This window comes from Larus michahellis, chromosome 10 (assembly GCF_964199755.1).
Source record: "Larus michahellis chromosome 10, bLarMic1.1, whole genome shotgun sequence".
Lineage (NCBI taxonomy): Eukaryota > Metazoa > Chordata > Aves > Charadriiformes > Laridae > Larus > Larus michahellis.
In genome coordinates this window covers 16,617,171-16,761,349 of record NC_133905.1, presented here as the reverse complement: position 1 = coordinate 16,761,349, position 144,179 = coordinate 16,617,171, and the positions used below count along the sequence as shown (strand labels likewise).

The 144,179-nt window shown below is 42.5% G+C and overlaps 1 protein-coding gene across 2 annotated transcripts; it reads left to right on the top strand.

The window, feature by feature from the left end:
- Nucleotides 1–36,595: 36,595 nt before the first annotated feature.
- Nucleotides 36,596–138,469, top strand: FGD5 (FYVE, RhoGEF and PH domain containing 5). Of its 2 annotated transcripts, none has more exons than XM_074602703.1 (21): nt 36,596–36,753; nt 46,890–49,821; nt 76,316–76,442; nt 86,374–86,432; nt 86,543–86,573; nt 99,547–99,698; nt 101,748–101,904; nt 102,485–102,569; nt 105,543–105,593; nt 107,145–107,203; nt 113,398–113,469; nt 114,985–115,053; nt 122,140–122,223; nt 123,999–124,078; nt 128,381–128,480; nt 129,963–130,100; nt 131,179–131,281; nt 131,945–132,075; nt 133,844–133,972; nt 136,088–136,236; nt 137,025–138,469. In XM_074602703.1, the coding sequence occupies exons 1-21, from the start codon at nt 36,741–36,743 to the stop codon at nt 137,059–137,061; spliced, it is 4,758 nt and encodes a 1,585-aa protein (XP_074458804.1). In that variant the 5' UTR covers nt 36,596–36,740; the 3' UTR covers nt 137,062–138,469. The 2 variants fall into 2 exon arrangements, with proteins under 2 accessions (XP_074458804.1, XP_074458803.1); XM_074602702.1 differs by having other exon boundaries at nt 102,482–102,569.
- Nucleotides 138,470–144,179: the final 5,710 nt, after the last annotated feature.

The window sequence follows — 144,179 nt, the reverse complement described above, 5'->3', positions numbered from 1 at the left end:
CTAGTTAAGTCGAGTTTATGGCTGCGTGGTATCTCTGGAGAAGCACAAAAAGCAGGCATTCTGCTCTGTCTTTACTATGATCTTTTAAAATATCATAAGGTATCTACATTTGCCTAGTCTTATATGTGCCTGCCACCAGTTTGCATAGTCCAAAGCATCCACAGCTGCCAAGTCCTTATGCAAAGGGTTTTTTCCACTGGTTCAGATATTACTGTCCAATAGCTGAGTTCACTGAGACACAGAGCACCAAAATCAAAAGCCTTTGTTCTCTGTTCCCCTAAGTCTAAAAGTTCTTATGGCTGCTGCTAGCTAAATCTAACACCCTTCAGCAAACCATGCATTGCAGGAGTTTCCTTTTTGGACCATGTGTGGCCTGACTCCCACTTGGAGCTCTTTTAAATCCAGCTATGGCTCAGCCTGCCCTCTAATGATTAACTGTTTCTCCACTCACTATCAATGGTGTTTGAAGGGTTAGGGTAAGTGCAATCCTGAGCAGATACCCAAGAAAATGGTGGTGCTGAGCACTAGGTCTTATTGTCTGATCAAATCCTGAGCACTGGAAAACAGCTGCAGATCCACCCAGGTCGAAGGAAGTGGTACTTGTTTTCAATGCTTTGATTTTGGCCCAATATAGATTTATTTACAGCGTGGGCAAGACATAAGGATCACGCTCACATCACACACATGTGTCATAACTTCTGCCTTGACTTCTGCATCTAGAAAAAAATTCTCAAAAAGCTAAGCTTCTCCGTGTATCGCATGTGCAAGAGAGTCCTCTCTACTCCAGCACCAGCTAAGGGCACATCTGGGGTCCTGCCCTGCAGCTCTGCTTGCAGCCCCTCTGCTGGGACGGGAACCTCCACCGCCCCAGGCTAAATTCATGTGTTCAATGTTTTGCTACATGAGAAGCTCTGCCATGAATATTTCTTTTTTTTTATCCCACCCTCCACATCCCCCCCCCCCATTTACTTTAATTCTGTATTTTTGTCTCACACAGTTGGAATCAAAACACTGTGAAGGAAACTAGCCTCTTTGGATATTACTGCAGCACTAGGAGTAAATATCTGCCATTAGGCCCTCTACCCAACCACATCTGGTATAAGTTTTATGACTCTTGCAAGCACATTGACTATCTGATGTGGTAACTCCAATAATCTTCCCTCTCAAGTCTTGGGGACAGCTGAGAAAGATAATAAGTCTTGATTTTTATTATAGATTTTGTTTCATCTGTACTCTGCTGAGGGAAAAGCAACATTTAAAGCCAAGTGAAATTTTACAGGTCTAGGGAGGAGTCCAATATAAAGTGAAAATTACAGGCCAAAGAAACAAGGAGAACAGAGTAATAGATACGTTTTCTTAATACCCACAAGAATCTGACTCTGGAGTGGTGTTTCCAACTGACACCAATTATCTTTTAAAGGCTGGTTTCTTGATGGTGTTTGTACAGTTATGGTGAAGGTCTGTTGGCAATGAGGGCTGGAGATCCAGGACCCATAAAGGATGTCTACTAAATAGCTCTCCACACAAAGCTGGAGGTGGGGTTTTTGCCTCCTTCAGGGATGGATTCTAGATGCTTCCCTACTGATCTGCTTTGGCCAATGATCACTGCGCTTTCTCCCGGAGAGCTGGCACATAATTTCAGATTGACTACTTCCATTTCAAGTGACCCGAAGAGCTGGAAAGAAAGCAATTAAAGTCTCAGTCGTGCATAGTTTGCACATGCCTCTCATAAAAGGCCACAATAGCTCAGTTCCTAGGAGTAGCAGCTGCTTCGGCACACATCAGGTAGATGGATTTTTAAATATAAGCAGACACGGAGAAACATAACAAATATACTTGCCTCCCATGCACATAAATGTAGACATACATAGATTGGAGTCCTGTATCACAACATATATGTCCTGATAGATATCAGAACATCTAGTCCCTAATTAGATCCAAATCCTCTTTGGATTTGGGCCTATTTCTGATTGGTTTTGATGATACTGTAACCATGTCCAAGCCAGCAAATACACGAGAAAGACAAGTGACAGCAGAAGAGTCTCTTCCTCCAAACATTTACCTGATTTACTGATATATTAATCCACCTCACTACTTACAGGATTTATCCCCCTTTCTTGTTGCAGTTTTCCTAGGAGTTACATGGGAAGAGAGTCTTGTTAATGTTTGTACAACAATTCACTTTGCAATGCACAGTCTCACAGAGCTCCATGTCAACAGGAACCGGAAAGTTTGAAACAGCTCCATTGCATTTTGTTTTAATAGCCTAGCGGGGATTCACCTCTGGTTTCCAGAAACAATTAACCTTTATAAGGGAGTGCTACAACCCAAACAGTCTTCCTGAAGCCAACCAACCGTACGTAACTATATACACCTGTAGGCGAGGGAGATACACATTGCCTAGCAAATAGATTTTATTGCTGTCCATAAGCTTGACTATAGAACTGAAATATATGGTTATAGAGAACTAGATGGCTCAAGGGTCTGATAATGATGTATAGTGCCTTTCACTTGTAGGCTGAAATCCAACCCAGATTAGCAGCAAGAATTGCTATTACTGCCTAATGACTGTTGGGCAGCCTACGGAAAATGCATGAAAAATTACAGCTCCAAACACACCTCTTCACTCCAACAACAGACATGGAAAAGGGACTGGAGGTGGCTCCTCAGGCTCAAGAGAGGATGAAGGCAACTGTCCTGACTCTTTGCACTGACTATCCATGCGCTGGCTACAGTTGTCAGCATCAAGACCTCCACCAGCACCAGGTCTGCTAAACGAATGTTTGCGTATGCAGTAGGCATGAGAAAAATTTGTCGTGCTTGTGTTTTTCCAGATCTGATCGCAGTTTTGTCAGTCTCCTAGACTGAACAAGGAATTGCTCTGTTTTTCTGTTTACAATGAGCATCAAAGCTTAAAAAAAGTCAGGAAGAGAGTTTTTCTATTATAAAAACTGAACACTGAAAGTGCTTCTATGAGCTTCCTAATATACATTGCAGGCAATCTTCTTATTATAGAGTCATTTAAAAAAGCATAATGAGAACAACATTAGTTTGACGTCATGTTCTTTCATTACGCAGCAACATTAATGGATGAAACAATTAATTGTTCCTTTTCATCACTCATAAACATCGTGACAAAGGGCATGGGTTCCTTCCAAGCTTCAGCCAATCTTCAATCATTGCAATATATCTTACCGCACGTTTCAAAAATTCATACAGTATGTATGATGAGAGGGGAAATTAATCAGTGCCACATCTCTGGTTTATGAGTCACCGTCATTCCTCTGATCATATGGGGAATGTGGAAGAGAGGTGGGGTAACTCACATCTGACAAAAGCAATGGTTAATATTCATAGCCATCTGGGCAAAATGCATATTATCTGATTGCTTTGCAGGAAATAATCTTCACGGTCTCATTTTTTGATCTGCAGTTCGAGTCTTTTTTTCACCCTTTCTTTTCCCCACCTAAATTACAATGTTTTATTGAATGAAACAGACACAAGCCAGGCTCCACCTGGGAGAATAAATGCTGAGATCATCCACTCCTCCTCTTCTTGGTCTCAGGACAAGACTATGGACCATCTCTCAGATCAGTGCTGATTTGGACATCTTTCAGGTGTGGAAATGTTAGACATGGTTCCGGCCACGATGCAATGCAAAAAAAAGTCATCCATTGATGGCTGATTCTGAGCTTTAAGAGCAAAATCTCATGTTCTGTTGGGACTGTTAGTGAAAATGCTTAACAACTTCAGAGCTTCTCCATGGGCATGAGCTTCCAACATCAAGCCTTGCAACTCCACTGCTTCTAGTGACTGAGGCTCTATTATTTCTATTTTATATAGGCAGAAGCAAAAGCACAGATATCCATCCAGGGGTCAGACAGAAAGACTCATCAGTAGACTTCAAGAGCACAATCAGAGATTATTCGTGTGAGTTACTGAACTAATTGCTCAGAGGAATTGATCTCCTTCAGTTGGAGATCCATTGCCGCTGAAGGACACAGAATGGGTCTTCACATGTCCAGCAACTCAGGCATGCATTTTCACATTTGATGATCACTGTCATCTTTCATTTACCTGTCCTGAGCAAGAAATAGCCCTGTGCTAGATGACCTATCCTCCTCTCCCCTGTGATCATCAACATCCAAGTGAGAGAGACATGGAATGGTGAATGCTATTCTGTTCCACAGAGACCAGGGACTGCAATGCCAGCAAGGTGAAAGCATACCTTGGCAATACCAGAAAGGACACCAAGGAGTACAATGCAAGGACACCACTTCTGGGAGACCCTCCTTGGCTACATGCAAGTCTTACTGCCTCCAGAATTGAAAGCCTTCAACAAAAATATTCATTCTTAGTTGAAGGACCACCATCCTTCTGAAGGATACTGATTGCATGTATACATGAAATATGTAGGCAGGAAATATAGGCTTTCTGTTTTGGGACCAGTTTACTCCCTGAAAAATTAAGCCCAGACTTCATGTGACACTCAGTTCAGGGAAATGAAGATGGGGAATTTTTGTCTTGCCACAAAGTGTTCATACACTGCAAAATCAAGTGGTGGAAGAATACCACTCTTCCTTTAGACCTGCTCCTTCTAATGCTACTCAGTGCCCTCTAATTCCACTAAGCCTCTCAGCATCACTCAGGATAGAGCTCCTAGGTCTCCTCGGGTAAGTCACGCAGATCAAAACTGTCATCAATAGACAATGGTTTTGCACCTATTCTTTGAGACAACTAGCTGTTCTAAGCTGGGTATGTTGAAGTGGAGACGACCCCAAATATTACGTGTCCATAGGACAGATCCCATAGGGATCCCAACCTATACCCCCAAATAAATAACCATCTTGAGTGACTTTGGAGTTAGCTTCTTTCCAACAAACCTTAAGGGTATGTTGAGGCTTCACTAATGTCTGTAAAGCACTGCAGGAATTTTAGCTGTATGGTATGGTTACTGTTCTTGCTACCTGTTATTAATTTGTGATCAAAAACCACGTAACACAGCACACATACAAACCACCTGTGCTTTGAATAAAAAAAAACAGGACTGTGCCGGAATTGCAGGTCATCACTGGCATATTGAATTCCTGGGCATAACTGTATGCTTATGAATATGGAAGTCCAAGTAAGGGCAAGACCCTCATAGTGGGGTGAGAAGTCAAAAGAGCCAGGATTTTTACGTGGACGTTTCCACATTGGTTATTAAGATGGCTCAATGCAATTAGAGAAACCTCCTATGCCAATATTTTTTCCATATTCATCCTCACATCTAATATCATCACCCTAAGGTTACAAGGCTATTGATTTGAGATCCATTTCTCTGAAAGACAGATGTTTCCCACCACAGCAAAGGCTACAGACAATAGGCAAGAGTACCCTTGATGCATCATAGATCACCTTGGCAAGTACCAAGCTCTCCCCAAACAAGTTATCATTCTGCAAATGCCTTCAGCATAGTCATCTTATTATGCCAGTCCTCAAGCAGCAGTTTCCTTAATTAGGCATCAGGGTGGTATGGAGGAGGGCCAGACCTCTGAACAGATCTATAGGAGGAGAGGGCACTGTGGATCTTATTTGCTTGCCAGGTTGGATAAAATTTCACCTCCTACTTCCCAACTTCCCACAGCTCTTCTTCCATCCTTTTCTCTGTCTGCACTTTATCTGACTTCTCTCTGCTGGCGCCTCTTATTAGCATCATGACATGAGCTGGCAGGATGCGTTTCAGTACCAGACATGTCAGTGTCAGTTTTTCATCCTGCTGGTCCCGCCTCCCCAGGGAGTTCAGGAAGCTGTTGGCATCTTCTGTTTGATTACTTCACATAGCCCTTTGTAGGTTTTGCTGCTGGATCTCAAAGTTACTAAATAGGCTTGAGATACACTACAAATTCTACCTATTTTAAATTTGGTTTGTCTATGCCATTTAAACTCGCCACTTCCTTTCCTAGCAACTGTGACAAGATTAGACTGTTTGCTTAGTCTTTCCTTGCTACATTCTTCAACTCCTGCACTTCTTTTCTTGAACAACCTTGACTCCACCCATCTACTTCCAGCCCACACTTGCAAGACCTCTATTCATGGTATCACTCTTCTCCAGTTAGGCCACATCTGAAATCTGGTACCAAGCTTGAGTGTGGGCTTCCAACAGAAACCTTACCAGCACTAAGTGTGAAAGTATCACCTCACAGTTACTTTGCAGAATTGACTTCTGTTTAAACATCCCAGTATTTGTTCACCTTTTCTACAACATAACAACACTTTGACTCACATTCACCTTGCACCCCACATATACAAACAGAATTTTAGGCAAGGACTTCATTTTGGGGAACAGCTCTGTTTTGATACAGAACAGAGATAATCTTTACTTTTTAGGCTCAAAATACTTAAAAAACATCCACTCGTGGTAGTTTTTTAAACAGGCCTGCTGCACTTCAGGAGGTTTGCCTGTCCCTAATCTGATTACAGAGTTTTGCAGTTATCACTCATAAATAATAGTTCCATGTCCCTACTTTCAGACTGGACATTAAAGGAAATAGTGAGGTTTGCATCTGCCATCACATACGTAGACCAGTCTGTCACCACCTCCCAACGTGCCCCAAAGCCATAGACAGGAAAAAGTCTTTTACTTTTCCACCTTTCTCCTGTCTTAACTAGGAACTGAACTGAAATCCTAGATGGAAAATCCCCTAGTCTTTAGTAATCCATGGCTGGATTGCAAAACTGCATCTGTGCATGAACAACCCTACCTCTTTCTGTATCTTTAATTTGTACTGGATTTTGTTTTGCAGAACAAAGCAGAACATGAAGTAGCCTCTTGAAGCTTTCATACTGCAGTGAATTTCATTAAAACCTTCCTGTTCTTTATAATGACCCTGCCTAATTCTTGACTACATTTACTGTTGCCCTCTACTGCTTTCAGCAATTGCCTCAAGATGTAAACACTTTCATATATCAATGCAAAGCCATTAGATTATGAAAACAGAGGTCACTGCAAAGGGCACAATCAGCTACTGGTCTTGGCCGTGAAAGCTTGTCCTCCGTTAGTGAGTGTTTGGCAAAAGTTAACTTTCTTCTCTGTAGAAGTCATGTGTGAGCCTTTTTCCTTAGAGGAAAGGCCAAATGCAAGATTCTACTGATGAAGTATGAAAGAACATATGTACAGGACAAGCCATCAGTATTTGCCAGGGACACTTTCTGAACGGGTAGTGGGGATGAGGGACAGGCAGTGATTATCATCAGCCAGCCACTGAGTGTTCCCAGCTTGATCCTGGGCACTGAAGAATTCTTCTGAACCTTGAATGTATGAAGTCCAGATGCAAGCCATGATCTAGTGTTTATCAAAGTCAGCCCAGGAATGAGGAACACACTGGAAGTCAAATTCTCCCCGCTTCTGTACAGGTCTGCATTGTGCTTGTTGCAGGTTCAACTGCTCATCTTGTTAAAATTGATCCTTTGATAGCTCTTGAAAATACAGAGCTGTGTTCAATGCTTGTTATTCTGCTATGGACAGATGTATTTGATAATGGTCAAAAAGCATGTCAGCTGCTAGGAATGTTCAGGAGAGGAGGAAACAATGAAGCAGATGTTATTATTCCAACAGAAAAAGCAATGCTGTGGTAACACCTTTAATACCATGGTCCTGCGCCATGGCAGAAAAAGGCTAAAAAAGTAGAAAAGGTAAAGAGAAGGGTAAATGGGACAACTAAATCTGTGGAGAGACTTTGGTAATCACAGCAATAGCAACTCTTTTCCAGGGTAAGAACACCTGGTTCGTATAATTGTTCTTTAGACAATGTGTTCAGCTCTCCTCTGATACTAGAAGAGAAGATAGCAAATGAAGCTAGAAAATATTAGATTTAAAAGAGACAAAAGTGCTTTCAAGAAGTGCTTTCACACGATGCATGGTGAAGCCATAGTAAGATGAAAAGTTTAAATAGATTCAAAAATCTATTAGGCACATCCATGAAAGAAAAATCCACCGAAGGCTTTTTAACACAAAGATACCATTTTTGGCTACAAATGAACTAGAGGATTTTGGACAGCGAGAGTATTCTCGACGAGGGTAGTGATATGCGCATTGCATTTTCATACTCCCTGCTGTTCACCCACCTTTGGCCAGCCAGATACAAGACATCAAGCCATCGGTCTGACCTAGTACAACAGCTATTTATGTTCTTACAATGCTGAAGCTAAGCAAAGCTTCTTCCATGCCAAGTGTCAACAAACTTATTCATTGCATTATCCTTACTCAGGCTGTGAGAGAGAGAGGAGAGACAACCTGTTGTTTGATCCCACCCTCAGTCATTTCAGAGGCCAGTCAGGTGTGAACTGGAAACTTGCGCTGAAGGTCTCTGAACTCCCTGTCCCTCTCTCCACTTTTCCTGCCTCCATTGATCCCTGACTACCTAGATTGCACACTGCTCAAGTTCTGTCCCCAACACAGTCTGTATGATAATAACGTGGGTCTGCAAGTTTTGCCTCATTATAGGCGAGCATTAAGTAATGGCAAGCAGGCAGCCAATTAACTGAATAGTTACTAAGATTCCATCTGTAAAAAATATGTCACTTTTTAGCTTCTCGGTTTTGTTGTGTTGCCATGTTTGTCTGAGAATCAAAAAAAAAAACCTCTCCCTAACACACAAGCACATTTTAAAATGCCAACTAATCACTGCAAGTGTTACAGCAGCTGAAAAAAAAAGAAAACAAGCAGCCTGTAATTTTTATGGCCTCCTTTGTCACATCTGTGCCTAAAATAAATCACCCAAATAAAGGTTTTAATTCCACATTAGTGCATACAGCAGTTTATTGAGTTTATGGCTGACGGTTAAGCTTTACGACGCTTAGTATTTCAGTGCTACAAGGGAGGAAGTGCTGAGCACAGATGTTTGCAAAGAGTGATAATAGGATAATAAATTACTGCAAGGTAAAGACAAACTCTCAATGCCATAGACTTATTGCTCTTATTTATGCAGCAAAAATATCTTAATACATTCAGTAATAAGTTGTCAGCAATGGCTGGCTGGTGCTGCAATGGGCAGAGATACAGTGTGCTATGCCTGAGGACTAAGGGATGGTTTTGTCATTGTTTGAGTCAACTGGTGGAGGCATTTCTCGCATCTAATTCTTTGGGTTTTCCTTTGCTGACATCCCCAGCTGAAGTCTGATGATAAAGAAGTAAGTTTTGGAGGTAGCAGAGGCTGGGAGAGGGATGAAGGAGTTTTGTCGCCTCTTGAAGGGCAAGGCAAAGCAGTTCTCCTCATGTCACCACAGCTCAGGGGAAGTGAAGGCTGGGGAATAAGAAGGGGGTTTTAAAGAAATAGGATGCATGAGTCCATTAGGAGCACAGGATCTGAGCCCCTCGAATTTAAGATTAGACCAAGAAAATAAAGTTACAATAGGTCTGTGCCTACTTTCTGCCTCTCTTTCTTTTCACCACCTCTTCCCAGTGTGTGCTTGGTCTAGAGTATCAAACATAGACAACCTGTTCCTGAGACAGACCTGGATTTCCCAGCACACGCTCATCCTGAACTAACACCATGCTGCCTGCAGGCTTTCCTTACCAGCTACAGGAAAACGTCACATCTACTTTTAAGACACCGCTGTAAGTCAATAACACTTGTTGATCCTCTGTTCATCCAGGCATAGTTTTGTGCATTCAGCATGGACCAGCTGGGACAAGCAGGGAGTCCGAGCAGCCTCTCTGGTATGAAGCACGCCAGTTCTCACAATCATCCTCCTGCATATTGGCTATTTCCTACCAGGTGAGAGGAAGAGTGCAAATTCTTCTGGCAGCAGCTATGTTATGGTTCGTGCCACCTGGGTACATTCCTCAACGTGCCTGTTGCAGCTGCCAGCACTCAACTCTGCTCAAATCTCTGCCTCATAGGGATTTTCTGATTTTCTTGTTTCTTCCCAGGAGATTGTAAGTGAACCTGATGGAGCAGAAGGTGAAAAGAACATGTCTCTGTGGGCACTGGCTTGGTTTGGAGCACAAAGTTTAACTTCATCTCAATACCCTTCTGCAAAGACCTACAAATATTACCAAATTACAGCAAAGGCTGCAAGAGAGTGAAAAAGCGAATTAAAACTACTTTTTCATTTAGAAGACAGAAACTCCCTAGGAGACAATTATATTTAACATGCATGGGAGAAAAAATACATTAGGAGTGATCAACACAGAAGAGGTCCCTCCTCCTTTTATGCCAGGTTCACTACTTTCCTGTTCTTTCTTTAAAATCATTTCTCCGGATCTATGAGAAAAAAACCTGACATTGAAAGGAGTTTTCCTGTGTCCGTCATAGGCAGGAGACAGGGATATATTTAAACACTGATCTAATGTACAGGAACCCTCCTCATATAACCACGGGGACATAAATTTATATATCTGGGTCTTGCCTTCCCACCATAAATGACTTTTAAGCCCTTCAGGTTGGGACCACAAAGACAAATCCAATCCTGTGCATGTGCTGCTCAGACCCTCTCTCCTCACAGAGACATTTCCCTCCTGGGAGCAGAAAGATGTGGGGCCACTGTAGGGTCGCAAGAAGCGGAGCACAATGAAGGATGGCGTCGCTCAATAGGCAATACTTTTCCAGCCTTTTCTGGTCCTTCAATAGCTCTTAAGTGCAAGAAAATTATCTGTGACTATATTGACATGAAGTGACAGCCAATGGCACCAAGGCGTTGCTGGCTTTGATTTCCAGCACCCACAATATTACCCTGAAGGGGTCCAAATGTTAGGTGTTTGCTCCTGAAAGCTGGGTTCTCTCCTCACAGGGACTACTCCTCTGAGACTCACAGGCATCTCATGTGGTTGTTTTTATTTAGTGCCTTCCTGTCACTGGCAGATGTTTTCCTTCTTTGACTGACCTCCTTGAGTCAGGGGACCAGAGAAGGAACACGTGTGAAGGCTGCTTGCTTAGATCTCTGTGAAACCGGGGGCAAGGCAGAAATGAGTGAAATATCTACAGCAGTGTTGGAAATGCTTTTGCTTCCAGCTTTACAAAGTACATTCTACCACAGAAAAAAACAGCTGGAAAGGCTGAAAGTGCTATTTCAAGTGAAAATGTGTCCATATTGCAAGCCTGCAAGGTCACCTCATTTTACCACATTAAACAGTTGAACCCACAATGTCACTTCAATTCAAGCCTATTGATTAGTCTGGTAAAGGAGGAGGAAACCAGCAACTACAGGCTGAAAATAGCACTGTGCATACCTTTGTTTCACACTTGTGATGAAGACAGATGAAAATGAAAGTATATTAAATGCTGGTGCGTGTACGAGGTGGCTGTGAGTCCCACGTGCATGCTGTGTTCAGTCTGAACCTGAGAATAGGGACTGGAGAGGGAATTGTTCATCCAAAACTGGCACAGTCCCTTACACAGTCTATCCCTACGATCACTCTGTGGTCACTGATCCTGGTTTAGAATTTAGTCAGCACATTAAGCAACCAGCTATTGGGGACCTGCCCTGACAATTTTTGACTGAGTGACAAAGTTAGATGAGGACTCACACGGCAGAATAATTTCCAACTTTTCCCCCTCTCCCTCCTCAAAACTTTTCAAACTGGCCTTTTTTGATAGAAATCCCTTTTAACCAAAGTGTCCTGAGTGGCTATTCCTGTGAATAGAGCCCTGAGATACCAGGCCATAGTAACAACAAAGTCTCAGCCCAAAGGCTATTAAAATCTTGAGTGGAGCTCGATGTCCACCTCAGGCACCAGTGTGCGGAGGCTGCAACAATAGCATTACCTCCCTATTTAAAAAATTCAGCCCTGGAATGGAGGTAGCCAGGGAGAGGGGTTTCTCAGAATTTCTTATTAGCATCTTGTCACACAAGCAACTAAGAAAGGGTCTTACCACTCCCTTTGCAGGGATAAGATAATTCACATGTGGGTAATTATTTTCTGTGCATCTTGCAATTATATTGAGAAGAGCCTAAATTTCCTCTTTAGTTTATACCTTTACTAAAGAGAATTGGTGCAGAAAGAAAGGTTTAAAAATATCTCGATTTCTATAGTTTATTTGATTTTTTCCTCCCTTTGCGTGAGAAATTTTAAAGACAAATGCCTTATTATAGTTGTCCCATTGGGAAAGGAGTACAGCATTGGTGGACTCACTCCCAGTCACAGCTATCAACCCAGCTCGAATGTCTCATACTGGGTACTCAGAGCTAACTGATTTACCCATAGATGTTTTTAATATTTAAAAAAAACTTGGGCAATCTGCCATCAGCCTAAAGACGCTGCTCAAGTTTAGCTGTTTGTTCATTATTAATTTGTATATAATACTCTGAAGCAGATTGCACACACATGCAAGGCAGAATGTAACAAAGGAAGGAATCAAATGCAGTCTTCTTGGCTCTTTGGTTTGCTACTAAACTCTGACGACAGTTCTACTTCTTCCACACACTTCATTATTTAGCTTATAAATTCAGGATTTACACTGTAATCTTGCTGGGTCTTGGCACAGGTGTAGAAAAGGTTTGTGCTCAAGCTGAGCAGTAAATAACTGAACTAGAAATCATGAGAACTAATGTCAATGCTTCCATGGCCATTTCGTAGTGCCCTGTGTTGAACCAAGGCATGAGATCTCCATTCTTTTATTAGCTCTCTTGAGAGAGATAGGATGGTTAATATTCATCTTCCTCTGATATGATTTGGTTTCAGCGACTCCATGGGAACCAGCCAGATTAGAATAATAAAATAATAGTAAATTGCTTGTGGCAGAAATTGTATATAAAGTCCCTCTCATATATTCAGTCTCTGGACAGCAACAAGGACATGATAACTGAATTAGACTTTTAACAAGATTTTAACGATTGATGAAGCAAATACAACCTTTAAAACAAAAAGTTCCCTCCCCCTCTTAGTCACGTCTGAGCTGTCAGTAGAGAAATCTGGTCCACCTCCTTCATGAATTAGTCCCTCTATTTCTGCATTGCCTTTCCCAGTGTTTCCTTTTGCCACAAAACCGTCCAACCCAGCTTATTTTGGTCTGGCATTATTAAAATTACTATTACAATTGCAAATGCTTCCAAGGGTGATAATATTAATAACAGTCTCTTCCATCAGATCCTGTCAGTTCCCGGGGTGATTAATATTCTTGTCTGCAAGAAGCATTATATCATTTAGAGAGAGCATATTGCTTGGCTCGTAGGCTATTCTTCATGGTCTGTGATGAGTGCATTGTGATCTGCCGTTATTGCATTACTGTTTACACAGCTTGAGATGCCTCATAAAGCAGTTAGGAATGAGCCCAAATTCAGATAGATTCAGATCTGGGAAATGAGAAAACCTGACACAAAGATCTTTGGTCTGTTTGGCCCTCTTCATCCCCCACATCATATCCCCACTGACTGTTGCTGTCATCCCTTCCCTACCTACCTGAGATGCAGCTGCATTTCTTTATGTATGGCCAGTGAACCCATGCTTGCAAGGGTGATCATAGGCAATCTGCTGGCTCCAAAGCACCATGGGCTCCTTACAATTGTTTTCTACATAAATACTATACTGTGCCTGTGGGGAGCTGCTCTTCTATTTAGAGACAAGTGACTTCAACTCCTTGGCAAGAACTGTCTGGGGAGGAATGAAGATCAGTTTTTATTTTCATGGAAATAGCCATAATCTGGATCTCCCCAGGAAGCCTGGTGATCCACTCTCACTTGTATAATACAGACTTGAGTGGAGCAATCTTTATTTTGAACACAAGCCATTCACGGAATCGATTCCTGAACACTCAATGAAAGGTGTACTTTTATTTATGCAGATCATATAGAGCACATGGGTTCAACAGCAAGTTGCCAAGGGAAACCCAAGGGCAAACCTTTCTTCCACATAGTTTGTTCTGTGCCATAAATGATGGCCAAACGTATCTGATTTTCCAGTCTGGTCTAAAACAAACGTCCAGAAAGATTTGTCTTAACAACAAAGCCAGCTGATGCCTCCTATGCCTTTAGTGCATAGGTTGCAGAAATGAAAGGAAAAATGAAGCATTCCATTCAAGTTAAAAGAAGCACTTTGGGTGGATTCTGAGATGACATTTTCTCAGCTGGATTTCTGTTCTTGCCTAAAATAGTCAGCTTTAGTTTAGCTTGGACTAAACCAATCTTCTTCATAGCCTCTTCACAGGTTTTTGGACAAGACACTAAACTGAAAAATGAATGTTTGCTCAACTGCACCAATGATTTCACAAAGCACTAAAGCTCTCAAATACATTAATTGTATGAATTTATTTAGCCCAACAGCACCAAGGTTAATATTTCACCAGAACTGGAGCAGAAAAAATTAAAAATCCAATCTTGTCCATTCATTGAAGACAGCCAAGGTGACTCTTTGCAGTTTACAGCTTTACACTACTGAGCTAGAAGCACATGGTCAAACTTCCAGTCTGGAACACATTTTTGTAGCTTGATTGTAAACTCTTGGAAAAACAGGTTTTATAATACAAACACTGATAAGCCCTGAATATTCAGTGGATACAAGTCAGCACCATAAGGAAAACCAATTAAAACCAGGAAATATATGGCCAGCAGAGATGGTCTGGTTACTAGTGCAAGGCACCTACTTTGTGGCATGCAAGGAGGACTCCAAGGGAAGCATTGCAAAAAACAAAGGCAACAGAGACATTCTGTAGCTGGGCTGGACTTGGAAGCACTCCAGAACATGAGGGCTAGGTTGGTGAGGGACACAATAGCTGGAAGACACTAGACCAACCTTCAAGTGCCTTACAGGAGATATGGGCTAAAATAGTTCCTAGGCTAAGTTGTTCAGTGTTTTGTACCTCTGTACAGCTTATTCCATAGGCTTACCTAGGCATAGAGACAACTTCCCATTAAAGAGACTACGGCTAGCCCTGGACATGGAAATGCAGAGCCAGCAAGGTTCACACCCCCTTTAATCCCTTATGAGGTGGTAACTAGAATCCAATCCTTGCTGTCTGGACAAGTTGAGTCTTTTTACAGAAAGTACACTTAAAGGGTTGAGGTTTTTTGACATGAATAGTTTGGATATTTCCCCAATAAATCATCTCGCTTGCATTCCGCAGGTCAGCCTGCCGATCAGGTCACAACCTGAACACCTGAGTCAAGCTGGAATCACATCCAGGCTTCTGAACCAGTCATCCACCTGAACAAAGCTGCAGGAATCAAATATGCCTCTGCCTCCAATCCCACAAAGAGCCTCGCTCAAAAGGTTGCTCATCAACTGCTTTTTTCAGGCTACTAAAATAATGCACAGCAACCCCTGTCTTAAAAATATATATTCTCTAATTTGAAAAGTTGCTTCTTACGTTGAAGAACCACACACCTCCAAAGCTCTCCCTTGCTCCAAACACACAGGCCTGCTCTCAGCTCTTACAGGACCGCAAATACTTTGGGCAAAGCCTGGCAAACAGCTCACCTTCCCTGAAAAACTTTTGCATTTGCAGCTGCTTCATTGAAAAATTCAAATGTTATCAAGTCAGGATGCTTTAGACCTAATCTCCTTCTGTTCCCAACCCCCTTCTATTCACATCTCTTTCTATTCCCACGTGAGACATTTTTAGAATTATAACAAAAAGTCTGTTCCTAGAATCGCTGTTTCTGGTGTTCTGCTGTCGTGGTTCAGCCTCAGCCGGCAACAAAGAACCAGGCAGCCGCTTGCTCGCTCCCCCAGTCGTGGGGGAGAATCGGAGGAAAAAGGCAAAACTCTTGTGTTGAGACAAAGGCAGTTTAACAGAACACCTAAGGGAACAGGAAAATAACAACACCACCACTGCTACAGGAATGTACAAACACGATTACAGTACCACTGCTTGCTGACTGGACCCGGGATGCCCCAGCCTGCTCCCAGCGGTGACCCCCTGCCCCCTGCCCCGGGCCAGCTCCCAGCTACAGACCACGCATGGCTCATGGGATGGAATGGGATGGAATACCTGTGTCCCTGCCAGAGCATGGGGAAATGAACCCCATCCCCACCAGAAGCAGAACATCTGCCAAAGCAAATGCATTCGGGTATTTTGCTGCCTAGCCCTTTCAAACATAGACAAATACTGGTATTTAGATATATTCTATCCAAAGTGCTCACACAGCACTCATCCCCAAAGTATCCAAGTACTTCACAGAAATCATCAAAAACTTGTCAAAGTCTTTTTGTAACATACTTTTTTTTTTTTTTCCTATTTTTGCTTCTGCACCTGGCAACAAGCGCAGGGAGAGCCAGGTCACAACTCATGCTTGAAAATGAAGACAGACAGAAAAATTAGGCTGAATTTTAGGCTGAATGATATTTTCATCATCTTCCTTATTTTTGAATAAAATACTATGTCTGGTATATTAGTTGTAATAAGCTGTTGGATTTCTCCTTAAAATGCTGTTCATCCTATAATTGTAATGATGTTCTTCCCTTCGTGGCTTTCAGAGGTCAACAAATATAAGCAGTACAGCAGCTGCTTGGTCCAGGGCTTGATTTGATTAGCTCCACAGAGCCAGCTTGTGAGAGTGGAAGTGAAGCAAAATCCTATTGAGGTCCTAGTTTGAATAAATTGCTCCAACCATGGAAGATGAAAATGCCAAAGAATTCCCCTCTGTAAAACGGAATATATAGACTTTGCTGGTGTACAGAGCCAAGTGCCGATTGCTGAAAAAGCAGATATTTTGATCAGAGTGACATCAGTCCTCATTTTGCAAGGCATTGGTAACTGCAAACACAGATTTTCTTATTCCGGGCAGTCTTCAGCTAACTTTAGCTATAACCCCCAAATTGTGGCTATCAAGGAAAGCAGCTTTATGAGATCCTGGTTGCTTTGCCACAAAATTTTACACAAGGTTTCCAACGGGTCCTCAAAAGACAACAAGGTTCAGCAAACTCCGCTTCGAGATGCAGTTATTCGCTTCTTCTTATGTCCTATTGGACACGTGTATCCCACAATGAAATTTCAGGACCAAAATATGCCGGATTGTTAACCTTGAGGATGTTTCATGATACTTCAGTGGCAACAGCACAGTATGGAAAGTAATTTCAGTTTAATGGGAAGCAATTATACAAGAGAAAAATTAATTTCCACAAGACCTTTTTCTTCCCTGTTTGGTGGAAAAATTCAAACCTTCATTTTCAACCCTTCCTCCCAACCTTCCAGTGTTCTCAGGAAGGATAACTTATGTGGTGAAGAAATCCCCTTCTCACCAAGTCCTCGAACAATGCTCAGAGAAAGGACAAGAAAGGAGAAATTAATATCAAATGGCAAAAATTAGGCTGTATTACAAGGTAGTGAGATACTTGAGCAGAAGAAGAGATGATTTGGTGGTCCAGAGAGGTCTCAGGAGAGAGGACTGAATAGATTTGATACAAAGAGGGGAAAAAAGAGTTTTGCACCACAGGGGAAGAAGAGATCTGCCACTGCTTGCAGAGGTGGGTGGGAGATTTGTTTAGCTTCATGGTACAAACCATGGAAAAAACCTATATTTTGCTATGATAGTTTTTCTGGGCTCACATCTCATCTAAATGAAATCAAAACCGTTCCACTGCTCAGTCCATGCAGAGGATTTATTCTGACATGTTTCTATTGGTAGCATCTCCTTTTCATTTCATACTCTATAGATCAACCAACTGTGTTTAGAGAGAGAAAACTGTACTGTAGTAATGAATTTTTAGTACAGTTTGACAACTTTGGTGAACAAACTGTCTCTGTCCCCTGCACATCTTCATCTAGTGGAACATAGTCCCTATTTTATGATATTGAGCACCTGGTTTCACAACTGGGCTCACATCCAAGAGCTGCAAATTACTCATCACAAATAAGACAGACTGTGCAAGAGTTATCCTAGGTCAAGATTAGAAGAGCAAAATTGGGTCAGATTTTAAAAATGCTTTTGACTGGGAGTCTCAGTTCAGGCTTTGGGTTCAGCTCTTTCTGGAGGGATGATCGAGCTGCAAAATGCAAACCTTTTTACTTTCATTTTTGTTAAAACCCAGGTTTCTTTTGTTAAGAAAAGGAGGCATCAGTGTTAGGACAAACAGAATCACAGCCATAACCTTGACAGTTCTTCTTAGGTTGATAAAGAACTTTCCATCAAAGCAAGATTTCTGCATAGGAAAAATAGTGCATGGCGCATGAGAGTGGGGAAGGTTTTCTAGGAAGGAAACTTTTTCAAAAGTTTCTCAGGTTATTTTTCCTGCTTCCTGATCATCTGTCTGTAATGTGCCCATATTAATCTTCCTCCCAACGAATGGGCAGAAATATCTGGTCTGCTTATGCAGCAAGTAAATCCTGCCTTTGCTCCAGCTTGAATGTGTGGGAAGAGGACTATATAATCCAGTGCCTGGCTGAAAAAATAGCTCTATCAAAAAAAGGAGAGAATAAAGCATGAAATGAGAGAAAAGAGAAAGAAAATAGGAGGAAATTAAGCAAATTACGCAAACGCTAAGCCAATTTTGTATCTCTGAATTTTGTTAAAACCAAAGAGATAGGGAGAGAGAGTTTTATCCTTATGGGCACATTTTACTGTAGGAAGTGCTTTAATTGCTTTCGTTCTAAATTGAGGTGAATAATCACTATCACAGCTTTCACTGGATATTGCATTAACACAAAATTGTCCCAAATCAGAGATGGGAGGTCCCTTGATACTGCATACAAACAAAGCAGAGAGGATCCTTACCTCAGAAGGGCCCAAGTACAATAAAGGAAACAAGAAACCAGTGCAGGGTCAAGTGCACAGTCCCCATAGGACACTGTCACGCCATACTGAACTGAGATTTGGGGGTATTTGAAGGCATATAGCATTTTCACATTTTTTTAAAGTGAAAATTTGAAACTTGTCATAGAAAGAAGATACTTTCACAGGAACACATCTTTTGCTGAAAACCCTTTTTTTTTTTTTCCCCAGCAGAAAGCTTTCTCAGTCAGTGGATTCCAAGCTGGGCTCCGTGTGGTGGTTTGTGAGGCCACAGAAATGATGGTCCGTGGTCAGCTCTCCGTGGAGTCATAATACCTTCACAACTTTTCCGACCAAAGCTTTGATGAAAAGACTACTTGGTGGAGTCATTTGCATACGGAAAAGAGGATCCAAAAGAGTTGGGGAATCATGGGTCCAGGTGAAGCATTTCTAAAACACTAAGATGTAGAGGACCAATGATTTGGCAGTTACTATAATATTCGATGAAATTGCAGTTTCACCATTTGTAAGAATTCCCTGTTCCATCTGCAGTTTTTCATAAGACTACTACACATTCAGACACCAGAAGCCAAGACAGACTTAATTACTTCTGTCTCTAGATTTAACCTAGAGGTAGGACATGCTTCTCTCAAGGTGCTGAAGAAAAAAAATGCATACTGCAAAGTCTCTGATAGAAATTGCTAATAGTAAAAACTTAATTGGATGAGATGACCATTCAGAGAAGGAATCCCATCTGAAACTATCAGAAGTCAGAATGGTGCCTGCATCTTATCAAGTTTGTTCTGAAAGGTCTCAGAAGAGCTGGAAAAATATAAAGGCTTTCTTTTATGCTATGGCTTGGCTAAATGACCTCATTATGGAAAACAAACCCCGTTCCAGCCAGCTGTTGTCATTTCATCCCCACTCCCTACGCTTATCTCCTTTGAAGTTGAGCAGAACGTGGAGATTTCCAGAGACAAATGTGAGCTCCTCATGCTCTTCCTTAGCTGAGCAGTGTGAAGGAACAGCCTTCCTCCCATACATCACCCTAACCACAAGCCTCACAGCTGTTCCCAAGCCAGCCACCGAGTCAGCCAAGAAATGCCTGTAATAGAGCAGTCAGAAAGGTGCTGAGAGACCCTAATGCTGTTACTGGGAAAAACACATTTCAGCCCTTCACATCTGGATCTCGCAATTGATAGGGTCACCTCATGTGTGGCCCGAGACCTGCCAGCACACTTAGGAAGTTCACTGCTATCTTTCAAAGGTCACACTGCATGCAGCGTGGCAGAATCAAAATAGAAAATACAACTGGAGAGCAGAGCTATAGCAAATGGGGAAGAGTAATTACACCTCCTATATTTAGCTTTTCTTTTCAAGGTGTTAAGTTGGAAAGATAGTTTTGAAGCTAATCTGTAGAAATTCTTATCTCATTTGTGTGCTTTTTTAAATTGTGTTCTACAAAAACATATGAGTCACATTCTTACATAGCATGCCAAAAAAAAATTGAAACACAGAAATATTTGTTCCAGTAAAACAATTATTTTCCTTTTCATTTTCAAAGTTTCTTTAGGACAGCATACGCATGTTATTTTCTTTAATTCTGCTTAAAAAACAATTATCAGTATGTGCATATTTATATTTGTATACAGTAAACATATGTATGCATATGTGCACACAATAATCAGTATATGCATGTCAATACCTATACAAGTAAATATGTTTAAATATCTATAAACAATAAGCATATTATATGTATATTTAGATGCCTGACAGTTCAGTTGAGACTGACGAAAAGCTCACAATCTTCAAAACTAGGCTGTAAGCTAACAAAACACAGGCATCGTGAAGCTGTTCGGTGGCCAGGTCATACCAATAGGTCAAGATACAGCGTGTACCAGCTACCATGATCAGTCACTTAGGCTGACTTGACCGATCAGTAGTTTAACTGAGGTCAATAATTCTGAAAATCATGTCATTATGGGAGCACAGTCCTGGGAGGTGGCTTGAAGACAAGCATAGAGCCAGATTCTCTTCTGGTGTAACGCCGGTGAAGCCATTGGAAGCCTGCTGAGAATAAGCACGTCCTACTGGGAGACAAGGGCTGTGCACTTGCTCAGTGACAGGCACTCACCCCTCTGCAGGGCACTGCTTTATCCTAATCTCTCCAGGAGGTTTACAGAAGGATTTCTGTGAAGCTCAGAGCAAAGATTATCCAATTTGCCTACTACACCTGGATCCACAGTCCTTGAGGGCAGGTACCACAGCTTCGTCACTGTGGTAGCAAACCCGGCAGGACTACACAGCACCTGCTAAAGATGGAACAGTCCCTGGATCCTACTGCTAATGACAGCTTTGGTAGCCAGACTGCTAAAAAGAAAGAGCTGTATCATTCTTTCCAGGAAGTCTCTTGTCTTTCTGTCCACCCTGGGATCTACCACACCGTGTCCTCTTACAGATGTTCTGCTCAGAGGGTGCTTAAAACTGAGCCAATAGCAACAGAAGTTATCAAATAATCAGTGTTTATCGGCTTCTTGTAGTCTATTTCAGTTTTGTTTAAGATGTCAGCTCTTCCAGCAGGAAAAATGTATTTTTCCTCAGCATGCTTAACAAATAATAACAGCAAACTGACCAAGAGGTCTTCGGGACACACTGTTATCTGTATACATGTTCATACTTTGTTCCCCCATAGGTCCTAGTTGTAGTTTTAAAAATAACATAAATAAGCTATTGTCTTGCTAATCAAATCCACATGTGGACCCACGCTATATAGATTCCATTTCAACTGGTTATTTTATCACTTTTTGCACTGTATGTACAAAAAAAGGCTTCATGCTACGTTAGTACAGATTAAGAAGATTAGGGTCTAGATATGTGTGGGCAGTGTATGTGATACAAGGATGTGGATGGATAAACGTGCACGTATTTTTCCTTTGAATTGGATTCTTTGCAAATCGCTTCCCTAAATTCTCCTTCCTGTCCATTAAAGAAAATTATTAATTGATTATTCTATACCTGGCCTACAAGGAAAAAGGAGGTGGTGGAAAAGCTGAGGAACTTACTCCTGGTGTAAAAAAGGATGGAATGTACAAACTGGTGAGAAACTCATCTGGGCAAAGGACTTTTACAGGTAGATCATATGAATCAGGGGACTTGCAAGCAGGAGAAAACCATGCAGTGAAAAACTGTGGAGACAGAGACAGGAGTGCTGAATCAATGACATGAAGCAGAAGACAATGCATGAATTCAAAGAGGATAGGAGACAAGCAAGAAGGACGATTACCAGCTTTGTTTCATGCAGGCCACGATGATAGAACATGGCTTTTACTAAATATGAAAATGAGGAGGCTACAGTAACTAGGAGAGAAAGTGCTAAGGTTTGGGTAACTTTTCTGTCTGAAAAGAAAAGACGGTTAAAAAAAATTCCTAGAGATAAAAATTATTCTGCAAAACCAAGTCACAATTCCCTTGTAGTGTTCATAAATAGCCTAAAATCTTGTTTACAGTTGTAATTTCTATTTGATGGAGCTATTGTCAAAGAGATTAGCAACTCCTTTCAGTTCAGAGACATTTAAATTTAGCAGCAGGAAAAAGAAGTTTGTTGAGTGTGGAATCCACCCCTGCTGCTCCAAAACAATCAGAAACAGGAAAAAGTAATCAAAAGGGAGTTTTAATGAGTTATAGAGCTATTGTTTACCGGGGAGGGCTGAAAGCCTGAAGCCCAAGCCTGGAGGACCTCTGTGACCCTGCACTGCCTCTCGGTGGCAAAATATTTGCTTGAAATTACGTCAAAACAACACAATGTGTGTGTCCGAAGGCCGGGGCGGGGGGGACGGGGATGGTGAGAAAAATAGTGGAAATTCCCTGAGTCTCTGAATGTACTGAAGGCTTTCCTTGAAAAACAAGGCAATAAACAGCAGCTGTATTCGTACGTTCAAGCTCACACGGGCAGCATCGTCCGCGGCGGTGCAAGGGGAAGGCTCCATCCCAGCAGCCCACGAACAGTTGGCACCCTTTGCTCCACAGCCACCACAGCGGGGCTACAGGGCTGGTCTTGCCAGGCATGAGGCTGAAGGGGCAAGTGCCCATGGCAGAGCGGGTGGCCAGTGCGTGTGCAAGGCCCGAGGCCCTCTGTGGCCAGTGGTCCCAGCGTAAAGAGATGCTGCCACCAGCTCATGAGACTGTCAAAGTGAAAGCGTCACGGGGGGATAAGGAAGCTCTCCTGGAGAGGGGCTGAAAACAGGAAGCTAATTTTTCCAAGGAAATAATTATACAGAAGTGATGGGGTTTTGAGGAAGGAGACTTTTGTTGCTTTCCCAGAACTCTCCCTGAGGTAAAAAAGCACAACATTAACACAGTGCTCAAACTCAATGGGACAATTTTACTGTGGTGCTCACCAGGAGCTATTTAATCAGTAGCACGTGTCTCCTGCCTGGTCAAGGAAAGAGAGCATTCCTCTGGGCCTGCCCCTGGTGACTTCTTGGGTGGGAAAATCTCTGCCAAAATGCTCACGACTCGCATTTAACACAAGTCATGCTTCAGGGAATGGGTACAGACCCCACCAGCCTCCACAAAACCATCTGAGCAGGAGGAAGTCAACAGGTATAAAAATAAACAAAAAGATTAATGTTTCCCAGTGAAAATGGGCACATTAAAATGAAGAGCAGACCTTCATCTGGAGAAAAAGCAACTAGTTCTGTGAACTGCTGAGACGGTATTGTCAGTGGTGACAGGGGTGCAACATGTAGGCCCAAGTTAGGTGATATGACAGATGACCTGCTCAGCCACACATTGCATCACCCAGCGAATTTGTTTACCTGTCCATCAAGCTAGTATTTGCAACACAACAATCCCACTGAGGCACCAGTCAGATCCTTGGGAAAAGTGTGATGAGTGATCTAGCTGGCCTATCTAGGCATTCATCTCCTGTCTTTTACAAATTGCACTCATACCAGTTGGTGGCACCATGCACAGCTTTGCAGCATCCCAAGAGATTCCCTGGACCGGGAAGGCACATGTCTTGCCCACTGTGGAGCTCACAGGAGCTTCCAGGTTAACAAACCCCGTGCAAAGTTTGGTTCTTCCACTACCCAGCTAAAAAGCAAGCTTTCCCTTTGCATATCACACCGTGGCCAGCATGGTGTCACTAACAACACTTAAGTTTTGTCATTATTGCCACAAATAATCAACTGAAGAAGACAGATGAGAGTCAGCTGCCCTACAGGTAACAGGGAGTGGGATTTGATACATTACTTGATATTTAATGCACATTAAAATTGCTGTTGCTTCGTATATCTGTTTCACCAGACAAACTGTCAAGCCAGACCAAGTATTTTTATTTCACCAACACCTACTACACTATGAACAGGTTTTTTAAGCCCCCAGATTTTATTTCACTTTTACCTTTTTTAAAGTTCCAAATGGCCAAGTTTTATCTGCACAAGATCACTTAATGGGCATATGGCTTTCCAGGGAAACACAAAACAATAGCTTTGTCTAAAGTCATATAATTTTCTATTCACTCATACCACTCCACCTAGAAGCCAAAATATTTTAATTAGACTGTGTACAGTCAGGCTGCAAGTAAGAATTTAAAAGCAGAAAACACCCATAAAGAGATTCTCAAAGTGGTCACTAAAATTCAGATTCTTCAGCTTTTTGCAAGGCCGATTAAAGATTTTTAGCCCATTAACATCCACAGCACCTACAGCTGCCACTAGAGCTGTAGACAGTCAGCATTTCTGCAGGTCAAGTTCAAAAGAGCTCAGGCTGGACTCAACAAAATTAAAGCATTCAGGCCCACTGACCGCATCTGAAAATTTCATTCACACTCAATAATACCTGCTTGTACATTTATATGCATACACTCGACTTTCTAGAACGTGTGTAGTCATGAACAGTACTAAGACTACTAAGATCTTGCACTGCTATAATTAACATCTGTAAGTGTAGCTGCATCTGGCATATCTATACCATATATATTAAGAAAAATCTCACCTTGATGTCATGCATGTGTCTAAATAAGATGCAAGAGGTTTGTTATGTTACCCTGGTAGAAGTATAATCTACAATAAATGCAATAGAAATGAGCTAATACTACACAGCTTCTCAGCTTTTACCATGCTGGTAACTTTAGGTCCATTTCTGAATTTAGAATCAGATTATGGATTTGCACAGACATACCGATACCTTTAAGAACATCATGTTTATTTACATAAACAGAAGCCTAATTACAACTATTCTTAATATTTTTGGCACTTATTCTTTAAAACCACAAGCCCTCACAAGCACTGATTCAGCTGCCAATCTGGAAAATGCCAGCATGTCTCAAAACGTTATTTACAAATGAAATGCAGGTCATCAACTTGACCTTTGGAGCAGAATAATATATATATATTTTTTAAGCCAGCAGAAAAAATAGCTGTAGTTTCCTTTCTTGATGAAGGAAAACATGTTTTGCCTTGTCTTATATCTGTAAGCAAAACTGGAACTGGGAAAAAAAGACATATAGTAAAAGGCACAACTACCCCCGCCTTCCTCACTGCTCACTCTCTCCTGCAATTGTGTAAAGCAAGGAAGTAAAAGGCTGGTAGAGACTGAAAAACATGTTTTTCTTTGAAAGTCCATCCGCCGAAATATTTATCAGCTGCTGGCAAAACACACAAAAAATAATATTCTTTTTTTAAAAGCCAGAAACAAATAGGTCCTTTTTTCACTGAAAAATGGAGGCCATTTGAAGTCCTTGCTGTGAAAAACATGTTTTTTATTTGCCACTGTCATTTTTTTTACTGTCCATTAGAAGTCACTGAGGTCTTGTGCCGCTTAGATCTGCAGTACTATCCAGTGCATTTTTCCTTCCTGGTCAGTCGCAGTCTTCCTTCTTCGTGAATGGATGTCACCAAAGCTATTCATGGAGAAGAGAATCTAAAACCCTGCTCATTTATGCAGTTGTTGTAAATAATTGTCTAGTAGAATGATCTGCCAGGGACGCGTAGGTGGGCAGAGACAGGCTGTCCCCACACCACTCGGAGCAGCTGGAGCAACGACTCCTGGCAGACTGCCCTCAGAGAGGTCCCTGTTTTGGAGGATGAAGGAGCCACAGCGGGGACGGTCTCTGCAGAGTATGCCAGGTCCACAGTCCAGCCAAAGCCAAACCCCAAACCTTTCTCCTGTTTCATGTAAGCAGCCTGGCAGGTCTCAGGATCTCTCTTCAGCTTGCAGTAGGGAAAGTTGCTCCCAAAGGAAATACACTTGTTTTCTGAGTCCTTCCACACCAGACATCAACAGAATCTGCCAAAAATGGACTTAAACTCTTCTCCCACAAACAGGTGCCCAAGAAAAAAGGTTGTGTCCATAATGCAGTGTCCATTATGCAGCGTGGAGAGATTCATAAATTAATTGACTTGAATTCTAATGGCTTCGGTAAAGAGGTGTGCAGAGCACTGCAAGAAATTTAAAGAGAACACTGTACCTGTGTTGTAATGATATGGAAGTAATGGGCTAAACCCACCCTGATACCGATTCCATCACTGTTGTCTTAACTAAAGCACATAGAAAATGTCCCCAGACTGACCATGAAAAGGGTCTGGTTCAGCCACAGCTAGAGGAAACCAAAGGTGTCCTGGAGTGATGGAAACCCAGGTAAAATACTGTCTAGCTTCTTGCAAAAGGAATCCAATATCCTGATTTTAGGAATGCAAACTACTTTTAACCACATTGACAATGTATGAGCTAAAGGGTGCTCTATAGCTCTGAACAAACAGACTGAAAAGTGGTGCAGGGCAGGAACATTTGGGAACACACCGGGGTCTCCTGGTTACAGGCACTGAGAAGGGATAGAGACAATGATGACACTGTCTCCATTATTAGAATCAATTACATTAATGGATATATGAGAAGCGGGAGTAGGGAGAGGCCAACTGCTTCATAGGCATATAAATAATGAGGTGTTAGTGTGTCATATCTGTCCTTATAAATCAACACATAAGAAAATTGAATAGCTTCTAATAATGTCACTTGATTAAATTGTGTCTCACTTTTTCCCTGCTTGAATCATAGAATTATAGAATCATAGATTTATAGAATCATAGAATAGTTTAGGTTGGAAGGGACCTTTAAAACCCATCTAGTCCAACCCCCCTGCCATAAGCAGGGACATCTTCAACTAGACCAGTTTGCTCAGAGCCTCGTCCAGCCTGGCCTTGAACAGACAGAGATGGGGCATCCACCACCTCTCTGGGCAACCTGGGCCTGTGTCTCACCACCCCCAGTGTAAACAATTTTTTCCTTATATCTAGCCTAAATCTACCCTGGTTTAGTTTTAAACCATAACCCCTTGTCCTATTGTAACAGGTCCTGCTAAAAAGTTTGTCCCCATCTTTCTTGTAAGTCCCCTTTAAGGACTGAAAGGCTGCAATGAGGTCTCCCTGGAGCCTTCTCTTCTCCAGGCTGAACCGCTCAGATACCTTCCACAGAGTAATCCTGGTGACGTCTGAACCTAACGTCAGAATTAGGAATGAAAGGGTCTTTACATCCTTGAACAGCTGCAATAACTTAGAAATGCTGGCTAGAGGCTAAAGCCATGCCAGGCAGAAGGGAGATCTCAGTGCCGATGCTCCAGATGAGGAGCACACCTGAGTGCATTGGTTCCATGAGGCTTCCATCCATCCTGTATTGCTGGGGCTTCTCTGCACACACACCACTGCCCAAGAGCAAGCTGAAGAAGTTAACTGCCTGCTTCAGTGAGAAGTGAGTCAGCATTGCAGGAATGCCTCACACCCTTCCTCACATGCACTTCCACTTGAAGCACATTGACCTGCTCTGCAGCCAGGCCATGGAATAACACCCTGGAAGGCTGTTCTAGACATGGAAGAATAAAAAAAAAATGATCTTAGCTGCCTAGGAGAGAGACTGAAGAAACAAGGAGGGAGATGCTCAAGATAAGATATTTTTGGCATTTCAGAACTACTTCATCCCAGTTGTGGCTCCCAGCAGAGCTGGCTCCAGGGGATAGATACATCACAAAGTTTATCCCACAATCCGGGCCACTCTGAAAAATGTTTCCAACTTTCTGATCACACAATTCTTATATTACCTCTCCTCATGCAGCATAATATGAGCTTTTAGAAGCTAGGTTTAGGGTTTTTTCCCCCAAAGAACATCATAGAAACAGTGATGAACTGGAAGCACCGTAGCAGCAATGTTGTGTCTCATTATATTCTTCTTACATTTATAACAGGGCTAAAACAAGAAATGGTACATCCAGCTTGCATTTAGCTTAAGGCCTACTGTTTCTTCACCTAATCTGGTGAGGGGAATGAAGGTGAGCTTGTCTGCTTTATGACCTAGATTGGTCAATCTGTCAAAATAAATTGCTTCTCTCAGCAAACTTTGCTTCTCCCTTTAAAAGTCACTTGCGATGAAATGACACTCTTCTGTGTGTGTGAAAATCACAGGAAACTTAATGAGAAACCCTTCTGCTCTTTAAGGCCTCTCTATCCGCTACTGGCCAAGGCACTCAGGTGGCCTGGTGTACAGCCGACACAAGCCACAAGTACGTGGCAGCTTCCCCCTGCGGTCAGTAATACAGAGCAGATCACTGTAGGTGCAGACATCATGCAAAATAATTAGCCTAGATTTCAAAGGCAGTCATTCTAGGATCAACAGCGTAAGTCACCGGCAGGAAATCGGATAGTCTGAGGGGATCCTCCCCTGTAGCACTCTACTCTTAGGAAGTATTTGGTGAGAAAGGAGCTGAATGCAAAGGAAAGGATAACTTCTGAATGTTGGTGTGTCCTACCGCTCTATTTCCTTAAGCCCGAACACTGGGAAAAATACTAAGACGTTCAAGTGGCTCCATTTTATGGGTGGAGCAGGCAGGGACAGAGCTGTGGCTTTGCATTTGCTGTGAAAAGGTAATCAGTTAGATAGAATTTATGTCCAAAAACAAAAATAAGAACAAGGATTTCTCACTGTTTACCATTTTCACCTATTGCATTTGCTTTTTATTCTGTGAGGTGCACTTTAAACCCCACCAGATACAGATGACCTGCATGCTTTTTTAAAAGAACACACCAAATTTGGACTTTAAAGCCAAATTTTTGACTGTTTGTGTAAATACAGAATTACAGAAGCTAATACTCATTTCAGCTATGTTCCACTGGCTCTGCTAGCAATGGTCCTTCAACAATGTAAACCGACAATTATAAGCATGTGTGTAGTTTTCTCCAGGACTACGACGGACAGCATTCAAACTGCAAGTGATTTTTCTGAAAGCTCCACTTCAGTCTTCTCTAGGAGGCCTAATACTAAGTGGGAAACTACTCAATGAGCAAAGCATGAGGTGTCAATACTTTTTAGTCATACCATACTTGTGGAATACAAGAAGTGGTCATTAAAAAAAAAAAAAAGACTACATAGTATTAAGATGCACCATGCAAAAAACCTGAGCGGGTGACAATGTTGCCATGTTCAGTCACCTCTCCAATGCAAAGGTGGAGGAACAATATTACAAAATTATGTTCCACAGGTTGCCGACACAGGATCAATTATTAGGCATGAAGATGAAAAGCGTTTACAAATGTTCCCAATGGATAGGATTATCATCTGCTAATTAACCTCCAGACTGTTAATACAGCAGCAGCGTGGGCACAGGGTGGTGGGAGCAGTGGGCACTGCCCACCCTTCGGGGTGGATTATGGCTTGAATTATGACCTCCCTCTGTATCTGTTATGGCACCCCACTGGTTAACAGGAGCCTCCTTTGTCCAGGGGTTGCTGCGGAGACGGTTCCTGTACCTCAGGAAGCAGGGAGAAGAGAAGTTTCCTGTTTTGAAGAAGGTTTAAGAACCATTTTCCTCCAATGGGGCAGTAGATGCCTGGTCAGGAAATGGAGAAGGCAGCTGCCAGCCCCTCGCCGTCAGTGGCCGTGCTGGTCGGTGCAGCCAGGGCTGACTGCGGGCAGAGGCCCCGGCGATGAGATGAGGGGGCTGCAGAGCCAAGGGGAGGACTTGTGGTAGAAGGTGCCTGGAGCGAGACTGACACTGGAGTGAGACCAAAACAAACCCAAATACTGAGAGGAAATGGGTGTTCAGCTTCCTCCCGATACGTACCTCTCACACAGCACATTGCAGCCAGTATACGGCCCTGATAAAAATGAGGCGTGAAATTAATTGTTGTGGTTCAGAACAATGCTCAGAGGTAGCAATAGTCATCGTTGCCGTAACCTTTTCTCTCGTTGATGATTCACTGCCGAGGGAGACTTGCATGTATTGGGGTGTCAAATGCATGGTCCCATCAAATGCAGGAAACCAGTCAAAATTTCTCCAGCTGCGTGGGGTTTTTTTCCCCTCTTTTTCAGATGAAATTTAGCAAGAGCATTTGCTGACCTCCAGGACTGAAATGAAGCTCTGGCCCCAGTGAAGCTAGAACTGCTGTTGACTTTGTTTATGCCAAGTCTCAGCCTTTTGGACTCAGTGCCCAATTTTTCTTTCACGGACACCACTTTTACACCTGTACAACGTTTGAGCCTCGATGGTATTGCTCCTCACTTACACTTGCTCACTCTGAGTGGTGTCTGAAGCACCCATTTGCCATCCTTCAGCTCCCAGCTCACAATTTGATTCTCCGTGGTGTTATTTCCTCCAGTGCTTTATGGAACAGACAGTGCCTGAAAGGGTGTGAGAAGCTGGAGGAAAACAAGACTAACTGCAGTAGGTAAATCCACAGAAGTGTATTTTCAGCAGCTTCTCTGTTTGTTGCCAGTAGAGCTTTACTGACATTTTGCAAATACAGGCACCAAGTGCTCTGGAGCGCAGGATTGTCACATCCCATTGAGTAAAGATAAACGTGTTTCCGGGCACATCCTTATCCAAGCCAAATTACATTAAACAAAGCTTTGCCTGGGTAAGACGTGGGCCAAAACTGAGCAAGGACTTAAGAATTAGGCATCTGGGCAACTGAGAAGGAAAGCAAATCTCCATGACAGCGAGGAATGAGTGGACTCAACTGCGGCATTGTATAAGATCTCAGATTTTGTACCACTGCCTACAAATATTCTACAAATACTAAGCAACAGAAATCTCAGAAACTTGATGCATCAGAGGAACATTGATGGCACCATGAACCAGAATGGAAGCACATAAACCTCCTTCCAGAGAGGACTGGTGCGCTTGCTAGGGGCTCTTTACTGAAAACAGCAAGTGAAACAATCAGATGTTTATTTGATTTAGTGCCATATTCGGAGTACTTTACAGTTGTATTCCTTTGTAAGGAATACAAACGCAGACTGGTCTCCCAGGAACTGACTCCAGTACCCTTCTAGGCTCCCCCTCCTAAAGCATTCTGGGGTCTGTACACACCAACCATCCTTCAAAATCCAGTATCTCCTGCAGTCTGTGACGAACTCCCTTAACTAGAAAATGGGCAGCATGTTTTCAGTGTTAGTCATGAATAACTGGCAATTGCAATCCCTTTTCTCTTATTGCAAAAAATAGGTACTGCAAAAAATATGTGCTACAAAGTAACCAACTGCTGGTACAGAAGAGAATATTCATCATCTTGTAGCGGTAACTAACTCTCCTATTCTTCTCCTCCTCTGCACTCCCTTCGTGTTTCTCTTCACATGTCTTCCCTCGCCTTTGATTAGGATGTAAACTCTTCAAGGCCAAGACTGTGACACATGTTTGACAGGTCCTTTGCTGTCAGTTTTGATGTAAAGAAGAGCACAAACGTAAGTGAAGGCAGCGAGCAAACTGTCTATCATAAAAAGGTACATTGGTGCTCAAAAATAGGAAAAAGTGACCTTTATATGCCGCAAAGTATTGTACTGAATTGCACCGAGATAAGCAAACTTCACTTTAGGACACTTTTAGTTTAGGTAGTTGATGGGCTCCTGGAGGGTCGAGGATTTGACCCTCAAGGGTCTCAGTTCCCAAAAGACATTTGTTTGAATTTCTCTCTTCCAAAGGGGTCACCACTAATCTTTGAGGTCTCATCCAAGGGATGGTCCTTCAGCTTCCTTCTCTACCGACAGCTCTCAAGAGACCACTGACTTCAAACTGCAGGATCCTGGAGAGCTACAGTGCTACGGACCTAAGACATGTTCCTGGCAACGCACCTTAAATCCTAATACAACACCTCTCTGGCAACAGCTCTCGTGGCTCCCCAGGCAAGTAGCCAGTGACAAGATGTCTCTGGCTTGTCCAGCACTCCCTGGTATTCTGGCTCTGAGCCTCTCACTGCCAGTCAGGCTTTTGAGCAGAGAGGAAAAAGAAATGAAGAGAGCGAGAGAAAGATGGCATACCAGTCACTGCAGGATATACAAAGTTCCACAGACACAGGAATTTGTCATCAGGCAGCAATGACACCAGTCTACAACTGCCCCCAGTGCTATTCCACCACAGCAAAGATAAATATCTAAGAAGCGTTTACCTACCAGCATTTACCATAGGTGGCTATTACTATACTCAGGTCATCACAGCTGCCCACATTTTACATTTAACTTTATCTGCCATCCCAAGGAATGCATGTGATTATTAACACGTATTCACTTTTTTCCATCCTGCTTTAGTAAATGATTTCACTTGTTGTGACATGCAGCACCAGTTTACTCATGAATAATTGAAATGCTTATGCACAATAACGTTAAAGCAGACCTGATCAGCATTAATCCATGCCAACATAACAGACTTTCCCCCATATATTAAGCCTTTCAGATGTCCCAGGCACCCTTACAGAGATGAACACAAGGGATTAGCTGCCCTCTGTATTCTGTCCTACAGATCTACACGCTTGGGCTTTGCGTGATCACCAACAGGGATGAGTGCTGTTGAACCACCTCTCGTGTCCCGTGGCTTCCCGGGTGGCATACTACCAGCTAGAAAGCACCAGGAAATATCAAAATAACATGAAAATAGGTGATTTCTCAGGCAATTAAGACCAGATGCATGTAAAGATTTATAAGGTGATGTTGGTTTCTGAAATTGTTCTTACTGGGAACTAGGAAGTTTCTTTAGTTCAATGTGATTTCGGGGGCAAACCCCCCACCCCCCTCAATGCTGTATTCTTAGTTTGATGCCAGAAAATGTATTTTAGTAAGGCCAATGACACCAAAACGGTAAAAAAGAAACCCCCAAACCCAACGGCCAAACCTATAGACTCTAATGAAGAAGAGACAGCAGGGTGAAAGATCATGAAAAATGCCCTGAAAGACTGCGTACAAAGAAGCAGACCTCATTTTGAAGAACAACTCTACGTAACAACATAAAGAGGCTTAAACATAACAATTATGAAGCATAGGTAGTGTAGTATGATAGACAGAGTCTCTAGAGCTTCATTAAAATGGTAAACAGAGTGCTAGTTTATGTTACAATGATAAAAAATAAGACTCCAACATGCCAGATAGCTCTGATCTAATAAGGCACTTAAGTATATGGAGTAGCCCTACTTAAAACAGATTACACACTTGCTTAGATTTAAGCATGTACTTAAATCGTCTGTCGGATGGGGACCTATAAGCCTAGAATGTTCACCTGAGTTTTAAAATGCATCAAACTTATTAATTGGATAGTTGGGTTATGTTTTGAAGGAAATCCTTTGTTAAAAGTTATGTTACTATTAAAATTAAGTTGGAATTATTTAAAAAATTTATGCTTCATTTATTTCAGTAATTGACTAATGAAAATAGATGTGTCAATCTCACTTTCAGTCAATTAAGTCACGGATTCTCCCTGGGGAAGATGATTCCTCTGTGGTGAACTCTGCTTGCTTCAAGGAGTGTTTTATGTTGTGTGGCTTCCGGTGCAGTGTATGCTTGCAAAAGTGGGGATTTTTGGCTGCAAAAGTTTGATTTGACCCTCCAGCATTTCCTGAACATGTTGACATGCCTTCACCTTCCCATTCTTCCACTTGTAATACAGATCATTCCCCATTATTTTTGGAGAAGGTAAGAGGATAAACTGACAAATTTCAAGCAGTTCTTTTATGCTTCTTATTTGCATTTAGCTATAAAGCTCCTAAAACTTTTTATCATTTCAGTACAGGAAATTATACCCTGGATTGTCTTTTAGACTGCCAATAAAGAGAATATAAGCCTTTTGCTTACTAAATACACTTTAGATTTTTTTAAGATAGTGATCACTGCACAGATGCTTTTTTTTCTTTTTCCCTATTGCACCCAAATTGTCGCTTAATTGCCCACGCAACAGAGTCCTTGGGGTCCAAAATTAGTCTGAACATGTCAAGAATGTATTCCTTTGTGAACAGCGCAATATCTCGTAGCAGCGCAAGTGTTTCATTTTTAGCCAATACAAACCAGTTCAAAGTTCAAAGCAATCCCATCTGATGAAGGAGAGCAGTCGAGTCGGCAGCTCCCGGAGATACCTTGGCACCCTGCCCTTTGCGGCAGGAAGAGGTTGGGGAACAGGCGGACGGAACTTGGGAGAAGCGCTCACCCTTTCCAGAGCCAGGTCACAAAACTGATGGTGGGGGATGCTGCCCCTCGGCCAGCCTCCGAGCTACTGGCATAACGCTGGCAGCAGGAGTTGTCCCCTCGTCATTAAGTACAGGGTTCTGCTGGAGCATTCAGCTCCTTTCACAGAACATGGGAGAAAAGAGTCATTCTTTGCTCCATGAAATTTTTCACAAATTGGTTGTTTGGACCAAAACCTATGAAGTATCATAGTTCTTTGCCCTACAGCAGAGCAAAAAGGAAATAGAGTGAAGTGGACGTTAGAAATAGCACAGCAACTACAAGACCACCTGCCCTATTTGCAGAATCTCTTTTGCAAAGGCTTTGTTTTGCTAGGAACATATTTAACCAACATTTTTCCATTATGTATCTAGGTGTGAGGGAACTTTGCTACCTAGACTTTTTCAGGTTATGAGGAAAAAAACCCAAATTCTGAAGCCCACATTCTCAGTTCTTTGATCAAAACATGTTTCTTTCCTTCCTGCTGCCCGCTCCCCTACTGCTTTAGTATTTTGCAGCTGTTTAAACCAAAGAGTTATTCTCTTGGCAAACATATGTAAGGAGATTTTTCCAAATCACCTGTACCGTGCCTGATTTTTTTACTTGTGCTTTCTTTTCCACTGTGTCACATAAACTTTTTCCCACACTTCGCAAGCCCCTAAATCTGTATTCTTGAAGCTGCTTCAGATGATGCTTTCTATTGACATAAGTTATCTGGGTTGATTGACACAGACATCAAGGCTGCAGGTGGCAAGAATAAATCAGGGAGCAGTACATGAAGATGGGAGAAGGCCAGATGACTGCTGGCCATAGCGGGCAGGGAAACCCATTTCATTCCATGCACCAGGGCACGCACCAGGCGTGTTATGCTATGTGGGAATATGGATGTCTTTCCATCTCCTCATCTACATCAGTCAGAGTAGTGATGAAAGAGCTGATCTTTCAGCTCAAAGAAACCCATACAGGATTGCAAATGCTTGCTTAGAGGTGTAGTGATACAACCAGGGTTCCCTAGAGATCCAGAACCCAGCATTTCCAGGTACCAACCTCAGTGGGAAAGACTCAAGCCCACAGAAAGAAAGGTTTAATTCCCATTTCCCTCACTGCTTGCTTTCTCCCTTCAGAGGTTTATGCACTAATGTGCAAGGCACTCTGCACCCATCAGTCACAGTGAGACAGCATTGAAAGGTCAGGAAAAAGAGCTCTGTACTACAGAGCATTTGCCAGCAGGATAATATTAGTTATTAGGTACTTTGCAAAAGCAGAACTAACAGCATCTAAAATGAAGTTGCTCTGGATGGTGTCAGCAATAGTCCTGATTTCTGTGGGATTCAAAGTGTCAAAGCAGGACCTGGCTGCTTCACACACACCCTGGCCTGGACACCAGGCAGGTACAATGTGCTGCTTCTCTCCCTCCCCAGCCTGCGGGCACGCAGGGCTCTGAGCAACCGTCCTGCCCGGGGGAGGAATGGCCCCTCTCTGACTAGGGATGTGACCCCTGGGGCAGTTCAGCCCTCCTGGGGTTTCTTTGCCAGGGGCGGGAAATTTGCAATTCGCGCTTTCTGGCGTGAGCGATACCAGCTCCACTGGGAAAGGTAGCAGGGCTATATTATGCCTCCATTGAGAGGAAGGGGGCGATCCAGCCTTGTCTGGGGGTTAGTGCTGCTGCCAGCCCGAAAACAGGGAGAAAGGCCCAGCCACGGGGTGTCGGCGTTAACTGCATCGAGCCAGGGGCTGGTTTACAGGAGAGGGGAGAAGCCAGCAGTCTGGGGCTGTCTGAGACTGCTCTGAGAAGCGTGGTTTGTATGCGAGGGACCGTTCGCGGCCTCCCTGCGCTCAGAGCCCGCTGCCGGCAGCAGGTGCTGCCGGCTCCGCAGGGATGCTCCGGGGCGGGGCGGGCTGGAGGGAGCCGCGTTCCCTGGGGGTTCCTGGGCAGGGGCGGTCGTGTCCTGCGGGGAATGGAGCGGGTGGGTGGGTGGGGATGGGGGGGAATGGATTGAGGAAGATGGATGGAGGGGGGGAAAGGATGGAGAGGAGGGAAGGATGGACGGTAGGAAAAGGATGAAGAGGGGGAAAAGGATGGAAGGGGAAATGATGAAGGGGGAAAGGGTGGATGGAGAAGGCGGGAGGGGGGATGGAGACGGGGGGAGCAAGGACGGCGCAAAGAAGGACCGGGGGCGGTGGAAAGGGAGTGGGGAACACGAGCGGGGCGCAGGCGAAAGGGGCCGGAGCGGAGGGCAGCCCGCCGCGCCCCGCAATGACGCGCCCCGGGGCACCCGCGCCGCCCCGCACCCTGCGGGCTCGCCCCGCGGCGGGGGCGCCCGGCCCGGCCCCGCCCGGCCCCGCCCGGCCCGGCCCCGCGCGCCGCCGGCCGCCGCCACCGCCCCCGACGGGCCGCGCGCGGGGCAGGGCGGAGGCGCGCGCGGCGCTGACCGCCCCCGAGCCGCCGCCGCCGCCCGCCCGGCCCCTCCGCCCCGCGCCCGCCGCTCCGGCCCCGCCGCCCCGCGCCCGCCGCCCGCCTGCGCTCCCCTGCCCCGCGGGGGCTGTAGGGCCGGGCGCGCCCGCGAGGGGCGAAGGCGGCGGCGGCCCCCCGGGACCATGCGCTGAGCGCCCGGGGCAGCCAGGGAGCAAAGTTGCGGTGGAAGATGAACAACGCCGGTAAGTGCGCCGGTCCGCCGGGGCGGCTCTCCGCCTCCGGACATCTTTTCCCCGGGGCCGGCGAACGCCGGGCGGGCTTCCTTCCTCCGGTACCGGCAGCCTCCTTCCCTCGGGCCGGCACACCCCTTCTCCGGGGTCAGCACCACCGGGACGGCACCCCCCACCCCCCGGCCGGGCACTGCTCCTCCGGGGCTTGCACCCACCCCCTGCCCCGGGGTCCCTTCTTTGGGGCCGGCGGCTCCTGGGCCGTGCCACCGGGGCTGTCGCCTCTCCTCCAGGCACCCTCCGCCTGGGACTGGCCCCGCTCTTCCCCCCGCCCCGGAGGAGCTCACGGGCTCCCCGCGGGGCACCGCGCACCCCGGGGCTGTGCCTGCCCCTTCGCCGGCCCCGCCGGGACCGGACGAGCCCTGGCGAGGCGGGGGGTTCCGGGGACAACCAGACGGGCAGGTCGGGAGGGCTGCGCCCGCTCTTCCCTCAACCCTTCACGAAGCCCCTGGGAAATCTGCTGGGACTTTCTTTTCAGAAAGTCTGTTTTCGGGGAGGTAATGTTTTTTGCAGAATTTTCCCTCCAAGACAAACCCAAACCCTTCCCCTTTCCTTCTGTTAACTTCCCAGAAATTTTCCTTGATGGAAACTGGGAAGATGAAAGAGATAAGATGAGAAAGAAACAGATATTAAAGACAAGACGTTCAACAGTTAAACATTAGAAGTCGTCACTGGAAAATTGAAGCAACCTTTAAATTCTCCACCAACATTTTCTGATTTTCGGGGGCGAGGCATGTGTGTAAAAAACCATAATATTCCAGGAAACAATTATTACTAACTCTGGAGTTATTTAGAAAAATCTAATGCTGCACCTAGAATTAAAGAGGAAGAGAAACAGTCCCTTTGTGTTAGCCCTAAAATTTTCCACTGTGTTTCCTTGTTCCAGAAAGTGAATGTTGCTGGGTACCTCACTTGCATGGGTACATCCTGAAGCCCAGAGATTTCACTGCTAGATACCTTGCCCTACAACTGTCATGTGTTGGGAAACTGTGAATCATTGTTTGCCAAAGCACAGGAACATAGGATTGGAAAGGATCTCTTAGGTCAGACCCAGCCCTCTGCTGTTCTATCAGCATGTAATAGCACTCCTCTGAGTTTAAAGCAAAAGGTTCTCTTTCCCTGTGAAGCGGGGGTGAGACACTCTCCTACCCAAAAAGTGGTGACATTTCCATTCTATTTTCTGATCCTGTCTGGGCTGGGCTCTGTCCTTCCCAGGAGACAAGCTCATTTGAAAGTTAAGTGAGCCAGCCAAAAATTGCTTTAGCCGTGATGCTCCAACCTCTCTTTCTTCATCTCTCCATTATTTAAAACAGACCAGCTCTAATCTGATCCTGTTGTCAGGGGAAGTGCAGTGTAAGGAATATCAGATGTATCCATTTGTAAAGACTTACATTTTATGACCAAGAATGTAGGACTGAATGGGACTACCTTCATTATCAAAAGCAGTACCCGTTATTACAGAACACAGTGTTGTATTAGTCCTTTTATTAATTAATCAAATGATGCCTTAAACCAAAATTTTTTAGGTAGCTTTCCTGCTATTCCTCTCACAAAACTGAGAGCCTTTTACCATTCCTAGTTCTTCCAGTTTCCAGACCAGATTCATCGCCATTTATTCTTGTGATTACATTGTCCTTTTGCTTAAAAATAGTTCTTTTCCTCCTCTGGTGTTTACCTCCAGGTTGTATTTATAGAGTGCTCATATCCCTTCTCAGCCTTTGTTTTGTACATTCACACAATGCAAGGAATGTCTCTCCCATCAGTGCAAAGCAGAACTTCCTACTGAATCTGAAGGAGAGGCGCATTTATTAACTGGCAAACTCAGGGACCAGCATTAGCGATCTTTGTAGTACAGTGAGTAAAAATACCGGCACTTACATAGCGCCACTAAGCAGAGTCGTATGTGCGGGCATATATGGCAGCCTTGATCCCACAGAAGTTAAAATAATGACAGACAGAAAACAGGAAGGGAGATACGGATTATCCTCAGAGATGCGGAACTGATATGAACAGAAAGATGAAGCAATCCACCCAAGGTCACAGGAAATCTGTGGTAAGAGACAAGAGACAGACCCCCGTCTCCCAGCCTCATACATAGGGCCTTCCAGCCGTTCAGTACCGCCCATAGGAAGAATGTACAGATGTTAGACTCCAGATTGTTCAGAGGTGTAGGCAGACTAGATATTCTTTCAGCTGCTACTGAAAGTGATATAGGAAAAGCTGCCATATGTACCTGTCAGAGAATTTTAACCAACATCTTCTTTGGCTCCTAGGAAGTAATGTACATTCACAGCAGGTGAATGTAAGCTGTCTGCTGCAGTGTGAACTCCCTGTTGTGAAATCACAGCCGAATTGGAAACATCACAAACACTCACAGTTACATGAAAAAGAAATACATGCCAGTAGTTTAGAACCAAGATGTGTTCCAGCCCATGACGGGGGGGTTGGAACTAGATGATCTTTAAGGTCCCTTCCAACCCTAACAATTCTATGATTCTATGATTATTTAACTGTCATGTACGTGTGTTTTTTCGTAGTCAGGCAACCCAGCCCTACGAAGACTTGTATGTACAGTCTGCTAGAGACAGTGAAAATGCCGGAGAATTTTCAGGATCAAGATTTTTTGGTGTTGAAATTAATCCTTTACTGATTATATGGCCTTTAGATTTTTCCCTTTTCCCCAGCAGTGTTTCTCTTTGGGATGTTATGCTGTTGTATTATATTTACAGATAGCTGTAGTAAAGTTATATAGTAAGAGAAATTTGTAAGCTATTGACATGATATCCCGGAGTCATAATGCATCGATCTAATCGTAGAGGATGGATTCCACTAACTGTACAGAACAGCATTTTATTTCTGCAGAGTGGTATGTGCTCTGACAGCCCAGCTGTTAATACTTCATGAAGATTTGTAAGAAGTCAAAATTCCCATGGGATAGTAACTTCTGACTATAGGTCTGCCTTCACACTAGTGGAGCCTAGTACAGAGTACAAAATGCAAAGTACTTTTGATCACACATTTGAAGAACATACACTGATAAGAGAGGATAGATGTTTTTCAAAAGTATCAGACTTATGCAGAAGCTGAAATACCATTTTCATAAATGTGCGAGGCATTTAGGAGCCAATGACCTTCTGGCTTTGAACAGGACCTCAAGATCTCAAGTGCCTAAAGCCTCAATTCTCAGAAGACACTTAAGTATCTAATTCCTGTTCAAGTCGAAGTGGGAGCTGATACCTAAATCTGGACTGAGGTCCCATTTGAAAGGAAGACGTCCACTCCTACGTCATTAGAGGATCCTAGTCTAAATACCTTTTCCATTTCAAGTGACTCCCATGCAACTGTTTTCATTTCTTATGTGACGTTTGTCACTTCAAACTTTCTCTGACAGTGTGACCTAAGTGATGCATTTACATGCTGTAAACCAAAGAGAACTACTTTTGCGGAGAAAATTGCAACATTAATGACATCTTGGTTATTTACAGTACATCCTGGGGTCCTACCAGTGACAGCACTGGTGTTTTATGAGTTGAACCCCTCAAAGGGATTATGCTTTCCTTGTAAATCATGCCACCTCTTCTATTTAATCTCCACCGTATTGAAGCAGGTTACATGGCTTATGCTGGATACTTAATTCAGAATGACATTAAAATGGCTTATCTACATAGGCAGCTTCAACACACCCTACCTCTCTGACTTGGACAGCTGGCAGAATTGTAATTACAGGTTGGAACCTACAGCTTCCTGTACTGGAAATGTAATAAATGAGTTTTAGGAGACACTGTGCTTGCCTTGCCTTACATTCCTGGCAGCATTACTGTAGTGGTTGGTGCCCATATTCTGGCCAGGTCCAAAACCAGCTCTTCATCTGCAAAGAAGAGCTGTCCGTTTCACTTACAGTGAAGCTCCGTGTGTTATTTTGATAGGAAGTTCTGCCTGCCGTTCTCTCAGAACAGTTTCTTCTCTAAGGAGTAAGCACCATGGTCAAAATATAACCGCATGTATTGGATGAGCCAAAACAGACACAGGCACAGAATTCCCACTCTGTCCTGCTTTATAGGAACTTGGTGGTGTTTTGGTAGCTGAAGTGTGGAAACTTCTGCCTTTGACTGTACCGTACAGTCACACTTTTATCATGAGTTTCTGGGTTCGTGCAGCACTTGGCACACATGGCTTTTGCCAACAGTATGAGCTCTTAGCACTGTCACGCTCTGATGCGAGAGGGAGCGTGAGCATGATGGCTGCTGGTATAGCATAGATTCTCTGTTTCATGTTGTTGCCTAGTTCATAAAATAGCAATGCTACCATGGAATAACTTCTATCCTTCCTGGTCCAAATAATTTTTATGTCTATAATAGTGTTTTGCAAGTGACATGTAAATGAATTCCTATATTTACTGCTATTCTTAAGGTTGCCTATTCTCATTTCCTCAACAGTGGGACTTTGCTTGCTTCAAATAGGGAATTTGATCCCAGTCTTTGGAAGAAGTTACAGATTTGCTTGATAAAGGCAACTGTATAGATGCAAAGACATACACTGATGTCTCTGTAGTATTTTAGTAGCACGTTCTGATTTAAGAGAAAAGCATTTATGTAACAAATAAAGTCTGGGTTAATTAGACTGAGGACTGGCTAATTGCAAGTAGCAAATCTCTGTGGTAGTTATCTCTGTAACATTATCAAATGGTGGTATGCGTAGTGCTGGGACCAGGATTATGTTGATACTGTCCAAAACTTTCCTTGGTAGGAAAGCAACTAGAAGAGTACCGGATGACAAAGTTCATTTTGTGATGGAAAGATTGGTGAAAGGGTAATTAACAAAGCAGGCAGGGCAGTTATATAAACAGATCTGGATCATTAAGTTGGATCCATTCAAACAAATTACACATAATGCATATTATAAAGCTATCAGTCTAGAGACAATGAACAGGCAACACAGCCTTGGGAACAATTTGGAGGTCATAGTGGACAAGGAAGTCAACCTGATACAGTAACAAACTAATGGAGAATAGTGAGAACTGAGTCTAAGAAAGAACTGATCTCCGTAGACAGCACCATCGTCACCTACTCTGGAGTTCTTCCCATAGGTCTGCCCCATGTATTTTATAGGGGCTATTGGAAAATTGGAAAAGGTTCAGTAAAAATCCAGAAGAAAAGACTTCAGGAAAGGTGAAATTGTCCAACTGCAAAGATTTGTTTATGAGTTCGTTTGATTAGTTTACCAGAAAGAAGAATGTACCGCGACATAGCTGTAGGGAGGTATATGTCTTCCCTAGAGAAATACTGAATAATTAAAGGGTCTTTAACCCAGTGGGAGAAACAATAACAAATGCTGGAGATAGAAGCCAGGCAGCACTAACTGGAAATAAGGGCTTCTTTATTTTGAAAATGAGCAATTCATTAGAGGAATAAGATAAGGGGGATAGTAAGGTATATACTCCACCTTTTGCTGTCTTCAAACCAAAGCCTTCTAGAAGGCAAGTTTTTAACTTTATTCTGATATGTCTGAGTGAAATTATACAGCTCCTGATTGGAGCTGAACGAGACTTTCTGATGCCCCTGTCTGGATATTTTCCCTCTACCTCCTGTTTCTCAGGCACTTTCCATCTGTGCATTTCAATCCCTTCTTCCCAGGCAGAAGCGGTGACAGACGGGACTTGTGTGTGTTGGTTTTCACTGGGATTCTAGGTTTGGTGCAGTCTCATTCCACTGTTGCAATGTGGTCTCTCCGCCTGCATTGCCACTTCCATCTAAAAGCTCTGCAGATCCCTGAACTATGCAGTGCATTTTTGTCCTCTGTTCTGTGTCTCCCATTTTAACATATGTCTGAGTTGAATTAATGCCAAAGGCATGAAGAAAACACAGGTCCACAAAAGTCTGTTCATCACAAAAAGCTACTTCCAGCATCTTAAGAGATGTCTGAACTGGATTGTGGCACCAGCCAAGGCTGAAACTAGTATCTGCACTGTGGAGCCAAGTCATTTATTGGGCCACCATCAAAGACCATGGGCCTGAGACATGTCTATAAATATCCCTGCAAATGTGAAACCTCATTGTTTAATTAGGTCTTCACTCCAAAACCAGCTGCTTGATGGGGTGGGGTGGGGGAGGGGGGGGTGTGTAGGTATGGTCCCTTGTAAGCCTTAATTAAATTCTAGACTAATTCCTAAATCTGCAGAACATTTGAAAGTGGTGGGTAGTTGCAGTGGTTCAGGCAATACCACACAACAAAACGTTTATTGCTCCAAAGAAACACTGGAACAGCGAAGGCTGTATGGCTTGATTGCCATCCCAGGAGAGCTGCTAAGCTCTGTTCGCCGCTTAGAGACTTGGAGGGGAGGAGAGTAACCTAATTTCATGGGGGCCATGGCAGGAATGAAAGCATGCTGAAATGCAGGTTTGCCTGAGGGAAGGTGGGTAAGGAGAGGAAGCGGTCCTTGTCAGTACAAGGAAGCACTGAACAATAAGGGGAGGAGCAGGCTAAAGAAATTCCTATTCCCCAGGAGTTTCCTTTTAAGCACAAGGTGGGTGTGTCTCCCTTCAACATAAAACACATCCTAAAATAAACATGCACAATTATTTGTGAACATACACATTCCTTATGGTGCAATGTTGTTCTGTCTCCATTTAGAAGTTACAGCCAGAACCTTTCAAGTGTATCAGACAGCTAAGGAAGCAGAAATTGAAGCAGAATGAAGTTGTCCTGATAAAAGGCAAACAGTGGTGCTTTCTTTTCAGTAATTGTTTGGGTTATTTTTTAAACAAACATTTTTACTCCTTCTGCCGCCTCCTCCTCCCGCCCCCCTCCCCACCCCAAAAAAAAAAAAAAAAAAAGGAAAATTGTTTAAGGAGCCTCATGAAAGGCAAGCTCAACAGATCAACACACAGAACAGTTAGGAAGAAACTATGGAAGGAATCACTAGTGACCAGCAGCTGGCACAAGCGGTTAAGAGAAGGACAGCACAATGCCTGTTATTACCATACTATGAACAAGAGTCCATTACCATAAATTCTCTTCCACTAGCAATGTTACTGAAGGGAGCAGAAGAAAAAACTCAAGCTTACTTGATTTCTTTTGCTATAGAAAATTATCACTGGAGGGAAAGTGAGTAACTCTGTTTAAGCTTTTTTTTTTTTTTTTAAGTTATTTATGCATATTTAGGCATGGTTATTTTGCATAAAGGAAATGAGCTCATTACATTATTTTATTTAAAATTTGCTTATAAGACAAAGCTTGGGAGATCCTGGCATTCTTTACAGTCCAGTCTTTTTCTCATTACTGAGTGTTTCAGTACAGACACTCTGTCTGACAAGAGCAAGGATGAGAATGCAGGGATTGTGTTCAAGCCTTGTCACATCCCAGGAATGGAGCAGGTATATTTGTGTCCTACTCTTGGACAGACATTCCTAGGAAAAGCCAGGCACTGCAGGAAGTGGCATAATACCTCCAAAGTGATGCTTCTTCCTTGGAGCTAGTCCTAAAAATGCCTCATTATGGTGGTAAGGGGTCCATTGCTGATTTCTGGTGGGAAAGGTGTAAGAACTCAGTTTTAGCTAATAAATTCATGCATTTTACTACTAGAAAGTTAGTTTAGGATGTTCAGTTGTTGCAATAACTGATTTAAAAATGCAGATCTGGCTGGGGAGCCAGGCTTGCAAGATACTCGGCCCACTTCTGTTCCCTCCCTGTTTTTAACAGACAGCAGTTTTCAGCACTCTGCAGCCTTCAGCTGCTGCAGACTTGCTGCTGGCTGCAACAGAAGCAACAGTACTTCAGCGATGCTGAAGTGTTTGGCACATAACGTTTCCGAAATAATCTGGAGGGAAAGATTAGCTACCCCCCCATTCTGTGATTTCAATAATTAGACAGATGCCCTACAGCTCAAAGCAGCAGTGGATACTGTGAAACAAGAGTACACACTGCAGTACTGGAGGCTGGTGAATAGGCACTTCTCTCTCCCTCCTGTTCCACGAGTTGTTTTAAGGCTCCCGCACATGAAGCTGGATCAGATAAAACCCCAGATACAGAATAATTTTTAATCGGTATATGTGATAAGGCACCTGATTAGAACAGACTTTTCAATCCTAGGCTGAGCTGAGCTCACTGACTCAGTTTTTAACTTGGATGAAATCTCTCTGGTGTCTCATAATTCTAGAAAGACTTTTCTGACTACATCAGAATGCCAAATTGTCATAATCTTTCTGAATATTGGAATAAATTTCAGCAAAGTTAAGAAGATCAGAAGAAACAGCCTCTTATACCTTACGGAGTCTAACCAAACAAATATGCCAGTATTAGTTCAATACAAATGACTCCAGTTGGATTAAGATAACAATAAGAAAAGTGCATGACACCAAATATCAGAACAATCAGTGAATCATTTTTAAGCAGTTTGCATTCAGTATTACTTTATTCTTAGTATGGTGTCCAGATGTCAAAAGTCTGCCTTCCAAAATACTCAAAATATAACAGTACAGTAACTACACTTCCTGAAATTTATACCATGATTTAGGATAAGATTTCACATAGGAACCGTATCCTAAATGGTGTCTTTTGAGATGCTGTTCCCTTATTTCCCATGTGTAGGGCATGAAGATTTTGCACAGAGAATTGTTCCTGTATCTCTCATGGTGAAATAGTTTGTCCTGTGCTTTTCCTTACAATGGAGAGCTCCCCTTTTTCCACTAAAATGTGTTAATTAAAATTATAAAAAGAATTAGAGATTTCTGATTGATTAACCATGTAATTACCCATTGATGGCTAGGAAACATGAGGAAGAGCAAAACCCGTCTCTTTCCTTATTACCATCTGCAACCATTTGGTGTGCTGGCTTCTTCACACCACATATTTCATCTCATCTAAAATCTCCTGAGGAAGGATCCCTATTGTTGCCTATTTATGCAGCCTTTCAGCATTTCATTTAGTTATTTAAAGAATATTAATTTCAGGACCAAGGCAGCTGGAAATGGCTGTGGCATGTAAACTGTACTGTGAGTAAAATGGCCATATATGACTTAATTCGTCTAGCTTCCATCTAGCTTATTGTCAATCTGCTTGAATTCCCCTACATGTGTGTCAGCACTTCCACTAGAAATAGTTTAGAGACCCTGGCTGGCCTTATTTTGCAAGATAATTCACTTTTCTACAGTATATTTTGATGTTCAGAGAAGATTGTACCTGCAAGGGATGCTGGCATTTACAGGAGGATGGAGGATCTTTTGACTAACAAAAGGTCTGAAGAAGCTATAGTGTGAAAACGAAACTTAAGTTTAAACCAGTAACTCTTCATGTTTTGGGTTGAAGTATTTCATTTAGTGCATTATAGCTCAGCTACATAGTCAATGTAAAGTATTACCCAAGCTTTTAGTAAACCGTCTTAGCCCTCATGATTATGTTTGACAAACAAAATGTAGCTCCATATTTTGTTACCACGGTAATGGCAGATGGGAAGACTGTGTCTGGGCACCAGGTGTTCACTTCAGTTTCGCTGAGTTGAGTTAAACTTTGATCTGTTGGTAGAACTAATTTTGTTCAATGCTGAAATTCTGCAAACTACATATTGAAATGAAACTCATTGCTACAAAGTGTTTGTACTGTGTTATAAGAACAGCTACTATGGCTGAAAGGCATTTCTTTCTTTGCAGTGAAACGCTTCAGCATCATTGAATCAAAGTGTTCATACTTAATCTCGGGGCAAACAGATTCCTGGGGCAGAATCAAATGGTCTCTCATGTCGTTAGTACTTCTGAGTGCGGGAGGTGTCACCCATCCATAGGTATCTGTGTACAAGATGCCCTTGGCTCTGCAGCTGTACATCTTTCTCTCCCCAAGTGTGCAAGGGCTGCATCTAGTTCAGTTCAGTTCAGTTTTGACCTTAAACTGCATTCCCTGGAGTAGCTCCAGTGCCACGTGGAAGCACGGTGCATATGCATTGCTCCTTCAGTTCTCTTTTCAGAGCTGAGCAATTTATTGGCCGGACTCCTTCTGCATTAGAAGTCACTGGTATAAGATGAAGTCTACTGTAGGATATATTCTACTGACTTTAATAGGAAACCAAGATAGCTAACATGGCTTTTCTCTCTTTTCTGCAGAAATCACAAAGCCACCACTAGCACCGAAACCAAAGATTATCGGTCATCTTTCTCCAGTAGCTGTCTCCAAATTTTCTCCTTCACTGCCAAGGGCTGATATTCTTCATAACTCGAACTCTATGTCTAGGGGTCCCAAACCACCTATTGCTCCCAAGCCAAAATTCTCAGCGGACACTGAGGGCAAATCCAGTGTTTATACCAACAATAACTTAAATAAATGCTCAAATGGGAAACTGGTATGTCTTGATGGAGAGCTGTATGAAGGAAACCAATGCAATGCTGATTGCACAGAATCTGAGACAGATAATGAATACATTGTAGTTCCTGAAGCTCAGCTGACCAGCAAAGACTGTAATGACTTGGAACATGAGCATGATCAGAACCTAGATTCCTCTGTGGAAAATGAAGTCTCGGAAACTCCAGAAGAAGTAGAGGAGGAAGAGGATAACATTGCTAATGATGAGGATACCAGCAATCGAGAAGTCACCGAAGATGAGCACCATAACTCTTCAGATATTGTTGAACCAATGGAACCAGACTCTGAAGAGTCAACCAGAGACTGTGACCAGTCCGAAGCACTTTGTGAGGAGTCCTCAGATGCCCCTGATAGGCATAATGATGCTTCCAAGAATGTAGATGAAGATGAGGATGTTGTAAGTGATTGTAGTGAAACCAAAAACAAGGAGGAAACTTCTAACAACCTGGAACTGGACAATAGTGATTGTAAGACTGACAGTGATAACATTTTGCATGAAGATGAGGAACTAGTGGGTGATATCTCTAAAGATACTGTTGTAATGCCACTACCTGGAGATGAGTCAATCCCAGGTAATGAGAAGGCAGGGCAGGAGGAAGAGGAACTGCCTGAGATTTTAGAAACGGGAGATGGGTGTCTGGCACATGATGGTGACCACAGTGTGCATGCAGAGCTTGATTTGAACATGGAAGGGGAGTTAGAAAATAATGACTGTGCAAGCCCTGGCATGCTGCCTGATGAGGCCAGTGAAGAACCAGCTCCTGGCTTAGAACCGCCTGAAGATGGACCCAATGCTGAAAATGATTTAGGAGAGTCCATCCATCAAGCAGCAGCTGAAGAAGAGGAAGCAAACACAGATGAGCATGATAATACAAACACAGGAAATGCCAGTGATGGCTGCCAGATCACTGAGAGGAGAGGGGAGGAGAAGTCATCAGAGGTAGCCTGTGAAACAAGCAAAGACTCTGTCAAAGGGGAGGAAGAAACAGTGAATGCAGAGAATATGGATGATGGCTGTCAAATTGCTCCTTGTGAGAATGAATGTGGTGAGGAAATACCCACGGAACATTCAGATGAGAATCTTCAAACAGAAGGGACCTCTCTGGATGAAGATTGTGTCGTTTCTGATAGTGTACCTAGTAGTCCAGAGATGGACCCAGAGCTGGAAGATGTGACTGTTGAAGAGCATAGGGAAAGCATTGTGGAAACCTCTAAGTCAGATGAGCTGCAACTTGAAGACAATGAGGCGGAAGCAAACACCTGCAGCAAAAGTGTCCCAAGTCAACAGGTCCCACTTGAGGAAGAGTTAGAAGTCTGTAAGCATGGCAAAATGAATGTAGAATGTGGGACCAAACATGTCTTGCATGAAAATCTAGCAGTCCCTGAAGTGGTCATTGTGCCTGAAGAGTCAGAGGAAAGAGAAACAAGCAGTGATTCCTTAGATGACCCTTACGTGCTTCCCGCAGAAAATGAAATTGCTCATGATGGGCAGACTGATTTAGGAGCTGATCACAGTGAAATGGACGAATTAGGCATGGATGGTGAAAACAACTTGCTGCCCATTGATCGTAAAAGCATTGTCACTAGAACACGGTCGCTCTCTGGGAAAATGCCGGGCTGTGTCCCAGAAACAGTTCCGGAAGAAACTGGACCTGAAACTGATGTACCATCTTCCCGCAATGGCCGTGGGACAGATTTAAGCAATAATTTATCTTCAGTGGAAGGAAAACCAGTGGAAGCCAACAGGACATTACCAACCAAGTCAAGATGTTTCATTCTATATCCTCGATCTTACTCTGTTGAAGGGAGAGAGATACCCGTCTCTGCTTACAGAGAAAGTGATGGCTGTGTATTGGATGATGGTAGAATAAAAAGGACAGAAGACAATTTGTCTTTGCCTTGTGTCAATGGTTCCTCAGGTAGTTTTTCCCAGAGAAATCATCTTTCATCATGTGGCGTATCTACTCCATCCTCAGTTGTTGATATACCACCTCCTTTTGAACTTGCCTACATCACCAAGAAGCCAATCACTAAAAGTTCCCCTTCACTTTTGATAGAGAATGACTCACCTGATAAGTATTCCAAGAAAAAGAAATCTTCCTTTAAGAGATTCCTCACTCTAAAATTCAAGAAAAAAAATGAAAGCAAAGTCCATGTAGATGTTAATGTTTCCTCTTCAAGGTCCTCATCAGAGTCTAGCTATCATGGGCCTGCAAGGTTGATGGACCTGGACAGGAGGAGCCTAAGTAGCTCACCTCAGCTAAAATCACATGTGGGGAAGCTCCGTGCATCTGAGTCTCCCTCAGCTGTTCTTTTCTATAAGGATGGTAAAAGGAAAGGAACGCCCAAGTCCTTCAGCAGGAGTGTTTCAAGGGTGGAATCCTTTGAGGACCGCTCCAGACCTCCTTTCATGCCACTCCCATTAACGAAACCTAGGTCCATTTCTTTTCCCAATGCTGACACGTCTGACTATGAGAACATTCCTGCTATGAGCTCTGATTATGAAAACATACAGATTCCTCCTCGAAGACCCACCAGAGCAGGAACTTTTACTGAGTTTTTTGAAGATCCCAGCAGGGCATTATCTGCTGCTAACGAGAATGACGGCTATGTGGATATGAGCAGCTTCACTGGCTTTGAGAGCAAGCAGCAAACCACAGACCAGGAGACAGAAAGGTACTGTAATAAATTATTGTGTAAGACCTGCTAGCCTTGGCCAAATGGGCAAGGCCTCCCCTGCTAGGCACTGTAGGCAGATCCTCCATGTCCCTTGGCTTATACCCCCTCTCAGGAAATGCTTAACAAGAAAGATTGGAAGAACACAAGATAAGCCTTTATCCGTGAAAAAAAAAAGACACCAAATTAACTCTATACCTCGTAAATGTACACTAGCAAGCCCAATGGATCTGGATCCTATGGTTTACAGATACAAACCAAAGAACATTTAAAAATATTTGGTTTATCCAATGGATCTAAATTTTGTGGCTTGTGGGGTGGGGAGATCTCGCTTTGTTCTTCAGTGAGAAAGGTTTCCGACTTCTTGACGGAGTGAAACGAGAGCCTATTTGCTGGAAGGGGTACTGCTTCATTTTTTCATTCCTGTCAATTTCTCAAAGCAACAATATATATATAATTTATCTTTCAAAGTATATCAGTTAAGTATAGACCAGAAAATCCCAAATCATTAACTAATCAGACTAGACAATTAATTTTAAAAGTTGCTGTAAAGCCTATCATTATGGCGCTTTGACAGTGCTGCTGATTTATAAATGAATTAAATAGCTCTGTCTGAAATCATATGCATTGCTAACATTAATAATGATCTTTCATCCCATTCCATTAGATTATTTGCAAACAATAAAATGTCCTTTTCATAGTTACATAGGAGCAATGCACTCAAGACCTTTGAATTTGACTCTGTCGTCAGATTATAGCATACAATCAGTGGAGTGCAGAGATGTAAATAAGAAGTGTTTTCCACTAAGTTCATGTCAAACAGGTAATGAGAAAACAGGGTGCAAAGCAAATGAATGAAAAGGAATGTCTTTAATACGGTTGCATTTTGTTAGATCTGTGTGAAAAAGATAAACATCTTAAAAGCAAGGTTTTCATGTCCATTTTCATACACCATTCTTCTAAAGATATAATACTCCTGTTTCTTTGCAACATTTGTGTTTTCTGGTCCTCTCCCCCGTCATTATGAATGGAACAAACCATGGGCTTTTCACACATCCCTCTTTTGATATTTCAGACTTGGGGAGTAGAAGAACTTTTCTTTAACACCTCTGAATTGGTCTTGCAAACTATTTCTAAGACAGGAATGATGTACTGTACAGTGCTTTGTCTTTCTGAGAGAGGCAAGAGTCGTCAGAGGCGGGGGAGGCGAGTACGACATGGGGAAAGAGATTGCATCAATGTTTAAGCTGTGGATCCAAACGTGCCTGAAGCTGAGGGGTCTGGGGCACAGGCCTGTGTTTTAGCTCTTTGGAGACGTTGGCTGTGAGGACACAGGCCTGTGGTTTAGCTCTTTGGAGACGTTGGCTGCCTACAGCGCCGGGAGCCCCACTGGTGCTGACGCTGGGACATGCTGGAGTACAGGGCAGCTTCACAACGCAGCCAGCCACGTCCCGCTAGCAGGGCTCGGCAGAGGCTGCGTTAGCCGGACCTGAGGGCCTGATAGTCACACTGCTGTCAGCGGTTTGCATGGCGCCCAGCACACTGACGTTCGCTCTTGGAAAAGCTGGCCAGTTCTTTGTGTCCGTGAAACGCCGCCCATTTTAGGTAGTTCTTGAAGAACCAAGTTAAAAATATTAAAACTACGTCAATTGCTGTGACTTGGGCCCATTTATGAACTTCCTGTGGAAGCCTGTTGTTTCAAGAGGAGAGCCAATCCAAACTGGTTCAGGAAGTCTCAAGGTCAAGGCGTGAACATAATTTTTCAGTCTGCTGCTTGTTGTGCATGCAGTTTTTGCTGCTGGGGGAGAAATGAAGGCTGGGATCCTGAACAACCCCTTTATCAAGATAACTGGGGTGGAGGGGAAGAGCATCAGGCAGACAGCAATGAACATACATTGCTGCTGAGATAGCTATTATTTGCTATATTTGTCAGGATGTTTTGGACAAAGACATGCCTGAAAAGCTTTGATGAAATGTAAATGGGTAATACACGTATAATGGCATAATATATTTGGAGAAACAGTGTACGGTCTAATCGTAAAGCAAAGCAAATTGTACAAGTACATGTACATGAACCTATTTACACATGCATACATGATGAATAGACATGGATGTTTTATTTCCTGCTGAAGCAGTTCTGCCTAAAATATCTCTCAATGGATTTAAGCTTTCTAATATGAATACCTATCAAACACAGCTCTACCACAACCACACAGGGACTCTGAACTCCAGCCTGCTCATATCCTGAGGCTTATTTCAGCCATTTGAGAGTACAAGTGTGTTGGATTAAACGCTTGCAATACGTGAGACTTGAGCCCGTGAACTTCTCTTTGGTACATTCACCTGCAGAGCACTGGTATTTAGCATCTGCTGATCCCTTATGGAATTGCTACATTTTTGATGAATGGCCAAGTACAACTCTTTTATTACATTTCAGAGAACAGAATGTGAGACTGCTATAAAATATTATAATAATCTGGGAACCTCCACTACTGTGTGTGATTGGGGAAAAGCAGGGCGGGAGGGGGGCTTACAGAAATTGACAGATGAGAAGATTCACTGTTTAATTTTCTTGCTTAAAAGGAAAGACCATGTGGAGTAGATTTAAACCAATAATTTCTAATTAGAAGAAATCACGTTTATAGACAAAGTCCAATAACAAAAGTGTTCTAGAAATATATCTTAACTTAGAATTACCATTGCCAGAATAGAACTGGGAATATTGCCCCCTGAAGGGCAGTTATTGTGTATCCCCCAAATTTAGCTATCTGGTATTAATAATTAAACTCTGATTCGGGTATATGACAATATAGATCATCATTAGCCTTCTGTACAGTGTAGAAATAATGGGACATAAGTGGAATTGCATAAAATTCTCCTGGTCTTTCCCCAGTCCACATAGCCTGAATCAGGCTCAATTTTCATTTGCTTCTGAAAGTCACTTTCTAGCTCCTTTTCTCTGAAGAGTTGCACTACAAAGTGTAAAGCAACGCAAACCAATTGTTCAGGCTGCAAGCAAAAGACAGCTGCGCCCCACCTCTGGGACAGTACACTGTAACCTATAGCATTGCCTTGACCCTCAACAGCTATAAGTCAGAGCAATTTCACCAAAGTTACTGGCTAAACTTTCTGTTGGAATTGAAGTATTCTGGCACGTGTCTTAAAGAATAGCTTCACTAACCCAGCTTGACCTTCAGAGCATCAGCCATGCATATGGCAGCGTGATAAACATCAAGGGGATGGGAAGGACACTCATTTCATAGTCTACCACAGTATCACTTCCAGTGCTTTTAGGAGAGAGGGAGAGAGTCTTTTATCAGGATTTAGATAACGTCAAGAAGATGGCATAGGTTGGGTGTTTTCAGAATTTCATTTCCCCTCTTTGCTTCCTACTTAGAGTCCAGAATTTGGACTTACCAGGTTTGCCAAGTCTCAATCCTTCTATCTACTAAGATGCTCAAAATTCAGAGAGGAAAGAAGATAGGGAGAAGAGAGGAATAAAAGGAGCATACCTGCAGTTCCACACCTAATCCTGCTGTGATATTGAATATTCATAAGAAATGAGCTAAAAGCCCATGTTGCTGTTAACTGTACATTCCTATATTCTTCTACATAAAATGGTCACCGATACATACTAGAAGAACATCAGCCTGATTATTGTACTTAACCAACAGTAGGACTTGCTCAGACTTTGACTCTTAAGTGAATTCTTGGGGGTCAGTGTGGGGATTCCAGTGCTCTGTGCAATTACACCAAGGCTCATGATAATTCCTAGTAAGTCTCTAGAATTGTAGTCTCGTGCCTGTAAATTACTGCCGAGGATTTGACTTTTCAAGACATATGGCACCTATTTGTTTCCTCTCAGCTTTAGTACAATCAAGAAAGCTGATCACCTCTTCAGTGTCCAGTTCCACTGTAAATGTGTTTTATTGCCAAGGGATGTGCTTCTTCAGAAGAAGATGGAGAAAAAAATTGTCTTTAGTAGAAAATCAGGAAAAACACATGGTTTAAGTGTGTCAAGCAAGTGATACCTTTCCTTTAATTTGGCCAGACTGAGGCAGGAACACACCGGTGCTTCGGGACTGATACAACAGCGCTAGCATCTGAAGTGCTAGCATCGGAGAGGATGCTTCATGGGTAAGCAGCTGCGTTAAAAGCTTTGTAAGCAATCCTCTGCGCATAGCCATAGTCAGTCTGGGCTTCTGCCAGGCCTATGCGCAACATCTTAAGGACTATGTCAGTGCAGACCAATTCCAAAATGTATATCAAAATCATATTATAGTTAGACAGCAACAGAACCACTGTCTATGGTTGACAGGCCATACGGAATGCAAATCCTGCTCCTTTAAAAGGAGAAAAATCCAATGGATGAGCAGTTACTTCCGCCTCCAATGCGCTGTCCCCTTGCCTCACCACTGGAGTCATCAACCTATGTTCTATCAAATTATGCCACTTAAGTGATTATATCCTCTCTGCTCCCTGCAGGTCATCAGTCCCTGATTAGCTCCAAGACTGCAGCCAGGGATGGTCTGTATGATGGCCTATTCCCTACCCTTCTGTAACATGCACTCAAAAAAAGCCTAACAAAAGCTGAGCATAATAAACATCTTAGAACATGAATTCTGTGCCTAAAAATGGTCTGAATAACATGCTACTCAGACCTTCATATGCCCTTAAGCTTAAGGTGAAATTTAAACCATTAGAACGAATTTCCTCCAACATAGCACGTGTTTTTAACCAATAAAATCAAGACATCATATTCCTGGCTCTCTCTGCTCCTTCAAATGAGAAGCACATATGTTATACAAGATTAAATCCCCAACTCTTAGAGAGGCACAGTGTGGTATCTTAAGCACAGTATATGAAGGATAAAGTGAAAATCTAGAGATAATTATGTAATGGGAGCTTCAGTATAAATAGTTCACAGACCAAAACAGCAAGGACCAAGAAAGGCCAGTCAGTGTTGTCATATTTGAAATAGTAAAGCAAATACGTTGGTGACATGGACAATGGGACTGAGTGCACCCGCAGCAAGTTTGCTAACCACACCAAGCTGTGTGGAGCAGTCGACATGCTGGAGGGATGGGATGCCATCCAGAGGGACCTGGGCAGGCTGGAGAGGTGGGCCCGTGCCAGCCTCACAAAGTTCAACAAGGCCAAGTGTGAGGTCCTGCACATGGGTTGGGGCAATCCCAAGCACAAATCCAGGCTGGGGGATGAAGGGATGGAGAGCAGCTTTGAGGAGAAGGACTTGGGGGTGTTGGTGGATGAGAAGTTCAGCATGAGCTGGCAATATGCACTGGCAGCCCAGAAGGTCCCCGCACCCCGGGCTGCATCCCCAGCAGCGTGGGCAGCAGGGTGAGGTGGGGGATTCTGCCCCTCTGCTCCGCTCTGGGGAGACCCCCCTGCAGGGCTGCCTCCAGGTGGTGAAGACATTTGAAACAACTTAATTTAACTTCTAAAGTACGTTAAATAACACCTACACCACAGAGTTAATCCCCAAGCATGATAATGACCAAAACCTTTGAGTGTCTGTCTTCAAATGCCTGCCATAGATCATAGCCTTTGTATACTTGCCTCATTGCCAAAAAGTTCTGGAGATAAGTATTTTGGAAGGTTGTAGCTGACATATTCAATCTGTCATTCAAGAAAATTCAGCTATAATTGCGGTTCATAAAACAGGTCTGTTCTCCCATTAGAAAAGAAACCAGAACTGTTTCTAAAAGGGTGGTCTGTTTTACTGCTACCTCAAATTCACACACTTAAACTCATTGCAAGAGTATGAGAGAGTTGGAAAGGTTTCTGTAAAGGATATTAGAAGAGTTTAGGAAGTCTCTTCACAATTGTTTAGAGATCCGTTTCATTCAACTATTAATCGGACAATCAACAAAGACTTTAAAGGATTTTACAGGAGATGGCTGAGATTAGAGTTTGGCCCTGTGGATCTCTATTGCTTGTAAGCAGAAAGCACTTTTTTTATAATAAATGTCATTACCATTCTTTTCCTTTAAAGACTTTTACCCTTTAATAAGAGGGTAATTAGGCAAAACCTTTCTCCCCTCTAGTGATCACTGGCCCCCTATGCTGTAGTCACAGATAGGTGTGTTTGTAAAAGTCTACATAAGAAAATGAGTGAGAAAGGAGAATTCCATAGTGTAAAAGAGGAGATATGCATTGCTAGAGAATTCATTGTAGAGGACATGCCATCCAGTGTCTACGGCTGAACTATGTAGCACTCAAAAGTCCTTAAATACCAAAAAAAGGTCTGTTTGGAAGGTTATTGTCATTAAAACATGGAGATGCTAATTCCCTGCTACATTGAATGCAGTAGCTGAGCTTGGCCCTCCAGCCTGTCATTCTTCCATGGACACTCTAAGTTTGGACAGCCAGTGGAGATGATGCTGGGATGGAGATTTTGCCTGTAGTTCTGTCAGAAACATTGTCTGCAACTCTCTAGAGTACGGAATCAAGCCTTTTTACAGGTTTCAGTGAATGCATCTTGCCAAAGGCAAAAATATCTTCTCTCTGTCTCTTGGGGTTTATATTGCCTTTGGAAGGGAAGCCCCAGTTTGTGACCTGATCTAAGTAAGGCAAAGAGCAAGAGGTAAAACAGCCAGATACAGTGATTTGACCAAAGGTCATTGGCCAACTAAGGGCTTTTCAGTGTCTTCAGCGAGAAAGCAGGTAGATGTGCCCTCTACAGTTGACCAAGCTGCTTTCCCAAGTAATTCTTGTTGCGAGTTGTGTTTTCCATGCCATTCTGGGGACATTAACACTGCGAACCCCAGCACACAACCAAATTTTGGGGGAGATCACTGGGGAAAGGAAACAAAATGCCTTTCCAAGACAGTAATTGTAGCTGCACATCAGTTTTACAGTTATCGCTGAACTCCCTGCCCCAGGGAAGGAGCAGTCCTTAAATTAGTGCATTTACTGATCCCTTATACCATCTCTATTGCAGATAAAAAGTTCCCCAGGAGCACTCCATGAGGTTGTGGCGGGTTATTGTCTGTGTAGAACTTGTTTTTCCCCGATGCCTGATTTCTGCAGCAGTTCTGCAGTGCAAAGGCTCTCTGTGAAAGCAAAGGAGAAGGTAGAGCAGGTCCAAGCAGGAATCACCACTTTGGCAAAGAACATAATTGCTGATCAGAAAAGGATTAGGGCTTCTTGGTAAAGCCTGAGCAAGTAGCACAAGCAGATGCAGCAGTGGTTTAGCATTTGAAGTGTGCTGGTATGCAGCTGGCATGCAGCTGGCAGGAGAATCCTAACAGCAATGTCACCATTTTGATTGGCTCCAAGAAACACATCTGTGATATTGCATCAGACGAGCACAGAGAAAGGCTACTATAAACTCCCGAAGCCTTTCACTACTTAGATAAATGCAGCAGCAGCAGCAATAGGTACAGCAAAAGCACCTGATTGCTTTTAATACACATGCAGCCTGCCCCTTCCATTGATAATTAATTCAGTTGAACTGTGGCCCCAAGGAAGCCATAAGGCTGTGGTTGTTTCTGCCTCAACAAAGAGCAAACGAGGGGGAAGAATTCTAAAGAGAGAAGCAAAAGAGACTCATACACAAGGAAGACTTGTGAAAGGAGAAGCAGCACCAAATTTCCAGATGTTTCTGACATTTTCTAGAAGATAGAGGCAGAAGAAAGCCACATTATTTGTTAGGTGAAGAGCAGGTTTTGTTCTGTAATATGCTTGCCCATATTCTGCCCATATCAATACTATTCTCATCCCAAAGAACAGCCGTAGTTACCATAGTTTCTTGTTTAGGGTAAAACTCAAGGACAAGAAGATAAAATCAACTCATGTGTTGTTTTTTCTGCTCGTTCCAGCTAGAGCTGCTTGGTAGAGGCATGGCTGTCAGAGAATATTCAAAAAAGATCCCCATTTTCAACACTGTTGAAACTGTCTTTTGGCTTACTGCTGTATACAATAATAGCAGTGCTGCTGACATTAGTTCATGCTATTTTACCCCACGTTTGGAGTCGAAGCAAGTTAACTCTAGACTAGACCTGGAGACAAACCTAGGCAAAGCAGGCTCTCAAGGCATCTGGTCTTGGGAGGAAAGTTAAGCCCTGAGCTACAGATTCAGCCTAGATTTTGGGTAGTTGTTTTGGGAAAGATGTTCCCATCCTTTCCTCTTCTTGCTTTCTCAGAGAAACAAATCCTAGCTGCTGATTCCACTCAGTTCCTAGTTCTCTGCCCCATAAATCCCCACTCTGTGCCTACACTAAGCTAGCACGCACCCATAGCGCTGATGAGAAGTTTTACAAAAGAGAGAATTTCCTTTTTATAGGTCAAGCACTATCAGGGCTGCTGGTAACGCTAATTATGGAGCACATAAGCGGTCTACTAATGGGGCTCAGGTCCCTTAAAGACCTGTATGGGTCTATTGTATGGAATTCTGCTGACAGTTATTAAGCCAAGGAGAAATATAGTGATCACAAGCACTGTGAAAAGTTTTTTAAAGAAACATAAATTATTTTTAGAAACTTACATAAATCTATACATAGCTTTTTTTGTCTCAGCGTAGAGCACGGGCTGCGCTCTGGCTCTTGTAGATGGGAGAAAGTCCCATAAATGTGCTGTAACAGAGGGAAGGAGGATCAGGGATTAAGCCTAGACACAAGGGAAAGAGACATTTTCACTTGTGAAATGGTGAACATGATGGAAAATAAAATCTCAGCAGGTTTCATCAGTTGTTGCACTTTGCAGCATAAACCTGAAGGAAAGTTTTGTAAGTTCCTTGCAGAGTAAGGGATCCCAGTACTATACCCTGACTTCAAGCTCTGTACAGCCTATTGAAATTCTTGACAATAGCCACAGCCAGCTCTGACATGAGTCATGTCTTTATTTCTGTTTACTTTAGTATTGTCTGAATTGCCACAGGGAGTTAGAAGGTGATAGCGGTTAATGCAGGACTTCCAGCTGCTCTGAGACAGGGAGCAGTCTGCAGGAGATAACCCCTTGCTGCTCAGGTCTGGGCACAAGGCATGCTTCACTTTATATTGTCTGGCATTAGAGGGTGGGGAATTGTCTTTCCAAGACAGCCGGGACAGAAAGACAGCTATTAAATGCTCTTTGATGGCAGAGCTTTTCAAACAAGCACCTTTGAGAAGAATCTCTGGACAGCATTGGTAATGTCATACTGATACTGAAGAAGGAGAAATTTTAATACATTGTCCAGATTTAGGTATCAATCTTACAGCAGCTCCGTGGCCGCTCTCCTTTTTCCTCATATACATGGAGCTGTTTGTCCTGGCACATGCTGGGGATACAGATGTGGGGGGACAGTACAGGTGGTCAGGAAGGCAGTTGCTGCCCCAGCACAGCTTTGCATTGCACCTCACCACCCTGCACACACAGCGGATGCGTCCCAGCATAGCCTCAGAGGGCTGCCACTGCTCAGCCACAACATGGTGGGTCCAACCCTGGCTTTGTGTATGATGAATCACAGTCCCATACACCTCCCAGAAAATGGTCCTGAGTCCTCAGTAGATGTTGGGTTTATTAGCAGCTTGACTCTATTCTGATGGCTACTTTTCTGATAAAATTACAGTGCAGAGAAGGAGGAATGTGTACACATGTCCATCTTCATGTCCTGAGGGTAGACTTCTTTGTCTTCCCTGCTTCCATTATATGAACCAGAAATATATTTCAGTGGGGTTACACAAGAGGAGAGAGTCTGCTGTGTATTGCAGATTTGCCCTGGATGATGTTTCTGGGGCACAGAAGTGATATTGGTGTGATTTAAGCATTCCTAACACCACACAGAAAAAAGCACGTACTGCACACAGGGTGATGAGACTGCAGATTGGCAAGATGCAGCCTGTTTGAAACGGTCAGATCTTTTACTGTCAATGAGTGTTCTATGTACGCCTTTCTCCTCTCCAACCCCCACCCCGAGCCTTACTGAGATTTATTGAAGGAGAGATTGCACATTACAATTCTGCAGCCTTTCCAGAATCCACTGCTCAATGAGGTGGGGTATATCTCTAGATTAGATTTGTAACGAAAACAACAGAATGCTATTGCATTTTAAATGCAAATCTAATCCAGTAGTTTACGGTTTGTTGTGCCACTCAGCAAAGTTATTTATAATGTACAGAGCATTTTTAATTATCCGGCAAGAATTCTTCTTTTACAAGACCCAAGGGAGGTTAATGTAAAAACTGCCTTAAAGATTTGCTGTTTGGTGGCATATAACAATTAATTTTATCTTAATCGACCAATTAGAGTTAATGGATGGAAGAACGTATTTAAGAGGCACTGCCTGTTTTGCCAAGACCCCTCTTAAAGAGGATCCTTTCACTTGAGTAAATGGCTGGATTAATTAGATGCTATCCTTCAAAGGCTTAGAGCAAGCAGATTTAGACCTATCATCAGTGAACACCTTTTGGTGCTCTGACTCATGCTACACCAGCTTTATCAGTATCACAGGGATGTCCTCAGGCTTCTTTTTCTCAAAGGAAATACAGCTAGGTACTGATGAACTGAGATCAGTGATAGTTGCTTGGATCTGTGTCTGGCCATTCTCAGCTGTCTCAAATTAAATACCTCTTCAGCCTGTTGGCAGTTTGTCCTTATGTCTTGGATACATTTAGTACATTTGGGACAAAAAATCGAATATTAATCCACTACTCTCCCTGTTGGGCCCTCTAGGCAGGTGGACCTACAGCTAGTTTGGTGTTTCTGATGAAGGTTTCACAGTGAGGCTTGTTGACCCTCTTACATTTCAGGTATCAGATGGCATTCTTAGTTCTGAGAGTTGGCTACAAGAGCTCAGAAAGGTCTCCTCCTTAGCACACCTGCCTTCAGAAGTAATGGACTGCATAGAGTACAATACATCTTTGAAGTCAAATCTTCTGGTCCTTAAATAGATAAGGACAATATGTGAGCTAAAACTGAGCACCTCAAAATCTTTCTGCTTTCACGTTGTTGGGTTTAAAAAATCCGGACAATGGCAGTGAAGTAAAAACACATTACAGTGAACACACTCAGGGTAAAGAGCTGCAGTGAGAGTGACAGATAGTGAGATGACAGAAATGTAAAAACATATTTTAAACTGTGCTGGACAAGCAATTTATCTTGCCATTTGATTGCAGTTCTAAGGAAAAGCATTGCTTCAGTGGCCACAAGAGAATTAAAATATGTGTGCCTAACTGAAAAGTCCAAGAAAAAAACCCAAACAAAACAAAGGAATTCTGTGGTTCCCAAAATTTTTTCTGATTGTTTCATTTGCAAGTAAAAAAAAAAATATAGATACTGAAGTAAATTCTGAACTAAAACATACTTTTGAATTGCAGAATTAAGATGGTTTTGATTTCCCAGAATTATTGGGGGGCGAAGAGAGACAGAATTAATTAATAGGTTAATCCCAGCCAACTGTCACAAATCTATGCAATTTTTAATCATGTCAAGCCTGATTTTTCAACTAAAAAAGCCTCAGCCATGCAAAACTGCAGCCAGCTCTAATTTTAATCTGGGAACTGAAACTGACATTTTTGGAGACAGAGGAGAGCCACTGAGCACTTTCATTCAGCCCAACATATTAGCAGTTAAGCTCTGTTTCTCTCCTTCTGGAAATACTCTGCTGTAACTGGGTAAATCTCTGAAATGCAAGAAAATTCAGTTCACTTGATGTTTCCCCCAAACATCAGGAAAGAAAGGCCAGATACAAGGTCTTGGTTAGTTTAGAATTCCAGGAGCTCCATTTGTTTTCCTGGTAAAGCTGCAGTCTCAAATCCAATATGTGCTTTCAAGTCCAAAGGGAATCCCTGCTGGAAGGACAACCATGAAGATAAGAGGTTTCTTAGTAGTGTCAGTCCATTCGTGTGTCCCCAGATGTCTCTGAAAACTGATAGGAAAAGCTGCCAAACCTCCCTGCCCTTCTGATAGGGAGGTGTTTGTGCACGCCCAGCTTGCAGGAGCTCAGGAACTTTAAAACCTAAGAGTCTGGGCACTGCTTTGTTTGGGACTTGTGTTTGTACGGGGGAGAGCATTCCGGACGCAGTCTCCCTCACGCTGCTGGAGGTCACTGGACCTTGCAGCACCAACACTAAGCAGCACAATTACAGTGATGCACGAAAAAGATGATTGCATTCTTCAGTGTTTTCCTACCCCACGACCAAATGACAGAACAAGCATATGCTGGCCTGAGAGCAACAGACAGCTCGGTTTTCCGCTCATATTTCAAGGGATCTGCTATCTAAAACTCCCCAACTCTTTTCTAGTAGTGAAATGATGTTGGGGACCTTAGCATGAGGCTAAGACACATTTAGCACAAACTACCACTGCTTCAGAAAGTCTGTGTTGGAGAGATTTAGGCCAGAGCTGACCATCTATGAAACTGGCCCTCAAGAGTGAAGGATATTTTGGTTGATAACAAAAAAGGCTGTATAATCTGTACAAATTCCTTTGTGGCTCTAGCAACAGATAGCTTGAGTAATGCTGACAGTGGCAAGAGAGGAGTTTGTTAAGTCTCACTCCAGTCAAAAATACTTCGTTTTGTTTTGTTTTGTTTTGTTTTTTAATAAGGAATATTACTATTGTCATCTAGACAGGTTTCCTTCTGATCCTAGCTTCACTGCATTTTCCCCCTGGCTTGTTCCCAGACCTGGCTGCATGGTGTTGATAAAGCAGCTGATCCTGCTAGTACAGGGAAATGACAACTCCCCTTCCATCTTAAGAGTCCTGCAGGGCAGCATGATATTCGTTATGTTGAACTTACTGTGAGTATTTTCCATGGAAAGTATGGAATAACGAACTGGCAACAAAATCAAAATAGAACATAAAGTCTGGGGTTCCAAGTTTTAGTGACTAGGTTACTCTGCCAAAAATAAAGAAAGAAAGAATAATCAGGAACATATTCCCGATCTCTGATCTATGATATGTGCCATGTCATCAGACAGTTTCTTTTAGTGAAGTGTATCATCTTTTTCTAACTGGATCCAGAACTCATCGCCAGAAAAAATTGGTAAATGTGTCATAGTCGGAAAAGTGACTATATAAGTGGGATCTGGATGAGAAACCAATACCGTGCCAGACGCTCATTTGGGGTACATTGGTATGCTCTGTTGATTTGTACCTCTGAGGATCTGAACAGCTGTTTATGATTTGACTGCCCTGATAATTCAAGCTAGCACCTGAAAATAGAATTAGCTGAAACATTTTCAGAAAGGGAAAAATTCACAAAAGCATTCTATGTAAACAATATATCTGTTTTGACAAAGTTTAAGGGAAAGCCCTATATGCTCTAGCCTAAGATATAGAAAACACAGCCTCTGCTTCTCCCAGGTCTACGATCTGGTTTTCGTCCCAGATCATGTTGAATCAGTCAGCACTGGGAGTTAGATTTTGAGTTTCTCACAACCCAGTGCCTAAAACACCAGCCACAGGGAGAAAGAAATACCCACAGGTTTTGGTCTCAGGGCACCCAAAAATGGACACAGTTCTGCTTCATTTTTAGAACATCTTAAATAATTTATTTTCAGGTTTCTGAGGCTTAAAAATAAATTTCTAAGCTTCAGATGTTGCAGGAAAGAAAAACAGCTGTCTCCTGGTAAAGTCCTCTACAAACCGAACTAACAGTCCAGATCCTGCAGTAATCAGAGTTTTACATTCTACATGTAGCAGATAAAATACATTTTTCATCACTGCTTTAAGCTGTGAAGGAGTTCAGCATGTTGGACTTTCAGAGTCTGTGTAAAAGTAAGCGTCTCAGATGGAAGCTAGGTCAATGGGATGACCATTCAACCAAAAAGCTCCAAGGCATAAAAAAGAGCAAGACTATAGCAGGATGCTATTCTAAAAGGTAACTGAGGACTTTTCATATAGATAAACATGGCATCACTTGAACCATGAAATCTGTGTGACAGGCCAGGGCCTTCAGAGAATGGGACCGTGATGGGAATTTGGGAAGATTTGTTGGAAAGTCTTGGAGCATTCCCTACTTAAAGATACTGATTTTCATTTCAGTGATAAGTGACCAGATTGTTTAGGGCAGAGAACAGGGATGGGGCCTCCACCGCCTCTCTGGGTAACCTGTTCCAGTGTCTCACCACCCTCATTGTAAAGAACTTCTTCCTAATGTCTAATCTAAACCTACCCTGCTCTAGCTTAAAACCATTGCTCCTTGTCCTATCGCTACGTGCCCTTGCAAACAGCCCCTCCCCACCTTTCCTGTAGGCCCCCTTCAGGTACTGGAAGGCTGCTATAAGGTCTCCCCGTAGCCTTCTCTTCTCCAGGCCGAATAACCCCAGCTCTCTCAGCCTGTTCTCATAGCAGAGGTGCTCCAGCCCTTTGATCATCTTCGTGGCCCTCCTCTCAACCCACTCCAACAGGTCCATGCCCTTCTTGTGCTGAGGGTTCCAGAGCTGGATACAGTACTCCAGGTGGGGTCTCACAAGAGCAGAGTAGAGGGGAAGAATCACCTCTCTCGACCTGCTAGCCACAGTTCTTTTGATGCAGCCCAGGATGCAATTGGCCTTCTGGGCTGCAAGCGCACATTGTTGGCTCATGTCCAGCTTTTCATGCACCAGTACCCCCAAGTCCTTTTCCGCAGGGCTGCTCTCTATCACGTCATCCCCCAGCCTGTATCGATAATGAAGATTGTCCCTCCCTAAGTGTAGGACCTTACACTTGGCCTTGTTGAACTTCATACGGTTTGCTCAGGCCCACCTCTCTAGCTCATCCAGGTCCCTCTGGATGACATCCCATCCCTCTGGCCTGTCTACCGCACCACTCAGCTTGGTGTCGTCACTTTAAGCTGATCTGTTCTACTACTGCCTAGCCCCATCCTCCTCCTTGACCTTGGCCATGTCCTCATCCTCTATATTGTTCCAGGGGCTTGTTTGACCCCAGTCAGACAGCTAAGTGGGCAAAACCTGTTTGCCTTCCCGGTGCTGAGCTAGTCTCAGGTTGAGGACCCAGGCCACACACCCGAGCTTTATTGGTCAAACGGCAGTGGAGGCACAGCCTGACTCTCCATACCACAGCTATGTTGCCAGATCTCTGACTGTAATATACACATACAAAGAGAAAGAGCTTTGCCCCCTGGAAAGTGAATCAGTAAATGTGGAGCAAATCCTAAATCTGCCTGCATATAGAACACTTTATTACAGAGATAGAAGCAAGATTAAGCCACAGAAAATCGCTTGATGAGGGCCAGCTCTTGACTCTTGTATTCCTGCTTCAAGCTGTCATAACTGGGCCACGGCTTCTGGCCACATCACTACACAAGCTCCCTGGGCTGACAGTTCTCATGCCGTTTATATTGCTGTCTTCCACCGGTTCTGTCTTTTGGAATCAGGTGCCAAGAATTTAGATTTCTATTAATAAGTAGATCACTACAAATTCTGGCTTCAGCAAATGATGACTGATTCAAGTTCAGTCTTGTGTTTGTGTTTCACTGGCACCATTTCCAAGCTGGCATCCTCCTTTGAATTTCCACTTCTATTATCACTTAAGAATTATGCTAAGCAGGATCTTCTGAAAGGATTTTAATGAGTTGGATCCCTTCACTGCTGCAGTGATCACATTTGCCTAATTGACACCTAATCACATCTCAGTCCAGGCTAGATTCCAGAGTCAATAGCATAGTCCCAGCTCTACTCTGAGTTTCAGGACTATATGTGCAAAAGTACAGAACAGATCTCTATTGTACAAACCTAAAGACACTAAGGAACAGGACTCGTACAGGTGTTTAGTTCTGTGTAGCTCAGTGTCGTCAATAACCTTGTTGTGCAGCTATGAAACACATCTAGACCCAGATTCTTCCCTATGTAAAACGTTAAAACTCTTTATTATGCTTGTAAGACAGCAGAACCAGTCCACCAACAATGAGCATCTTCAGGAGAGACCACTGTGTGTTACAAACATGCCCTTGTTCTGCCTAGCTCCATTTGCAAAAATCCCACGGAATGATTTATGCAGACCTTTTTCTGAAGTGTCTATCTGCAACTTTTTTTTATAAATTGCGATTCCTAGGGCAATGAGCACTGCCTAAATCTTCCATTGTTGGTGTTCGTCTCCAGTGTGTGCCTTTGTGCAGAAATCACGCCAGCTTGGCTGCTTGAAGGCAACTGAGAGCCCGTAAGTCAAGAACCCCCACCCCCAGCAGAAAACAGCAACACTATCAAACATGACTGTTAAATGGTTCTGGGTAGATTTCTGTATCTCAGCTTGGCTACAAGAATGTAAATATTACTCTGTGCCTTAACTTAAGCATGGGCATGATCTTGGGGGTACCCATCCCTCTTTGACTTAAGGACTGCACCTTGATAGTGAAATCCCTTTTAGTTTGCAGTCAACAGGAAGAACAGAAGCAAAACTGTGCCCCAAGGGAGATGGACAGAGCAGTTCTGGTTTAGACGCTGGTAGGAACCTACAGTGTCCAAAGCCTTCAGTCTTACCTGCATTTTAAACATGACATTGCTCCGGGATTAACCACTTTACACAAATGACAGCCAAAGCACAAAGAAGTTAAGAAACATGCCAGAGATAATAACAAAGAATTTGTAGTAGGACAGGGGTTTCAGCTTTTCTTCCCATATAGTGGTCTCCCCACAGGGGTGTACTTCTCATACTCCAAGATGACCATCAGGTGACTAGCTGCAGGTCACTTCTTACAGGAGATATCTTTCCCTTCTCCTTATTAATGCAATTCTAGGTGGTTGGCTTATTCTGTCACTGATTTATAAGAGGAATAAGTCCTACAGAGGGTTCAGAGTGAAATCAGAGGGTTTTATTCTGCTCAAAGATCACAAGTGTAAATATAAAGTGACTCCACTAAGGTCAGGGTGAATTCCTCCCAGTTTTACACCACTGTATCCAAAGTCGGACTGTCACTAAGATCAGTCATTTTATAGAGGGGAATAGGGCAAAAGTGCCGAGTGGTTTCATTGTTAGAGGCCATTTGTGCTGTGACTAGTGATTGCTCAGCAAATCACTTGAAACTCATCCTGATAATTAGTGGATGTTTCCTTGTTATCTTCTGTCCCTTGGCAGATGTGCAGTATGGAAAGTTTCATCATGATGCAGATGTATGGCCCACATGGGCTGGGAAGGAAGATGAATTTCACAGCACAAAATGGAGAGTTTTGTCACTGCCAAGCACTCAGGTCTTCATTTTGCCCATCTTGGTTCAGGTTTCCAAGCATTGCAAGGATTCAACATAGCAAAAGGTTACCAGAGATGGGGAACAACAGGGCTGCGATTTAGCAAGGGAAAGAAGAAAAAGAGAAGGATAAGAAGAGTTGTGATGATGCCTTAAAGAAAACTTCTTCTGATGCTGTTGGATAGAAGAGTTCTAAGTGCCTGTGAAGCTAATGATTTAATGAAAGTAAAAGCTCTGTGGTGGCTGACATGCGATGTAAATAATGTGCTCAAAGGAGTCTATAAAGGGCAGAGCTGCCTTTAATAACCTATTATGTATTATCAGCCACCCCATTGTACCTTCTGGCATGGTGGGGCGCTGGGTGCGGTGCGGCTGAGCGTCAGCCCTCGCTAGTTCATTGCCAGGTCATCTCTGGGGAGGAAGTGTTCCCTGTTTACAGGAAATGCAGGACAAGGGCCGGAGGGCCAGGCTGAGCACAAGCCGAGGCCGCCACCGCGTACTGCCTCTCCGGCATGCCTGGGAGAGCAGCGAGGGGGTGTGCCACTTGTCCCAGGCCCAAGGACGCCGTGTTTTGTTTCCAGGCATGTCCAGCTTTTACTGTTGCTTTGTTTTTTCTAGCGGTTTAAAGCCACAGGACTGGGGACGGGAATGGTGCTCTCAGACAGTGGAGCATGCCAAGGTGAAATATGGGTTGGCTGTGCAGGTTTCTGCAGGTGCATCAAAGCAAGAGCAGCCCATCTGGGACATGGCTAGTGAAACCTCACTGTCAGGCTTTCTCTGATCCTTTCTCTACTTACGCTGCCCCAGGCTGGGTCAGAGGACATGCCCTGAGATGGAGCCGAAGCCCCTTCCTGCGCTGCCTTCCAGAGCCGGGCCTGCACCAGCACCATTGCTCTCTCTCTCATACCACCTCCAGCAGCAGTGGTTGAAGGTGGGAGAGTTTTGTCCCTAAAGTTCTTCAGAACAGAGCAAAAGCCTTACGCACCTGACCAAAAATCCTCTTCTCCTCTCCTATATCCCGCACCACACTAATTCTTTTTTCTTTTGCAAGGAAGAGCAAAATTCAAATTGAAACATTTGTGGCATGAGGAAGAACTCCTTTCTGGCCTTGGCAGGCAAACAGCTTATGCCTCGGAGTGTGAAATGTGATTATCCCTGGGTTCCCTTGCCTTGTCAGGCTGCGTATGTTATTAGCAGACATCATGTCTTTCCTGCCCTTTTCAGTCTTCAGATGCAATATTTGCCTTGATGATCTGCCATAGCATGGAACTGACTGGCTAAACACATGCTGCACTAATAAGCATTTCCTTTTATTGGCTTTAAATGCATTTGGACTTTAATTTCGTTCAGTAATGAGCCTTCCTTTTGCAGAATGAATTAAAAAATAATTTACAAATGGGTACAAGATATTAAATAATCAGTTTTAATAAAACAAGGTCATTCAGTACCCCACTGCCTCTTCCAATTACCGTCACTGCCTTGAGTTCATATGACTTTAATTTTTTGCAATAAGGACGTGACTGTCTGAGAAAGAGTTTGAACTAGTAACTGCTGGGCATGTGACTTGAAATAAAGCTAGGGATAGGGATATTGCATGTAGAAAAAAGTTGTATTGAATCCATTTGGTCCAATAATAGAGGGGTTTGGTTTTGGTTTGGTTTGGTTTGGTTTTTTTCTCCTCCCCACTGGATGGAGGGGATCCTATATATGTGGGCTTTGCATAACCCAGCTGTGTCCAGGTGAGATTCTGGTCTCCCTCCTGCATTCAGTACACTCTATGCAGTTATGAGCTAAGATCCCTGTGGCAGAGGAGTCAGAACGGGCACAGGCTGGGGTCTGTCGATGGGAAGATTATGGCAGCAATTTACTAGTCATTTGTAAACGGAGCATGTCTGATCCTGACTTGATATGTCAAGCTCATCACCACTCTGTTGGCTTCAGGGAGGTTATGCTTGTAGAGGACATAACACACAGACAGAGGATAACTGTTTGTACCTTCATAGGTAGTTCCTACAAACTTGCTTTGCTGACTCAGGAGAAATAATTGCCAATGCAATCACCAATACACAGAAAAATATTTAGGGTCATAACCAACATTCATTTCAGAGCTCAACATCACTGCAAAGAATTGAAAGAATTGTCTTTTAGCAGTCCAGAACCATGGTTTTGCTAATGAATGGATGAAACATTTTAGACAAAAAGACATTATGTCCCACACAAAAGGCAGAGCAGAAGTCAGCATTTACCCCAGAAACCCAGGGAGTTCACTTACTTCCTATTCCCACTGTGTGGAAACAGTGAATATGGTGAGCCATGTGTTGATAATTACTGGCAAAACCAGCTTTTAATAGCAGTTGTTCCACTGTAGGAGTGGGACCTAGGATGTGGTTTCTATCTTCTTCTAGTGATTTCTTCATCTGGTGGTGACATTTTGGACCAAATACTGCTTTGATCTTTACTTGCAGGCACTTTTGAAACCATAAGAAATTTTCAGGAAATAAATTGGGGTTCTTTGGCCCTTCAAGTATGTTGGTGGTAATTAAGTTGCATCATCTAATTTGCAGTTTGCGACAGATGCAAAGAAAATAAATTAGCACGATCTCTAGGAAAAAAGGTTCTGTCCTTTTTTCTTTTTTTTTTTTCTTTTTTTTTTGTTTGGTTTTTTTTTTTTCTTCCAAATCCTATTAAAGATGGTGTCAAATTTTATTCTTTCTGTGTCCTGGAATTGACTAGGGATGTAGAATCAAAGAGGGAGGCAGCGGGGCGGTAATCCAGTTGTCATTAACTGGATGCTGCCACAGTGGTTAAAACCTGAGCTCTGGACCCTGGACTCTGTTTCTAGAAATCATTAAGCAAGGTGTCCTTTGCCTGACCTCTAAGGATTATTAGCTTGGATGCTGTATATACCTTATGGACACAAATTATGGGTTCGGTTCAAATATGAACACAGCAGAGGTTCCTTAAGTGCTGCACTTGTTCATATCGTTATTTAGACTGATAGTATCTTGAAACCTACTTCCCAAAGAAACCAGTTTACTCCAAGGACGCTAACACTGGCTGGCTGGTGACTGTATGTTACACTCCTGTGATTAACGATAAGCCATCTATTCTCTTTCTCCAGAAAGTGCATTTTGCAGTAATGAAATCCAATTTTAGAAGAAGTTCCCCATCCTTGAAAGGACACATGAGAATGAAGGAAGTGCTCAGGAGCTGAGATGGGGGCATCTGGATGTCCTCACTGGCCACATCACGCTTGCTTTGCCCTGGGGATGGGTCCAGTCACAGGAGGCTCCCGCTGGCCTGCTCCCTCCCATGCGATTAACATGGAGGGAACCCTGTGGCACTAAAACTGCACAACGTCTGAACCCTACACAAATGCTCGCTGCTTCAGGGAGATGCTGAATTGCACACACATTGAATGGTCTTGACTGACCAACAAATTTCTAGCACACCTACACTGTCTGAGCAGGCTCAGCTGCAAGGCAGAAATACTTTGTCCCACCACACGTGATCATACCTTATAGACACTGTGATGGATCTACTGCACTGTCACTTGAAGGGTCATTGACAGCACATCTTAACAGCCCAAACAGCTGCATTTCAGATTTATAAAGAGACACCAGATGGAAAGGATGGATACTCCACAGGTATCATAAAGCATTAACTGAGAGCTCCAGGGATACCTTACAGGAAAGAGCTCTCCCCTTCTTCCCTCATGACCACTGATGGAGCATAGACCATGAAGCAGAAGGCAAGTCAGATTTATGAGCCTTTCTTTAGGATGCATCACTTGATGTACAGATTCATTGAAAGCAAACTGCAGGCAATCTGATCCTTACTGGTAGAGAGGTCTTACATCACCTAGTGGAAGTGACAGGTCTTAAGTTTAGATTTCCACCAACTCAGTTTTTCTCTTTTTTTTTTTTTTTTGAGGCAGTTGGTGACTCTAAAGGAGGAAACAAGACATCACCTTTGTGTGTGGCCAAGAGAAGAGCATATAGCCAAGGGCATTTTTGTTATTATGCAAACAAAAGTACATGGTCTTCCTAGGCTTTTATTATAATAACCTTGGCTGGGTATTTTTTCCACTGTTAAATCCCCCACAGTTAATTTCTTACATCTCACTAATGCTGACTGAATAACTTCTAGAAATCCTAAAGAATTGATGTGATCGTTGCTGAGGAATGGGGTAGAATTTGCAAGGTCATTTGAAGGCTAGGTATGGAATTAAAAGAAGGGCAAGTATCTCTGAGAATTGCACAATCAAGCTAGACAAAGTACAATATTTGTCAGTCTGTGAATCATGTTCTATGAGCTCTCACACCTGTTGTGTATCTCTGCAGTGCTCCTTGCTTCCCATGCATATACCATCTGTGCTCGGACTTGTCCCAACCTGTGCTGTGGAGGGATCACAGTTAGTAGAGACTTGTGTCTCGACTTTATTAACAAAGGAGCCAGTGCTATTACAATGATGAGTTCAGCTTCCCTCTCCTTGGTAGCTTCATCCTCCGCTCAGTCCACAGATCCTTTTCCTTTGAGGTCAAATGTAAATATCACTACAGAGGCAGGATAACCAGAGAGTCTGTAGACTCTGGAACACCTTTTTCCAGATGTACCAATACATGTTGTCAGGTGACGGTACACAGATAACATAGATCACATAGCTGCATCTCGACAGCTTCTCCCTACTCCATACCTATCAGCAGCTCTGCTAATTATAAAATAACTGGTGCTAAATAAAAGACTTCAGTTGCGCTGCCTCCTCCTGCATTTATTCAGTGAATTTAAGGTTAGACTGTCCCAGAAGGGCCATTGCGTCCTTTGTTGTGCTGGCTAACTCTTGGAATGATTACAGACAATTGCTGGAGGAGCAGCAGATAATGTGTTTGCAGTCTGCTCTCATTCAGCCATATCGTTGCTACAAGGAAGAGAATTAGTTGGGGAATACCGTGTCTATTGAGATACTACCGACTCTGGGACTATTTCTCACCCACACTTTTTATTAGCATCTTCCATTGCATTAAAGTTTATTGTTTGCAGTAAGTTTATTTAATGAGCTAAAAATCATTTAGCAGAATAAAGAAACACAAGGGTTTGAACATTTATGACTCATATATATTACTATATATAATTATAGATTATCTACGCATAGTTATTTAATTATAAACTATATTATACATAATTATAATGGTTAATTTTATAGAAAATCTTAGCCTTGTTGAAGGTGTAGTTTAAGGTAGTGAATTTGGCATGGTGTCATCTTACATGCACTTAGATATGCCCTGTAAGTTACACAAAGTGCCAGGATCCATTTGAACTCCGAGGGAGGAAAAGAAAACTGCTGTAGCTGATGAACAACCATGTTGTTTCAATAAACACTGATGTTATTATGGCAGGTCTTTAAAGACACTGGGCTTTGAGGAGGAATAAGAGGGAAAAATGAAGGTAAGATATCCTTTTGTGACAGATCTATTTATCTACATCCTCTGACCCATTAGAGGGACATTTTCTTTGCAGGATTTTGACAATAAACTTAGTGAAAGAACAAATAAAACTGGGCTGTGGGTTGTTGTGGGTTTTTTCCTTGCAATTCAGCACAACAAAATAGTTGCTTCCAAAAGACCATCTTGTTGACTTGTGTCCAATTCATGCTGATTATCCAATGATCAGGAAGGGCTGTGTGTATTTTTGCTGCCCTTAAAAGTACAAGGGTTTATTGGGGCACTGGGTTTCTAAACTTGATAGATTCATAGGCAAACCCTACATCCCCAGTGCTGTGGGGATGGCAACACCAAGACATTTTGCCTTTCTTAATTGAGCACGAGGGAACAACCAGGTGCCAGCTGATCTGAGAAACTCTACAGTGCTGATAGCTCAGTCTACTGTAGCTTCAGCCCCTGAATAGGCTGTTTGAGAAGCGACAGAAGGTAAGTTCCTCATCAGCTGTCAGGGAAGGAAGGCTGGACATGTGCGTTGAAGGCTCATGGTATCCTGGGCTACATTAGGAAAAGTATTGCCAGGAGGTTGAGGGAGGGGATCCTTCCCCTCTACTCGCCACTGCTGAGGCCACACCTGGAGTGCTGTATCCAGTGCTGGGCTCCACAGTCCAAGGGAGACATGGACATACTGGAGAGAGTCCAATGAAGGGCCACAGGGATGATGAAAGGACTGGAGCACCTCATGTATGAGAAAAGGCTGAGAGAGCTGGGACCGTTCAGCCTGGAGAAGAGAAGGCTCAGGGGGGATCTCATCCATGTGTACAAACACCTGAAGGAAGGGTACAGAGAAGATGGAGCCAGGCTCTTCTCAGTGGTGCCCAGTGACAGGACCAGAGGCAACGGGCACAAACTGAAACACAGGAGGTTCCCCTGAACACCAGCAAACCTTTTCACACTTTTTCACTGTGAGAAGAAACAACACTTTTTCACTGTGAGTGTGACTAAACTGGCACAGGTTGCCCAGGGAGGCTGTGGAGTTTCCATTCTTGGAGATATTCAAAAGTTGCCTGGACAGGGTCCTGGGCAGCTGGCTCTTGGTGGCCCTGCCTGAGCAGGGGGTTGGACCAGATGACCTCCAGAGGTCCCTTCCAACCTCAGCCAGTCTGTGATTCTGTGATCAATGGAGATTAAACTGCTTTAGAAGAACTGCAGTGCATGAAGTTAGCTGTGACTATTTCCCTATTATTAGAGATGGATTCTTGTCATGATCAGTGGTTACATTTCATTAATCTTGGTGACTCTATTATCTTAATAAAGCAGAAAGCAGTTTATTTTTTCCTCTCAGATATTGAGTTGGAAGGTTCCTCCAATAGTGGCAGTTTACCAACATGAAAAGCAACCTACATAGTCTCTTGGAAAGTGATAAAACATGTCCAGGTGATTTTCACAGGATGCACAGCAGCTTGTAATAAGATAAAAGACTTAATATGCAGTTATGGTAATTGTTTGGGCATACCTGAAGGGTTTGCTCTGTGGGTAAGATCTTGCCCTGCATTAAAATTACTTTCCATAGCGTTCTCTTATAAAATTTCTCAAAGCCTGTTGTGTCCCAGAAATTATCTGCCACCTATTCCTGCATCCTTGTTTTCCTTCAGGCACCTGGCAGTGGGCTTAGTGAAGACCAAGCTGCCCAGGGCACCTTCACATGGGGACCAGCTCCTGGGCACAGTTCAAGTCTTCAGGAGCTAGGATTTCTAGGAGACCACAAGAGCACAGATATAGAAAAGGGATGAAAGGATGTGGGTTCATCGGAGTAAAACACATGCTGTGTATCATGCTGTCTACTGCCCAGGAGCTCCATTACAATATAGAACAGTCTCAGAAGTGAAGACCTGAGTGTTGCTGGAGTGCTGCTGAAGGGCAGGATGGAGAGGGTGGCACAAACGTGCTTTTGCCCATCCCATGTGCAAACAAGACCCATAACATTTTCGGATTCTCTTTAAATTCATTCTCTTTACATAAATACATTCTCTTTAAATGCAAGCCAGTACCAGTAGACTGCAGGCCTACTATAAATGAAGCCCGTGCAACAGTTCAGCAATGTTGCAAGTTTTGCAACTGTATGAGCCTTTAATACTGCCATTCATAATGATTACAAGATTAAATATACTGAGGCATTCTTCCCAAATTATAATGTGTTCTTACATTAACATAATGCAGTCATTTATGAGAGACAGAGAGAAAAGGAGGGAGGGACTTAATTTCACGTCTGCTGGGGCAAACAACTGCAAATTGCAGAAAGGCTTTGCAAGTAAGGAGAGAGACTGGCTAAACTATGAATAAGCCTCCTGAGCTGTTCCTGTACCTGCCTTGCTCTTGCTTTCACTTGTGCTGAGGCCCCTTTGCTGTTGTAGCTAGCCAGGGTTTCGGAAGTGCCGCGATGCCGCCCACACTGAAAAACTGCAGACACTAATAATAAACAAGAGAAGACAATGGTGAGGAAGAGTGCCGCTGCTTGGCCCTTTGCCCAGCCATGGCAAATACACCAGGCAGCTTGCAGGAGCTCTTTGACTCTCTGCATGAGGGAAAAGCTAGTGGCATAAAAGAAAGGCTGGCAGCTGCACCTGCATGGGAGACAGAGTGCTGTCTGCAGCTTGGAAGTGAATGCAGATATGTAGGGAGTTTCCTTTCCGAAAGGAAATGAGAGTCTGGTCAGCGGCCTTGGGAGTCTCTTTCTTCATTGCCCTCCCACTTACATTAACCCGTCTTTGCCCAGTCTCCCGTCACTCTAGTGCTGGCTTTGAAGCTTTGGGTTTGTTCACATCTGGGATCCCCAAGTGGGAGATCAAAGAAAAATAAAGAGATGAGGCAGAGCTGTGAAAGCAAATTAATAATGCTTCAGAGAAAATGAGAACTAAAGAAATCATATACACTGAGTAAGCCAGGCCCATGTTACAGACTGACCTGGTTGGCTAAGATGTCTACTGGAACACACGGAGATGTCAGATTTTGTTTCTCAAGACAACAGACTTGCCCTGTTGGCTGAACGCTGGAACCTGCCCCTGGAAATGTAAAAGGCTTGGGGCCACTATGGTGTAGAAGCTGTATATAATCTCCCAGAATGATACTGTGGCCAAAAATACTAATCTGATCCTTCTGGAATTTGGAGCTAGGCATATTTGGATCAGCAATAAAAGACATCTTTCTAAGGCAAAGGGCAGGCGCCATCTGGAGAACCTACCTCTAAGTCATGCTTTGTGGAGGTTTTGAAATCACTGGCAATTTTAATTAAAAAAAAAGATTCTTTTTGTAAAAGGAAATGCTGGGAAGCCACTGGCCTGTATTATACACCAGATCCAGTACTCTTATCGCATGGCTTTCTCTGGGTTTCTGGAGCTGAATTCAGATTCCCTTGAAACAACTCTGGATTGCATTCTGGGATCTGAGTACCCTGTGCTTTAATTGATGACATTGGTATTACAATTATATTTTTCTCATCCTTTTGATGTTTTCCCAGAAGCCTCACTGTTATAATATCTAACTTCCATTTAAAAAGCACTGAGATGTTAGTATGATTTTATTACATCCATTTTGAGGGGTTGACTAGGGAGAAACCAAGCAGTTCTGATTGCAACTAAGTATGAACTTTTTGCTCCAAACTGAGCCACAACATTGATCCTTTGGGGAAGCTTGAACAAGTTCAGTTAACTTCCCACTGCTCCTTTCAGATCCTTCTACTTGCTTAAGCAGTTGCTGTTTGAACCTGGCAGCAAAAAAACAAAGCTTGAGAAATCTTGCTTTCCAAGCCTCGCAGGTCTGCAGGGATTCCCTGACTGGTTATCTCTGGGCAATATGTGGATTTGTTGTGCCTGAGCAATAGTGAGTGCCTGGGAATAACGCCAGTGAGCTCATCTGTTCTTTCTCTCTGCAGTGCCTACACCGAGCCCTACAAGGTGTGCCCAGTCTCTGTGATACCAATGGAGGTCGTCACAACAGATGAGGAACAGAAGAGTTCAGAAGACGAGAGCAGCCCGGGTGACCCCAGCCTTATCAACAAGGTAAAAGAGCTGAAAATGGGGAATGTGTGAAACCTGGAGAGGGAGAAACAATTTGGAGAAGAACCTGGATTATCAGCTCTCTCTGCTCTTTGCCTGGTGCTCATTTAGAAATGTCAGAACCATCAGTCCTTTCCCCCCCAGTGCACTAGCAACAATTTACCCCTATAGCATGTGGCAAAGACAAAGAACTGCAGTCCTAAGATGAACTGTGGAGGCAGCATAGCCAGCAGGAATGGCCTGAGTTGAATGACAGGAAAAAGGTCTCACTTTTAGAAGAAGGATTTAGCTGCAATCTTGTTAATTTAAAAAAAAAACATTGAATAAAACAATTACAAATACATTATTGGGACCAGTTTTGCATTGGCTGAGAGATGGAGTGTATTATCTAACAGGTCTCTGCCATCTCAAAATTCTCTCATTGTGGGAAAATACACTCACGTTTGGGTTTATTTTACTGACTTACAATGAATAAAACAGTTCTTAAATGATGAAGACGACCATGGAAATGTGACCACAGCTTAAAACCATACAAAGCTGTTTTAACCTCCATCTGATTAACAGCGCAGTTGTTAAAGAAATGACATTGAGCTGCTTTAGGCACAAATTTATCTTTGTTTTTCATAGAATTTCTTTGTGTGTGTGTTCTTAAAACCTAATATGAGACTAACAATCTAATGTTGTGTCTCTGGAGCACAAGCACCCACTGCATAGCCCATTTGGTATGCATGCACCAAACGCGTGTGTTCTTCTGAAGTCTTCCAATTTGAGCCCCAGGAACTAAGGCTGCAGAGGAAAAGACCAAATCCTGATTTCCTGCACACCTCTCTGCCATTCATTTTGGCCTGGTCTCTCAGTGTCAGCACAGCCATGTGGCTTCCTGAGGGTAGATGGCTTGTGGCTGGTCATCGGCATGTGTCAGAGCCTGCAAAAGTCTGTGCAGATGCCCCTCCAAAGCCAAATGATGTCTGAGTAAGGGGTTACCTCTGTCAAGGAGAAGCATAAGTATATTGATTCTAAGAAGATCAGATCTCTTTGGGCATTTCCAGAATGTGAAACTTTATTTAGGGGCTGGTGTAGAGACAGCGGAGCAGAATTTTCGCCTTACCAGGACACTAGTTCTTGAGAAACAGAAAAAGAAACTGCAAGTGGAATGACAGTGAAGGGCAAATGAAATTGCTGTTGCTCTAATCTCTAAGGGAGCACAGCTTCCTTTGATTTCCCTGTGTGTTGTATCACTTCTAGGTCCACCCTGCAGAGTCCTGAGCTGCCTCTGGTACCAGAACAGACTGTGGTTTGATCTCCTTGCTGACATGAAACAAATGAAACAGTTGCAAGCAACCTTATCTTTTTTCCTCTGAGATTCTTGAAATATTTTTTTCGTTGTTTGTTTTCACACTGTTTTGGAAAGGGAAAAGCCTTTAAATTTCCGACATGACCTGCTAAATGAAAAATATTTTTCCTTTCGGTTCTATTAGTTAGCTGACAAACCACTAGCATTTATAGACCATACACTAGTGTGTTATCTAAGCTGGTCAGGTTTCTCAGCATTTCTTAGTTGTGATGCCAGTGGAGAAGTGACAACAAAATTGTGACTTGAGTTCACAAGGGAAATGCATGTAATCACTATGCACTTGGAAGCAAATTCAAGGCTGCTAAAACCAATTTTATTGCCATTTTGTAGGGTTTTACTCAAGACACTAGGAAATGATGGTTTTCTAAATGTCTCCCTCGTTGCATCTCATGCATTTTAATTGTTCTGTTGTGCTGGGGTAACCACACTGTGTAGCTGTCACAGAAGAAGGCAGCACTTAGAGAACAAGCATGTACTTCAGAGTCTAACTAACTGGTTCACCTTCCTGCTCTATAGGCGAACACAAACTAAATGTCTGCATGTGCCTGATAGAGAACATCAGAACAGGTCTGGTTGGTTGGTTGTCCTTTGCTTCCCAGGCTAATTGTCAGCAAGAATCACAGTGCACAGGACCAAACTTCCACAAGCTCCTGGGGAGCTGTCTTAAAACAGCTCCATCCGAGTACAGGCAGTATTTCCAACCTGGGTGATGAATTAGTGTGCGTGGCTATTTACCCTGCCAAGAAGCAGGGCAGGAAAGTAGACATAATCTGATCTGCCTGTTATAATTCTGGCTGTAGGAATTCTGGCCGCTCTGCAACCTACTGGTCTCTAGACCTCTAAACACCTAAAAAGAGGTTGGAGCAGCAGTAATTTCATGCCTGGATAAGCCACTTGCTTAGTAAACCAAGTCAGGGGGCTGTGCTTGTTTGTGGGACCAAGAAAAGATCTAGAGATAAGAAGTGGCACTGAGACACCCTTGAGCATCTTTGTTCTTGTAGCCTCACTAGGGCAGGTATCACTTTGGACAGACTAAGGTGGTCCTGGGGACTGTCTTGTCAAACCCTGTGTGTCCCAGCTGTCCCCAGGACCCAATCTGTTATAGGAGACACCCGATCTGGGCAGTCAGAGGCTACCTAGCATCAGGACTCTTCTGCCACTCTGCAACAGCCTCAGCATCACTGCTGCAGGCTGTGTGAGGCAATAATCAAAAGATGGCCAGGGGAGACCCAATTTCCTACAGAAAACAGTCAGTGCAGGGCTCTGACATGAAGGGTGCAATATATTTAACTGTTGTATTTCACTCCATGCTGGACACAGAGTAATAGCGGTACGAGAATCTTCCAAAGTCTCATGGAGCCCACGCTGCAGATTCTCCGTCAGAGACAAGGGCTGCCAGTTCACTGTAATTAAGAGTCAAAGGGATAAATTCCATCTGTCCACAGCTCTTGTCCCAGAAAGCACTGGTGTCTTTACAGAGGACTGACAGAGGACTGTTTTTCCTACCCTACTGCTCCCGCCTCCTTTTATTGTCTTCTCATGCAAATCTTCAGGGTGCCGAGCGAACACTAGCTGCCCTGTCAAAACCTATCTCTATAACGGCAAAGCGCAAAGAACTTGTCCAGCTCCCTGATGAAGTGATGTATCCCTTGGAGCAAAATCCTCAGGACAACACAGAGTGGCTGTACAACATGAAAGAGTTCGGCAGCACTGTCACTTGGGGAGAACTGGCAGAGACATGTTGGTCTGGAAGCCAAAAATAGTACCATGGATTTTGAAATAAGCTAATCTTGTTAAAACAACTGTTTGGGGCTGGCCTACTAAGAGCTGAATTTGGATTTTAAAAAACACATACGCATACACACACTCAAAGAACCTTCTGTGGTTTGTTGGTTTGATTTCTGTTTTTCTCCTCCTCAGGGAAACTTAGTTTAAATAAAGGCACGAAACAGCCTGGATGATAAAATCTCCTCTCTCTGTTCAGATATATGGTTTTCATTTGCATTGAGCTGGATTCTGCCTGCTGCCTTTCACTGTCATGAATACCCTGTAGCAAAATGCAAGCAGCATGCTTTGGTTTTTCTAACCTGCTTTCTCCTAGTCTTGCTGGAGAATCGCAAGACTTCCAGTTTGCATCAGATTTTTTTCCTTTGATGTTTCTTTTTAAGGCTCATTTTTGTAAGTAGATATAATTTAAAAAATTATACACACATTTCCTGGTATTGTTTCAATAGCTTGTCTCCTTTGAATCCCTGCTCTCCTGGGGACCAGATTCACACAAGTGTGAAGAAGTTTTTGGGGCCTACTGGAACCCCTGTTCTGTAAACAATTTGAATCATAGCCAATAATATATATTGAGGTATTTTTTACATTATCAGCTTTATTTTAAAGAGCAATCAAAGAGGGTCTTTCATCTCTATTTTCTTACAGGAATTTTTATTACTAAAACCCCGTTTGCAGTGGGGCAGGTATAAATATGTAAAGCAGGAGGTGTGGCTTGCATTTATTCCACTGTGAGGTTCCTCAGACCCTGAGAAGCTGAGTATTTGTCATCAGAAGTCACCTGGTGGTTTTGATTCTTCTTTTTAAGACTAACAGTGAAAATCCATTCTTTCTGGTTAAATAAGCACTTTATTTCCTTCTCTTCAGTCTGCTGGCATAGGATAACTATCTAGAGAACTCAGAGGCAGGGAATGCTGTAAGTTTTCTTAAGCTCTGTGATTCTACTTGGTTATATTATAAAAAGTGATGTCCTTCACTTACACTACTGATGGAGATTCACTGTTTTTTTCCCTCCTGCTAAGCTAATTTAGAAGAGCTCCTGGGCCATCTCTTATTCATGTGTCTTTTATATATGTTCATTTAATTAAATCCCTCCCAATTTATCAGAAGGTGACATGTGGCTTTTCTGTGCTGGGCTCTCAAGGTTATATGATGGCATCTGAGCTGCTTACAGCAAAAAAAATAATAATTTGGAATTAGGGATTCCAGTTAGGACCAAAAAAACTTGTATCGAATAAAATAAGAACTTTCTCTTTATCTTCTACCTCTGAACCTTCACTCACTAGACAAATACTCAAAGTCCAGGATGCAGAACCCCAAATTTTTCCTCTCATCATTGAGCTGGATTCAAACCTGAACTTCATGATTGTTTTTTACTGCTAAAAACAGATAAATCCATCTTGGACCCACCCAGCTAACAAGTATTAAAGGAATTAAAGGGGAAATCACAGAATGGTAGGGGTTGATCTCTGGAGATCATCTAGTCCAACCCCCTCCAGAGCAGGGTCACCCAGAGCAGGCTGCACGTAGCTGGAACATAAAGATATTTCTTTTATCCAGAACACAGATCTGCCTGCTAGTTAACTGTATGGGAAATATAAAAGTAAACCAATCTGTATGCAAATACTGTTGAGTTTATTCTAAAACCAGCAATATGTTGCAAGGAATTGTATAGAGCCAGCATACAAGAAACGTGATCTTACCCCAGTGGCAAAATGTGAAAGTCTGTAGTTAGGTGAATAGCACGTAACCAGAGGAAAATGGTATAAAAGAGGGGAATTCAGACCAGATATGGCTGGATTTTATGCCAATGAAAACCCAAAGCATTCTGGCTAGTCATTCAGTACTTTAGATTTAATATATCTAATCCTAGCCAGACTGGGTGCTCATTACCATTATGTGGTGGTGTGCTGGGGCATGAAAGGGAACTCCATACAGAAGCGATCCCTAATGCTGTACTGCTGTATGAGAAGGCAGCACTGGAGGCAAGACGCTCCACCCTTCTTGCAGGTATCAAATAAAAGGCAGTGGATGAAAAGGGGGGCAGCATCCCAGTATGGCAGATGGAGGGGACCCGCGCCCCACACGAACAGGGAACATTAGGCTTAGCCACAAAGGTCTTGCAACGGGCAGGGCAGCTACTGCCGTTGCTGCTCCTTACCCATTTCCACTTCATGGGCTTGGTTTCCACATTCCATTAATCATTCTGTTTTGCAAACCTTTAACCTTCACGTACTAAAACACACACACACACACACACACACAAAACTGAAACGCGTGCTGGATTTGGGAATGACAGATTTGTGTGCCTTGAGGAAGCACCTAATTCAGACGCCTTTCAAAGGACAGCTCTTGATTTATATAATTACACAGATTCCCCGGTAGAGCTACAATCTAGCTCTTCAGGGAAGGGGTCTGGGAGACAGGAGATGTGGACTGCTTTTCCTTGTCTCTCACTGATTCACAGAGCCAGCCTGAAAAAGACACTTGTTCTTGTAATGCCTCCATTTACTGTTGGCACCCCTGTGGCATCACTGTGAACTGCTATATAGTTCACAATAATTACAAAAGGGGCATTATAAAGTCACTGAGCTCAGAGGCTGAAGCTTGCAAACTGCTGTCAGCCTCTGACTGTGACAGTAGTGCTCTTGTGCTGGCTACCATCCAGCTGCAATGCACCTTCCCTGAGGAGTCTGTGAAATAAGACACACGTATAGGAAAATACACGAAGAGGTGTAGTTTGTCCATGTCAGCATGGCAAACCAGGGGCACACACAAGAACGGAGCTGCTGCTTCTATGTCTTGACTAGTTACCCTGCTTTTGAAACACAAAGGGTTACTCCCCGAGTACTCCAGATGAGTGGTTTGCACAGTACTGATGCTCCAGTTCTAGTGAACTGTTCTGTGATCTACTTGTGCTGCTCTTAGGCCATACAACCCCATTCCGGCCCCATGGAGCCAGATTTGCCCTCAGCCCCACAATTTTTTAAGCTGGATCATGAGACCAATCTGGTTCTTATCAAGGTCCTGCAAGCAGCTGGGTCAGCACAACTGTGAGCTGGCGCTGGGCTCAGAGGGGCCAAGTGCCACTGTCACCAAAGTACCACCTAATCAAAGCATGGCCTGTTAGGGCCCATGTCAGATGCCTTGGCATTGCTCAGAACAAAACCAGAGCATATAAATGACTCACTGTGGAGACTTCATCCCTACGTTAATGGGATTGCTACCACACAGAGGAGGCAGTCCTGCAGCAGTTAACCGCCACATTAGCACACTCAGCATGGGCCATTAGCCACCTTTCTCCACTGTTCACTACTTGCCCCTTCTCAGCCCAAAAGTCTGTTCTATCAGAAAGCACAAAAGGGACACAAAACCTAAAGTTTCTCAGTTAGAGCTACCTAAGACTAGTACTTAAATTCAGCTGTGCTCACACATGTGCTCCGTAAAGAGCCACAGGCTTTTAGTTCCTTATTGTTCTAAACAAAAGCTTTCTGGTAGTGGTGTGCTTCATTATACATTGGGAAACATCGGCTGTTGGAGAAGAAACTCTGAGCAAGTCGCAAGTCATCTCTAGGTCTTAGTTTTATATCACTAAACTTAGTATCCATTTGGAGGAGGACTGTAGGGCTTAACTTTGTTAGCCAATGGAGGGATGATTGCACAGCATAACCTTTGCTTTGCAAGTTATGCCTATCAGCTGAGCTGTAGCAACTGTATGAGCTCCCAGCCTGGTTAAAGTGGTTTTGTGTTTGTGACTTTCCTGGCACCAGCATGTTTTTCAGAATGAAGAGAACAGGGAAAGATTTCAGTTATATATTGCAATTTTTTGTTGTATATTGCAAGCATTTTGTTAAGCATTTGCTTTTGGGGAGGATGGGGTGGTGAGGCTGTGAGACAAGAAGACTCAGTGAAGCAGAAAGCCAGGGGTTCCCAGATGGCCGCACGGTCTCCATGTGCTAAGCAGAGGCATGCAATGAGGCCCAGAGTCCAGCTTCTGACGCCTGATGCTTGAAGGACCTGCACCCACTCTATGCCCTATTCCCAGAAGTCTGTCTCCGGACACTGTCGTCAGTCTCAGAGTTCATTTCCTGGTTAAACAAACAGCAATTAAATAACACAAGACAGGCAACGCCTAGAGACACTGTCGATCGCCCTAGACAGGCCATGTGACACTGGGGTCCCTGTGTTTTGTCTCTTGGCTAAGACATATTAATCATAAGAGGAATTACAGAGTGCGACAATGGGTGGATGCAAAGGGAAAGTGGGCCTGGCATGTGGGGGAAATGCACTCTGCTTCTTGGCAATGGGGAGCTGGGCTTGTCCACAGAGGATGTGTTGGGCAGGCAGCACTGGGCCAGGTGACCCAGAAACACCCCCCTTTCATTTACTCTGCTAGGCCTGTGTAAAGAAAATGAGAGAATAGAAAACTCAGTGCCTCTAGTGTGTTCCTACAGCAGTTGGGGCAACCAGGAGAGGCACATCATGATTTTCAAGAGGTGTTCACAAAGTGGAACCAGGGGGAAACGGGCAATCAAATATTTTCTTCCAGCAGAAAAGTGAAAATAAGGAAAAATTATAAGATCTTTCTAGTGCACTCTATTAAACTCTAGGGTGGTTCTCCAAAAGTGAGTGATTCAAAGCATGCTGGTCAGCACCCATCAGCTAAAAGGAGCAAAGCACTAGGGGACATACCCTCAGACTTCTGGTGCTAAAGGAGAGATGGATTAGACATCTGAGACTGAAGAACAGTTCATTATCTGTATTTCCTTTGACTCTTGCAATCTTCAGTTGCCTCCCAGAAAAAGTACACAGAAATAAACTAAAGATGATAAAAAGATCACTATGACACTTCATTTTCTATACACGAAGCCTCATTCGTTTAACCTGTCATCATCACGGTTCAAGGACTTTTTCAGTCGTATTCACTATTGATTGGGTTGTAATCCTCCTTGGGGTCCATCACCTCCTGGGTGAAAACTCACAGAGCAGCAAGGGATCTTTATAGAAACAGAAGCCTTTTCTTTGCTCATGTGTGCAGTCAATACTGACATCTATTTGTCCCTTGGTTCCTCTGAAATGGGCAGTGGTGAATTCACTTGTTGGTGCTTGAATTCCTTGCTTTTGTTATGAATACCTAAAGTTGTTAAAACTGGAAGAATCTTAAAAATATAATTTCTGTTCCATCACATATTTCTCTTTTAATTTACAGATGTTGGGCAGTGAAATTGCTTCGATTATGTTTCAGTTGACCTTGCTACTGAGTTTTTCACACTCCCAAGTATCCACATGACTGAATTTCAGCTTCCAGCACTTCAGGGAATGTTTCATTCTTTCCCACACTGTTTGCAGCTTACTGCAGGCAGAATGAACCAGAAACTTTGGGAGGGAAAGAAAATCCTGACATCCAGTAGTTGATCCCTCTGTAGATACAAAAGGTGGCGGATGGTTCACCGTGATGATGGAATGGGACTTGGAGCAACTCAGATACTTCTATCGTGTGCCAGAACACCTGTATCCCAAGGGATGGTTAATGAGGAGGAGGGACAGAGAGTAAAATGTCTATAATGCATTTAGCTTGAACTGGCTTAGACATTTTTTACTGCTCAGACATGTTGTATAAAACCCAGTTGTGTATGTGATCTATCAAGTGTGATTTGGGAAGTCAGGATTTGTGGGAAGCTGAATTTAGGTTTGGGGTCCTATCAATGCTTTTTATGAGGGGTCCCAATTAAGCTTCATGTTCCCTGACCCTTAGCAGCCCCCTCGTGCAGAATTTGTGGAGGACTTCTAGCCACAAATTTCCCATCTGACTCTTACACCAAAGGACTGCATCATATCTCAGCAAGTCCCAGCCTCAGGTCCGTAGGCTTTCAGAGGCAGGGTCTGTAAGCAACGGGTTTCCAGCATTACCTGGTCTAGCAAACAATGTCGTGAAGTCTTGCTGCTGAATTCATCCCCCCTGAGACCACTTTAGGTCACTGAGGCCTGCTTTTCTTTACTCTAGTGTTTTAGTTCCCTACTTTACCACTGCTAAATAAGTCAAACTTTTCCCAGTAGATTCCTTTCAGTAAATATTTCCATGCTTTGGTCATTTCTTACCATAAGGACGAGTCATGAAATAGGAGGAAAATACCCCAACTAGCCACTTGCACCTCAGAGCCATACACTTTGCTTCTTTCAGAGTTTTCTGTGCCTTCCAAGACCCCTACCAGTTAAGAAGATGCCACTGAGATTTCAAACAATGTTGTCTGCTGAAGTACTGAACTGTCTGCTTTCTGGAGATATTTATGGCCATTTAGCTTAGACATTTTGTTTAGCATGCAATAAAGCCCTTTGCCCCATTTGCTTCCACAGGTCTCACAGCAGTCAGAACAGTTTGGAATATGACCATTTTGATTAAGAACTCCCTTTTCCATGTAATTAAGAGTACTAAACAAGTGGTATGAGCCTCAACAGCCATGAAGCTAGCCTATTGAAAGCTAAGCACTTTCTGCTTCTCTGACAAATTTTGGACCTGTAAAAATCAACAGAAAATTTCTCTTTTTCTTCAATAAGAACATGCTTTTCAAACCTGTCATCTGCCTTAGCAGCTATTATATCATACTGTATTACTGGTATTTGAATTGTGGAAACACCCTGTCATGGAAAGGACTCCAGGATGCCAGTCGCTGAACAACAAATAAAAGCCTGGTCACTATTTTTAGTGAAGGAATATGTCAGTTCAAAGTGCTCTGTAACACTGCTTTACTTCTTGGACTGAGAAATCTCTTAATTGTCTCTGGTTTTTGCTGTTGACAGAAAGAAGGCCAGTCCAGAGCTTACCTCATTGCCCAGGAGCTGATGTCTTCAGAAAAAGTGTGAGTTCATTGTTACAACCAATCTGTTGCTCCCCTAAAACTGAAGCTACGCAATCCACACTTTGGCTTTAGTTTGACAGCAATTAATAGAAGTTTATGTTTTTCACCAGATACGTGGAGATGCTCCAGCTGTTACGTATGGTAAGTAAATCATTTTAATCACTTTTACTTAGCTGCAATTTAGAAGACATAAAAGCATTGAAGGGACTGAGGTGAATTTGAGGAGGAATGGCTTACTGTGAACCATTGCAAAGGAATATGTCTGCCACTAGTCTGCTCTTGCTACCGATCCTCAAATCTAGCATTTGTCATTCACAAGGGAAAGTGTTGGCTAGCAATGCTTGCTGGGGCTGTGAGACTGGTGTAAGATGTGGAATAAGCCTAGGGCAGAGAAGGAGACGGTGATAAACCGGGGTGAAGCCTCTCTCTTCAGAGAGAGACAGATAGGAGCAGAGCTGTGAAGCATGGGGATTTGGTTTGAATGGATTCACTCTGCTTTCTTTTAAGTTTCCTTTTTTCTGATAACACAATATCAGTAATATCCAGCGTGACCTGGATATCCACACTGTGACACAGGTAGTCGCCATGGGCAAAATACAGACTCTGGTGTCAGAAACTCATGAGGGAACACACACAAAGAATCACAGAGCTCTTGCATGGTATAAACCCAGTGGTGGCTTTGTCCCAGAAGACCTTGTGTCCCTTCAGCAGAGCTGCCACTGCTTCCCTGGACACTGGTCTGCAGCTTAGGTGGCCTCACTCTCAACATGTTTCTTGGCTGTTAGTTGCAAGGCAGTAGTGAATAATAGCCACCATACAAAGCATGCCCACTGCTGCTTGGAAAGAAATTCCCCGATAAGGCAAAAAGTAGCCCCAGGTTGTCCTTGGAGGACATCCCAAACCCTAGCAGTGAACAGGAACTCTGATGGAGAGAGAAGTAGTGAGATAGTATTGTATCGCTGCCTGCTCATTGTGCCTCTCAAGCAAGCTACCAAAGCTTAAGGGCCTTCTCAGGCTTGGGCAGCGGAGGCAGGAGAGCAGCCTTACATGTGACAAACACCTTGCAGACGATGGCATTTCAACAAATCAGAAACTGCCAAGCTGGTCAGCTGGGAACCAAATGCTTTAAGGGACTGAGCTGCTTAGCTGGAGTCTAACAGTATTTTGATAAATGGGTGATAACCTGCCTAGCCATTTGCCTCATCGATCCTGGCTTTCCTCAGATTTCTGCACAGCCAAACACATTATTTGATGCTACTGAGACACAGTTGTAGTGATCCATTGTCTGTTGAGGAAGCCGAGGTGGTTTTTTCACCTATGGACCATGGGGCTTCTGATCATTAAGAATACCCACAGAACTCCTTACTGAAATTGAGATTTCCAAAAGCATTATCAAGAAAAAAAAGAAAAACTCTCTGCCACCTTCAAAATCAAAATAGAAGTGAAATATACACACAGAAAATTACCATGCACAGAGAGTATTAACCACTCTGCATCTTCATTAGATGCATCTAAGTAAAACATTCTTAATTTATTTAATTTTCCATTTCCAAGTACATTTGTACTTTGTTACATTATGGACAGCATGCAAATGTAGGGCTGAACTAGAGTGTGTGTACAGTGCACTGTATTTAGTGGAGGTGTCTAGGAGAGACCTCTGCTTTGCATTATATCCTGGTGATTTCCATATACCTCTAGGAGATAAAAGTGGCTCTCTAATGTGGCCTGGAAAATCTTCAATATATAGACCCAAATCTTGCAAGATGCTTCAGTGCCTTTAGCCATAGCATGAATGGCTGCACACCTTCATGGCTCCTATAGCATCGTGTTACCGTCAGCCTCGCGTATGCTGTTGCTGGGCCAGCAAAGGGATGCTTCAGGACTTTCCCAGTCCCTTCAGGTCTTGCTTTGCCCTTTTCTCCTTCCTCTGGTAAATCTCTGTGTGGTGAACTTGGCTCTGAGGCTCTGTGTGTAAACAATTTATGCATTTTCACAACAATCCTGTTTTTTCTGCCTATAGAAATCATTTGGAGGGAACAGGAAATGTCGTTTTTGATCTCTTTTCCAAGTTGTCAACTTTAACGTGGGACAGGGAATCTGGTTTATATCTTTGCTAAAATTTTTTAGTTTAGAAACACTTAGGGATGCAAGTGCATGTTGCTCCCCTCCAGCTGGATGGACTCCAAACTGTTGGTAATCCCTAATGAAAAGAATCTTCATAAAATTACAGTTCAAAGGTTAGCTAGCTTGACTGCTAATTTTATCTGCTGCAGTGCTCCAGAGTTGGCTCAAAGATATTAGGAAATGAAAAAAGAGAGTTTTCCTGGCTTGACTCAAGGATATAACTACTCCCTACTCTCCCGCTGGGGAACTCAGACACTTTCTAAGCAGAAATGTTTATTACAGAAAATAAGTAACATTACCTGGAGCTTGGTCTGCCAGTCCTGGAATTAAGGTTTTAAGGCATGAGAGAAACTGGGTTTATTTTAACCATACTTAATCATTAGGTTTGGTTCAGCAGGTTAATTTATCAGGGAAAAGATGCCCGTAATAGCATTCCTATGACTGGGCAAATTCTTCTGTTTCTGTCAATCATCAATTTTAATTGGAAGCACTTGTCTGGTTTTCAAATATGTTTCAGTCCTGTAATGAAATATTCCACTGAATCCTATTTTGCTGGGATTTTATTTCCCTGCTTTCCCATCCCACTGCAGTAGCGGGTTCTTATGAGTGTTTTGCATATGCTCATTATTTCCTTAATTATGAAAGTTAGAGCAACAAAAGAGGAATTAAAATTTTCCAACTAAAATAAGAGATGGTCCAGATGGGCCTAAAGTAAACCCTTGAATGAATGCATTGGTTTGCAAAGTTAAGCCACTTACAGGTTGTGAAATGTCAGAATCACTGTAACCATGCGCTCTTTGCTTTCCCTGATCAGTTCCCATGGTGTCAAGTTAGAAAGTTCAGAAAGATCCGCATCAATTTTAGGATGAAATTTTGGGTGCACAATTTTAATAAATTATTTTTTTCTGCAGTGGAAAAGTATCCTTTTTGCCCTGTCACCAAATGCATACATTCCTATAGGGGCTACTGGAGGCTTTTTCCAGCAGAGTCAACAAGCAAGTTTCTCAAATAAGAATTGTTTCTATAAGTAGGCTTTCTAAGTAGTGAGGATGTATGAATGGCACCTGGGTTAGACTGAGGGAGAAGAGAGGAACAGACAGTCTGTTTTCACACAACTGCTAGTTCAGGCACTCCTTAATTTAGAAGAGATCAAAAATCTTTATGGGAACAGGATCAGAGGGTTCATTTTTTGTGTTTCATCGGGTGCCTATAGCCCTACCATACCCCGTCATTACTGCTATAGGCTGATGTCTGCATGATAGCTACCTACTGCAGTGGCATTCAGAAATAATCTGCAGGTTTCTCTGTTGCAATCATGTTCAATATAGGAAGCCACAGTCCCAGCACTGCTACCTTTCCCATCCCAGCTACTGTTGGATCTTTATATTCACCTGTTGCCCAGTGTGTATTCTGGAAATTTAGAGAAGACATTACCAATTTTACAACATGTAAGTCCATCAGACTACAGGGGTGTTATTGCATAACTGAGGCTTTTCAATGCTGTCATAGTGCAAAAAGTTAGAATGAACTAATTACTCCTGTTTGCAAGGGCATGTAGCGATAGGACGAGGGGTAATGGCTTTAAGCTAGAGCAGGGTAGGTTTAGATTAGACATTAGGAAGAAGTTCTTTACAATGAGGGTGGTGAGACACTGGAACAGGTTGCCCAGAGAGGTGGTGGAGGCCCCATCCCTGGAGACATTCAAGGCCAGGCTTGATGAGGCTCTGAGCAACCTGACTAGTTGAAGATGTCCCTGCTTACTGCAGGGGGGTTGGACTAGATGGCCTTTAAAGGCCCCTTCCAACCCAACACATTCTATGATTCTATATTAGAATAGCCTTAGGAATAGTCACATCAAGTGACTTGCCTTAAGCAAGGCGTTCGACACGGTCTCCCACAGCATCCTCACAGGGAAGCTTAGGATGAGTGGGCTTGATGAATGGACAGTAAGGTGTATAGATAACTGGTTGAAAGACAGAGCTCAGAGGGTAGTGATTAGGGGCACAGAGTCTAGTTGGAGGTCGGTGACAAGTGGTGTTCTCCAGGGGTCAGTACTGGGTCCAGTCCTCTTCAATATACTCATCAATGACCTGGACGAGGGGATAGAGTGCACCCTCAGCAAGTTTGCTGATGACACAAAGCTGAGGGGGGTGGCTGACACACTGGAAGGCTGTGCCGCCATACAGAGAGACCTGGACAGGCTGGAGGGTTGGGCAAAGAGGAACCTTATGAAATTCAACAAGGGCAAGTGTAGGGTGCTGCACCTGGGGAGGAATAACCCCCTGCACCAGTACAGGTTGGGGACTGACCTGCTGGAGAGCAGCTTGGTGGAAAGAGACCCGGGAGTCCTGGTGGACAACAGGATGACCGTGAGCCAGCACTGTGCCCTTGTGGCCAAGAAGGCCAATGGCATCCTGGGCTGCATCCAGAAGACTGTGGCCAGCAGGTCGAGGGAGGTCATCCTCCCCCTCTACTCTGCCTTGGTGAGGCTGCATCTGGAGTACTGTGTCCAGTTCTGGGCTCCCTGGTTCAAGAAGGACAGGGAACTGCTGGAGAGGGTGCAGCAGAGAGCTACCAAGATGGTTAGGGGAGTGGAACACCTCTCTTATGAGGAAAGGCTGAGGGACTTGGGTCTCTTCAGTCTGGAGAAAAGATGGCTAAGGGGGGATCTTATCAACACTTACAAATACTTAAAGGGTGGGTGTCCGGATGGGGCCAGGCTCTTTTCAGTGGTGCCCAGCGACAGGACAAGGGGTAACGGGCACAAACTTGAGCATAGGAAGTTCCACGTAAACATGAGGAGGAACTTCTTTACTTTGAGGGTGGCACAGCACTGGCACAGGCTGCCCAGAGAGGTGGTGGAGTCTCCGTCTGTGGAGACATTCAAAAACCACCTGGACGCGTTCCTGTGCAACCTGCTCTGGGTGACCCTGCTCTGGCAGGGAGGTTGGACTAGATGGTCTCCAGAGGTCCCTTCCAACCCTATGATTCTATGATTCTGTGATTCTATGATCAGTAAAAAATTGTGCTATGCTGTGCACTCGCTGTTGACACAGGTCCCACTGGCAGATGTCACAAGCAACCACCAGTGACCACAGAGTCACCGAACTGCCCTCAAGGTACAACACCCCATTCCTGGCCAGACAGGACCAAAGGCTTCCTCGACAGCACATCTCAGCTCAGGCAAACATTTCTCTCTGTTCCCCATCACCGACTTTCTCATGAAAAACGTTTCTAAATGCTCATCTTCAAGTCTCAAGTCTCATTTTCTTATGTAAAACCACATGTTGGTAAGAAAGGCAAGAAACTAAACCACACCCTAGCCACTTTCAAAAAGGAAAAAAAGGCTTTTCTTAAGCCTGCAGCAGGAGCAGTTTCCCATCTCATTTCCAGGCTTGGCTGGAGCTGCTATTCATTCAGCATAACAGAATCTGTTTGGCCTTTCAGCGGAGACTTTCATAAATTGATTGATTGCCAAAACGATGACATTTCCATACACCCACTCTGCTATTGAACTGAAAGAGTGGAAACATTGTGTTAGCTCACAAACTCGGTATCAGCTGGTGTGGTAGTAGTGATAATAATCTAAAGGGTTAGCTGTTATTTGCCCTACTCAAAGGTAATGCAATTCTCTGGAGCAGGGAGTTAGGAACTCATTCTGGACTGAGCAGGTGGGACTCGCAGGGCCTTGCAGTCCAAGTTTCTGATCTCTTGGTACTCACAATTTAGTTTTCCAAAGTTAATTAGTCTTTGCATTTCCTTCAGGATCATTTAATTCTCTAACTTTGTCATTCTTTTCTCCCATTTTGCTTCCCCAGTAATGCAGGCTGCACTTGTCATCTTTGTCTTAGTGCTTGCTCCTGAACAAAAATGCTGCATGTTGCTTTCCCTAATGTTTTGCACATGACCTTCAAGGATCAAGATTCTGGTTTACTTGCTCTCCTTCAGCCAGTTAATTTCAAATGACTTTACTAAATGTACAGAAATCAGACTTGGTGTGACTCAGACTGCCTCAGGATCCCAGCCTGTATGGGATCGAGCATTTGCTTGATAGTGTACCATGTTCACGGTTATTTTGTCTTTGGCTTTTGTATATAAAATCGCCTTTTTTTGTGCATAAAACCCTTTGAAGTAATTATTAATTCCCTCCGAGGCATTTACTGAATTAAGGTACCTAAAAGGACAGCTCTGCGCTCAAAAAAACACCAGCCCAAACACCTCCCTGTTCAAAGAAAGTTGATCCTGTTTCCTGGTTTGCATTTTGCTCAAAACAATGGGCCACAATTCTTAGAAACAGCAAGACCCAGATTTATGCTTCCTCAGCATTTGAAGGTATGGATATGGATATGAATATGATATGATATAACATGATGGTTCTCCAGCCTTTGGAGCAGTTTGGGATCCAACCCTGCACTGGCCATCCAAAGGCTTATGACTGCAAAATAAATCTTAGGAAATAAAAAACAACAAAATCATCTTAGTGCTCAAGTCACTAACTCAAAGGTACCTCAATGCAGTTTATCGTGAAGCGTGGCTCACTGGTTAAATCCCACTTTCAGAATTCTTATGGGCAGCACGTTCTCAGGAACAAAAAATAAACAGCTGTTTCAGGAGCCACTATTACATGTTAGACAAAACAGAACTCCATCTTTCTAATTATTTACACTTCCAGTGAATGATTGGCTGAGCCTTTTTTACTACTGTGAATTTCTTGGATGATGTTCAAAGTTCTGCTGGACCAATCAAGTCATTACTTTCCTAATTAAATGCTTTAGTGAATGGAACGTGCTGGCTAAATGAAGAGCTAGCTGGCTATTAGACCCTCTGAAGCTCTTATAAAAGCCTAAAGATGCACTGTCACAAAAGAATAGCCTGCCCTCACTTACAGTAGGCTGTTTTTTTTCTCATTTATCTATTCATTGTTGTCTTCATTGGCAGTGGGAAAATGGCTATGTATCAGCCAGGGAGCTTCTGCAAAGGGAATGCTGAGCCAAAATAGCTTTCAGATAATCTGTATATCTCTTAAAATGAGAGGGAAGTCACACTAGCACATTTGACGTCAGGACAATTCCCTGGTAACAAGCCCCATCAATACAGTATTCGCAATGCATACTCCACAGCTTGCCAGTTCTGAAACTCATTTTCAGTGTTTTGGATGAATGTGTGTGTTTGCCTGTGAGTGTGTGTTGAGGTCAGGGCTCCTGACCTAGATTGTACCCTGCAATGGCAGGATAAAAGACTAATTGTGTCTGCCGCGGTAGTATTTTCTGCTGTTCATCTGGCATTGTTTTTGCTGAGCTCAGTAATGAGAAATTTGGGAAGATCACTGCTCAGTGCAGATCAAGGGTCACCCACTCTGCTACAGGAGATGTGCCACTTTTTAATTCAGGGGTCCACTTTCACTTTCATCATTAGGAGAGAGGCTGCTGGCTGTCATCAAGATACCTCCAAGAACCACCCAGGAGTCAGACTTGGCTCAGGGCATACTGTACGGCATCTCATGCCTGCATTCAGCTTTAATATGGAGACTCTCTTCTCCCCCTTTGAACTCTTCACCCTCCCCTCAGACATCATGCCTAGATGTCCAAAAGAGCATTAGATCCTGCAATATGCAGGATCTGTTGAATCCACCTTAATTTTAGAAGTGGAAGTCGTTGTAAAAGCCTGCACCATTTTATGCAATCAGTGTAGACTGCTGTTGTATGAAGTTTGGGTTGCAGTAAGATTGCCTGTTGTCCTCCATGGCCCACTCACAAAGGGTCAAATTGGGCTCCCTTTCTGTAGCCCTGATCCAGGTACCTAAATCTTTTTTGTCCCTCAAACTCTCCTGTAGTCACTGTTCCCTCTTGGCATTGGCAGGCACTGCCAGCATCTCTAAAGCATCTCATATCCCAGCACCCTACAGTGAGCCTCATCACCTCACAGAGGGTATCAGATTCTGCTCCAAGAGCCAAGCATGTGACAGTTAGACAGTGCTCCACATAACCCATAAGATCTTGTTGAAACTAACCCCACGTTTCTCCTTGTCTCATGCCCTTATAATAGGCTCCAGATTACAGTTGCCATTTCCAGCAGAGAACCCAAGTGTGTGTTAGTGACGTACACAAATGAAATAAGAGAAAAAACTCCAAGCAACCTTTGTGGCTCTGGTTTTAGATCCTCTTTGTTTCACTTAATTATTTATAGAGTTTATTTCAGTGATGTTAGGGATTTGGCCATTGGATGGCTGCAAAGGGCTTGTTTATGGGTGCCCAAAATGTAATGAAAAGTTTTATGTTTAAAAAATGTGTTTTTATAGCATAGTTGCCAAGCTGCTAATCTTCTCTCACCTAGCAAGCTTGGGTTAGGCTTTCACATGCACACACAAACACTGGGGCAGGTACAGGCATAAGACAGGAGTGAGATCCGTAGGCTCATGCAGCCCTGGATGAGGCTGAGCTCTCATGCCAGAGCCTTGAACTGAACGGCTTCACTTCATGCTTCTGTTCTAAGAAAGTTTTGACAGCAGGGAATTATATGGACTCGGGGTTTGGTACCTTCTGTGCTCAGTCATGGAGCTTGGGTGACAGACTTGGAGACCTCCAGGTGCCATGATTGATTAGAGTTAGTGAGACTGCAAAAGCACTTTGCATTTGATTAATGGCTTCCCAGGCAATCAGCATTTTCAATAGTGACAGAATTTTTTTTTCATGGATGTTTATAGTGATTACTGTTATGCTGCAGGTTTTTTTATTAATCATTAGGAAGCTGGCTATCCAGGCAACTGGAATTAAATAATTTGTCTGAGAATTCATTATAATCAAAGGGCCAGGCAATTAATGACTAATTAAATCCACTGAGATGCTGTGGGAAAAGAGTGTTAATCTTGTTGCTCAGCTGTGGTGGAAAGTGGACAGATACAGAGCTGTTCAATGTTAATTTGGAAAAGATGACATTTCTATAACATAATAGGTTACTTAAGCACATCAGTAGTGAACTTCTACAGCTATTCACTTCCCCAGGCACAATAAGCTGAAAGAACCCTTTGGATTCTTTCCCTTTCCCCAGTCTGGATTAATTATGATGACTGAGGACTTTGAAAGGTTGCAGATTCCTTTGAGTTAGGAAAAGCATCCAGAAGATGGATTGATTGGCTTAGTTGGTTGGAAAGCCTCTGGAGTGTACACTGGCTGAAATATGTAGTTAGATAGGCTCACTCACACACCAGAAAAAACGGGAGCTGGAATAGCACAACATTGGGATTATTTGTGGTACTGTGGCAGGACACGTTGTGGAAATCAGACCCAGATAATTAGGAAATACAATAATACTCTTTCAGAATTTTTTATTATCTTGTTTTATCCAGGATATAGTTAGTCAAAAAGAAAATTGTCATCGTGTTCTTTTTTTTAATCTAGTTCCAGTGGCTTTTCAGAAGACAAATGCTTCATCTGTCATAGTGCAAAAAAACCAGTGTGCGTGCGACTTTCGTTCTGGCTAGTATTTATTAGATATTCCAGTCATCCCAGTTCATAGTGAGCCAGTGTGTATATTGCAGTTGACAGTGTTTACAAGAGAAAAGCCGAGAATGAATCTGAGGAGACTAAAAACTGCTCTTGCCTGCAGTCAGTTCCTGCTGGTGAGGAGAGAGGAATTTTGAAGCTCTGTGCCCAGAGGCTCTCCTGCTCCTTATAGAACCTTTCAGCAGAACCACAGTCATACCAGCCAGATCCCCAGCATGCTGAAATCGATACCGCTACCTTGATTAAAGTGGACTACTTAATGTAAAATATGGATCCCCAGCGAAACATACACTGTTGAGTTGTTCATACCTGGCCATTAGCAGGTTTCACGGAAATCATTTCTTTCAGACTCCTCCTTAATTACTCTGTGTACTTAATTACTCCATTACTTAATTACTCCACGTACTTATAAAACTTAACTAGACAGAAGCCAGAGTCATGAGAAATGCTGTGGTAAATCCCAGTACAGCCCAGGGAAGTTCATAAGATTGTGCCTAAAAGTTCTGGGAATAAAATTCGACATTTTGGCAATAGGTTTCATGATCGCTAGATCCTGATGGAGGAAGATACTCAACCTATCACATCCTGGTTCAGGGCTGGATAGAAGCAGCTTGGCACCTTTCAATGAGCTGTGCGACCTTAGAGATTTCTTTTTATCAAGCCCCTGCTTCCTTTCGCCGCACATTTGGCCACATCACATGCAGTGGGGTAGGAGGCCAGGAAATGGTCTCTGAGTGGAAAAATCTCACTGCCATTTCTATTAACTCATCCAGCAGAATCACCTTCTCAGCAATTGTTAAAACAGCTGCATTTTTTTTCTGATGAATTGGCTTCTATGGGCAGACAGAGAATGTTTTTAATATATCTTTGAAAAAACACTGATTTTAATAATAACTCACTGTTTGCAGAGTAGCATGTGAAAAAATACATTCACAGCATGGATGTGGCCAGACTGGTCAGACACTAAAGCTTTCCTTCACACTAGATCTTGGGCTGAAGCAGAGCTCAGTGCAAACCTGCTGGAAGACCAGCTCCTGGTTTGATGGCCTTAGTCTGACAGGATGCAACCAGGGCTTCAACATCAGCTCTGCTGTGACTAGATGCTTGGTCTTTGCATGTGGTTATGAGCTACCTGACCCTTTGTGAGATCACCAAAAGTCTCTTTTGGGATTTGTTTTGGTTTTTGTTTTTTTTTCTCAGGATGCAGTGTTAGCATATCCATAAAGTGGTAGATTCTGTCTTAAAGTTGTTTGTTTTCCTAATAATGCTATATTCTAGCAAATATTGTGGTCTGGACTACTGACCAGACCACACTAGATCATATCATCTCAATATGGTCCCTCCTGGCTTCAAAGTCAGTGAATCTAAGTATATTCAGCTACAAAGCCTCCATTCAAGTGATTTTAATGCTGAATTTAAAAACAATAACCGATTTGAGGTACTTCCTGGAAAAAACCAGCACGTGTAGGCTGGCTAGCAATAAGAGAGAATGCTGCAATCCCTCAGCCTTACCTTCAAACACAAAAAAAAGAAAGGAAGGTCAGATAAGGAAAGATAGTATTTTTAAAGGAAGGAAGCTTTGCAATCTCCTAGTCTGCAGCTGCTGCACCAAAACAAGTCATCGACAGCTTTCAAACCTCACAGTTAATGTGGCTTCGCTACTCAGATGTTGTTTTGATTATTTACTCTGTTTTTCACTACCACCCCTTTTTTCCTCATCTTCTGCAATAAAAACTCCATGCACTTCATGGCTTATTGGGATGCAGAAAAAGACTGGAAAAGGCACTCACCAGAATTAGTTTCTAAGCAATTGTATATGAATGCCCATTTTCTGCTGTCATCACAAACAAGGATGCACTTAGGTTTCTAATTTTTCACTTATTTTCATAGAGAAACTGAGGTTCAGATACTTTCCCCCTCAAGACCTGACTAGCAGAAATGGGAAATTCAACAGTAAGAGCCCAACCTGACTCTGGTGGAGGAACACACAGAATCATCTTGTTACAGGGAATACAGAGAAGAATTAAACCTGTAGCAGTTCTGCAGGACCATACCCAGGCAAACACTGAATACTGTACTAACGCTTTTCAATTACTTGTACTTTTAGCAATACTGAAGAAGCAGGTGCTGAAATAGCAGCCCTTTAATTTTATTGAATGAAGGCTGCTGCTTTTGAACACCAGATACTGCTATGAAGATAAACCATCTAGTTTCAATGCCCCAGCTCCTGGCAAAGGCAGACAGAACTCCTGGGTCAGGAACCTGCCTCAGGCCACTCAGCAGCAAAGCGTTAGTTGTACCTCTGCACAGCATCAGCTTTCCTGCCTTCTTGTGTTGTGCATTGCCTTGCAACCCTTTGCTACAGTTTGCATTCAGACCTGCACAAAGCCGAGGCAGCCTCAAATGCCTCAGCACCTCTAGTCCCTGCCTGTGAAGAGGAGATGTGTCTGGCAGCAGCAGGCAGGGGAAACAGCAGTGGGTGGCAGGGACCTAGAAAGGGCCAGGGCACCACAGGGGCCAAAGTCTCTCGAGAGTATCCAGGTGCCAGCAAAGGCTCCTTTACAAATCTGAAGCAGAGAAGATGGATTCTGTAGGAATCAGGTTTTGACCTGAAAACATTTCAGCATCCAGAGTTCTGGATGAAGGAGACTTTAAGCAATGTTTTGCACACAAAATATTTGCTGGCTGCTGTTGGGATGATTTTCTAATGCCCAGGGTTCTAATACAAATTATCACTGCAGTTTCAGGTGGAGGCCTTATTCTTCACTTCCAAGTCAAAGCTGGGGAAACATTTTGCTAGGCACTCTTAAACAGGTGCCCTATTACGTACCAGAGCTGGCTACATTTTAATATACAGGAAATTACTCTATATTGCCCACATAATTTTTGAACCACTTCAGGATCAAAACCGTTTCTAAGATGAGGAAAAAAGGCCTCGGTTAGGTTTCATAGGGAAAATGATTTGTTCCAAAGCTTAAATTTATAGCTTCTTCCTCTGAGTTCAGATTTGGAGACGAGCGTTGCAAATTTTAGCACAAGACATGTAGGTGTTGAGGTTTTTCATGTCAAGCTGTTGGACTCAGTGAAGTGACAGGAGAATCTCATCCTTCATTTTTAAAAATTATGTTTCTGGTTAAGAAACACTGTAAACATAAGACCAACTACGCCCAGAAAAGCAGGAAAAAATGCAAGGTAAATAAAAAGATATCAAACTTACTGTATGCATAAGGGTCTGATGGCTTGGTCAGGTGAAATGTTCGATTTTGAGCTGACAGCATTGTGGAATTCAGCTGAAAATGTGTATGAACTAATGGATGGAAGAAAACATATGCTATGATCTCCTTGCTATACTGAGCACACTCTATCACTATTGATGGTATATCTTACAATTCTTAGAAAGCATAGTTCAGGAGTCAAGAAAATGTAATGATAATTTCAGAAGAGAGGCTTTAAGTCTGTTTACCTAATTTCTGTATTGTTGTTCACAGGATTTCTATGAAGGCGTCCTGAAAGTGCTTGGAGAAGAAGACGAAAATGAACAGGAAGAAGTTAAACTCAAGCAGGGTTTAAGTGAACTCCCTGAACTTTATGAATTACACCAAGACATCCTGAGAGAACTGGAAGAAAGAGTCCTTACATGGTAAGTATAGAATGGCGTGGTTTGATGGCCTTAACATACTCTCCACAGCAGGTGGGTGAACTTGTCAGTGTTCCCTTGATCCCACTAGCAGGGAGGCTGGGATTCCAGCTGAGATGAAAGAAATAGAACCTGAACTACTTTGGCAGATTTTGCATACAGGCAGGCAGGAAGTAAATGTAGAGGCTGTCAGGGTAAGAAACCAGCACTGAAACATTTGCACATTGCGTAGCCCATGACTCCCAAATGGCCCCATCAGTCAGTGTGAGGACAGCCTGCTTCAGATGCATTGTCCTCTGATGCCAGTTCACAGTCATCACCAACCGGCTTCGCACTGATGGCCTGAAGGTTGCAGACTCGTGCCATGTGAGGCAGGAACAGCAGACATCAGAACTGATCCTAAAGAATCTCATCTGCTTACAGAAATCTACCTCGCAAACGCGTAGCTTTCAGATAAGCAAACCCCATCGCTCCCAGCACCAAGGCAGGGCTTTCCACAGGCTCGGCTTCCAAGCCAAACAGACACTGTCAGCCTGCTGAGGGACTCCACCTAAGCCAAACATCCTCACAGGGCGAAGTCTTTCCATGAGAGAATAAGACCATGCCTAGGACAGACAAAGCTCCAAAATTCATTCAGTTAAGGAGACCTCTGACTCAAGCCAGGCTGCCAGGCCCTAATCTATCAAACTGCTGGAACAAGAATGTCTAAGAGCAATTACCCCTGCAGACCCAAGCTGACTAAGCTTACAGCAGCCAGCGCAGCCCCTGCCTAGACTGAACTAGTATGGCACTGGCAGCTTATGATGGACCATGCAGCCCCACACCTCCACCCTGCTGGACTCCAGGAGGCAGTGCTCACTGACAGTGGCCGATCCTGTCGCAGCACTGCCACTGAACAGTTAAGGAAGTCAATTAGATCAGGAGAACTTTTCAGTAACAATCCTAAATGCATGGCACAGCTCTCCTTGTCAGCTCTGCACTTTCAAGTCAAAGCACACAAGAAAAGAAAAGGCTAAAGGTAACTGTAAATTGGTTCATGTCCACGAAGGGACTGTTACAAATGGCAGAAAGACTTAAAAAATTTCATCATTGATTTATGATTTATACACTCATACACATAAACAGAAGTGGTGTTTCCAGCTGGGATCTAAAATGACTTGTTGTGTCCTAAAGAAGTCACAGCATCACAGCCCTACTCTAGTAGCATGCTGCCTTTTCCCTAAGACAAAAGGGAGACAACTGGAAGTACCCTAAGATTCTGTGCAGAACTACTCTGTGGCACTGGGGAAAAAAGATGGCTGCACTGCAAACGCTGCCAACAGAACAGAATGACACATGGCACAGGGCTGCACTCATACAGGTTCCCAGGTCACCGCCACCCCTGAACCTTCCAGTAAGTCCTTCCCTGTGTCTGCGTTCACCCAGACACTGTGTTGCTCTAACACGCCCAGGAACTTATATTGCTCTCTCAACTAGGATTACTCTTATGTGATCTCAAATTTTGTCCTGTTCTCTCCTTGTTCATGCTTCGTAAATATTTCAATATTGTGCTACTGGGTGCTGTGACAGATGATGGTGGGGCACTGCGAAGAAGGGGGCAATGAAGGAGAGCTGAAGATATGATGTCACAACTGAAGAGGTTATATTATCCCCCACAACCAGTGCTAAAAGCACTGCAGCAGCTGGAAAGTCTGTTTAGAGAAGCAGAAGCTGTGTCCAGAAAGGAGACATTCTCCCCACTAGGGACACACAGTGCTGCCATGGCAAAGGCACAGCCGAAGGATCAGCCCCTCATGGAGCCCGTTCTACAGCAGCCCATTTTGTTGTCCAGCATGTCAGCGAAGCACTCCCTCGTTCCTGCCATCGGTGGTTGGACTCGATGATCTGAAATGTCCCTTCAAATCTAGGCAATTCTATGATTCTGTGATTTAACCTAGGCTTTAGCTGCACAATGTCCTTAGCCACTGTGGGTCTAATACAATGAGAAAGAAGTATGGCTCCTCTTCTTTCGTATTTATTTATTTGCTGCTTCTTTTCTTTCTGTGGCTTTAGGGAGGAACACCAGAAGGTTGCTGATGTTTTTCTCTCCAGAAAATCAAGGCTGAATCACCACACAGCATACATTATGCAGTTTGATAGGAATTTGGCTTTGCTAGATGAAACCTGCCTTAAATATTCCCAACTGGCTACCATAATTCAGGAGTTTGAGGTAAGTCTCCCATGTTTTTTTAGCTGCACTAATGAATGGTTGCTACTTCTTTTCCATCTGTGTATTAAATCAGATCACAACCTCACTTTATTTTCTTGTAAACATTCTCTGGACATTCAGTTCCAACTCAATCACATGGAGATCCTTTGCTGTATTTTGCTCAATTCCATGTCTTGAAATAAGATACTAAAAAGTTGCAGGCAGAATAATCTTTCAGTCCAGAAAAGGACCAACAATGACAAGCGTCACTGAGATACGATACCTCTGTCTTCACATGCCACCCTAAAATCTTTATCCATCCTTTACCTTCTTAATCGTATTCGCTTTCCTCCCTTTACCGTCTGAGTCCAAACTATTTGTGAATGATGGCATACAAAAGAAACTGTTTACAGTACTTCTTTGTGGTCATAAAGACAATACCCCCTAGCAAGCCTGGTAAACTGGGAATGATTCAGTGGAATTTGTGCATGCAACTGGTAGCAAAATTTCCTAGTACACATCACATGGAGACAACAGTTTGCTGCTGAACTCACACATCCCTGATCTTTGTGTTTCCTTTCCCTTCCATTGAGGACAGCAGAGTTCTGGTGGCAGCCCTCAGAGTGTGAAACACCAGCTTTTGAAAGTGGTGCAGCGAGTCTTCCAGTACCGTGTGCTGCTCACAGGTCAGTCACTCTCAAAGGTACTCAGTGGAAACCCTCCCATGATGTTCTGTGCCTCCACTGTGCTATTCAGCTAAAATAGCGCTGAAGCAGTGTGGGATTTCCTGCGAACTCCAATATGCTTAGTACAGGATTCAGGAAATACCAGGGAGCCTGGGAAGCAGCAGGCACTTCTTCAGCACAACCACGCTGAAAGGTCACAAAAAAGTGTAAAGTCAGGTGCTTTTAGCTATTCCTTCTTGGCTTTTTCCTTTTGTGAATTAGGAGAGGCAGAGGTAAGCCTCATTGCCAGCAAACAGGCTTGATTTTTTTTGTATCAAGGGCAATTATCAGAGACAGTAGGGGACAGTAATCCTCAGCAAGGGGACTCCGCACTGCATCCTGTGTGACAGTGGCAAGCACCATCTCCTTCTACTCCATCAACAAAGCAGTTACCCAGTATTGCACCCTAAGCCCTAGGTACAGTACACCGAAGACTAGTGGTAAGTTTAAGTCAAAATCCCAGTCCAATTTCTCTGCATAGTAGGAGTCAGAGATCCAAATCTACATTAACAGTGCATTTACAGATTTTACATTTGCAGTAACGCCTTCCCTTTACATTCAGGACCATATATGTCACTCCCACCTGGAGTCTCTCCAAGGGGGGTTGTATTCCCTGGGGTGGCACATTCTCTGTAAGCCACAGCAAATCTAGCAAGTCTGAGCCAGCGAGGGGAGCAAACTTTCTGGAGCAGGATGTGTCTCCTAGAAAGAATTGTGAAGTTTAGGGTTGTAACTAACGAACTGGTTAGGGAAGGAAATGGTGAAACGTAACAATGAATCTCAGTGTTGTCAAGTAATTTAGTCAGATCAGAACACAAAAGAGCAGGGATCCATAGACATAAAGATGGGGAAATGCTTTGGGAGTATGTATATGTGTGGGTGGAGAGGGATGCAAGATGAGTTATGCGTGGGACAGTAAAAAGGAAGCCATAAACCCTGCCCATACTCAACAGCCGATGAAGGGCACAGCATATTAGAAGGAACTCCTGTAAATGCAGCAGAACAAAGTGACCATATGAAATTTTTATTCACAGCACAGATTAGCAGCAGTTTCGTCTTGCTCCAGACACTTTGATCAAGGATGCGACTCATTATTCACAGCTGGTTTTGCTTTTTTAGTACGAGCAATACAAATGAACACCGGATGCCAATAATAGGACTTTTTTTTCTGTCTGACTTGCTTCCCTCTCTGGGCGTGTCTACAGTAAGGGCAACTTTCCAGACTTGCGGGTTGCAGTACTTAGTAGTCTCACATCATCCTCACAGTGTTTTTAGTGCATGCACACAAATGCTGCATCTAAGAAAAAAGGAGTTGGCATGTCCCTGCCAGAAATGCTCCATTTTCTCTGCCCATTTCTGTGGTCCGCAATGTAAACTGCAAACATGAAGCATGGTATTTTGTGAGAGAACTGGAAGGGTTTCAGTGCAGTTCCAGTGATTGGATTCCATCTATGCTTGAAGCAACCTGAGCTCCTCCTTGTCCCAGCTACTGGCACTAACGGGGAAAATGAAGGCTTTTGTGTGTAGTGAGATAAGGTCTGCTGGATAAAGATATTCCAGAAAATAGGTTTACTGCTTCAGTTCTTTACCTCAAGAAACCAAGCCCCTCTTTGCCTGCTAGGACAGTGTGGGTCTGAAACAGTGCAGTCCTTCAGATTCTTTAGACGTCATTAAAAAAATTAAAATATGCAGGTGTACTTGTGTGTTTATAACTGGCTGTTTCTACCAGATAAGGAAGGGTACTTTATGAGGATATCGGTTGCCAATTACTGCACTACAGCCAAAAGGAGTTGCCCACTCAGTTAAATGTCCATAGCCAAGGACAGAGCTTGCAGCTGTGAAAAGGAATGCTAAATATTGCCTGATAGATAACACTGCACAAATCCTTCCCGCTTGACTGAGTACAGGAAGATGCTTTCCTGAATGCATGTAAAAGCCAGGTAGATTTCAGGACGCTAGGGATGGCACAGCACTGGAAAGAGGAATGTATATGGGTAGGACACTCAAGGGAATGGATATCCATGCACAGCACCACTCTCAGCACAGAGGCCTATGTTCTTGGATGCAGAATTTAGGAGCCTGGATTCATCAGAAAGATAAGAATGAAGTATTTCAGGATTAGGGTTTTAAAATGGTGGCACTTATATACTACAGTAATTGAAAGCATAAACACCCAGATGATCCAAGACAAGTAGTCCAAATAAAACTTAAAGGTTTGTATATAATGCAAATATAATTCCTGTAAATGTAAGTGATATTCTGTGTATTTTACAGAACCTATTTTCAGAATGTGATTAAGTTCAGTAGTAATCATTGAACTCTGCATGTACAGAACCAGGGTCCCCTTACTGTGTCTATAAAATTCATATAATTCATTTACTATAAATATAGAAAGTCCATCATTACAGCCAACACCATTCATACAGATGGGAAAATATAATTCATTCAAAGAACAATTATTTGTAAAGTTGTGCTACTCAGCAGTTCTCTTGGCTAAGAAACAAGGAAATATTTTTGTCACTCTCTGTGTATTCATTTATACCTGACAAGTTATGCGATGAGTCCAAATCTGTATCAATTGTATCAATGCTCTTGCATTGACTCTCAAAGCAGAACGCAGACAAAGATGAGTTTTGCTTTGGAAAGAGGCTATATGCACTTAATTATTTAGGAATAAAATGATATGGGACATTGCTGTGGATGCCCCATCCCTGCAGGTGTTCATGACCAGGTTGGACAGGTCTTTGAGCAACCCGGTCTAGTAAAAGATGTCCCTGCTCATTGCAGGGGGGTTGGAGCTAGGTGATCTTTAAGGTCCCTTGCAATTGAAACCATTCTATGATTCGTATTTTGTTTTAGCTAATAACACTACAAATTATGTGGATCTCTGTTCTGATTAATGGATGTCTATGCTTGTTTGATTATCTTCTACAGATTACTTGAATAATCTTTGCCCTGACTCTACAGAGTATGAAGCCACACAAGGTAAAATGAAATGGGTAGAATAAAATTGTGCTTTGCTAACTCTGCTTCTAAAGAGGTACAAGATCTATACTAGTAGTATATGGAAGAGGATTGTTTTCAAGATTTTGTGTTAATAGGTTAGATGTAAGATCTATAAGAACTGATTACTAATATAGACAAATTATTTAGGGCAAGAACCCTTTATTTTTTTCATTGAAACAAGTGGGCTCCCTATGGTTTTGACATGATGAACTTACAGAAGAAATTACCATCTATACAAGCACAGTACAGACATTGTAATTCTGCCCCAGTCATCGGGTAAATCCTAGTCCTCTTTGGCTCTGTCCATATTTGGCCTTGTCATTGTAAAGTCAGTTGGGATGGTTCCACCTGCGTGTTTGTGTACCGTTATCTATGGTATGCCTGCTGTGCTCTGTGAACTTTGGAGAAACCTGGGAGGTTTGAAATATCTATCTGTATTCTGGATTCCTTAAGCCTAAGTTAATTTGTAAGACATTGCATAAAAATCAGTTCTGCGCAATCAGGGACAAATCCAGCTGTTCAGCTGCTAACACCGTCCCTTCCGATACATCAGTTGTCTCACTCCCACTGAAATCAAAGCAGGGTTTAGCTGTGGCTTCAGTGGTAGTAGCTTCCAGGCTGGGGTAAGCAGGAATAACTTTGCATTAATGAAACCAGTTCACCTCTCTGTTACGCTGAGTGTAAATCCAAACCAACTCATAGCAATAAGGTCTGATTGAAGGTCAGCCCATTCTGACCAAGAGTAGAGTCCTGTGCAAGATTTAGGACCCTAGTTACTAAGAATCTATACCAGTAATTTAAACAAGGACAGGGCAGACACTCAAGCCCTGTGGCCACAATTGCCTCTCCTGGTTGTGGTTAGCACACGCTTGCCACATTTCTGGCCAGCAGTGGCTACCATGTTCCCAGATTATGCCCAGAAACAGATGCCTGTTCCACAGAAGAAGAGATTTGAGATAAGAACCTGAGCCACGTTATGCCACTGCTGTAGGGCCAGCAAACATTCCCTGGCCCAGGCTATTTGCCAGTGGAGAATCCAGGTGTTAATTCATGTCCCCACTTCATACACACTTCTGTCAGAAAGGGATGACCTGTCCTCTCCCTCAGCAGTAAAGGGAAACAGATCACTTTAGATTCCCATGCTTTTGGATGACTAAAGCTGGGTTACATTAATCAATCCCTACTACAAGCTCCAATTGTCAAAAATCTGCAACTAGAAAACATCACAAAAAGATTTTGTGCCATGCTAGGTGCTTAAAAAGGACCTCATGAGTTGTCTTGGTCAGCACAAGTATGATGCAGAGTTTCACACAAGAGAATGGTGAAGGGAAGGGGAACTGACAGCACTGTGCTGTGTCTTAAATTTGCTAGGCAGTTGCATTCTGAAGGTGCTGAAGAAATGAAAGGAGCTGCTGCTCCTGGGGATGTTGTTCGCTTTTTTTTAGAGATGCCCTTGCAAACAGAAGGGATTTGGGTTATTTTCCAATTCGTTTATGTGATTTATGGTGTTTGCTTTGCTTTATCCCTCAGCTGCCTTATTCATTGTTTCTGAAATCACAGACCGAGCCAATGACAGCATGCTCCAAGCGGTGAGTCCTACCATGACACACGCTCTCCTGATCGGTAGTGTCTTTTCTGCTGAAGTGAATGCATATCTCTGCTAAATTCTGAAGCCTCCTCCAGGGTGAGACTCAAAGGTTTATCCAGACCTGGTTTACCGTACTGCAGATAAGGGGTAGGTCTTATGCCCTTTAATGCAGCTGTGCGACATGTAAGTCACCATAGCAAGCAGCACAAATTTTTCCCCCTCTTCAGGTTGCTGAAATGATATTTGGATCAATGAAGTGAGAGATGGGAATTTTCATAGTTCTATTTGTAGCCTGGGATGTTTTTAGATATGGAATGTTGAAGACATCACAAATGTTCTGAGTTCATTTACTTCCACAATTCTGGAATCCCATTTTATTTCAGAAGAATAGAATCATAGAATCATAGCATAGGCCATGGTTTATAGTATTGCAAATGATCACACAACCAAATAGACTGGCCAAGACTTTCATAGGCTAGAGCTCATGTCTAAATTCAGATTTAGGTATCTAGGTAAGTAATATAGTTTTCCAAAGTAATGAACAGTTTTTGTAATGTCAGTGTTATTTATTAATATCGCTTACATGATATTAGAATCCTAATGTACTGGCAAAGATAGCCTCCATAGAGCTGGTCTTATGATCATTTGTTTCCAAGGACCTAGGTCTGATTTTTGTCTAAGATGACAGGGGTTTTCTATTGACATCAGTAAGAAGCAGTGTTGGGAGGCGCAGGAGGCAGCAGAGAGACCGTCAGATACAGGATCTGTATCAGATACAGCAGGTTCCAGAGGAATTCAACTTGCTGGACCTTTTGATAACTAAAGGCACTGCCTTTGTTTTTATCATACTAGCCACTCACACCTGCAGCTAAGTTCTGTACTGAGGTCCATGTTTGCTTTAGCTGCACAGACCTAGGATTCAGCTCAAGTAGTTAGAAAGAAGCAGTCTAATGAAATGTTACTCAGTAAGTCCATAGTTTCAGAGTCATTCTGTAAAGAGGCCACATCACATTTCTTTTTCTGATAAAACCCTCGGCTTGTTAGACCTAGAAAATAGTCATAATACAGACCAAAATTTCAAAAAATGCCATTTTTAAGCACATCTTTTCAAGGCATTTAGATTACCAAGGAGTATGTGCAGTTGCTAAGGCAGATGTTGACTATTATGTGGTTTGTGTTCAACAGCATCTATGTTAGAGAACAAAGCACCTCAGTCCAAGCATCCTGCATTTCATCCAATAGTGAGTGATTACACTGAAGTGTTTCTTTCTCAAAAGGTGTCTCATCTTAAGTATTTTATCATTGCATTGGGTCACAGGGATTTCAAGTGATTGGGAATGTATCATATCTTTTGGGAATCTTTCGCACTTTATTTCTCATTTGAACATTGCTGAATTTAACATCCTGCATTGGGATTTTGCTGTGCCTTTGCTAAATTAAAAATCTCTTTGGCATTGCAAACATCCTTCCCTCTGGTTAATTACAGATGGCATTCAATTCACTTCTTTATTATTTCATTTACTGAGCAGAGAGAGGGTTGTTAATAATTACTCAGGAACCAAAACATGAAATTGAAGAGACAAAGAGAAAAAAAACCTGGGCATCAATGCAGACAAAGGGAAGAAATGAAATGTCAACCCTTGTTAGTAAGATCTTGTTTTCAGGGAGGATTTTAAGGTTGAAGGAATGAATGCAGAGGAATTGTTAGGGAAAGACACATGTTGGAGGCCACCACAGCTACGCACCAGCACTGCTGAGTCAGCATATTCCCTTTAACACCTTTGCCCTCTGCAGGGGAATGGAAGCTCTGGGTGAAGCAGTGAATTCAGACTGTGTTACATAGTAAAAACGCAGTAGGTCAACTAGATGAAGGACATTTTTTTGCAACAGCTTGGGAAGTAAGAAAGAAAGAGTCTCAAAATCCAAGGTGCCCTTTGTCTTCTAAAACTGAAGCTTTCATGCTTTGCCCAGAGAAGTGGAAGCATCTGCTTGCAGCAAATGAACCCAGAGCCAAGAATGTTGACTTTTGCTCACATCTGGAAATCTCTGCTGCTCAGGTTTAAAAGCCATGTCTCTGATACGCGTGCCGAGGTCATAGCTGGAGCCCGTGCGTTCATGGGCTGTTTCAGAGCACCAAGTTCAGTGAACTTGTCAGCAGACAGCCTGAACACCTTTGCTAAGTGTAAACACTGATCTCTTGGGTTGCTTACTCTCAGCTTTATTTAAAGATGCTTTGGGTATCGGCACAAACTATTTTGTCATCAGCCATTATAGTAAATAGGATAGGGACAAAAGTTGGGAGGGAAGTCTTTGTAGATTAAATGGTAGTTGCATTACAGCCAAACATAATGGAGAAGAGGGAGAAGGAAAGGAGAGAGAAAGAAGCATAGCAGAGAAGCAAGCTGCAGGGAAACAATGATGTTCATACAGACTAATTCTGAATGATGTTCAGCATTGACAGCAATAACCAGTAGTTAATTACTACATAAACACTACTCTGTTACCAAGACAAAAGAACAGATGTAGATTGCAGGAAGGATGTAGTCTAACAAGTCTAGAGTTGTATCATAAAAAGAAATGTAATCTGGCTACTCTACAGAATGACTCTGAAACTACAGACTTACTGAGCAAAGTTTTTAACAGGTTTGATTCTGATTTTCTTTCTCCTCAGGCAAAGAGTTTATAATCATACTTCTCCATTACTAAAGCATTCTTTGTACTAAAATAATAAATATTTCATCATAAAGCCGAGATGTCAGGAAAAGCTTCCACAGTAATCTCAGAGCTTTAATGATACCTGTATTAGAGGTTGGGAACTGTAAGAGCTCAGTTCCTAACAGATCAATGTCACACGTCTTTATCTGGCATCTGTGCTTCCTTAGATTTCACTCAGATTTATGGGAGATTTGTATGAATACTTTTCTGAAGTTAGAAGTATACATTGTTGGCCAAAATCAAATTTGTTGTGTTGCATTACCATGCAATGATTTTATCTCCACTAAGCCATGCTTTAATTTGAAGAACATCACCATATCATCTGGGTTTTACAGATGTCACAGACTATATAATAATTGCTATTAACAATGTCTGTTTTGGAACAATTTCATCGCAAATTCCACATAGATTTTTACCCTTCATTTTTTATCATATCATCAGAGCACATCTGCCCTTTTCCAAAGCTGTGGCCTGGAAGAGATGAAACAAAATTTCCTTCTTTCCCATTTGTGTGAATGCTGTGGGTTTTGTGAAGGTGCAGGTTCATAAGAATCAAGTTCAATATTCTGCTAAATCAGAGACTGTTCTTCTGAATTAATATCCCATTCACAAAAGCCACCGTTCTTTTCTGTCTCTCATATTTTAAATAACACAAAGAATTTAAGAAGTTACTCTAATTACAGAACAAACCGAACAATGTCACTCGAGACAGAGCATTAATAACTTGTCATGTATCTGGTTGAAGTTCTAAGCAATAATTTAGACTTCGCATATACCTGGAAGGAGGAAGATTTCTGCTGCCACTTATCAACTCATCAAACTGCACTCCAGAAATCTGATAGGAGCATTGAATTATCATCTACATTTTCTGCAGAATATCAATGATTTATTATTAGCTTTTTTGGTTTCATGACAGTAACACTCTATCAGTTTTTCCCTAGGAACTATTAACCCAGGATTTTCAGACGCATTATGATATTAACTATCTCCACAGCATTTTAATCGAGCAGGAAAGTATTATTCGCAATTCACAGATGTGCAAACAGAGGCATAAGGCATACCGTCACCACACAGCATTAAGTCTATCTGTAACTCTAGGAGACATTCAGTACTTGAACTAAGCAGGGTTTGTATTGCTCTCTGAACTTCTACAATCTGTTAGAGGCCCTGAGATGCTAAGAGCTATAAATCATTGTTGCTATTAACAGCTGGTGAATTCCTTGGGGAGGCGTTTCTCCTGCATAGACATAATGATAATATGATGGAAGCTGCAGTTCACCACTAAAATGGTCAGAGAAGGATTTCAGCCACCCACCTCTGCAGTACTATTCGTGTGGAGCTTTGTTTTCATTTTTTAATCATAGCTTGTGAAGGATATTTGAAAGGACAGTGAAGACAGTTTTAAGGAGAATGAAGAAAACTGTACAAACAGGGAATTTTAGGGAAACTATAGCCCTCTCAGCCGCCCACATTCGCGGATAAATCTCTGTCCTTCACATGTGATGGCTGTTTGACTTCCTACAGGAAATGAGTTTGATACATCTCTGTCCATTTCCTGGTGAACATGTGTCCGTATTGCAAACGTCAGCATTACAACAGGCGCCTCTGCCAGCAGCCCTAGGAAAAGCTGCGGTGTATCTGAGGGGCAGCAACTTCTCCTCTCACTCTTGTAGAAACCGCAGTGAGTAGCACTAAAATTGGCCATGAGTGTGCTCACAGGAGGGCACTGCCTTTTCTGCAGATGAAGAACACGTTTCCATTGTGGAAGCTGTCAATTTGACAAGTTTTGCTAGGGCTAAAATACCCTTTAGTGATGGGGAAGTCCTTTGCAAATGTCTTCTGGAAGTGTCAGCTGTCCCATGTTCCCTGGTATTTCCTGTGCTATTAGTTTATACATACTGTTTCCATTTTGCTGGCCTATAGTATTTTAGAAGTGACCTGAAAAACTCCATTTGTTACTTCCTGCATTGCCAAAGAGATACTTAGCTGAATTTCTTGAAAATGTGTCAATGCCAATTACATTGCATGGTCACAGTGCAGCCCTGTGCTGGTCGAGGCTTGTAGGTGTTTCTGTATGTTTGCTATGCAGTTACTGATTAAGAACTAAACTTAGTATCATGCTAAGCAAATGTAATATTTCACCAGGGCAGTAACATACGGAGGTTATTTTAGGCTTATCTCAAACAGCAAGCCGAGATAGGTACATTAATTATGTTAGCTGAAATCCAGGGTAAATTAGCCTTGACAGACCATCGTGTTGACATGGATATGCTCTTTCTGGTAGCTGTGATAGCTTTCCTAATTAGCTGGTTCCGTAGACAGCACTGATTTGTATCAGGCAGATACATTGTACGATCTAATCGAGTCTAACTAAGCCCAGGGGTATCTTAATGCCAGTCAATGGAGCATAGGAAAACAGACCATAATCTGTCATAGCAGAAAACTGTAGTCAAGGGCTGCCAGGTCATGAAGCTATATCAAATATGGTCCTTAGTCTGTAGTTTATCTGGGTGTGTAGATGAGGATTTAGGATACAATGACTAACTTAGACAAGAGGCTCATAATTTTTAGACATATTCCAGTGATGAGTCATTGCTGCTGTGCAGCCCATTTTACTGTTCTGATCAGATAAAACCACAGCTGAATCCTCAGCACAAGCCTTGGTTTTAGCAGGAGAATTTGAAGGAGATCTAAAAAGACCCTAGCAATATCGCAAAGGTGCAGACATCCCTTCTTCCTCCTTTGTATGTCCATCCAATACCATCTTTTTTTATGAGAGCACAGTCTTAGCTAGATTAGATTAATCTTATTTACCATCTTCATAGATAAGTTCATGCCACAAGCCAGTGCCCACTGACTGTGCTTTAAGGCCAGGTAGGCAGTTAATAGTATCAGAGTTTGATAATGAACTTCCTGATCCTTGCAAAGCAGTAAAACAGAAATGCAGCTTCACTGCCTGCTTACTAGTTAACCTTCTAAACCCCCTATTGCAAAGCCATTAATCCATTATCATAGAATGTAAACCTCCAGATAATCCTAGCAACAGTCTTATAGTATCAAAGAATGCTTTGGATTATTCATGGCATGCCACTAATGCACAGGCCTTTGGAGCAGATACTGTACTTTGCCTCTTCTTCCAGTTTATTAGTTCACAGAGCAAGAAAGTCAGCAAAGAGGCCAATGTATAAATACCGTATGGAGTGAGCAGGCCCTTTTGAAGCTGAACCAAGGTATCAGAGGTAATGGGAGTGTAGAAGGTCACGGCAGATGTGAATGCAGGTGACGGGGTTTTATAAAACCTGTAAGACTGGAAGAAGACCACCTGGGCATAAAATCCCTGGTCTCAGTTCTCTCCGAAACCTAATTCTGAAATACCACTTTTAGACAAATAAAATGGTGAGGAGGGGTGAGGGAAGGTTTCTCTGCTTGTCTAAAGAACTGTCATCATACAATCTCCTAAACGCTGTTTCTCTCCCCCAGGAAAACTTGCAGAAGCTGGTACACATTGAGCACAGTGTGAGAGGGCAGAGTGGCCTCCTCCAGCCAGGAAGGGTGAGTGCTGCAGGCAGACCTATGCTGATAAGGGCATTGTTTCCGGCCAGCTATATCTCTGATTGTGTGGATGGCCAGATTTCAGACGCCTACAGGTGTTGTTTACTGAGCTACTGTGATAAGCGTTGGAGCGCTGGTCTGTGTAAAAAGCCATTGCTCTGGCAGTGTGCAGAGAGATGTGCTGAGACCTTCAGGCTGGGAAAGACATGCATTGCCCCTGCTTTGACACAGAGCAGCCATTTGACGTTTCACTCCAGCTGTCCTCAGCCACCCCATGTGTAGTGTGTTTTGATGGAGCTGCTGTTTTTCTCCCTGTATACTCCTGTTGAAAGGCTGTAACACTAGCAGGAATCACTTGCAGCCTGGAAAGGTTCAGAGTTTTATTTGGCTGAGTAAGAACCTTAAATTAGGGGAAATTATTTGTTTTCAAATTTTTATTCTCACCATTCCCCAGTGGTGCTTTTAATGCAAGACATCATTTTTAAGCAACACATGAACAGAAATGTGGGAAAGCGTATAGCTCTGTCTTGCCATCCACATCAAATGCAAATTTCTTCTCCTGGCTTTCAAACCTGTCCAGTTTCCGCAGCTGCAACCTGTCTCTACGGTTCAAAATATTTCTTTCTTGAATTCTGCGACTCTCCATTTCCCACCAGTCCACCAATATCTTTAGCAAAACTCATGAAGCAATTTTCAAGGCATGCGTACTCATAGTGTAAGAATCCTCATCAGCCAAATACTGCAGTCAACCTCTAATTTGTCTGTAACATCAGTATTCTCACTTGCCCTTGCCAGGTGATGCTTTAACAAATTCTGCAAAGCCAGCATACAGAATTTACAGTCTCTTTGATTAAATTGTTCTAGAGTGGAAAACTACACCAGATTCTGTTCTCCATCCAAAAAGAGTAGATGACAGTTAATTCACTGATGTAGTTCTGTTATTCTAGACTTTTTCAAATGTTACTGTAATCAAGTTATAGTATGCTGATTTAGCTGCTTACGTACATGGTCCTATACTTACATACATAGTAACAATATGGACTGACCAAGTATTATGTTTGCAAACATGTATAGATTATGCATGCAGGCATAGTTATTTGGACGTAGCATGCTGAAACCCGAGGTTTCAGCTGTTCTTTTTGGTCTGTCTTTTTTAGAGGATTTTTAAAGACAAGAGTTCTTTTCTGAAGCCCATTGCATGTTAGCTTTGCAATCTGTGACAGTCGCCTCTGAGCACAGTTCATGGTGCAGAAGCAGTGGGCTCAGGACAAGTGGGTTTCCAACCCATTTGGTTCCGATACAAACGCAAGCCACAAAGAGCAGCAGGGCTAACCCAGGCAAAGACTAAGTCAGATCATAAGGAGTAAGGCTAGAAGCAAGTGCTGAGGTATCTATCTCTTCCTGTGCTGATGAAAACTGTTAGAGTAGCTCTTTACCCAGGAGGAATATTCTCTTTTCTCAATAAGATTTGGAATGTGAAGTCTCACAATTACAATCTGCTGTTTTCTCCTTCAGATCTTTGTTAAAGAGGGAACGCTGATGAAAGTCTCTGGCAAAAACAGGCACCCTCGTCATTTGTTCTTGGTAAGATTTCTTTTACATTTTTACTGTCTCTCTCATATCTTCTCCTGCACTTATGCAGCCCTGATCCCTGGCAGAAACTTTCAGGCTGCAAGTCATTTAACCACCAGCAGTGATGCGGTGAGTCAGTTTCTGTCGCTAACAGGGCTGAAGCCCTTTTCACACATGTCCCATCAGCCCTGCATACAGGAACACGGGCTGTGCAGCCCTCCGTTTGTGCCACAGCTACATACAGCCTTGACTAGGCCAGAATTTTGCAAAGGAGTGCAAGTTTCCAAGGTGATGAGGAGAATGGGAGTTCCTGAATACTTTCAGCAATTAAGCTTCACACTTGAAAGTCCAGCCCTAAGGCCTTAGGAGATCTGATGAGAAGCAACAGAGCACACCCTACTGCTGAAGTTTATGAAAGCTTTCTTTGAACTCAGGAGAGATTCGTATCCTTGAAGCGCAAGGACTGGGTTTTAGTTCCTGCTGTCCACATCTATGTAGATTACCTGATAACTGTGTGCATTGCCTCGGTGTAGTCCCTCTGAACACACACCTCCAGCTTCCTGTTGATTACAGCAACAATTTTCAATGTCTGTTTGCAAAATTCTTCTAAGACAGTTAAGAAAAATGAACCCTTTCATTAGCTTGCTGGAATACCCTTCACAAGGGTTCACAACCCTACTGCAAAAGTTGCGAGTATTTACAGATCAAAACAGATTAAAACCCACTGTTTTGGAGATAGGCTATTAACACTCATGCTTTCTGTTTTACGTTACACACTACATTGAGCAGTTACAGAGTGTCTGAGACTCCAGGGTCCTGAGCTCTGTTCTCAACTTTTCAGGTAGCTTATTGTGTAACCACAGGCATTTTTATGCATTTATTGGTATGATGGGGAAGATAATACTTGCCTGTGTTTTAGGAGTTTGTTACATGCTTACCTGTTAATGTTTGAAAAATTCTTAAGAGCTCCTTCTCAGAAAAGAGCCATAAAGAACTGAGCGTTACTGCTGCTATTAATATTAAAGTGCTGTTTGCAGAATTTATTTTAAAATAAATGTTTTATATGCCTGGAATACATATTTGCTGTGGCCTCTGTAAGTGCTGACAGCTTTTCACCCTGAGACCATTGTGAGAAGAGATGGCTTATTACAGAAGTCACACTACTTGCCATTAATTCTTCTTATTTCTCCATCTTATTAATATTTCCTATTGGTGCATGAGTGGCTGCACAAGCTTCTTTGCCTCCTCAGTCATGTATTGCAGTCTTATGATCAGATGGGATGGGACACAGTGCCGGCACTGCACTTTTCTGGTGGTTTCATTCGTTTCTGTGAAAATTCAGACTTTCATGTACTGAAAGTGATGTACTTCACCCAAAACTTCAAATATGAGATTGCTGCATTGCTGTTTTACTGAGTGGGCATCAATGGACTGTAGCAACAGCAATAGATGTCAAAATCATTACTTCGTTGCAGCCAAGGGAAAATGGCCATGCCAGAATCTCCAGGAACTGGTCTTAAGAAACAGTGTTCTCAGCAGCAGTAACTCTGGAGCCTACTGATGACCACTTCATAACAGATGATACTTGCTTCCTTACTGATCTCTCTTGTGAAACACTTGCCTTTGTTAGTATTACAAAAACATTTTGAAGTTGTGGCTAAAGCTGGGACCAAATTCCAAGAAGTTGTTACCATTTCATCTTCCAATCTGTTCGTAACTGACATCATAATCCACTACTATGGCAAACACCGAAGTGTCACGAACCTAGCTATTAAATGAAATAAACATTGAGAGGAAAGTAATTTGAGCTTGGGATAAACGGAGATAAATTTCAAGTAGTCCAAAATGGTTGTATCAGCTTGAAGGTCACAAGGGGCTGAAAGTATTACTGGAACAAAGAAAGCACAGAAATTAGTTTCTGGCACTTTCTAGTTTAGGAATTATTTTTGATTCCTGGGGAGAGTTCAGCTGCTCAAACCCAGATGTTAACGGCAAAAGCAGAAGTGTCTCTTGGCAACTGGAGACATTACAGTAGCCAATGTCCTGTTGTTAATAGATGCTCTCAGTATTCAGAAACAACGGTTTTTTCTTCCTTTCAGTCAGAAAGGCAAACTGTGACCAAATGTGCTGTCATGCAAAGTGTGTGGTGGAGCTAGACTAAACCACAGTAGTCACGCTCAAGAACCAAGAGACACATAAAACTGACTTCTTTTCTGCTCTAACACACTAAAGTTGCAACCCCTTCGGGCTTCCTGTATTGTGTCTCCTGTTGGGGTGGGGATGATTTGATCTTGGAAATATTTTGAAACTTATTGGCAAATATCTGCCTTTGGGTTCAGTGATTTTTTTACTCAGTCTCCTCTACCCTGAAAGCCCTTGATGTTGCAGAGCAATGCAATGTATGGTGAAATTACAGGAAAATGAGTCACTATGGAATATGGTAATTCCTGCATTAACACCTGAATGGCTTTGCATTATCTGCTTGTCACTGCTAATGCTGTGGATTCTCTGTTATGTCACCACCACTCCTGCGTTTCTTAATGGACTGTTTAGCCTGTGATACATTAAGACAACTACTACATAGCTATGGCAACGTATTTTCATCGTGGCATATAGCATCTTTACTGCATCAGTCTTCAGACCCTACCAGCTATCACTGCCAACACCTTTTTGTAACAGTCAAGGCCTGCATGAACATATCCTTCCCTCTGCCAGTGCATCTAGCCCAATCCACGTGCTATCTTGATTCTGATGCCTGGGAAAAAAACCCAACCCAAAACCCCAAGGTTAGAATAATCTCCTAAACACTGTCTCTTAAACCCCACATTTATTTAAAGCCCTTGTCTTCTAAGGACAATAGCATAACCCATTGAAGCCACTGGCAAAACTCAGGTAGGATAAGAATTTGTCCTAATGTATTGATCAAAAAAACCTTTCAGAACTGGTTTGTTTTTTGATAAGCACGAGTGTGTAGGACGCACATTCAGGGGCTTTTGATGTGCATATGTTTCTGTGGTGCATGTTGTATGTACCACAAGGGTACTTGAGCTGGCTGTTTTGTGCAGGCTGATGGTATTGTTGAATCTGGCGTTTCCTGGCAGGATGTTTGGTGAGTTTTGCTGTGCGCCTGTTTCCTGAGTCCAGTCTCTGTTTACAAGGATGTTGGGGCCTCTTTGCAGCACAGTATGGGCTGCTGACACTGGCAGGCCCCCTAACTGCCCCCCAACCACAGGACTTTGCAACTCAGACACTGTCTCTTATCTCACCCTTCCAAGAATTTCCCTACAAAGACTGCTTGTGTTGCAAGCAGGATGCGGGACACTGGTATCAAATGGGAGACTGTTTAATGCTCTAGCTGGCTGGGCTGAAGGATAGCAGTTTTTGGAGTCAGAGCTTGGAAAATGCCGTCCCAGCACACATTCAGGCTGCTCCACTGTCACTCAGGGGATGTTTAACACAGACTTGAATAGAATAACACAGGGTTCATAATGAACTACCCTTTAAAACATTCAGAAAAAACAAACACAAGGTAGGAGCTTTTAAACAGAGAGTACATTACATATGGATGCCAGCATTCAGCAGGGCATGGATAAACTTGTTTGGATCAATAAATTTGAACACTGTAGGTTAGAAAACTTGCACTGACCGCCAGTGTTACTGGGTTCCTGTCACAACAGAGAGGATTATAAAAAGAAGGGGGGGAAAAGAAAAGTAGTAACAGAAAAAAAGAAAATTAAAGACCAGACATATCCTTTCTCTGTGTTATCAGCTGTTGCTTTGGGGACTATGTGCGTGCATGGAGCAGTGCAGAACAGGAATATGTGCTCCCATATCAATATCTGAGCAGTTTGGGGAATCCCAACTATTCAAAAGTTTTCTGGCAAGGAGGAAGTGGGTCTGAATCCCAAGGACTTCTGGGAATTCCCCTAGGAGTTGTGGCAGTCGATCCCATCTACCACAGATTCCTGAGGGGTTGCAGGATCAGCTTTTATCATGGCTCAGTCCTCACTGCTTCAGGGAACAGTGTGAAGCAGGAGGACGCATGAAACCACTGGTACTGATGCTAGTTCTGACCATATCATTCATATAGCCTTCACTCAGGTCTCCAGTGGCAAAGGAGACAGCAGCAAGTGCAAACCCTTTCTTTCTTCATGAATATGTATGCCTTGCTTAGGAAGCTTTGAAATATTTGTCATAATTTCATTGTGTCAAGCTGTAGCTGGTGGGACCTCAGAGTCACAGCTCACCACTATATACTGTGGGGGAGAAAAACAGGAGGAAAAAACCTCCAATGGGCAATTATAAAGAAAAGTCATCATTAATGTTTAATAAAATCTTGGGATATTAACCAGAGCTGTCGTGACAATGGTGTGCACCAGGGTGTCATCCTGAAACATCAGTAATAAAAGAATGGGCTGCTTTTTAAAAACATTTATAACTTTTTAAATAAACAAAATAAATGGGTTTTGCTGTTCAAGAAACCCAGTAGCACGTTATGCCAGAATCCTGAAAATTTCTCTTAGGATTTCACTTCCTTGGGCTTAGTGGCCATAACTAGTTACCTTTTCTTGTGGCTTGAAACAAACCTTAAATACTAGCACTGATGAGTGGCAGAGGAAGTCCTGTTTTCTCATATAATCCTTTGAACATTCAGTAGATATCGGAATCACCAGGCAAATGTGAGATTTCACTAGTATTCTCTTATTTCGCAGAGTATTCTCTTAATGTTAGCAATAAAGTCTGCCTGCCTTTTTATCTTTTTCCCACCTGGCTGCTGGAGTCCTAGTTGCTACTACTGAAAATAAGTGAAAATAGCTTTCATCTGCTGTTCACTTAAAGGTTTACATTTGTTGCGTTTTTTCTACCTTACCCTCCCTCCTACATACTCAGTGTGTAATAGGTTGTGATGAATGTTCTGGTTATGCATAGTCCTGGTTAAACTGGGAATCATCATGTGGTCAGTACTTTGCAGGTGTCATTGTGCTGACTGGATTAACATTGGCATGAAGGGTAATTTATAGAGCAATAGGTAAATCACAGAAAAACTCTATGACAAGCCATTTGTCACCTTGTTCTAAGGAAATTCTATTGTGTTGTTGCAAAAGGACTAAATACTCCACTTTAGACTACAGAGAACATGAGACTCCTATTCTGACTTGATAGTATGCTTTTATATTCTCAGGTGAGAAGTGTTATATTAAAAGAGCTTTAAACTCCGCATGAGTTAAGACTTGCTGGAAGGACACAGAGAAATACACAGTAGAGTGGCCAGTGCAGGAGAACATGGGAGTCTTTCTGTTAAAATGTTAGAGTTAAATGTTTCATCATTTTCTTGAAAAATTTTGGCTGATTCTACTCAGTAAACTTCATTCAATTTTTAAAAGTAGTAAAATTTGGAGTAAAAGTTTTGGGGAAAGTCGGTCTTTGGTATCTTTTGCTTCACGTTAATGAGAATCTGCATTTTAAAGATGGGCAGCTAATGCACATAAGCCTGATTTGCTGTGAATCAAACAGCTACTTAATGAACTGGTGTCCACAAGTGAACTCATGGCCCTAATAAAGGCAACAACAGTTTTGCTGTTAAATCCAAGATGATAAGGATTTAATCCCATGACTATTAATTCCATGTCATTGTCCCTGCTCTGTAAGAAAGCTGAACTATGACCTTTTAAGAAAACATCCATAAGGTTCCACTTTCCATTTTTTTTTCAGGCAGGCAAATTAGTGAAAATTTTACACCAGCAGTTTTAGGTGGTCAGGCAGTACTATCAAGACCCCAACAATTCCAGTCATACCGAGTATATTATTTTATTGCCAAATCACTCTTTATTTTTCTCCCCTTTTCTCTGTGTCTCTTTTTCTTTATCACAGTTTTCCTTCCAAAATATAATATTATTACCATCCAATTGGCTACATTTAAATGCCGTTGTCACAGAGGAATCCAAGTGAAGCTCGTTTCTGTCTATTTTTTAATTTCTTGAGAATTGCTCCCTTTAAGATGCCTTGCCTCTGGCATCACACAGCATTACCTATGCCTTGCACATCTTTCTTTGTAGTACCCCAGTACAGTAATCAAGGGGCTGTCTGAGTTTATGCACATTGGTACTGATGTGAGAGGCCTGGGAAAGACAAGAAGAGAACATGACCTGCTCATTCAAGTAAAGAAGAGAATGCATGCACACAAGCGTTAATTTGGCAATGGTATGGCCCACCGATACTGCTATTCCTTCTAGTAGCAAGGGAAGGAGAGGCCAGCAAAGACCTACAAGGTCCAGTTCTGCTGTTTCATTTATTTGTTTGTTGTCACAAAGGTATAAGGCTGCAATAATGTCGATGATTAAGTTAGGCAAAGAGAAGATCTGATCCCATTTAGTATGAAGCTGTTGGAAAAACATGCATTCTGCAAGGAGCTGTGAGAACTATGGAAGTATTTGGGGTGTTAAGCTACAGATTTCTTTTCCTCATGAAATGAAAAAAGTTTCTCATTTTTGCCCTTCCATGGTCTGTGCTGTGGCCCACAGACTCAGCAAAGCTGTCATATGTCTAGGTGAGTTTTGCTAGCAGTGAAGTACAGTTCCTGCTCTCAAATATCCAAACCATTCTTCCCTGAATCATTCCTCCGGACTGTGGCACATCTTCTGACCTCCACTTCCTTTTCGCCCAGAAAATGGAAGTCCCTGAAGCCCAGCCCTACTCCTGGACTTACCGCAGCTTTATTGTAGGGTACCTTGAGAGGGTCAGAGCTGCAGCATCCTGGATAGTTAGCTGATATTGCCAGGTAGTACATGCAGTGCCTGCCTTCCCAACTTGAACATAGCATTGCCCTTAAAAGCAACTGTTTCACCCAAGCTGAATAGAAAAGAGCTGATTATCTACTTGCTTAGCCATTAGCAACAGTCAAAAATGGGAAGAAATCAAAGTCCTGGAGTTTTGTAGAAATGCAGGCTTTGACCTAAGATGTGTGGCTTGCGCCTGTCTTTAGTAACAGTCCTAGCAGTTCATCAAGTTACTGCTTGTTCTGTGTATCCCCCCCAGGAGTAATGGGCAGGCCTGCAAGCCATATTGCAAATTATTGATTTTGTCTTTCTCTTCATATAGATGAATGATGTTCTGCTGTACACATATCCCCAGAAGGATGGCAAATACCGACTGAAAAACACCTTGGCTGTGTCAGGCATGAAGGTAATGCCTCATCTGTATTATAGGCTGAAATTAAAGTTCTGTAGTGGGCTATTAGTGCTTTGCTGGTTTAGGTCTCATATCCAGCTGAGGGCAAGGGGAAACAGGGGATGGAGCTGTTATCAGGGGATTCCCTTGCTTCTTACAAGAGACAGAGGGAAAATAATATAAAGCAAACCTATAAAAGATTATCTATAAGGCTGTGACTTAGTATGACAGCCTTATTCAGGCTGCATAAATAATACAAGCCAAAATCAGTTTTACCATCTGATTATGGAAACTGGAGACAGAAAAGATTTATATCCCATTTTGTCTATTCCTCTCCTCATGTCTCCATCCCATACAGGGTTGTTCCCTACAACATATTCACTTGGGCTTAGTCTGCCTGGTTTTAAACTCCTGCCACACAAAATTTACATAAGCTTTCGTTTGCCTGGTTTTCATCTGCCCTTTAACTGTATTCATCAAAAGCATTAATGGGTTCAAAAAGTGATTTGCCAACTTTATGGGGAAAAGGTGTATTGGGAGCTATTACATGAAATGATATAAACACAGTCTGTTCTTCAGTAAATTTCTAAATTGCAGATTACAGAAACTGGACACAATTGTCCTGTTCTTACTGTCTTTCCCTAAGCATCCATTGGGACCAGTACCTGTGCAACAACAGGTATTGGGCTGGAGGGGTCCTTGCTTCTTAAGCCTAGCCACCCATTACACACCTCCCACCAAGAGCCATTGTAACTGTTCCATAGCTAATATGCCAAGTTTTATTTATGTGAAAGAGGGTCTGAAGTGACAAGTCAGGAGTTTGGGGATCTAGGAAACATGCAAGATGAGAATTACTAATCATTAATTCCAGCAGAATGACATGAGCGGGTTGAGGTTTTACGAAAAGGTGGGAGGCTGATCTCCCTAGAGACCTGATAGTGTAAAAAGAACTATGGATTCCCAGCTGGGGTAGGAATTGCTAAAACACGCTACCATTAAGTGAAAAGGCATTGCAGAGCAGGTACTTGTTTGGATACATTTGAAACACTGAGTCACTGGCATAATAGATGCTTGTTAATAACAAGGTATCGGTACCATGAAGCTATGTTTCTCCTAAGTGGCTGTTGCTGTTAGTAGGCAACTAATGGCCAGGTTGGATGGGGCTTTGAGCAACCTGGTCTAATGGAAGGTGTCCCTGCCCATGGCAGGGGGTTGGAATTGGATGAGCTTTAAGGACCTTTCCAACTCTAACCATTCCATGATTCTATGATTCTATGGTAATACAATACATGTCAGGAAAAAGGTTTTAGCTGAGCTGTAGCTTTTAAGTATTTTTATTGCTCTTAAAAAGCCTTGCTGCAGACAGGCATTCACTGAACTGAAGTGCTTCACTGTATAATGTCTGCATGTGAGGAAGAAAGTTATTTTAATTCATTCCAAGAATAGCCAAAACTTTTGCCCAAAAATGCTCTGACACTTGTCAGACTAAACTTCTCCTAAGCTTATCATATCAAAACTGAACCCTGATTGATACTTTATCCTTACCTTTATAGTTGGATTAAATGATTTTTTTTTTCCTTTAGCACCACCACCATATTGAAATACAGAGCATTCTTTATTACACCAGCAATACAAAGGACAGAAAACCCTACCTGCCCATCTCTTTGCATCGAAATATGAAATAGATGGCTGGGACATCATGGGTCCATATGCATTGAGACTTGTCTGGTGTACTGGTTATAGACAGTTTAACTCATGTCCACATTCATGTTCATGGCATTTGTTTCTAGGTCAGCCGCCCAGTGACAGAAAAAGCCCAAAACGTCCTGAAGATTGAATACGATGAATATTGCCTGACCCTGTCAGCAAGGTACTGTCCCCAAACAGCCATGGCAGAGGGTGTTACATTCTAGAGCTATATCTCTAGATTAGTCTAACCAATACCCAAGACTTAAATGGTGTCTCATTCTTTTTTAACTCAATTTCAGTCTGTACTATTGTGACAGACAATGTCTGAGTGCTTGATTACACAATGAAGATATTAATTATAAATGCAAAGCTCATAAACTGTAACTAATTTAACTCATATACTGAGTAACAGTTAGGAGTCATCTCTTGATAACATCTTAAAGAGAAAGGAAAGATAAGAAAGTCTGTTACTAAGAAGCCTGAGTACTTTCCATGATCTTTCACATTTTTTCCCTGTGACACTAGGAGTATGTTGTCTCTCCCTTTTATCAGTTCACTTGTTACCTTATACCAGTAGAGCTGCAAAACTGACGGAGAAAACAGTAAATAGGTAACACCTAAGGCAATAGATATAAAAGCATTTAATAGTGCTTAAATGACAAAGCCAAAATTAAACCTTACTGGCACCCTCATGGGTCTTTCTAATAAAAGGAATTTCACTAATGAGTTTGTGTAGTGCTAGTAGTGAATGCAACTGGGAGTCAGGATCTCTGTCCTGGGATCACAAGCTAATGCCAGAAAGAGACTGTAGGTCAGTTTCTGATCAGAAGATAGCAGTGTACTATATTTTTTTCATGCTTACAGCCCAAAATTATCCTGCAAATGTACCTAGAACTACAGCAGAAAGGTGGCTGGCTTGATTTATACATGTAGTCTAGTACAAAAGGCATAGCACACTAGCAGTGGTATTAAAATTAAGTCTTCCAAATAACAAGGTCTTCATTGCTTTTAAGTACTGACTTTCACACCATCAGTCTCCAACTACAGCATGGCTGGAAACAGAGCAGGCTTCCCTAAATTACACAGTACAATAGAATGACAGGGAGGATACTTTCTTATACAGAATCAGAATTTGGAGCTCTCATCCTTCCCAGGCACTTGCCATCTGTAAGCAGTGCTCAGATACCTGTCAAAGCCTTTTTGTCTATTTCCTTTTATAACTAGCAAATGAGAAAATATCTGAGATTTTCTTAGAGCTGCATACTCATCACAGTCCTCAAAATATACACACAGTACTTCTAAATTACCTTCTGACAGTTACAAAAGCAGGATGTGTACAGTCCTTCTGTATTGTTGAGGGGAAATAACTGCTGCATGTCCCCTTTATTCAGGGCAGCTGAAGTTGGCATCCCTAGTGGGAAGCTTGGGATGTTCTGCTTGCATTGTTATGTTGTTTCTTTGCCTTTTGTACTCATAGCAAGTCTGTGCTTAGTTAGCCTAAACAAAGCATGTGAGGCCAGTGCAAGATGTGTTTCTTTGATAGTAGGTAGAACCAGGGCCTGAGACTAAGGTTGCCCTTCTGATAACAGCCAGACGGAGACCGCCTCTTATCAGAGCACTGGGATAGAACCCCTTTCCCTTCCTTGTGCTGCTCATTCTGGGACCAATCTGCCATAAGTCACCCAAGAACATTTTTTCCTCTCCCTTTCTGTACTGGCTGGCAGAGCTGATGAGACACCGGTGGGACATCATGCTTTCTTAACTGCACTGCACAACATCCTTGGCCTGCTACACTCACCAAAAGGAGCACCAAAGACAAAAAACTTCCAGAAGGCTTCAAGTGTCCCTAAAGTCTGTATCTTTTACTGCTCAGACCAAGGTGCTGTGAGTCCACACTGAAGGCCAGTTGTTAACAATCACAACTGAAACCTCACAGTGCCTTTACACTTGTATGAGACAAGGTGAATGCCTTGAGGAAATAAGGCATGAGTGCCAGGGACGAAAGGCTACTGAGTAGAATGAGGATGACCAGAGCTCAGAAGTCAGCATGGCTATATGAGCAGATGGCACTATAAAATCTTTGCATCTGCTGCTGAAAATGGCTCGCTTACCCAAAGAGGCATATTACTGGCTTGCAGTGAGCTGGTAACAGATCTGAGCACAGAGACATTATGGAGAAGGCTCATACTGCTCTTATACCTTTATTTGCATTTCAAAAATGTTCTTGTACACATGTAACCATGTGGTGCCCATATAAAATACCAGAGCACTGTGAGAACGCAGTCAGTGTTACCTCCCTAAAAGGCTAATTCAGAATGACAGTGATAGCACTGCAACAAAATCCCATCCCAGTCCAGTTTCTGTGTTCCATGGATGCCCCTACTGTCCAGGAGACTGCAGTGACAATTTGACCCTCTCTATTTGCTTAAGGAAAAAATATATGAGCCAACAAGGATAACTGATAGCTCAGCACAAAAGTTGCAGCCCCAAAATCACACAAGAACCAAACGTAGCAATGGTGAATCAAAGTCTGAGCTTCTCTGAGCCTCAGAGGTTCAGCAAAAATACCTCTGAGCATTCATACAACCAATGAAACAGCTAATTAAGAATAGGCCAGTCCCAATTGACATAATTTATATTACTCATCAGCAGACAGGTGTTATTCCCACATTTAGACACTAATAACCTGTGATTACTGCCTAGAGGTGTTTGATGGAGTGGAGAAGAGGTTAAAGGGGCCAGTTAGATATCAGGCTTTTAATAGCAGATTGTCCCTCTTATCTGTCTTTCCCAAAGTGGCTTTAATTTACGTCACTATATGGGCCATGATTTCCTTTGGCTTTTTAAATTGTATCTATCTTAATTCTCAAGTGAAAAGAATTTCCAAGAAAGAATTAGCAAGAGAAAGGTTGAAGCCCGGATTTCTTTTAGTGATTTGCAGGCTACGAATGTGATTTGTCTGGAAGATACAGACATCAAGTTGCTCATGAGCCAGCAATGTGTCCTTGTGGCCAAGAACGCCAGTGGTACCCTAGGGTGCATTAAAAAGTGTGGCCAGTAGGTCAAGGGAGGTCATGGACTAGATCATCTCCAGAGGTCCCTTCCAACCCCTACCATTCTGATTCTGTGGTTCCTTAGATTTCTTAGAAAGTGTAATTTGACAGGACTTTTGGTAGTAATAAGGACTGACTAGTAGTGTGACTCTTGGCAGAGACAGTCTGTAGCATAGCCCCCTGGCTTGCAGAGGTTAACCTATATGCAGCAGATACACTGGCTCAGAGTTTCTGCTCCAGTTTCTACTGGAAGCTTGTGGAATTTTATAGAGGCTGGTGTTTTTCAGACAAGAGCTTATGCTCATGGTGCAGAGGGAGGCTGTCAGAGATCATTGATAAAATCTGGCATTTCCTCTCTTTCTGTGCTTTTTTTTTTTTTTTTTTTTTAAGACCACAAAAGACAAATTGTTCTCAGATGTCTTGTTTGGTGGCCTTCGTGAGGACAGTGTGAGGAAATCACAGCTGAACAGCAGCTGGCAATGATGCCACTGCTAATTTTTACAACAAAGTCTAGTGGATAGCTTTAATATGAGTGGCTGGTATGAACTCCGGGAGGGAAGACTACACTGAGTCGTATTCGCTCCCATGAGTGATGCTGGGAACAGCTAAAGCTGAACACAGTTTCAGATGGACAGGAAGCACACGGTTTGAAGTCACGGCAGGAAAACCAGCTAACACAGGCAGGACGGCTTATGGTTGTAACACTGCGAATGCATCTGGGAAGTAACAGGCACTAAAAGCCCTGCTGCTTTTCTGGGATAGCTGGACTGACAGAGAAGCGCAAAGTGCTCACTGTTTTGCCTTGTGCAACGGGGGCATCTAGGGGCCGGTGTGGAGAACTACTGGCCTCCATACATAACTGCAACTAGAGGGAATGCAGAACGAACTTTCCAAATTTCTGTCCTGGCCTCTTGCCAGGAGACTGTGATGGAGATAGTCTGTGATGGAGCTACAGGAAAATGAAAGTATTCACATCTCTACTGTGGGTGACAGACTTTTGCATTTCCCAACATGCAGATCATCTAAGCATCCCACTGTAGAGATGAGCATGAACGTGCTTACTCTGAGCAACCCATGCCAACACTACATGCTCAAGAGTGCCTAAAATCTAGGGCAGACATGACAAAAAAGAGACATTTCATATTGTCATAGGTGCTGTAGGATTGAGCAGCTTATAGCAAAGTCAGAGACTATTCTGAAAAATTTCCTTCTCAGTCGCAGTCCTAACCTTGGATCCACACTAAGCATCCCACTGAATATGTCCAATGGTCAATTTTATTCCTCGTCAGGAACTTACTTACCAGTTCAATGAAGTAATGGGGAAAAGCAAACATTCATAAAGTGAAGCTTTTTCCCTCTGATCCAGAAACACCTTATTTGAGTCCCTGCTATGCGTGGCATTGACTGCTCTGATGTATTTCATTCCACAGCTCTTGCTCAGAAAGGGATGACTGGTACAGCTGCATCAGCAGACACATCCCAGATGACTACAAAGCTCACAACACTTCCACTTTCCACAGCAGTGTGGAGGTAAAAGGAGGCCAAGTCTTTCAATGCTTGAAAGAGGTGGGGGGGAAGGGAGAGAAAGAGAGGAAAGAAGGAGGGTTGTAAAATGCAGAGTTCCTTGTGGTAAGATGTTCTTATTATTTTTATTTAAACCAGTATGCCAAGCTTAAATAATGAAGGTCATCACAGGTCATGGGACACCTCTGAAATGTTAATCACACTCTATACTCTGTGGCCTTTGCTTAAATAGGAGTTCTTCTGGAGGAAGACTATTTTGGATGAACTAAAAATAGCTGCAAACTTCTTAGATTTTAAGAAAACAAAACTACCCATTAGTTACACTAATATCATACACACAATAAAGTCACTACCAGTGCAAACCCCACCTGCAATATTGTAATTGTACCAGCACAATTTATGTATATTCTTGTCTTCTCATTCATTTCAGTTGTACTACTCTCAGTTATGAAAGCAAAGAATACATCAGACGAAAAGTAAAAATGCTATTTTATGTTTGTAGAACCCGAGTTTCACTAAATAAAACTAATTGGGGAAAACAGAGTGCTGGTGAGGCCACACCTGGAGTGCTGTGTCCAGTGCTGGGCTCCACAGTACAAGGGAGACATGGACATACTGGAGAGAGTCCAACGAAGGGCCACAGGGATGATGAAGGGACTGGAGCACCTCACATATGAGAAAAGGCTGAGAGAGCTGGGACCGTTCAGCCTGGAGAAGAGAAGGCTCAGGGGGGAATATCCTTGAAGATATTCTAAAGCCGCCTGGACACGGTCCTGGGCAGCTGGCTCTTGGTGGCCCTGACTGAGCAGGGGGGTTGGACCAGATGACCTCCAGAGGTCCCTTCCAACCTCAACCTCCCTGGGCTTGAAGCAAAGGCACCTGTACAGCACTGCAACATGGTGCATTCCCAGAAATAGGAACAGTGAATAAATTTTCTAAAGCTGCTTACATATATTCAGATTAGCCATGGAAAGCATGGATCAAATTTGCATTGTGTGTGGGTAAATTAATCTTTGGTTTTATTGTTTTCTGTACTGTCACTTCCTGATCATAGAACTGTACCAAGGTATAATGACATAAAAAACTTAGGCCATTTTTGATCAAAAGCTATTATTGATAGATAATATTGAAGATATTATTTCAAAACCTGTTAATAAAAAGACGGCTTTAACTCATGTTCTTACCTGCAATTTGCATATGCAATGAATCAGATCCTTGTCTGATGTGGAAGAGTGTCAGTGCCTGACCAATAATAAATCTACACGGATTTTTACCTGTTGTGACTCTGGCTTTAACAGCACCATGTACTGATTGGCCACAGCCTTTCAGTGCTGAAGCAGCACTGCTTGCATTAGGAAGTAGAAAATTTGTGGATCTTAGAAAGTGAAAGTAGACTGAAATGAGAGAATTGCACATGATGGAGCAGGGCTGACTGAATGTACTTTGGAAGTGTGGATGCTTCTTCATTTGTTCTTGTTTGATTTTAAGCTAAGGGAAAGGCTTGGAATACCCTTGGGTGAGAGGCCTCCTACTTTGGTACCTGTGTCCCATGTCATGATGTGCATGAACTGTGGCTGTGACTTCACCCTCACTTTGAGGCGACACCATTGCCATGCCTGTGGGAAGGTAAGAGCTGTACAAGCTTCTCAGGGAGGCTTTATTCACACCTCTGGGACACTGGCTGCCACTGCTGTAACACCTGCAAACTTGTAGCAACATCAAGACCAGAATTTGACTTCTCACGGAACCTGTTACTGCTCTGCAAAATTAAGTAATTAGGTTTCTAATGACTCTAGTAGGAACAACAGTAACTTTCTGTTGAGGGTCAAAGTAATTCCCAAAGGCTAGTACTTGAATGCTTACAGGGTAATTGTTGCTGAGTCCAGCCGTTATATCTGATATACAGCTAGCTCTAGAGACAATGAAGCAATACACTAAAAATATAGGCTCTATTCTAGACCAGCACAGTAGCACATCTAGTCCATGTCCTGTCCCTAATAACAGCTGGTAATATTACCTTCCAAGAAAAGTGAAGAAACTCAGCAGTGGAGCATGGTTTGGTTAGTGACCAAAGGGAAAGTTTCCTCTGTGATCCACTGAAGAGTTGCTGCCTTTTGCACTAAAGCCAAGGGAATCTGTAAGCTTTCTTGGTTTTGTCCCTTTATCACTGACTCTAGAGATTTGGTTATACACATAAACCTGCAGTCCTGTTTTAAACCATGGCTGTCCTTTAACATCAGTGATTATTTTTTTTTGGTATCAAACTACCAGTAATTTTTGCTAGTATGAAAAAGTATTTATTCAATCTTCTTCTAATTCCACAGAGAAAAGCAGTCTGTACCTACGCAGGGATAGGGGGAACATGCAAGCTTGCTTAAGAAAACAATGTTACTAACAAAGCTATGAAAACAGAAGTAATATTAAAGTGGTCCTTCTGTGAGTAGGGAAGGTATAAATTCCTGGGGATATGGGCACAGCAATGGTGTGCAACCAAATAAAGTGATCAATTCTGCTTGGCTTACATCAGTGTAGATGTACAGCAATCACATTTCAGCCAGCAGACTTACCCTGACTGCCACGGTTTTAGGAGAGTGTCATATCTGGTCTGCTATCTGTCTTCCTCTTCCAACCAGCTCATTTGTTTTGTATGTACAAATACAAAAATTTTAATTATATTTATGTGCATCTCTCCTTGCTGGAGCAGATTGTATGTCGAAATTGTTCAAGAAACAAGTACCCTATGAAGTACCTCAAAGATCAAGCAGCCAAAGTCTGTGATAGCTGCTATGTGGAACTTAAGAAAAGAGGTAAGGTTCCTTCATTCTTGGCAAAACTGACAAACCCATTTCCTGCCTGTATAATGGGGAGGCTTTAGGATCTGCCTGCCATGTTGTCTTTTCTCATTTCAAGCATGAGGCGTGTGTATTGAGGTCCCAGGAGTGCCAGGCTGTATGGCAGCTAAAACTGTTTCAGCAAACCAGGTTCTCTGAGGGCTCCCCTGGCCTTCTGATAAACCAGAGTAACGATAAAAACTATGTCCTGTGAGGAGCAGCTGAGGACTCTGGGTTTGTCAAGTTTGGAGAGAAGAAGGCTGAGGGGCAACCTTGTCACGCTCTGCATCATCGCGCTCTGGAGGAGGGGACATGGAGAGGAAGGTGCTGAGCTCTTCTCCCTGGGATCCAGGGACAGGTCATGTGGGAATGGTTAAAAGCTTCATTAGAGAGGTTCAGACTTGACAATAGGAAACATTTCTTTACCCAGATGGTGGTCAAACTCTGGAATCAGATTTAAATAATCAGATTTAAAAGGGTGATTTGAAAGAAAAGCTAAAATGAAAACTGTCTATGGAGGAGGCATTGCATTTTCCTTAGTCATTTGCATTAGTGTATTGTGTGTCTCTTACTTCTAGTCTGATATATACTGATTCATCCATTTCCCCCTCCCCTTTCTGAATTTTCTCAATCCTGCAGAGCGGCCACTAAGTGTGAGCTTCCCTCCAACTTCATCCAGGTGTTCAAGCAGTGCCTTCTCCTCTGTCTTCCACAATATTCATTATTCATCTTTTAAGAAACAGAAGAAGATCCCGTCAGCTCTTACGGAGGTAGGACCAAGCTGCCTGAGAAAGGCAAGGAGCTGTAGAGAACCGTGTGCTCATACTTCAGCAGCTATGTTTATAATTTATTCTATGTGCAGTGGGCTCAGCCTATGCCCTACTTTCATCATGCAATTATTTTTCTGTTTTTCACAGTAGTGTTTAAAATAAAAAATACGCTGAGCTCTGGAGATACCACAGAAGCTTCTTGAGCCCACTGAGAAACTCAATTAGAGCAGCGTACTTTTCTCATCAGCCTGTGAAGTCTTTAGAAAACTAAGACAACTTCAAGGTATTAGATAGTAGAAGGCAGATCACAGACAACGACAAGTATCAACAGAGCACGACATACTGTTGACAAGTTACCTTTTTTCCTTTTTTGACAAGACTCTTACTTCTCAAACCTTACTTTGATTTCAAGAGAAATAAAATACCACTTACTTAGGGAACACACTCTAGACCTTGGCAATCAATTCAGGAGCATACACGTTTATCAGGCACTTTCCCTCCACCTCAAACCAAACTATTTCAAATCAAATGGTTCAAGTTTTGATACCACCAATGTAAAACAATAAAATTCCCACCAATTTCAATGGGGCAAGATTTCTCCAGCTGTATTAGTTTTCTTTCGAAGAACAAGGTGCCAATCATGTTGATGTAGTCTAGGTAGCTAAGTTGCCCACTGAACTCAAGCGCAGTATTTCACTCCTATTTCACTGAAATAAGCAGTATTAAAGAGAATAGGGTGCAAGCATCTTACTGAACTCATTGTAAAGTCGAGACACTGGAATTTCCTGAGGTTTGTTTGCACTGAGGTAAAACTGAGCAAAAGATACAAGCATGTAATAAAAACACACAAATTGAATGCTGAAAGAACCAGCATGCAAAATTTCAGCCCCGATAGGGAAAAAGCATTGCCTTTCTATCCACAAGGAGGCAGCACATCGTTATTGATATGAACTGTCTCACAATAGCATTGCTCCATAACTTTTTCTAACTTGTTTACCCAGGTCCTGGAACATTTCTGTTCCGCTGCAAAACACTGCTGTATAACTGCTCCATCTCTTGTGTCAGTGCTACAAAAGCTGGGTTTGAGTCTCTGTCCTTTGTTTCTAAATCCAATACTATTGCTCTTTACTGCTGTAACTAATAACGTACACTGCATTGTGCGCGTCTGTGTGTATAGTTCCATCTACTCAAAATCTGGATTTGAATGAAGAACATTAAGCACTTAGATCTCAAAATACTTCTGTGAGAGGGGTAACTCTTCTCAGAAATATTAATTCACAAATGAAACCAAGTCATAGCTGAGTGATTAACAAAAATTGATATAAAACCATTGCAAAGTCCTAAATATACCCACATCTTAGAATTGTTCAGCCACAAGACAGTAATTCCCTTCTGGAAGCATATACTTTTTATATATATATGTATAAAAAAAAAAAGAAAAAGACCTGGGAAAAGGGTCAAGTTCAGCTTCTCAGAACACAACTGTAAAGTAGCTGACCTCAATAATAGCTCAACTGCATATTTTCCATCAGAGTTACTGAGAACTAAGTTTAACCAGAAATCTTCAAGCAGAAACCATAAAGAAGCAGAAATCTTAAAAAGAACCAAAATACCATGCTTATATTTTTTCTGTCTCGGTATCTTTAATGGCCTACTTACGGTTTCATGGATATAGACCTAGTTGTCTGATGTGATGTTAACATGCATAATCAGGAAGGGAAAAGAGCCTTTGCTGTTACAAATCCTGATTTCTCCTACCCTGCTCCAGGTGGCAGCCTCAGGAGAGGGAGCTACCATCAGTGGTTACCTCAGCAGATGTAAGAGAGGCAAAAGACACTGGAAGAAACGCTGGTTTGTTATCAAAGGCAAAGTCCTCTACACCTACATAGCAAATGAGGTACTGTGCAATCTGACTTGAAATAGTTTCTTATCTGAATTCCCTTTTTTACTCCCTACAGGCAGCACAAGTAAACGTGAACAGTATAAATGGCAGTTCTCACAACCACGTGCCTTCTAAGAACTGGTCCTAACAGACTAAGTCCCCAGGGAGGTGTCCTTAGCTGAGGGGCCCAGCCACAGCCCTAGCTGGACCTCAGCATCCCTCTTCACAAACTGCCCTTCATTGTTTGATTTCTTGCTATTTGTGCTTTTATAAACTGTCAATCACTGTGAACGTTAGTCTGTATATTTACACCTAAAGACTTCAAGGTCCTTCGGCATCTCTGGTGCACTTGTAACTGACAGATATTTGCAGATAGATGGTGCTATGATCCATTTCTGGTCAGGGGGAGAATCTTGTAGTTTTGCAAGTGTAAATAGGACTTAATTGTCCTACTAGTACCAACAGGGAAAGACAGGAGGCAGTCTGCAGAGGTGAGACTACTGCCCTGTGTATGGGCCTGTGAGCTCCTCCTTACAGCCAAGAAGACTGGGTATCAACTAGATCATTTTTTTGTATTTTGTCTCTTCCCAGTCCCTTTTCTTATTTTAATTTCTTCTTTGTGAATAGCTGCAATACAAATAAATTTGAAGCAAGTGTGATATAAAGTTTGGTTGTAACGCACAGATTTCGTAAGCAGAAGCATAAAAAAATCATTTGAATGAAATTCAAGTTCATGAGAAGGTGGAGTAGGTGCCAGCAGCAGCTGAAAGATGCAACATCTTTACCTCAATTTATGCCAAGGACATGGTGGGAATGGCTCACCTTTTGCAAGAAAAACTTCAAATAGTTTACTGTAGTTCAGATTGATTGCAAGGTCTGTGGTCCTCAAAGGGAACCCAAAAAGTTCAATTAAAAATCTCATTAGACTACTATAGGAGAATCAAAAAGAAATCACGGACACTTATGGGAAATGGTGAATGTTGGGCTGATTAGTCCCAGGCCTTTAGTTGGGCTGATTAGTCCAAGGCACCATTCTGTGCCTTAAATAAGACGTCTTCAGCACTCTGTTGATGGTGGTCATAGTGGCATACATTGTTTTATATAGTCTCTCTGGTTGCGTTACTGTTTAGTCTAAAGCCCAGCTAAGTGTACAACTGGATGCTGAATTATTTAAGCTTTCATCACCACCGTAACTGTTGCATGAAGCAACATTATCCCCTTTAAACAGACGAGGAGACTGAGGCACAAAAGAGTTCATGATTTGGCCAGCAATTCACCATTGGCATCAAACTCTGTATCCAATACATTTACCTCACCTCTGGTAACCTTAAAAGTGATGATTTCAGGTTCAACGATAGGGAAAAAGCAATGGAAGGCTAATTACAGTTTTCAAATTAGTTTCTAAAAGCAGAGGCAAAGGCAACATACACATATAGAAAACATTACGTAAATACAGTGACCAAAACTGCAGCTATCAGTAACAGCTAAACTGCGATTCGATTAAGGCTTCTTGTTTTCTTTAACTTGTACAAAGCAGCATCTGGCAAGCAAAATTCATGGATGTTTCTTGGAAGCAGTTTAACAATTAATTGCATTACCAGCTCAGAAATTTCAAAACAGCATTTTGGAAAGCAAGTGTGCTGTTTGAGACAGTGCAGATTTCTAAAAAAGTTGCCAGTGCTATGAAAGGAAGTGACAAGGTATCAAAAAGACTGTTACTTGCACTCAGCAAATAAAGATGCTTGAAAGAAACATAACTGGGAACGGGGCTTAGGCTTTCAGAACTGCTGCTGTACTGTCCCATACTCTCAGTAACCTCTAGTTTGCCTCCTGGACCAAAGGTAGCCACTAAAGTAATGGCTGATTTGACCTTCATGGCCATGTGGATGATCATGAAGAACTGGACTTTCAGAGGTGGTGTTCAAATTCAGGACTAAGACTAGATAAACCTATGCAGTACACAGGCAGTGATACTGTTTAGGTAAGAGCCACCACTCCAGCAGAAGATTCACATTACTGCTTCTGCAGCCCTGTCAGAGAGGAGTTATATCATTATTTGATTTTCAGAAAGAGTCCTCACCATTACAAGCCTTCTCTCGAAGCTTTGGTTCACTTCTTGTTTGCTTTCAGGACAAAGTTGCCACGGAAAGCTTGCCTTTGTTGGGTTTCACCATTGCCCCAGAAAAGGAGGAAGGAAGTATGGATACAGTTTTCCATCTCTACCACAAGCAGACTCTCTTTTATAGCTTCCGAGCAGAGGATAACAATTCAGCACAGAGGTATGTGTGCTATAGCATGTAGCTACTACTATAGCAGCGTAGACTTCCACACAAGCCAGTGCACAGTTCCAAAAGCTTATGTAGGGCTTTTCCCTCTCCTTTGCTTCAGAATGCCTTCATAACAGAGGAAACAAGTAACTTTCAGAGTGCCGATTAATCTATAGCATGTGACTGGCCTGGGTGACATTAAAAATCTACCTGGTGCTTTTCAGTCCCTTCAGGAAGGAGAATTAGCTCCCTTGTATAGCTAAAGAGGAGGCTGAGTCTCAGGAGCCATGCCCAAAAGTCTGTCAAATGTGATTACTGTACAGAAACTTCTCTGATTTATGTGTTCTATTTATCCATCTCTTAGTTTCCTCATCAACAAATAATTGTTTAGATTTCCCATTCTAGTGCTACTGCTTCCACATAATAAAACAGTAGTGAAATTAGTAATAAAAATGCCAGCAACTCAAGACACACAGGGAAGGCAATGAATGTTTATGTGAGTTTTTGTTGCTTTTAAACACACTTCAGTTGTTTCATCTTTCCTGTTCTAAGACAGCACTTGTACTATCTTTGAGATTTTACAATAAATTACTTGTAAAGGTTGTACTAGAACGCAAGACTCCTAGTACCCAGTTCCCTGCTTTAAACACAAAACTATAGTTCCTTGTTACAGCTGGGATGGGAAATACAGTCCTTTTCAGGCTTTACGTTCTTAAAATAGTTATTTTTCTTAAAAGACACATGTTCTTAAAATACATATAATTTTATATGTACCACTTTTTCTTTCCTGCCCTTTTTAGATGGATTGAAGCCATGGAAGAAGCATCCGTACTATAGCAGCTATCACTCAATGGACTTGGAATAAATTCTCAGATTTCTATACATTCCCAGCAACCTTCTTCTATCTTACAAAACTGAACAGTGTATTTCAGGCAGACTGGCTACATACACTGGATATGAACTGTTTCCAAATTGCTCTTTTTGCTTCCTTCATCTTACATCCGCATTTTTGCAAATGGAAACTTTAAAATAGAAGATATTCATGGTGATCTTTATGTCTGCGCAAGTACAACCCATACTATAAGCTCCTCCTCTGATCGCACAGTAAACTAAGTCTAACATCAAGGCAAGAAGATACATGGAAAAACTGACTGCAGTAAGTAACAGGCTCAGTTTTACTTACTCTAGAGCACTATCATATTTCATTGGGTTGGTTTTGATGTCTACCATGAAATGAGAAACAATGTAGTAAGTAAAAAATGGTCATTTAAAGCACTTTATTATTTTTATTGAACTACAGATTCATTTTTTCATGTTTCTAAGGAGTTCTGTGGCCTGATTTATTACTCATCCATTAACAAGTGCCAGCATGAAATTATGCCCCACATATGCTAAATTGCTTCCACACAAAATGAACAAACACCACATTCAATTTACCTGGTCTACCAACATTTCACTGGCTATGATCCAGGAGAATTACTTACTCTCAATTTATAATTTTACACTGATCACTGTATAATTTATTTTAAAGGGTTTAATTTCATACCACTGCAGTACTTTGAAATGCACTCCAGTAGCTCTACAAATCCAGATATTGAATAATATCACTTCTCCCTAAATACTGCATCAGACTCAAACCCAAAGGTTATTTTTAATTTATTGTAAGTCTACAGACAGTTTTTATTTAACACTAGTCTACCTAGTAGTGTTAAGATTTTTATCATCTATTTAAATAGTCTATCTTTATTTTCAAAGCTCCTGTTGTTTCTGCTGTTCTTGTTATGAAAAATGTCATCAAAAGTTTAATCCATATAACCAGCACACCTTTTGAAATATGCTGGTGGGCTGAAATGCACTTGTCTGAACCTGCTCTCCTGGAGTGCTCTGGAACTCCTGTAGCTAAATGTATCTTACATCAGACTGCTGTTGTGCACTACATCTCCAGGGCTGGATTCTCAGCAGCCAAGTGTCTGTATGACTTCAAAGATGCTGTGCTGCTTTACATCAGCTGAGGATATAGATCTCTGGAGTTTGGGGTTTGGGTTTTTTGTTGTTTTGGGGATTTGAGGGGGTGGGGTGGGTGTATTTTTTTCATTTTTAGTGTTTTGTTGGGTTTTTTATAAAGAAGGTTGAGAAGTGGTGTTCTAATCATTGCAATAAAATGGTATCGTGTCCTATATTTGTCATAATATTTGACTGAGAAATAGAATGGCATTTATGATTAAAATATATCTTTGTATAAAAATACCATGTTCAAGAATTTACTTACATTAAAATATAATGGGGGGGGAGATTTTTATTATTTTCATTTTTCCCTTTCTTCAAGAAGCTTAATGGATATCTGGGTTTTTTTGACCCTAACAAACTGTTTAGAATTGTCCATATTTTTAAAGATCTATAATAATGTATCCAAATTATAAAGGTAGTTCAATTGACCACCTGGAAAAACAAGCTTAAAAAAACAAATACACACCTACCACTATATAAAAATATAGTTATTTTGGGGTTTTTTTTAATATACCTGAGTCTGATAGTTTCAAAAAGCATAGGTTATCATGTGCAAACAAAAACCAAGTATGAAAGAATAAAACTTTTGTATTCTTTAGTTAATGGATGAACACCAATGTTAACTCTTTGTTTCATGTTAGAATCATACCCTTGCTACCAATACACTGTAAATGTTTATCCCCCCTTCAAAACATTTTGCACTGACAAAAAAAAATAAGAGAATCTTGAATACAGAGTAAGATCTCTAACCGTGGTCCCAAACATAACAAAACTGCACTACAAAACAACAGTATTATGAAGATTTAGGTGCTGACATTTAGTGACTGTTGTATGAAGTTTTCAATTATAAGCAGGAAATGAATACATGGAAATATTTTGTTGTAAAAAATAAGATACAGTGCTATTAAACATTGTTTTAAGTAATGTGGAAAAATAAAAGAGCAAAACATAACTGCAGTTCTTCAGGCTTTTCCTTTACATTATTTTTACCTTCTTAAATTCCATCTTTGCAGTTCCAGTTCCTGTTAACAGACACTTACCTATTAACCAATTCTCTGACAAACTAAGGAAGAGCATCAAATCAGAAGACGGTAGTGGAGGCCTTCTGGTAGAAACAGGATTTAGACCTAATTGCTATCATGAAGTGTTTCAGTCCACACTGCATTTACCTCCTGTAAAGCCCACCTACCAGTCATTTCTGCTTCAGTTACAGGTATAAATGGTCTCAATGCAGCACAAAGAAAGACAAAAAAATGAAAATGTCCTCACAATTTCACTCCAACTGTTAATCTAATTTGAGCAAAGCTAAACACCAGACAGAAATCAGATTCACTTCAGAGGTAATCCAGTAATCCCCTTTTAGAAAATTTTAACATCTTAGAATAGAGGTATATAGATACTCAGTTTACTATATGCCACTTACTTACAAACAGCTCACTCTTCCTAACCTGTAGCTAGTATTACTTTTTGAAAACAAAGATTTTGTTCCACACGTTCACAAATGTTTCCAAAAAAATCAATAGTAGGTCACAATGTACTAGCTACACAGTCAATAGCTCAGATGGAAGCTGATCTCATTTGTTGTTTCAGTGTTTTTCTGCTTATTTTGCTACTTATTGAAAAGCATTAAAATTATCTGCAACTAATATTTAGATCTATCTTATGGTATATGGCTAGTTAAAATATGTTTTTTAAACAGTTATTAAATTATTTTTCCGAATAAAAGTACAAGTCATTCAGAGTTGGGGAGTATTCAGACATGCCATTTACACAAGCACTGCTCATCTAGCCCTGGGACTACTACCTTTCCTGAGCTGATTCTGTGTTGCTTTTAAGATTGGTGAAAAACACGCAGCTATGAATACCAACCAGGCTTTTCCTGTTTGCATGCTACTTTGGTACAAAAGCAATAAAGATGACTTTGGCTGTAACCAGGTTCAGTTGAATATCACTGCTTGTGAAGGTAAAAAAAAAGGTGCCAATATTCAGCAAGGGGACAAGGTATTCCCTTGTCACTTTGTGAACCTCCTACATGCTACACTTAAAACACTGGTTTAACTTCGTAAATTACTTGGTAATATAACATACAAACTGTGTATTAAAAGCAGTGAGAACCTTCAGTTATCCACACTGAGACTCCACTTTTGATCAAGTTTTGACAAGAAAGTTTCTACACTCCAGGGCAGGTTTACAGTCCCTTTCAGAGAGACCCAAGTAAAATAATTTATCTTTTTAAAATGGATCTTTCCTAGAAGAACTGTTTCACAAATACTCTGTCTTCCTTTTCCACAGAATAACAACAAATGCCAGGAAACCTTTAAAGTGCCCATGAAACAGCATTGCCATTCCTTGCCATGCTTTCTTTATATTATTATTACTAAACGACAAGGGGTTTACATTCGTTTGATTATTTTAATAGCTTTTTTTCCCCAGAGAAGTGTTGCAGCTTGTTTCCAATCTATATGCTTCAGAAAGGCACGGAATACATTTTACATAAACATTCTCAGATTTTTTTCACCTTTTTACTTGTAGTGCTACATTTTTACGTCATTTCCTTGCTTCTCTAAGTTACAAGAAACTGAAGGACAGTTTAAACTGCCCAGTAGTTGTCTATATTTTCATTTCACAAACTATGTGCCATGTTATTAACTGTAGCACTTGCCAGCAGACAAATACAATCTTAAAGAAAGCACCACAGGAACTGGAATTACTTTCTATCCATACTGACAGTTCTTAGAGAGCAGTCAGGTCCTACAGTAATAATTGAGTACGTCACATTGAGAAGTCACATTTGGTGAATTTTGGGGCAGTGCTAGGATTTTGCACTGCTATTGCTTTTCACAGTCTTCAATGTATAGCAGTTGCATATTGTTCTTAAAACTGCTTTTTACAAATATTAATGAATAAAAATGAAATTTCCCTATACAATATTTATTAAATAAAATGAAAAAATTCTTTCTAGCTTATTCTCTGCAAAATTTCACTTCAAAGTACAGCCGCTACGTGATAAACATCAATGTTTTCTTGGATCAACAAGTTTTATCTCCTACAATCATAAATACAATTCTCATGAGCAGCAGAGAGCACAACAACAAAATAAGTACAGCTAGACTACACAGCCACTAGACTTTGCCTGGATCTGAACCAGTTGCTTTCCCAGACTACATTGAGGTGTCAGGTACGTGATACTTTCCATATTCCTGCATGCCTTCTAGAATTTTTTTGGCTTTCTTCTGATCTGTCCAAAATCAACTGCAGCATGCCAGCAGGCCTAGAGGAACTGCAGTGAGTGTGGGACTTCACTGCTGAGCAAGTTCTCAAAAAAAAAAAATACGGTCGTTAATACAAGATTATGTAAATCAGAAAAGAAAAAAAAACCCACACCAACAAACCCCACCTCAAACCATACAGAGTCTGCTAAATCCATCAGCTTTCATGCACTTGGTTCAGATTCCTAACATACCATTTCAGTGCCCAATGATACATTTTTCACCACAGCGGCAAGAAAAAGTAATTCTAAAGGTGTTTAACCATGTTAAAGGAAACCTTAATCCAATTTTGGATTGTCATGAATGCATATTTTGCCTCAGAAATCTTTCATCTGCTGTGCATGCTCGTTAGAATTAAATAAATCTTTGCTCTACCACATAATTGCCTTCCTTTGTCTGAAATATTTTTAGACAACAAACTCAATTTAAAAAAAGGTCACTGCACTTGTACTTCCGCAACACTATAACCCGGTATCAAATAAAAAGACTATGGCCATGTACCTGTCTGAATGTGCACCCAGTATCAGCTATGCAATGACCTCAGTAACAAAAGGAGGGCCATCAAACAGCTTGGTACACAAGACGAAGGGATTGGGTGAGCTCTGATGTCAATTACGTGTTGGAAAACAGCAACTGCTACTCAAGATCCTGGAGAATAACCAACTTCAGTGGCACTATAAACATGGCATTTCAGGATGGAGGAAAGTCATTGTGTTCTCTAGTGTTCTCAACACCCTTGTTGCATACTGTCTCAGTGGGCAGTGTGTCCTCTATTACTTTATACTACATCTGACTGCACTTATGCTCACGGGTTCACTAGACAGAAGTTCAAAGGGAAATGCCACTGATTGTGCCCAGACAGCATTGCATCTTTGTCCTTGCACATCCTGGAGATAACAGCAAGTAGCATATAGCAGATAAGATACATAGACTTTTTTTAGGTTGCATCTTTTACTCCCTGGAACGGTCCCCACTGCACAAGCAATATTTTTTAATATTGACCACCACCTGAGCATTGTGAGCACAAGGAATCACTCTTCCCTCTTTCCAGAATAAAACAGCATGTCATTAGCTAAATAACTGCATTTCCAAATAAACCAGTAAAACTATTCAGAACACAGGCTGAAGTGAGATTTTTCTGCAGTCAACAAAGCCTGCAGCTGACAACAAGCTCGCTTTTGCTAAGGGACAACTGTGGAGAAATGAGGACGAAACCCCCACAGGATGGAGGTCACCAGCTTCCCTCAGCACTGCCCAGCCATGTGCAAACCTGAACACAAGGCATAAGGCCTTGTACTTCAAAAATCTTAAAAGAGAGATTTAAATTGAATGTGGCGTTAAGAAGACCAAGGAGTTTATACTATTAAAACCTTCTCAGTCACTTAACAACTTTTGAATTCTTCCATGCTAGAGCATGCTCTAACTTCCATGCTAGAGCTTTGCTCTTAGAATTTACCTCAAAAGTTTCAGGAAAATTCTATGAAAATTTTAAGCACCTGAAATGACAAAAAAAATAATCAACGGAGCTCTACAATACTGTTGATCCCAAACATTTAGCACACATGAATAACCTTATATCCTGCTTTTATTTTGTAGTTCTTGGCCTGCCTTGACTTCTGACCCTCTCTAAGTCTGTTATGTACTTTAACTGCCAACACCATGACCAGAGAGAGGGCTTTGGCCTATGCCATAGGCACTCTTACAGCTCCCCTTTGCGTTGCAATGGTTCTCTTTCCACATCTAAAGCATCCTTCCCTCCTTCTAAGTGTGCACATCTCCCATCTAACCTGTGGTCTGTGGTGAATTCCATCTGTTCTCCTGGGTGAGGAGCAACTTCCATGGGGTCTCCACCCTCCGCTTCTTGTATGGCAGCTTTGCAGAGCATTCCTTCTTCCGAGGCAACTGTCCCACAAAAAGGAGCTAAAAGGTCCTTTTTATCAGTAGAAGAGCTTGAAAAAGACAGCCACTGAAGTCCTTTCTGAACTATGGCTGGGAGCTGTTGAATACTTTTTGACAGGAACCGGCCTGTGGAGAGGAGCCCATGCCAGAACATGTGCTCCTGACAGGAATTGCAGCTTGTGGAGAGGAGCCCACGCTGGAGCATGCGCTCCTGACAGGAACTGAGGCCTATGGAGAAGAGCCCACGCTGGAATACGTGCTCTTGACAGGAATTGCGACTTGTGGAAAGGAGTCCACACCAAATTATGCGCTCCTGACAGCAATTGGCCCATGGAGAGGAGCCCGTGCTGCAGTACACACTCCTGACAGGAATTGAGGCCCATGGAGAGGAGCCCACACCGGAGTACGCGCTCCTGACAGGAATTGAGGCCTGTGGAGAGGAGACCACGCTGGAGCACACACTCCTGACAGGAACTGCGACTTGTGGAGAGGAGTCCACACCAAATTATGCACTCCTGACAGGAATTGAGGCCTGTGGAGAAGAGCCCACGCTGGAGCATGCACTCCTGACAGGAACCAGCCTGTGGGAAGGAGCCCACGCTGGAACACACGCTCCTGACAGGAGCTGCGACTTGTGGAGAGGTGTCCACACCAAAATATACGCTCCTGACAGCAATCACAGAATGGTTCGGGTTGGAAGGGACCTTAAAGATCATCTAGTTCCAACCCCCCTGCCATGGGCAGGGACACCTCCCACTAGACCAGGCTGAAATCGGCCCA

Excerpts from the sequence above, each read along its gene's own strand:
- FGD5 (XM_074602702.1), top strand. Across the intron at positions 76,443-86,373 it reads ACCCCAGCCTTATCAACAAG|AAAGAAGGCCAGTCCAGAGC; the intron begins GTAAAAGAGCTG and ends TGCTGTTGACAG. Across the intron at positions 107,204-113,397 it reads ATGACAGCATGCTCCAAGCG|GAAAACTTGCAGAAGCTGGT; the intron begins GTGAGTCCTACC and ends TCTCTCCCCCAG.